This window comes from Camelus dromedarius, chromosome 1 (genome assembly GCF_036321535.1).
Source record: "Camelus dromedarius isolate mCamDro1 chromosome 1, mCamDro1.pat, whole genome shotgun sequence".
Taxonomy (NCBI): Eukaryota; Metazoa; Chordata; class Mammalia; order Artiodactyla; family Camelidae; genus Camelus; species Camelus dromedarius.
In genome coordinates, this window is record NC_087436.1 from 4,201,068 (window position 1) to 4,311,867 (window position 110,800).

Genomic DNA, 110,800 nt, shown 5'->3' on the forward strand with positions numbered 1-110,800 from the left:
AGAGGCAAGGCCATAGTTCTCACTCACTTTGGGAGTCTTGATTTGCACATCAAAGGGTCTAATCCTGGCAGGCCCTTGGGCCCCAGGGGGCCCCAGTGAAGTTGCATTCTCCAGACCCCTGTAGGCCTTGCTTGGATAGGTTTTGGGGGTCAGGGAGGTGGTTGGAAGGGAGCTAGGTGCATCTGAAAGGGGCCCCTTAATTCCCCTGCGTGGTGGCTGTGGCCCCTACAGACATCCTGGACCAGATTAGCCTTTAACCGGGCAGCTCCAGGCCTCAGCTGCGGGGCCTGGGGCTCCTCCTGGCGGGTGAGCTGGCCAGCTCTTCTGCTTTTGTCTCCAGCCAGCTGGAGTCCTTGATGAATGGTCTGCACACCCCCTGCCCTGAGCCCTGCCACCATGTTGAGTGCTGGTGTCCCCAGCCAAGAGGAATGGGCCCCACTAACAAGCTGGAGGTGGCAGCTCGGTGACCCCTGACCCCATGCACTTGGAGCCAGCGGCCTGGGGAATGGCTGCCCCCAGCCTGCTTAATGTGTCGGGCTGGCTTCTGCAAGGAAAACACATTCAGTGCTCATTAGAGAAAATTGGTCTAATTGGGCTGGAAGCATTCTACTGATCGAACATGGAATTTTTATTAGGAGGGTGACTGAAGTTCAGCCACAGTGTCCCAGCTGGGAGGTGGCAAGAGATTGTCTCTAGGGATTTCACCCAAAATCTCTTGCCAGCTGATATCAAATATCTAGGGAGGTCTGGGTTTGAATTCAGACTGTGCTACCCACAGCCTACATCCTGGGACCCTTTGGGAGCTTCTCCTAGACCTGTTGCCTTAACAGTAAAATTGAAAAAGAAAGAAATTAGAGAAAGAAAGAGGCTGGAGGAATAACTCTCCCAGACTTCAGACAATACTATAGAGCTACAGTCATCAAGACAGCATGGTATTGGTACCAAAACAGACATATAGGCCAATGGAACAGAATAGAGAGCCCAGAAATGAATCCACAAACTTTTGGTCAACTCATCTTCGACAAAGGAGGCAAGAATATACAATGGAATAAAGACAGTCTCTTCAGCAAGTGGTGTTGGGAAAACTGGACAGCAGCATGTAAAGCAATGAAGCTAGAACACTCCCTTACACCATATACAAAAATCAACTCAAAATGGATTAAAGACTTAACTTAAACATAAGACAAGATGCAATAAACCTCCTAGAGGAAAACATAGGCAAAACATTATCTGACATACATTCAAAAATTTTCTCCTACAAGAAATAAAAGCAAGAATAAACAAATGGGACCTAATGAAACTTACAAGCTTCTGCACAGCAAAGGAAATCAGAAGTAAAACAAGACGACAACCTACAGAATGGGAGAAAATTTTTGCAAATGAAACCGACAAAGGCTTGATCTCCAGAATATATAAGCAGCTCATACGACTCAATAAGAAAAAAATAAACAACCCAATCCAAAAATGGGCAGAAGACCTAAACAAGCAATTCTCCAAGGAAGACATACAAATGATCAAAAAGCACATGAAAAAATGCTCAATATCACTAATTATCAGAGAAATGCAAATCAAAACTACAATGAGGTATCACCTCACTCCAGTCAGAATGGCCGTCATTCAAAAATCCACAAATGACAAATGCTGGAGAGGCTGTGGAGAAAAGGGAACCCTCCTACACTGCTGGTGGGAATGCAGTTTGGTGCAGCCACTATGGAAAACAGTGTGGAGATTCCGCAAAAGACTAGGAAAAGACTTACCATATGACCCAGGAATCCCACTCCTGGGCTTGTATCCAGAAGGAAATCTACTTCAGGATGACACCTGCACCCCAGTGTTCATAGCAGCACTATGTACAATAGCCAAAACATGGAAACAGCCTAAATGTCCATCAACAGGTGACTGGATAAAGAAGATGTGGTATACTTATACAATGGAATACTACTCAGCCATAAAAACCAACAACATAATGCCATTTGCAGCAACATGGATGCTCCTGGAGAATATCATTCTAAGTGAAGTAAGCCAGAAAGAGAAAGAAAAATACCATATGAGATCGCTCATATGTGGAATCTAAAAAAAACAAAAACAAACAAAAACAAAGCATAAATACAGGACAGAAATAGACTCACAGACAGAGAATACAGACTTGTGGTTACCAGGGGGGTGGAGGGTGGGAAGGGATAGACTGGGATTTCAAAATTGTAGAATAGATAAACAATATTACACTGTATATAGCACAGGGAAATATACACAAAATGTTATGATAACTCAGAGAAAAAAATGTGACGAGTGAATATGTCCATGAATGGCTGAAAAATTGTGCTGAACACTGGAATTTGATACATTGTAAAATGATTATAAATCAATAAAAAATGTTAAAATAAATAAATAAAAAATTATAGTATCCTTGCAGACTTGTGAGGGGGAAGTAAGATTAAGTGTGCATCAGGGCCATGGTATTGCCCTTAGCAGGAGACTGGATCTAGTGGGGTCTGTGTGAGCTAAGATTGCATGTGGTTTCAGTTCCTTTGGCCAAATCTACTGCAATTCAGTAATAAACCAGCCAAGTCTTTGTTGGCTGCGATTGAGGTGACTCATTTGAGAGGTATTTTTAGACCGAGATCTGGTCCCTTGAAATGTGGGGGCCACACCCCTGGTAGTCTCAGAATCACCCTCTAGCAGCTCCTCCATCTCTTGCTGCAGCCACTTCTGTTTAGTATTGCCTGAATTTTCCTAAGCTTCCCTCGACCCTGTTCCTGCTACTCTGGCCTCAATGCAGACCGTCATGGTCACTGATCACTCTGACCGAGGAATTGTCCCCATGTCCTCCCTGGCCTCTCATCTTCTTCTGCCCTGGTCAAGCCTCCACACTCACTCTCCAAACTGGTCACCCTCCAGAATAGCTCATCCTGAACCCTGGTGACTCCTCTGCAAATGGATCTTTCTAAAACACAAGTTAGATCCAGTCACTTCTCAGCTTAAAACACTTTCATGGCTCCCGATTGCCTCCAGGATATAGCCCTAACGTCTTAGCCTGCACACTGGGCTCATCCACAGGGTAACCATATCTGACTTATCATCTCAATCGAGACCATTTTATCCAGGACAAATAGTCAATTGCATGGGATGCTCTGCTAACAGGCATAAATCAAGACTGTGCCAGGCAAACTAGGGTGTATGGTCACACTGTCCATCACGACCTGGTCCCCGCCCCATTTCTAATTATTCACCGTGGTGCCTCCTGTGCTTCCAGCAAAGCCCCCAATACCAGCTCTCTTCACTCATCTACACCTTAGCACACGCTGTTCCCTCTGCCTGGAATGAATGCCCCTGTCTTCGTTTTGGCTTGTGTGCTTCAAGCCCTCCTTTGATGTCATTTCTGCAGCTCTTTCTGACTCCCATCAACCCTGAAAGCTGTTTCCTTGTGTGTTAGTCATTTATTAATGCACAATGAGTACCCTGAAATGTAGGGGTTTAAAACAACCAAACACATTCTCTAATAACAGTTTTTGTAGATCAGGAATCTGGGACTGGGTGGTTGTGACTCAGCATCCCTCATGAGCTTGTGTCAAGGTGTTGGAAGAGGCTGGGGGCCCAGTTTTAAGCCAATTTACTCACATGATGGTGCTGACTCGGTGGCTCTGGATCTCCCCCTCACCCAGGGCTTTCCTAGCAATGGGGTTCCTTCTCTGTTGGCCCCTTAGGGATGCTGATCTGATCCAGTTAGAGCTGGGGTTTAGGGAGGAAGAAGAAATTCATAATTTCTTGGAAATAGAGCAGGTTTGTTTAAGAAAAGCAGGCTTATTTAAAAAAAAAAAAAAAACCTTTCATTTTGTATCTCAGTGATTTCTATGGATACCCTTCAGGGACTCCGTATCAGAAGGCACCTCATTAGCGATTCCTTTGGGACAGATCCACTTTTAGCTCCCAGGAGCCTGGACCTGCTCAGTCTCATGGTTTGCAGCTCTAAGGGAGGACCTGAAGCTTGACAGGTGGAGGCTCTGGCCAGCTTGGTAGGTGGGGGCTCTGGCCATAGGCATTGGAAGGGCCCTCACTTGGGACCTTGGGCCCCCAGGAAGCTTGAGCTTACCGTCTGAGGCATCCTCATCCTGTTCCGTGATGCTGTGTTACGAACGTGAAGGGTGTGCAAAGCTGACTGCATTTGGTCTGCTGCTGGCCACTTTTCTTGGGTGGCAAGGCTCCCTTTATTCTCCGTTATTGACCTAACACAGGGTCCTTGATTCCTAGATGTGAGCCATTCCAAAATTCTTCCCTCCTTCTCCCCTCCCCTCTGTTCATCCACATCCATCCTCCATCCATATCCATCCAACAAATATTTCATTTTCCCTCCTGCAACTCTTCCCTTTCCTCATTCCGTTCCACCTGCACTAGCCTTCTCCTGTTCCTTGCACAGCCAAGCATGTTCCTGCCTTGGGGCCTTTGCATGGGCTGTGCCTTCTGCCTGGAATGTTCTTCCCCCTGAATCTCGCATGGTCAACTCCCTCACCTCCAAACTTGGCTTTACTGTCACCTGTCAACAAGTTCTTCTTCACCGCCTAATTTTGCAGACTGCCCTCTCCATCCCCGTGCGCAGCCTCCCTTGCCCGGCCCTGCCCCCCGCCGTGCTACATTGTCCTCCCCTGGCACCCTGCTTGCTTTTTTATTATGCTCTTTCTGGAGCGTAGAATACAAATTTCATAAAGAGAGGACTCTTTATTTTATTCACTTAAGAGCAGAATCTGTACGTCATAGATATTCATTAAACTTTATCAATAAGTGAATATTTATTTAGCACTTACTGTATACCAGACACCATAGGCATTGGACTAGGCACTAGAAATATAGCAGAAAACAAGGCAGGTGAGGCCTCTGCCTTCAGAGGGCTCCCTAGGAATCTAATGAGTGAGATGGGCAGTGAACAGAACACAGAAATAAGGATAATTACTGATCACAATCACTGGTATAAAGGAGGGAAGAGGGGAGACTGTAACGGAGAACACAGGGAAAGCCACCTAATCCAGGGTGCGTCAGTTTTCTGGAGCTGTTATGACAAAGTACCGCAAGCTATATGATTTAAAACAACAGGGATGTATTCTGTCGAAGTTGTAGAAGCTAAAAGTCTGCAGTCAAGGGGTCACTGCTCTCTCTGAAGGCTGGAGGGGAGAGTCTGCCTGCTTTTCCAGCTTTTGGTGGCCCCCGGCCTTCTTTGGCTTGGGGCCACGTAACTCCATGATCTTTGCATGGCATTCACCTTTCCGGGGACAGATTTCCCTCTTCTAATTAGAAGAAGTTACTGGCTGAGGGCCCACCCTAATCCAGTATGACCCATCCTAATGTGATTGCATCTTCAAAGAGCTTGTTTCCAAATAGGGTCACATTCCCAGGTCCTGGGGCTTAAACCTTGAACCTGTCTTTTTTGGGGACACAATTCAACCCACAACAGGGAGTCAGGGAAGCACTATGACATATCAGCTGAGTGGCCAGCCAAGGAGACGGGGATTATGAGTGGAGGAAGAGATCAGATTTATGGTTACCCCTGACCCTTTCTTTTCCTTACAAGCTATTTGTTGAAGGAACGCCATTTGGCTGGTAGAGTTTCCTGGTCTGGATTTTGCTGACTTTATCTGCAGGTACCTTCAGTGTGCGCCTCTGTCCTTGGTCCTCTGTGGAGGTGGGCAGCTGGACCCGGAGGCGGCGTCAGACCTGGTTTCAGTCCCTTTGGCCAGCTCCTCAGTGGGCTTGTGCGCTTTCGCCCGGCCGCACAGAATGTCAGGTGGTCCCTCTTTCTGTCTCAGCAGCTGTTGGTGCTCTTGTCAGCTCATCCCTAAATTCACTGGGGCTGCAGGGGGCAACATTCCAACGCTATTCGCTCTTTTTCATTTATCAACTGGCAAGAGACTTTTAGACAGAGATGCTTCCCCTCCTTTACTCTTTGTTGCTCAGTGATCCAGGTCGTACAGGAAAGGCAGGACCCATGCTTCATTCTTTCCCTTGAGTCACCAGTTTTCAAGAGAATGAATTGGTTCTTTGTCATCCTCAGAAGGAGACCAATGAATTCTTTTTCTGTATCATTATGAACTCTTGGATTGGACATGTTTGATGGGTTGCAGTCATTTATAAGTATTATTTTTTTTGAAGCTCACCTTGTCCCATTCCATCATCCCACGCCAGTAAGAGCTTCTTCAGGGCAGTTCTTGAGTCCTTTTGATACAACCCTAGTTGTCCCTGAGAGGTCCCTTGCTTTCTGTATGACAAGATGTACCAGATTCATCTTGGACATTTTCTGCTCCAGACCTGGAATCAGCTTTTCTCCAAGGCCTTTTATTTGAAATTTAAAAAAAAAAAAAATAGGGAAATGGTATTTCATGAGCACTATCCGGGTGCTAGGGTTGCATGCACATTACTACTGTTTTGATTACAAAGAAATAGGTTTTATGACACACACCCCTCAGCCAGAAACCAAGAGGACAGCACCCTCTGCTCCTACTGATAATTCCAATTTACATTAGGATTTTACTTAATCTCTTTGTATCACACCTCTCCTTTCTTCCATCCTGGGAATCACATCCTCAAGGACAGAGGGGAGGGTAGAATTAGAATATTTCAAAATTATGTATGCCTTACCCTGCCTGCATCATACACACAATGGTCTCAAAATTACGACAGTAACACCACTGCCAACATACTGGAAACAGTCAGAACCACGTCTTCTTGGTTACGCTCTCCCCTTGCCCGCACTTGAATAGTGCGCGTGCCGGTGCCCTGTCAGAGGGTGTGGGTGTGACACACAGTGCCGTCTCTTTTCGATCTCCCTTGAGTCTTAGTTGTCCCAGTAACTATATATTTAATGTTCACTACACTAAATCCTTTTTTCTCCCTCATCTTTTTAGTCCTCTTTTCCCTCGTCTTTCTAGTCATTTTGGTTGTCTGAAATTTGTTCTCTAATAGATTGTTCAGGAATAGCTTATGAGAAAAACGTTCCTTGAGTTCTTTTATATTAAGCATAGTTTGTCTGAGTCCATTTTACTTACAGATCAGTTTTGCTGGACATAAAATGATTAACTTAACATTTTTCCTTCCTTGAATGTCTTAAGTATGTGACTTCGTTTTCTTCTGGCATCAGGTGTTCTTGAAAAGCCTCTTTATTTTTGCTGAGGTCTTGCTAAGCATTCTCTCCCCTCCACAACCTTGATCTTTCTCATTTGAATCCCCTCTTCTTTGTTATTCCTTCATTTCATTGTTGTTTATTCTCTGAAGCAGGTTACTCAGGCTTGTCTGCCTCCCTCTGCTTCTCTTTTCACAGGGAATAGAACAGTTGGTAGAGGAGCTTTTCTCGCTCAGCAGTCAGCTAGCTCTTCCTGAAGGAAATCAGTGGGCTCCACCCCACCAGGCCTCCACTTCAAAAGATACAGAAGATGCATCGACATCCTTGTTCTCTCCCTTTGATCTGAAGTTGAAAGCCAGGGCACTCACTGTCCTCCCACCTACAGCGATCTCGGAGTTCCATTTCTCTCCTACTTATTCCTTTTTTAAAAATTCTAAGTAAAAACACTGTACATGGTAAACTAAAAAGACTCCTAGAGTACACTGACTTTTCTTTGTGGCCCTCTTGACCCTGATGCCCATCCACAATTTTTCCATCCCAGCTTGAAGACCTCTGGGCAGCTGCCTCTCTTGTACATCTGGCTTGTGGAAAATAAATGCTGGGCTGACACTGAGATGTCACAGTTTTGAATTTTGCCTTTTCATCCATCAGATTATGGCACCTCATTCAGAAGCTGGTAAAAATACACCAGTCCACTAAGCAAGACATGTACTATTAGGAGATACATTTTCCTGCCACATGGATGGTAGCTGTGAAAAGTTCCTGCAGAGCAGGAGATCAATATAGGACATCAATAATTCTTCCCCAATTACTAATTTAGAATTGGATATTTTTCCCGTTCTAAGACTGGTGAGTTTTTATACGTTCAGTAGGATAGTAGACATAGTAAATTTTTATAAAGGCATTTTTTTTAAAAAACCCTTTCAGCTACCTGAAGCAGATTCCTATCTGCTAATAGCCTTGTACACTGAAAACAAAATCAGTCATTCCATAATATGTATTTTGATCTAAATGCCTTATCATTGTGAGAGACTGAAAGCAAATATGCCCCGGTAGTAAAGCAGAAGTAAAAAAAGTCATTTAGATTTTGGCTTTGTGATCAAGTGTCATCTTTTTGCATTCTTCAGAACAGGTTATTAGGACATCACTCACTTACCTGTCATCCTCGTTTTTCCTTATTTAATTCTTTACAGTTTTCTTTCCTTTCTTCCTCTTTTGTTTTAAATTTACTCTCCTAAAATTCATGGAACTAGGACACCAAAACTTACACATTTCAGATCTACAGAACACATTAAGTGTTGTCTAAAGTGTGTTTCTCTATGGAAATTCTCTGTTGTCTAAGGTGTGGGCATACATTTTGATCCTTCTCTAATTGTACCTCACACTGATGGGTTCTCCACAAAGCCTGGGTGTCTAAAGACAGTTACCAAGGATCCTCCATGAGTCAGCACTCTCAAACATAAACATAGGTAAGAACTGCTGCACTGCTTGCTATAAATGCAGTGCCCTAGATCCTATCCTCAGAGACAGAGCTGATACCACTACAAGTCCTTGCATGGTCTGGTTCCCATCTGCTTCTTCAGCCTCAACTTACACCATGTCCCCCGCTCTCTCCTTGTTCCAGCCATATTGTCCTGCTGTACCCCCTTCTGTGTGCTACGCTCCTTCCTTTCTCAAGATCTTGGAATACACTGTTCTAGAGAAACAACATGTTAAAATACTACTTAAGCTCTGATCCCACTGCCAGAATGAAAGGACCTTGAAGGCAAGAATTATGCCCTCATTACTGTTGTTGATAATCATTAGATAAAGTAATGTTTATTAAGCTTTCTCCATGACTTTTTAATTTGTCTACAAATAAAATTTTTAAAAATATTTGTTATCTTGGACCTCAAGAAAGAAGAAACCTACCTTGTTCCTCTAAATACAACCTTGAGTTTTGACTCACTCTGCATTGACAAGTTACTCTAGTTTTTAGCTAATTTATACTCACTGCTGTTTAAATAGGACAAGTCTAAGGTTCGTGATTTGAATATGCTATGCCACATAGATTTATAAATCAATTATCCAATATTCTACATCATTTCTTTTAGATAATAGACAAACATGTTTTACATCTTTCTTTTGCACAATTGTATTCTTATTGGAGATTTTTATCAGTCTTCTAATTCTAATTGAAAAATCAATGTCACTGTGATTTTTATTAGGATTCCATATGATTTTAATGATTTCTTAGGTCAAGATGTTTTTAATTTGCTGAGTTGCATATTGTGGACATCTCACTTAAGCATCAGTGTCAGGGATCTGGGTGACCCAGGAGATGGATATTACCATTTTCTGTGGTTCTACCTTAAGTAATATTATATTCCTTTGCCTTCAGTCTTAAACTAAACAATGTTACCTGCTAGGAAAATATTTTCTTTTAATGTATTAAATACCATTTACTATTCAATTATTTAATAATTGTGTCTATTCACTGCAGAAATATCTTCAGTGAAACTCCAGATGCTTCAGTATACGGTCAGGTAGCATTTAAAATAAGATGGTGAATATTGCAGTGGCAGATTGATTTGTCTTGTCCTACTGAGGAATTTTCTGCCAAACACCAGCCATATGTTGAAGGTGATATTAACACTTTGGAAGAGGGTTAAAAATGGGAAAAAATAAAAATAAAGTTTAATTCTCTCCTAGGAGAAGAGTCTAGTGTGCTGTGAATTTACAACTGTGAAGAAGGCTCTGTCTATATCAGTGTGTTTTCTGTATGACTTTTAACAGTGTAGGGATAGCATAATCTCCCAACTCATTGGCCATCAGTTTGGTTTTCTCTTCCTTTAAGACATCCCCAAGTTTCAAGGTTACATTAATCCTATAACCACATTCAGTACTTAGATGACTGTAGCTACAGAGCACCAGTCTTAGGAGTCTAGCAACACAAGCCAAGATGAGGTAAAACAGATCAAACATTGCTAAACGATTCCCTAAGCCAATTGTTACTGTAGTTTTAAAAATTGCTTCAGTTAAAGTGGAGCTGTAAACTATTTTTCTAACAAATAATAAAAGTTTAATCTACTTTAAAGTGTTTAAAAATCTTCTACAATATGATTTCGTTCAAAAGAGAGAGAAATTGGGTGCCAATCTGTGGAGCTACTATGAAATAAGTAGATAAAGTAACATTATTTATATATTCACGATCATGAAAAAAACCCTCACCCAAATTAAATATATAATTTTTCTTAAACATTCTCTTAATTCTTTGAGAAAACAAAAGATAGGATTCTGTCTCCAGATCCTACTTAGGGTCTACTGAAATCATTTTGATGTCTAGAATTTCAGTACCAAGGACAGTGTCAAGTCTAGTGCCTTTTAAAGGGAGAGTCCTGAACAGAGATGCAGAAGATCAGGCTGGACACAGTTCTCACAAAGTGAGAAAACAAGGGGAGGAAGGATCAGAAGGGAGAATGGGGAAGGGAGGAAAATGGACCACAAAGTGATTGGACTTTCAGTTTGGGGAAACTGATATAGATATCAAAGTGATCTTAAGGAAATTATAAGAATACAAATGGCCCCACTAAATTGTTGCCCTTGATGATATGAGAATGTAGCAGGAATATGAACTTGTCTCATACTTTGACTTATTTCATAGATACATTTCATAGCAACATTTCATTATAAAATTTTCAAAGTGAGAATCCACATTAGAATTAAATAAATGAAAAAATTATATGACATCTTAGACTAAATATTCTAGATAAAATATTGTGCCTTAAACTCTGTGCGTGGATAGCTTTACACCTGAATCCACATGTATACACATGTGTCTTCCAAGCATCAAATTTAGCATTGTTTCACTATATAACAATAACATGAAATATACAGCCTATATTTTCATTAAACAAAGGATAATATATAAGCAAAATTTTCATTTTGACATGAAAATATAAAGCACTGTGATTTACTTTGTTAATATTACAACTAATTGAAAATGATTTATTGTTCAATATTATAGTACTTTGCGTGAACACAGAATGAGATTTTTGAAAGAACATTAACATATATTGTAATATAAAAAGCACCTTCTAAAGTTTCTAAGAATCAGATAATTACATAAAATAAATATATTTAGAGCTTTTGAAGGGGAAAGCTGCTGGAGTCTGTAATTTATTCAGTTTCATTATGTTGTAAAATTTTAAGAGTTGGAAGTAAACTTTACAACCACCTAAATGATTTCACGTGATTAAACTAAGATCCGTATGACTTTATGATTTACTTCTTAGTCCACTATTTATTAAGAAATGTAGCAGCCATAGCTCAGGCCTTCTGGGTTGTTTCCCAGGACTCTCCCTCAAACATTACACGTCTTTCCTCAGGGAGACTTGGAGGTACTTTTCTTATTGCAGTAAATGTTGCCAGTCATTTGCTCGGCCCCAAACTTAGGAGAAATTGCTGATTTGTATCTGTATGTAAACGCATCTCCTGTGCTTTCAGTGGATACTACGGATTCTTTCTAAGGAATGTGGTCAGTTGTCTTCACCGTCCCTGTTGCTAGCATAGCCCAGGTTACCGACCTCCTCACTGGGACTGTTGCAGATGTCGCCGAGCTGGCCCTCCTGCTTCTGCCGCTGTCCCACTGTAAATTGTGTTTCACAAGTAGGCTTCATAGTTTTGTTAATGCACATCGATTATAGTAAATATCTGCTTAAAATTCTCTAATATTTCATAATACATTCAATATAAGTCAAAATGTTTATTTTTCTATGGTCTGTAAGGTCCTGCATGATGCACATCTTTCCCTCTTTAAACTTGTCTCCTTCTAATTATCTTCTTGCTAGTTAGGCTCCCATTATAAAGGCATTCCTAAAACACACCATGACTTGCTGTCTCAGTGCCGTTGGATTTGCTTTCAGTTCTTCCTGAAACACTCATTCCCCATCCAACGTGTCATATGGCCGTCTCCTCCTCATTGTTTAGGATTCCGTTAAAATCATGCTGCATGTTAGAAAAAACCTGCTATGATAGACTCCCACTGGTTATTCTGTATCCTATCACCTGGCTGTATTAACTTCATAACATTTATCTCCACCTGACATTCTTGTTCCAGCATAAGCCCCAAGAGAACAGAAATATTATCTGGCTAGTTCTTGCCTCTATTCCCAGCTCTGGAAGAGTTCCTCACATGAACTGAAAAGATATAAAAATATTTGCTGACTAAATAATGACTGTGATCATATCTGTGCAAACAATGAAGAATATTTAATTTCAAGTTTTACTCAATTAAAGGAAATAGAGGGAAATGAAAGAATTTTACAATATAAATTTTAAAAGCTACCACACAAGCAAATAACAGTGTAGGAAACATTAACAGTCATTAAAACTACTGAAAACCTCATTGACCAAAATATAGGGATTTAGTTTTTCAATCATGCTTACAGATTTGTTTCTCAAAATGGATAAGAAGCAATATGGAGAAGTACTGCCCTAGATTTAAATCAATTATTGGGTAATGAGTCAGGGAGGTGGACATGCTGAGATCCTTAACAAAAAATGCCATCCACAGAATGAGTCATCAGTGCAACAGAAGGCAGCACTGTGGTATTAAGACACTGTTCAGGACCTAGGAACCTAAAAGAACAATAACCAACACAAAAAACAGGATGTGTAGAACTCTGGCAATAATTCTTAAAGCTATCAGTCTTGAGTAAAGTGAGAACCATTTAAAAAAAAAAAAAGAAAACTTTCAATTTGATGTAGTCCTGCCTGCCCATTTTTGCTTTTGTTACTTGTGCTTTTGATGTAATTTCCAAGAAATCATTTTCAAGAACAATGTCAAGAAGATTTTCCCCTATGACTTATTTTAGGAATTTTATAGTTTCATGCCTTATGTTTAACTTTTTAATCAATTCTGAGTTTATTTGTGTATTGTGTAGGACGAGATCAACTTTCATTCTTCTGCATGTGGTTATCTAGTGTTTCTAACATCATTTGTTGAAGATACTGTCTTTTTCCCATTGCGTATTCTTTTCAAACATCGATTGATTGCATGCATGTGGCCTTAGTTCTGGGCTGTCAGTTCTATTTCCTTGTTCTAAATGTCTGTCTTTATGGTAGTACCATAAGTTTTAATTACTGTAGCTTCTACACAGCGAAGGAAATAATCAATAGGATGAAAAAGTAATGTAAGGAACAGAAAAAAATGCAAACCATATCTGACAAGGGGTTAATATGCAAAACATATAAAGAATTCATGCAACTCAACATCAAAAAAAAATCAAATAATCCAATTTAAAAATTGGCAAAGAACCTTTAATAGACATTTTTTTTCCCCAAATAAGACATTCAAATGGCCAATGGGTATAAGAAATGGTGCTCAACATCACTAATCATTAGGGAAATGCAAATCAAAACTATCTACTCACACCAGTAAGGAGGACTGTTATAGTTTAAAAAAAAAAAGATAACAAATGTTGGCTAGAATGCAGAGAATTTTGAACTCTTCTACATTGTTGGTGGGGGTGTAACATGGTGTGGCTATTGTGAAAAAAAAGTACAGATGTTCCTCCAAAAAATAGAACTACCATGTGATCCAGCAACTCCACCTCGGGATATATATCCAAAACAAAAAACAACAAAAAAAGACAGATAACTGCATTCTCATGTACTTCCCAGCATTATTCACAATAGCCAAGTTGTGGAAACAACACAAATGTCCAGGATAGGTTCATGGTCAAAGAAAAAGTGGTATATTTATACAATGAATATTATTCAGACTTAAAAAAGAAGAGAAGGTAATCCTGCCATTTGCAGCAACATGGATGAATATTGAAAGCATTAGGCTAGGTGAAATAAGCCAGTCACAGAAGGACAAATACTGAATGATGTCACTTAAATGAGAAGTCTAAAATAGTCAAACTCATAGACGCAGAGACAAGAACAGTGGTCACCAGGCGCTGAGGGGAGGGGAGGAGAGACAAAAGTTGCTGCGCAGCGGGCGGCTGTAAAGTGTCAGTTACGCGGGAAGAATCCGGCCCGGGGACCTGCTGTGCAGCGTCACCCCTGTAGTCAGCAATATGTGTAATGTACTTAAAATTTAAGAAAGTAGATCTCGTGTTAGATGCTCTTACCATAAAAAAGGGGAGGGAGGCACATGGGTACTTTGGAAGGTGGTGAATTTGTCTATAACTTTGATTGTGGAGTTGGTTTGACGAGTGTATGTATATGTTCAAACTCATCAAAACTGTATTTATTATATATATGCAGTTCTTTGTACGTCAGTTAAACCTCAGTAGAACTTTTAAGAAACAGAAAAAAGAAGACCTTTTACTGAATAAGCACACAGCGACACCCACACACCCACTCCTGTGATGAGAATATGCCGTAAAAGTGTACATACAAAAATATACATGAAAGGAAACCTAAGTCAGAACGATGTTACACAAATCATTCATACAAGTAGTTGTTGAAAATCCACCGTGTCCCAGGCATGTCTTAGTGTGGGGAGAGTGTGCGTTTGTGGTGCTGCTTATCACAGAAATGCTAATTAACGCAGCAGGACAACGGACTGACCAAACAATTGGTAAGTAACCCCCTGTGCTGCAAGAGAGGAAGACAATTACACAAAATCATCTATGTGCTGTGATGTGTTTGCTCTTTTAAATTTCACTAATTTTTAAAATATCTCCCTGAAATATGAGATAGTGCCTTTTACCAATCATTACTCCTACAGTACTGTCTGAAAGGCATTCCAGTGTCTTCTACACTTTGATTTGTTGTTTTCCCAAGTTCAGAACTTTCACTAAAGTTAGTAATTGTTGAACTTCAAAAAGTCTCTCTGTCATGGAAGAGATTATGGTATTTGAAAAGGAGGCTGGTTTAGTTATCTTCTAAGACTTTATTATCCTTTGCTTTTCATGACATCAGACTCGCTCATCTTAACATTCGTCCTCCGGTCTTGGATGATGACACACCCCCCATCCAACTATTCAAGCTGTCTCTAGATCACTCTTCCTTCCATTTTCCGCCTATATTACCTTATCCAATCTATCACCAGAGTTATCTTGGAAATTATTTTCAAATCCGTCAATTTTTCACTAATCTTACTGCCAATTCCCTAACTTTCATTTTTAGTTATGTCTCACCCTAGTCTCCTTTCTGCTTCATCCACTCCTCATTGAAGTGTGACATCACCCTTTGAGAACAACTCTAAACGGTGTACCTCCTCAGGTTTAAACTCTCTGGTGGCTTCACGTCACTGCTGTCTCTGAAGCACCTCTTCATTCTCATCTCTTACTCCTTTCCTGGGACTCCTTAAGCCTCTCCCCTTCCGCCAGCACGTACGTACGTAGTACGTACACACACACACACACACACACACACACACACACACACACACACACAACGCTCCCCTGAAGCTAACACACAGTCCCACTTACAGTCAGACACGCTGTTTTCTGTCCTTTCCTTTGCCTGATGACTTCAGGTTTCAAAGGTTTCTCCTCTTTGTCTCACTCAATTGAAAGCTCTTTAAGGGCACAAACTGCCATTTTTCTTGTGTATATAAAATACTCAATAAATGTCAAATGAATTTGTTCCATTCCTACTCTTAGCTGCCACACAGCTAATGCACTCTTCCTGTCCACTCAATAAAATGTGTGAATAATTCTGATTTGATATTTAAATTAAGGTAGAGTCATGACTCTCATTTTTTATACTTAATGTCTTTTGCTCATATTTTATTCTGTTTCAGAGGGAAAAAAAGAGCCACTTTGTGGGGAAAATTATTACTGTGGAAATATCCAAATGTTAAACAACTGTATTACTTAACTTTCTGATGTATATTGTTGTTTACCAAAAAGTAACCATTTCCTCATAAGTCATTGTGATAAAACAAAAACAAAAACAAAAACAAAAACAAAAGCCTTCTCTCATGACTGTGAGAAGGGAAAATCTAGCTTCCAGGCAGGTGATATGAATTTGATTAACAGAAGGAATCATACATATTTTATGTCTGTAAAATGTAAAATATGAAAAGTAATTCAAAAGATAAAATACAAAAAAAAATCGGAAGTTTTAAACATCAGTCAGTATTATAAATGCATATTCCTGTAAGAGTTTCTGGGCATAGATGTCTACAAAGATATCCAAGTGACTAAACTGTCTGTGTATTCTAGGCACATAGTGTTTGGATATTTGAAGCCAAAAGTAGCTATTTACCCAACAATCCACTGTAGGAGTGGTTTTCTTCATACAAAAATTGGATCCTATCATTCTCCCACTTACTTTCTCAAGGTCTTCCCACAAAATATATAATATTCTACTTGTCTGGAATCTGAAATCATTTCCTGGCACTCTACACCTCACTCTTCCTACTCCAGTTTGTAGTTTTCCAAACATGCTCTGCTGGCAGATTTTCTTTTCTTTCACTTCCTGTTACATCTCCCCTACCTTTTTTCCCTCAGAAACAAGTAAATCTTATCTCAGAGTTCCCTCCCCCATGATTTTGACATTTCCAGACACCCAGGTTTTGCCTATCTTGTATGTCCATTGTACTTCCTAACAAAATGGGCATTAAATTTAATACTCACATTTTCATTGTTTGCTTGTATGCCTTTTTAACATATTCAAAAAAGCCCCAAAAAACTGAGCTCCTGCTTTGAGCACTGGAATTAAAATAATTAACAGAACAGATACAGCTTCTGATCTCTGCAAGCTTACAGACGGTTGGGAAAGATGGACATTACGTAGAAGTAACAGTAAAATGCATGATTGAGTATTAAAGGCTTTACCAGAATGCACTGCAGTTGTCATGCCAAGTACAGGCATCAGAGAAGGCCTTTGGTAACAGTTTAGCTTGGAACGATAAGGGTAAGTAGAAGGAGAGTCTGTAACACACATGACTGCCACGTAGCAGGACGTGTAGCCAGCTCACAGCAAGTATTTGTTGAATGAACAAATAAATGATAAAGTAAAATTTTTCCTAATTTTCTATATAATTTCTGCAAACTTCTCAACCTCTTTTTAAAAAATAAACTGAATGTTTAAAGGCTCAAGTTTTATCTAAGGATAAAAATATTTTTAATACAAATAATTAAGAGTCAGATCTTGTAATGACTGTGTCCCCTCTTGCCTTCCACCTCCCACCTCTAAGATACTGGTTATTAAAGCCAGAAGAATATGATATGTCGACTTCCCAGAACTATGCTAATTTCTAAAAACCAACTTTTAAGCTACGTTATAGAAACAAAAGGTGCCAAGTATTTTTCAACTTGGCTAATAAATTTAATTAATCATGCTCATAAAGGCAAAGACACTTTTTCTATCTGAATTTTCCTAAAATGCAATTACCTTTGTTGTCTGCATTCTTGACACAAAAAACCTGATCATCATCCACCTGCAAGACATATCATCCATCTTGTCATATGTCTGCAAAGATTCTTGAAACTTTTTTCCACTGACAAGTAACTCTATTTTGACACTCTATTTAAAGGAATGGAGCTAAAGTTTGCTTTAAGGAACTAAGTTGCTGCCACTCAGAGCTTGGGGAATTTTCTAACATAGTGCCTTAATATCTTTATTTGAGTATAATGTGGCCCATGCCTGAAATTCTTCGAAAGCACCAATTCAGTAAGCATATGTAATCTGCCAGCAGGGACTGAAAAAACACCCTAATAAATCTTATTATCTAAACAGTAGCAAAAATGACTGGGAGATGTGTCCATAGTACATAAAAATATTATGCAGTGTATGACAGGCCACTTCTTGGAAGATGAAAAATAAGTAGTACAAGAAACTGTTATGCATTTGCTAATTCCATTTCCTGAACAGGGATTTTTTAAAAAAAAAATGCATTTTACTCTGCACTAGGACAAAACTGCCATGTATTGTTTTTGCTGAGGACAGAGATCTGGATGCTGCAGAATTGAAAAAGTATTAATCCCTCACTTCATGGCTTCCTTCAGCAAGGTAAGTTCTCACAAAATCCTCAGTAATTTTGGAGGATCAACTTTGTTCTTCAAAATCTTGTATCCCCTATCTTTGTAGTTTAATTAGAAAGTAGGGGGACTTTGAAGACAGAAAGATCCTTTGAAATCTGGACTTCAGATTCCAACTCCACACTTACTCGTCTATAATTTATACTGCTCCGTTTCACCTCTCCCAGGCTGTTTCTCATTTGTAAATTAGGGTAGTATATGCCTTCATATTCTTTCCCTAGTTACATGGGTATAAGTGGCAGAGTTAGAATCTGAAATTCAATTTTTTTAAATCTTTCTGTCTTCTTATTACTACATTTTGATGAATCTCTAAATAAAGTTTATTATTAATAACAATTTACTGCTTACAACAAAATATTCAAAATTAAAATATAAATCAGATAATGAAAATGGTCATCAGGGGACTATTATTATTTATCAGATTACCAAATGATCGAATGTGAATCCAGAGGTTTAACTTTAAATTTGGGGGGGGATAATTAGGTATTGATTGACTGATTGTAGGTGCTGGGGATTGAACCCAGGACCTTGTGTATGCTAGGCATGCACTCTGCCACTAAGCTGCACCATCCACCCCAGATGTCTGACTTTATACAGCACATAACCACTTTGTTGTATAGTTCTCAAGTGATTTGCTAAGAATTTATCTTTCTAAATGTAATCCCTGAGGGCAGTGATTATGTCTTAAAGCATATGATAGGATATTCTTTCTTTCTTAGTTTCAGATGAAACATTAATACAATTGTTATAAAATACTAAAAAATTTTAGTATAGTATATAGTACTAAAAAACTATATATATATATAAATAGTATATAGTACTAAAAAAGGAAAGCAAATTTTACTACAGAAACACTATCATTTACATGTCCTATATGTTACCTATCACCTTGAAAAGTTAAAGTAATAATAGTACTTACTTCTGTGGTTGTCATGAGAATTAAGGGAGATAATGTTTATAAAACACGTAACACAATGCTTACCAAATTACAGAGCAAACTCTTGAGTCCAGATGTTTGATTTCATAGTATCTTTTTTTTTAAATCAATCTTTGATTGGGGCAAGATATTTACTGTATCATATTTTTGTGGGAACATTTTAATAGCTTGTATGTATGTGTGTATATATAAATATATGTAAACATATTAGTATTAAATGAAATCCAAGGTATTTTTCTAGTATAAAAAGAAAAGTACTTTTTGTCACTAAATTTTACGAGTTCTTGTCCTGGTTTAGCATGACTAGATTTTTTTTCAAATCTTAATCATGCTCTAAGGAGCTTAAAAGCACTTACTTCCACTTAATCCCCTCAGTTCACTGTTGGAATCTAAATTTTTGCCTTACTGATGTCACTAACAGAGGGGTACAGAATGTTATAGCTGAAAAAAATAAAAGATTTTAGAGCTAATATGATCCAATCATCATATTTATAAATGAAAGTATTGGGTTCATAAAAGTCAGAGCTTATTTATTAGAAAGAAAAGAGAAGAGAGACATAACAACACAAACCAACCTCACTCCTTGGCAGAGACGTCGGCGTTCCCACTTGGCATCCCATCCATTGTACTGCTTTAGCTATTCAGATTTTAAATACACCTGGACTGTATCCTGTGGCTCTAATTATAACTCAGTCTGGGATGGAAACTGAGCATCACTACCATGTTTTTATAAGGACATTCTGACAAGCTGTTTTAATAATACACAGCATTATGCACCTGGAAATTCATGATGAAGAGCTGTCAGCCCTCTGGGAAGATGGTTTACTGAGCTGAGTGGAGGCTGAGAGGTCTGGAGGATGAAAACAGAACTCTCTGCCCTTTAAGAGAAACTTGCTGTTTTAAGCTGCTAAAGTCTGGTCAGAAAGAAGCAAGAAACTTCTAGATATAAGCTACCCTCAACTCTTATTTATATCTCCAATGCTTGGAGAGTTACATTATGCAATCAAATAAAACTTATTACTGATGGCTTTTTAAAACTCTTCATGAAAGTCAAGCATTGATATCTTAGAAAACCTTATTCACTATTCTTCAAAATGCCTAAAGCTGAACTCCTAATTAAGCCTTTCGGTTATCATCTGAGATACGCTTTTGCAATTTCCTTCAGCATGCACCAAAGTCATATAGAAAATATTTTTAGAAACAGTAAAAATACTAAATGTAAGAATTAAAAACAGGTGAGCAATTGATTTGCAGTTCTTTTACTTAAATTGGCAATAACTTAACATTTTGTAAATTACAGAAATAATGTTACAGATCCACTAATATGTCATTTATAAAGAAATTTGTGCAAGGGGATCTAATTATAGAAAACTGAATACATATCCACTTGATTTATTTTTGCACCCAAGGAGGTCCAGGTTGAAAGGTGAACTGGTTTTCACTCTAAACAGGACCAGGGCAGGGAGCTGGAGAGGCCACTCCTGAACCCCACCATGACTCTCAGCAGACTTCCCGCCCACAGGCCAGGCCTCTTCTCACCTGAGGGCCTGCCTGTGCTGGGGGTGCCTGGGGCCCTTGGGGTGAGTGGGCCCACCCTCCCAAGTCACCAGCACCTGGGTGCCCACCTTCCCGCTGACCAGCAGTGACATGGCACTCTCCACATGGCCTATGGCCGCCAGGGCCACCACTGCCTGCTCTGTGGGGAAGCCGTGCGCTCCAGCTGCTGCAGCCGCGGAGAGGAGACGGAGGACCTGGGCAGCTAAAGCGGGCTCTCGGGACCCTGGGCTGGTCCCTCGAGGAGCGCGGCCTGGATCCCTTCCTGCAGCATCTGCGCGTCCAGCAGGATGGGTGACAGGCACCTCAGCCAGGCCGCCTGGGGTGGGAAGGAGTTGGAGTGGCCAGCACCCTGCATAGGACACCCTCCTGCAGTGTCCGCAGCCACCACTCGGAGAGCTCCAACCACCAGAAGGCCCCAGCTGCATAAGCCAGGCCAGCAAGGAGGCCACAGAAGAGCTGCAGGAAAGGTGGCTCAGGGCTGAGAAGTGGTGTCAGGGTGAGCAGCGGTCATGGCAGGAGCCAAGGTGGCCGTGTCCCCCAGGGCCGTCTAGGGTGGTAACCCTGCCCCACCAGCAGGGCCAGGTGGACAGGCATGTATCCACAGCCACCAGCTGCACTGGACACCCCGAGGCCTACCAGCAGCATAGCCATCACCCTAGAGGCCAGGGTGAGCGGGGCGGAGGTGTGCAGGAATCTCAGTGTGCCCAGGTGGCATTCTTGCTGCCAGCCCAGCGTGGGCAGGAGCAGCGGGCTCAGGAGCAGGCCGGGTAGGGCCGTGTGGCCCAGCACGTGTGTCAGCAGCCGGTGAGCCCGCCAAGGGTCCAGTAGCAGCTCTGGGGCCAGGACCAGGCTGGGACCAGCCCCCAGCAACCAGAGGCTGCTCGTTAGCAGCATCAGGATGGAGGAAGCAAGAGGTAGCGCCAGGACAGCAGGCCCGGGGGCCTCGGGCATGCAGGGCTTGGCTGAAGGTAGTCAGAGGTGGTCTTGGGGCTGTGTGCTTATTAGGAAGCAGGGAGGACAGAATGGAAAAATAAGGACGAGAAAGACTTTTCTGGGTGGTGGAGACAGTGGCGGTGCCAGAGTGTGGGAGGGACTCAGCGTTGTGACTGTGTACCCAAATTCTTTGGGCCTCAGCTTCCCCATTGCCGCATGCACCCTCCGCCCCTAGAAGGCCGGGTGGGGACTCCAGCTGGGAGTCGGTACTCTAGCTGCCTGCCGGGGGCCTGAGCACTCCGAGCTCATTCTGCTCACACTCGGGCGCGCCACCCCCTCCTCTGCAGACAGTTGTTCTAAGCCCGGGTCCCTTCCCCGCTATCCACTTTAAATTTAAAACATGTTCAAATAACAAAGACTATTACTGTTATTGTTGTGGTTAGGAAATGCAGCTTAAAAATAATAATTGATTTCCTTCTCATATTCATTCCTGAGTAATAACTGAGAAATTCCCTACACACTGGGATGTAAATCTTCCCCCTTGAGTGTGCTAAGCTGCATCTACCACAAGCTCTCTGGGCCAGGGGCTGAATAAACCACTTTAGCTCCGTGGGCTAATGAAGAAATAAGCTGGAATAAGGGGAGGAGTTTCTCCAGGAATAAACTGAAAAGAGCTGTTCTCCATAAACAATTAAAACCAGAACACAAAAGAGAACATCCACATGTATCAGAAAGTTCATTTTTTTTCCACAAAGACTTTGAGACCACATACATATTCTCCAGGAATAAAGAGGACGGCTCCTTTCTTATCCCTCTGGACTTTTCACTGATCTCACTCGTCATTCACCCCTTCAATACATATTTATGAATTACCTCTTATGTGTGAGGATCTAGACCAAGAAACAAGGTTGGATAAATGTTTTCACAGTCCCATGAACTAGACAGATACATAAACAAGTCATTTCAATCATCAGTATTATCTACAATGTAGAAAATTATAGCATAAAAGTGATTAATTCCTGAAGTCAGAGGAATACAGATGGTTGAAATGTTTCCCAGAAAAGAAATAAGCAAATTTTGATTCACACAGTGTGTAAGTTGGAATTGGCCAAAACATAACAACAATAGTTAGCATTCCCGATTGCTTGCTAGGTGCTGAGCACTGTGTTAAGCGCTTTACAAAAAGTAATCATCTCACTTAATCCTCATGACAACCACTCATGACAGTAGGTGCCATTTTCTCAACTTCACAGGTAACAAACTGAGCCATAGAAAAGTTTAGAATTTTGCCCAAGGTCATGTAATGGCAAGTTGGATTTGAATACAAGCCAAAAATCTCTGTCTGTTATACTCTGCTGCCCCACGAGTAGAATGGAGAGGTGTCTCAGATAATAAATATTCAAGAGCCAGACATGCAAAACAGCACTGAGTAATTCAGCATGTGTGGAGCAAATGTTCTGTTTCAGGAGTGACAGGCATAGGACTGGGATAAAGGAAGCAGGGACCAGGCAAGGTAGACTGTGTACGCCATGCATATTGAGGATGGAATAAAAAAATACAAGGCTATAGGCCAGGAGATTGGATGGCAGATGACCACATTAGCCAACATGAAAGACTAGTTGGTCTGAGGTTAAACAGCATCCATGTGGCAGTTGGTGATCGGCAAGAAGCTGAGGAGAAAGAGTAGGTAAGATCTGGAGAGGGACAGAATGTGGTGGATGCAGAAGGAAAGAACTAGAATGACTCAGGCATAGTACCTGGGTAGCGTGCTATAACGTGTGCCACCAGCCACAAGAGGAAGAAAGCTGTTTCCAAAGCTCCGGATCCTCAGGTTTACGGCCGTTAAGGATTCCATGTGCACCTTTAAGATAATGTATATGCCCAGTGAAAGCATCAGCTATTCACTAGATATTTCTCAAAGAATACAGCCCCTATTCCTTAATCCTTTGGGCAAAAATATATCATTTGGTTCTCTTCTGCAGTCCAAAAAAAACTATCTTCATCCCTAATTCTTGCAAACCTACAGGAAGAATCAGCTTTCATCTTTTCTTGTGTGACATTCAGATTGCTTTGCAGACGTCATCTCACCAATATTTACATTAGCTCCATAAGCTGTGCCAATTAAAAATGTATTCCTATATTTAAAGGGTAAAGAGAGGTTAAGTGACTCATCTGGGGAACAGGAAATAATAGCTCCCTCTCTGAATCCGCTCCTTATGTGTAAGAGCAACTGGCAGATGGTTATTGATATTTCATGTGGCTTGAGTTGTTGGGGTCTTCATTTACTAGTAAACAAGGAGCTCAGGAGCAGAAGAGAAACTGAAGATGGCTTTTTCAATACAGCCACTTTTTTTCCTTAATCCTAGGCAAGCTTTTCCACTGACCTGTGAACTCAATAAATAAGAATTTCAAGGTGATACTCAACATCAGTGAAATATCCATAGAAACATGGAGAGAAATGTTCACCACATATTTGATTTTTGCATCAAACATCAGATTGCAATCCAACCCAATAAAGTAACATGAAAATACATGTTACAAATTTCTACCACTGAATAAAGCTCTAAGTTTGGACTTGCTATACATTCTTTATTTCATGCAGGTAAGCAACTCTGATGAAACACTGTGGTCCATTTTCCCAGTGAAGTAATTCATCAGTCCTGGGGAGAAAAAGCAAATGATTGCTTTCTCTTCCTTAAATCACCTTTTTCTTTGTGTGTTGGTTTCATGCGGTTTTTCAGGTTCCCATACTCACATGAATTTCTCCCCACATTTTGGCTCTTCTAAGTTTCCTTGGTGGATCTCTGCATTGTCTGACCTTAAAACTTGGAAGTACCCTGAGATCCCTTCTCTCTTTTATCTATATTCACTCCCTATGGATGATTGAGGGGCCTATTAGATGTTAAAGTTTGAATAGTCTTTTTTAGAAAGTTTTAAAAATGAAATATAGTCAGTTTATAACGTGTCAATCTCTGGTGTACAACATAATAGTTCAGTCATACATATACATACATATATTCCTTTTCATATTCTTTTTCATTATATAGTGTCCTTATTAGAGTCAAAGAAGCAAAACCAGTACTAGTGATAGGGAATATGGACTTTATTTCAGGCATTAGACCTTTCCCAATTACGGGCTCTGGTGAAGGAGTCTATGGAAGGCTACTACTTCTGAATCTGATGGTGAGCCTACTGTCCCACCAGGACACCAGGGCTGGCAGTCAGTGAGAATGCTGGAAGGGAAAGAAGGTGAGCAAGGAAAAGTAGAGCCCTCAAGAACAAGCCCAAACCTGCAAAACCAAACTGGACATGTGTGAACAAACTGAGACCCTGTCTATTTCTCACTGTCTCTGACTTCAGTAATGAGTGTGACCTGCAGAAAAAGCTGGTACTGTTCTCAATGGAGGTCCTGGTCCAGGACTGAGAGAAGCTGAAAGAGGAAACCCAGTGGGAGCTGAGGGCCCTGGAGCAACAAGCTGAGTGGCCGGCAATCAGTGCCTCTGAGCATGCACTGCAGCCTCGCTGACCCCTGCACTGACCTCCTGCAGTGCCTAAGGGCTGCTGTTTCTCTGCAGACATTGACATGGCATGCCTTTCCCTTCCCTTAAGGTTTCATTTTTTTCTTGAGACATTCCCAGGCTTCCCCCTTTAACTGCAATCCCACTCTCACAAAAAGTCCTCATCCTGGATTTATTTTTGTCCTTACCACTTTTTATTTTATTTTATAGTTTTTACCTATATATCTTAAAATTTTATCTGCTAGCAAGTAAAATTTATGAGAGTAGGTATATTGTCTACTCTGTTAAATAGTGTTTCCTAATTCTGGCACATGATAAGCATTAAATATTTGTTGTAGCAGTACTAGTTTTACAATTAAATAAAATGGCCTGAAATTGTATATATTATATTAATCAGGTTTTATGGAACTCCATCCAGAAAGAAAGGCTCATTGGGATTAACAGATTAACATTACTATATATAAAATAGATAAATAACAAGGACCTACTGTATAACACAGGGAACTATATTCAATTTCTTATCATGAACTGTAACGGAAAAGAATCTGAAAAAAAATGTATGTATATGTATAACTGAATCGCTTTGCTATGCAGCTGAAACTAGCATTGTAAATTAACAACACTTCAATAAAAAACAAGTAATACATCAGAAAAAAAAAGAATGGCTTATATATTGAGGTGTATCCTTAAAACAGCTGTGTGTTTTAACTTTTTGATTGAATCATATGAAATTTCTAATTTTTTATTATTTTTAACTTACAAAAATGACAGTTTTATATGGCTTAACTAATTTGTCAACTACAATTCAAGAAAAATGACAAAAATTTGGAGAAATCTATAAATAAACTTGAATTGTGTGTATGTATGTGTGCTGATTAAGTTTCTTCTTTGCTTTCCTGAGGTTTACAAATATACTTCCCAATTCTGAAATCTACAAACTAACCAGATACCAGTAACTTCATAAAAAGGAAAAAACAAAGTAACAAAAAAAAAAAAGGGACTGTCAACAACCCAGAACACAACTACTTGTAAACTTAACTGTTTCTCTGCAGTTTCATGCAGTTTAAATGCTAGTACTCAGTATTTAGTGGGGAAAACCATTTCTGTGGACTTCACTGCACTTTCACAGCATTTAACAGCTACTTTCCCCCCACTGTAAAAATATGAAAGAAAAATTCAGTATTTAAAACTTTGTATTTGATTATCTTACTGTGAAATTGCAAAGATGGAAACTTTAATAAAGAGTGATGAAATCATCAAAAACATTTTAAAAAGCAAGTCAAACTTCTCACTCACTCTCCTGCTTTATATGATTATAATTCATTTTTATATAGTGGTCACCTGACAAAATCCAACTACTTCACAGTGACACACACACACAAGCCACACACACATATACAAAGACACAACACATGTAAGTAAAATTTAAAAATCTCTTTTGTCCCTTTTCACAAAGGAGAATAAAAAGAAAAAGTTAAAGTCCCTGATTTTAAGAAAGCTAATTATCACGTTTCTCCTCCATTATCCATGACCGACCTACTGTGGGAATCGACTGTACTATTCTTATGCAATCTGTTTCTTCCAAACACTTGAGTATTCACAGCTAAGGGGAGATGATGAAGGAAGAAAACATGTCCTTGGAATCTAAGGCGGCAGTTTCCGGTGAGAAGATACTAAAATGGGAACAGGAATGGGATGCTGACAGAGTGAAAGAAAACCACCTCATTGCCCACCTGTGCCCTGTCAGCAAAGTGCTAGTTTGCTTCCTCAGTAATCCACAAGACCCTTCTGACTCTACATTTGAATGACTTGATGGTTGTAAAATTTTTGAAGCCAGTATGCATTTTTAAATTTATTCACTTATTTGTTTGGTTTTATTTTGCATTTTGGCAAAAATAATTTGAAACAGCTTTAGAATCACACATTTAATAAGTGATAGAGCTCACACGGAAACACAGCTCTCTCTGATACCAAGCTTTTGCTTTGCCAGCTGAACCATACCATCCTTTCATAATATGAAAACTTACTAATGGCCAGGTGATACATTAAAAGGTTTGTATTTTCTCTTTCCAAAAGGACTGATTTCACTCATTTGCCAAAATAAAATGAAATGACTATAAACCATTAAAACAATTTCTCATCTATAATTTCAGCCATAGTAATTCTAATTAAATAGTATCTCTAGGAAAACTTCATAAAGAAAATATCTCTTTAGTAAAATCATCTTTTAGTTCTCTAGCACCCTGGCCATTTCTTCAGTGGTCATTTCTATAACTCAATAATATGTCAGAATTTATTTTGTGTCTTTCAATTTATTGATGGAAATTTCTACCAAGTCTGGTTCTGTCCTCTCATATTTTTCAACTTATATGTATGATTTCCAAGCCTATTGGGGGGGGGGGGAATCTCATGATTTTTAATGGAAAGGAAAATCCTATGTAAAAACATTTTTTGTGTGTAGATCTTTCTCAGCATATTTTTTATATAATTATTTGTTCAAACAGAGGGACTCCTTATATGTAGAATGTGACACTGAATGCTAACTGAACAAGCATATGCTCTCATGTATAGCTGGCTATATTGCAGTTGTTGTCATTTTATATAATTGATTACTCTGTACTGAAATACACACACATAGAATTTAAATTGAAAAAGCTTTTTTCTTGATTTTATAATTGATATCCAAGATTTGTTACAATTGACTGTTAAGTACATCACAGGTAAAGTATTGTAGAAATCCAACCTCCTGGTGAGTGGTGGAGGCCAATTTACAAACACAGTTACATTTTACATTAGTGCATGAACCAGAGAGGTTTATTCCTGCAGTGTGCACAACAGAGTAATTCTATAGAAGATCTTTAATTAAATCAAGGTATTAGATTTTTAGCTTTGCATCCTAAAGCTTATCTACACTGGAGACTGTGACATTAGGCTTTTGGAATCAGAAGCTGGGTTTGAAACCTGCTGCTTCATCCTACAAATTGGCAGAAAAATAATTAAATTTTCTAAGCCTCATTTTGTGAGATAGTATCTACAGGAAAGACTATGTGAGTATTGAAATTTGCCAACCTTCAGAACTGAGTACACAGGAAATATAGGCAGAAGCTTAAATAAATACAAGATACATGTTAGTGACCTTCCCAGAGGCATGAGCTTAAACATTATTAGAATTTATACTGTCACAACATTGTAAAACAACTATATTTCAATTAAACCCCCCCAAATTACTTGAACTCGTTGGGTTTAAGGACATTACTGGAGTACCTGTATTACTTGTCTCCATGGTTAACTTTTAAATTTACAATTGGTGGTGATCATAAAGGTGAAAGGGCTGTATAAACTCTGAAAGATTTCAAAATATTCACTACTGTTTTTATTTCTATTTCCAGTATCTTAAGTTCTGCTTCACAACTAACCTACCTAATTGACAATGCAAAGTGTAATTAAGCTTCCTTAAAAAATCACACTTCAAAATAAAGAGTGAAGCAGATCCTATCTGATAACAGAGCTTTTCTTTCTCTTCTGACCTCAGCTCCATTTTCCAGGGCTCCGGTCAGTGTCGGGAGCCTGGACATCATAATGGGCTATAACCAAGGAGTGGCTGGGGTGGAGTATCTAGAGCACCGCTGTCTTCATTTTGGTCTGTGCTCTTTGAGGGATAGTCTGTTCACACTCCAATATGTTTAATAAAGTTATTAATGAAATGCCTCTTTCAGTTTAATTTTTATTGTTTTGTTTTTAAGCCAACCTCTAGCCTTCAAGGAACTCCTACATGATTGGAGATTCCATAGAGGACTGGATAAGGGGCTTATCTTACCAGAGAGACCCTTCTGAGGAGAGGACCAAGGCTGTTTAATAGCCTGTCTGGGGTCACTTCTATATTCCAAAGTCTTGTTTCAGGAAACAAAGCTAAAGGAATAAAAGCTATTACATAAATTGTCAAAAACAATGAAGACATTATTAACAGGGTTATTAATAACTGCAAACCACATAATTTGGGTCCACTTTGCTTCACCCCTTTCTACGTACAACGGAAATGTTTTTAATGAACAAATTACTATCAATATGGACTTAATTTTCCTCATTTGTAAAAAGAAGCAATAGGATTTGGTCAGTGAAGTCCACACAGCAGCCTGATGCCATACAATGTTCCCATCATTTAAGAGTTTGATGGTCTAAATAGTTTGAGAAAATCTGCATGACTTTGATGATGTGCTGATAAACAGGCTCTGGGAGTGATGAAGGCTGATTTATGACAGCTGCCAATTTCTGTGGTGTAAATATTCCCACAGTGCCCAATGTCAAGCTACCAACAGCTTAATAACTGACTCATACAATTTCTGAATATTTGGCAATTAACTCTCACCAACCGGTAAGAGCCAGCTCCAGCATATCACTGTGTTTCTATGCTGAAGCTACACAATCACAAATGATAGAAAAATAAAAGTCTTGGAATTTACCCTAGCTTTTTCCAAAATATTTTAGACTATTAAGTACTTTTTATAAATTAACACCTACTTAACACATATTTAAAGATCATCATGTTGGCCTGTCCATATCTTCTCACCTTAGTCTTTCCATGCAAGTCAATCCCACACCTGAATCCCATCGCCCACATTTCTTTGCCGGGGAGGGGGGGGTGCTTTCTTCCAACGCACACTTTTCCTGCTTATATTGCAAGCTATGACTATCATGGAATTTAGCTCCCTGGAATCAGCCTCAACCAACATCCAAGAGAAGTTTTTCAGTGTCATCTGAAAGTTTCCGTAGGATAATTAACTCCATCACTCTTAATTGTCCACCTTCCTTCTTTGTCTGTCTTCTCCATCTCCTGCCACTGTTGATAGTACTTCTCAAATAAAATACTTAGTTTTGGATTTTTGTCTCAGGGTCTGTTTCAGGAAAAATCCAAACGAAGACACATGGTTTGGAAAATGATGGGCTAGAAAATCTCAATGACCACTTTAGCTTTAATTATCAAAGATTAAAATAACATCCCCAGATTATTTCTGACATCTTCAGACTCCAGTCCCTTCTGTCACTGTGCCTGGCTTACATAAGCCACTTAATGAATGTGTGCTGAGCTAATTCTTTCTGGGAATAAAACCAAGATATGCTGATAAAGGGAAAAGTATAAAGTCAGGAGGTGACTGACTTTGTAGCACTAACCAGAGATTTCAGTTTTATCTGAATAGCCTGTATACCCACTGTTGCCTCACTTTGCCAACACTTGCCCTGCTTCTTTGCCTCCTCCATGGCACCTGCCTTGTGTGCAATTCGGTATCTCAATATCTTTCTCCAACCCCTTTAATCTTCCAAATTGCTTCATGATTAAGAAATGTGCGTTCCTCATAGGTTCTTCGCATTCACTCATCTACAAGTACGTAATGAAATTTTTTATATGGCCAAGTGAAGTAACCAGGAAGAGAAAGAAAAATGCCATATGATATCACTCATATGTGGAAGCTTAAAAAAAAATGATGTGAATGAATTTATTTACAAAACAGAAACACACTCACAGACAAAGAAAATAAACTTACAGTTATGAGGGGAAGGGAGTGGGAAGAGATAAATTGGGAGTTCGAGATCTGCAATATTGACTGGTATATACAATACAAACAAGTTTATAGTGTATAGCATAAGGAATTATATTCACTATCTTGTAGCCTACAGTGAACAATATGAATACGAATATATGTATATCAATGTATGATGGAAGTTCTACAATAGAAATTGACACAACATTGCAAACTGACTATATTTTTTAAAACAACTTAAAAACAATTAACTAAATAGCTTAAAAAGCCACACATGAGTTGTGCTGCCTCTCTGTAATGTGGAGGGAACTTCTGGAATAAGACGTTTTTCTGTAGTAAATGGGACCCCAGAACAGGAAGCCCATACGGCCCTCCCCTGCCTGGAAGGCCTGGCATTGTGGGGGGCCCACTAGGGACTGCGGGCAATGCAGGACCACAGGAAGGAGAGGATGGGGGCCTGGAGGGAAGGGAAGGACACACAGCTGGGAATAAGGCCCAGGAGGACAGCAGGACTGCTATAGTGTCTGTACTTTGATTGGAGTCCTGGAGACATCCGCCCTCCTGCCCCCCAGTGCCATTATCCCACTGCCCAGCCCTCCTTCCCCGTCAGTCCTGTATGCGGGTCCAGTCACTGTCCACCTCCCTCCCACCAGCTGCTGCATAAACAACTCCTGGACCTGAAGGAGGAGTCGGGTGTGCAGGCACCCACCAGTCACAGTGCAACCCACTTGGACTCAAGTCCTCGTGAGTCTGACGTCAGCCAAGATGACATGAAGCATGACCAAGGCCCCCAGCTAGGGGTCAGAGATGAAGACAGACAACCAGAGATTGATTCTGAGGAACATATAAGGCGTTATCGAACAGACAGTGGCCCGTTCAGGCCCAAACCCTTTCTTCTCTCCAGGACATCAGCGTTTCCCTCCATCCTGGGCTGGACAGCCCCTCTCTCCTCCCCAGGGTCAAAGGTGCACTGCACCGAGCCTGGGACCCAGGGATGCCTCAGATCTCAGAGAGACCTCTCCTGCTAGGAAGGCCCCAGGACCAAAGGATGTGTCTGGTGAGGACAAGGAGGAGCCCCCCAGCCTGGACTTTATCTTGGCCTCTCAGAGCTCTGCCCCAGAGCCCTTGAGACTAGTCTGCCCTGGAGGTCGAGGGGCTCCCCAGGCCCCCTCCCCTCAGAGAATCGGCGTCAGCCCAGCTCCTCCACGAGCTGCCAAGTCTAGGACGTGGGCTCTGTGTGCAGGCCAGGTGTCTGCTGAGAAGCTGCCCCTGCCCAAGCCTGACCTCGGGATCTCTGGGAGGCCAGCCTGACTCTGGCGCTGGTTCACCCTCACAGCCAGAAAAGAGGAGGTGTGGCCCACTTGTTGCAGGGAGGAGGAGGAGGAGGAAGAGGCACTGCAGTCAGTAGGAAACAGCAGGCCAGCCCTCCAGTGCCAGCCCCCCAGGGGGCCGACAGGGCAGCTTAGCGGCTCCTCCTCATCCAGTGCTGATCTTGGGTGATGCAGGGGGCAGGGAGGGAGGGCAGGCGGGGAGGGTGGGACCAACAGGGCCATGTTGGAGGGGAGTGGGGAGTTACAGGGTGGGGGAGGTGGGTCTGGGTGGCTGTGGGTGGGAGCAGCACCTTGGGGGGATGTGTAAAATGTGAATAAAAACAGTTTTGTTTGGAAATGTTCTCAGGCCACTGTAGTCTTATTCATGTCTACCCTACTCCACAGAGAGGGGTCCTGAGAGGGAGGATGAGGAGGTCTCAGAAGCTATGGATCCACAGGTGGCCGACTAGATCTTCCTCCACACTGACACGGGGTCCTCAGATGCTCCTGGGAGTCCCCAACACTCACTGTCCCCAGGAACCCCCGCATTGTCCTCTTCTCTCAACCCTGACTGGCCACGGGCCTGTGGGGCATCCCATCATCATCTGCATCCCTGAACAAACTAGGGACAGAGAGCTGTTTTTGTGTCTTTCAGGCCTCTGGACACTCACCAGTTCTCTAGACTGCAGCCTGGAGACAGCCCTGGTCTTTGGGGAGCTTCTCTCTGCTTCCCTGCAGTGGCCGGATGACAGGCCAGGGCTTCCAGTCTGGGTGTCCTGACCAGAGAGGAAGAGCCTGGGCCTGAGAGACAGGACTTTCTGCCCCTCTGCCCCGTTGCAGAGGGAGCCTCCTCTAGTCTCCTGGGATTCCTGCAACCTGGGGACTGGGGAGTGGTGCAGGCAGCTCCCTCTTAATCCCAAGGACACAAATGGAATGGGCTGAGAGGAAGTTCGTGGGGGACCTGTTAAAGGTGTGTAAAAGGGGAATGAAAGTAGGCGCTGCTGTGGGATTTGTGGGATTGCTGTGTGGGAGCATCTTGTCCAGCTGAGGGTTTCTAAGGTGCTGGGGTTTGAGCGCTGATTTGGGCACTGGTTAGTTTGCATGCATGTGTTTAGTCTGTAAGATTATAATATGTGCACTGTTCTGCATATATATTACACTTCAACTAAAGTCAAAAGTTAAAAAATAAACTTAAAAATTTAAAGTATAACATAAAAAGGAGAAAAGCAGAAAAGGGCAATTATCACAAAACTGAGGATAGCGGTCACCTCTAGAAGGGGATTTGATAAGATACTTCTAAAGAACTAACAATATTCTATTCTACAATTTGCACAATAATTACATTATTAATTTATTTTTTTAAAGGTATGTTTTGCATTTGTTTAAATATGTCAAATTGAAATTAGAAGTGGCAAAAAAATACTCCAATAAATGTAAAAACAAGTAAAATAAATACCTAGAAATATATATAAATTATCAAGAAGAAATAGAAAATATAAAATCAAGTAACGATTTGTTAAAAAATTTTTGAATCAGTAGTTTAACATGTTCCCATCAAAACAAACAAAATCCAGGTTCAGACTGCTTTACAAACAAGTTCTACCAAACTTTAAAGGACTCAATCATTCCAATTTTACAGAAACAGAAATAGTATACAAAAAAAGAAGGAACATCTCCTAACTAATTTTGTAAAGATGGTCTAATTTTGATACCAAAACCAGAGGAGAGCCTGAGAAAGGAAACACCACAGGACGACGTCATTCATGAACACAAGGAGACAACCCCGAGCATCTATGAGCAAACCAAAGCCAGGGGCAGATGACAGCGATGGTCCCTCACGACCACGCTGGGCTTAACCCCAGGAACATAAAACTGATTCAGCATTAGAGAAACCTTTTAATGTTATCTGAAATTTGGAATAGATTAAAGAAGAAAAATCACATGAAAATTTCCAGAGAAGCAGTGAAAAAGCATTGCAGAAAATCAACAATCATTCAGGATTTTAAAAAACTTTGAAAAACTTGAAAATAAAAAATGAATAAGAAAAACTATACTAACACCAAAAGAATGGACAGCCCTTCTCATCCAATTAAAGCTTTACTTTTAACATCAGCAATGCCCACTCTCACCACTGCTCTTAAGACAGGAAAAGAAAAAAAGTGTAAGTGATGAAAATAAACAAAATTGTCATGATTTTCAGATGATATGCTTGTCCTAAAAGAATTTCTGCACAATTTATTGGAATAAGACTTTATTACAGAAAAAAAAAATCATGCCCTCCCCTTTCCACTCTCTGTCCTTTTAATCACATTTTGGTTTTCTTCACAGCACCTACGGGTAGCTGAAGCATCATGTGTGCAGGACAGTCCACCTTCCCCGCTGAGAGTAAACTCCTGCAAGCACTGGGCCGGGTCTGGTCCCCAGGCTGCTCCAGTGCCCGCACAGTGGCCAGGGCACAGGGTATTCATGTTTGTTCAATAAGCTAACCTGCAGTCTCATTATGGTTTAAAATATAATCATTTACCATCCCCTCCCCTCAAAACACCCACACATCACTTGCCCACAGCAACTCTACCCCTGTGTACCCAAGAGAAGTGAAAATATATGTCTACCTAAGAACTTAGAGATGAATGTATACTGCAGAATCATTCACAACAGACAACAGACAAAAACTGGAGACATTCCAAAAGTCCATAATCCAGTGAAGCCATCCAAGTAATTACTGTTTGATGACAAAAGGCAACATAAGTACTTCTCCTGGTAATAACATGGATGAATCTCAAAATACTATATGAAAACACTAGATAAAAAACTTTTTGGAATGATGAAAATGTTCTAAAATGGGACTGTGGTGATGACTGCACAACTCTGTAAATCTGCAGTGAACTGAACATTTAAATTTTATACTATGTTGATACAGTCGTTTTAAAGTAGAAAACAAGGGACAGCCTCCTGTTGCTTGCTGTTTGGTCAATTTTTAAAAAACCAGTATGGTATAAAGAGTGGGATGAGCATTTTAAAGGAGTTTGTTAACATGAATTAATGAAGTCCAAACTGCAAGATGTGGGACCCTGACAGTTAGCAGCAGCTGCAGTCTCAAACTCTCTCCCTAAGCCCGGCCCCTCCAGTCTGCCTTAAAGGGAATTCTCAGAGTCTGCACTGGACCCCACCACCAGCATCCCCCCAGCAGCCAGGCAGGAGGCTCTGGGAGTACTCGGGCTTGGAAATACAAATCCATCAGTGCCAGCACTAAATGCAAACTACAGCGAAAAAGTTTGAATTTGTGTAGAAGATTCTGACTGGTTGAAAAAAAAAACTTAACTTTCTGGGTTAGGATGTGCCACCAACTTTTTTATTTCTCAACCATAGTTTTACATCTTACAACAGATTATGTAATTCTTAAATAGGGGGGACAATCATATTACAGCTTCAGAGTCTCAAAATTATTTTATGGGGCATATGTAACAAAAAGAAAAGTATCTGCTAACTCCAGGAACTGCTCAGAGGTGGTTTAATCTTCATTTAATAACGATAAAAAGATTAACCCACTTTAAAAATAGGTTTGTGCATGAGCCACCTTTATCAGTTTTCCAAAGGCAGAAAAATAGGCAGTCACTTAAAATTAAATGACTTATGAATAACCTCTGAAAAAAAAGTATCTTAGACCTGTGTTTGTGATAAGTGCTATAACAAAGAGAAATAAAAGGAAACTCTTTAGAAGGAACCTAAAGCCAAGGCCTGACCAAGCCTTTTTAATCCTCTCTCCAAGCCAAGCATCCACCGACCACGAGCTGCCTCGGGACCTGGTGTTTTTTTCACTGAAGTAGCTGAACACCTAGTCTGTGTACTAGTGCACACACATACCACTTGCTGAATTAATTAGTAACTGGGAAGCCCAGGTGGAGTTAGCAGCTCTGTCCAGAATGATCTCCTATCAGTGTTTTCACAGAGTGACGCAGTAATCTATTTCCTTATCAGTCTGTCTCCAACAGGGCCTGCAGCATCCCTCAGGGAGGCCGGGAACGGGACCAGGGCCTGGCAGAGAAGATGCTCTGACTGTTAAATCTCACCAGGAGAGGGGGCTGCCCTAGACCACACAACTGTGTGACCCAAGTCTAGCAGTCTCACTTCCGCAGACTCTGCTTTGCACTCCAGGATAATGTCCAAGAGACAGGTGATGGACCCTGGCTCCGCCAGGCCCGCTCACTTCCAGGGAGTGACGACCAGAGCACTAGCCCGAGGCTAAGGGCTCAGCTCACCTACGTGTTTCACCCAATCCTCCCAACCCTGAGGTGGGTATCGCTACCCTCTCTCTACAGGACAGAAAAACAAGCTCAGGTCACAGATAGGTGTCCAGAGCCCACACTCTTACCTGCTGTACTGTACAGACTCCCAGCCATGGCCTCAGATAATCTGCTCTGAACTCAGTCAGTGTGTGGTGGGTTCTTGGGTGTTTACTGTTAGGCTGCATAACTCAGATGTTACATATGTATCCAATATTCAATGAATTGTAAAGAATGCCACCCAGTTTGGCTGCCACACCCACACTGCCAGAGACAGGAAGGCAGAAGGGCCCTGAAACCAACCCAAAGCCCCTCTCCTGCCTAAAAGACTTTGCCCTCCCCTTCTTTCCTCCCCCCCCCCCCCCAGTGCCCAACAGCAGGCCTCGGCCCAGCACAAGAAGAGCAGGGGAAGCAGCACCAAGAACTAACCTGGTAAGTCAGAGGTCAGCGGGAGACAGCTCATGACCACCCCCACCTCACTGCGCCACCTTAGAGAGGCCCAGCCTTATCAAATGATGCCACCTGGGCCTCCGGTGCTCAGACCAGTGGTGGACACTGGCCCAAGCTGGATCAGATTCTCTCCCCCAGGAGTCAGAGTGCTCTGAAGACACATACCTCTGGGCAGCTAGGGTCAGCTCTCTTCTGCCAAGTGCATGGGGATGTGGTAAAAGAGAAGAAAACAGCTGTGCAGAGATGCAGGATGCAAGAAGATTTTGTAAATGTAAAGACGGAGGGGAGTAGCTGCCTTGGTCTAGTTTTCAGTTCCTGGTTACATCCATACCTGAAGCTTTAACTGCTCTTCCTGTCCCTGCAACACCATGAGAAATATCCCTGGATCTTAATCACAGACTCCCCAATTTCTACAGCCCATTTTCTACAAGTCGTGCCTGAAATGCTTTACCACCCTTCCCCACCTTTCACCCAGCTAGCCCCACGTCATTCTCCAGGTCCCAGCTTAAACAGTACTTCCTCCAGGAATCCCTCCCAGACTACTCTTCAATCCTTTGTTCTACCTTTGATGGGTATAAAAGGGAGCACTCTGCACCTCGTCATATTGAGTAAATGGGATTACTTTCCTGTTAGGCTCTAAACACCAAAGTGTAAAAACTACTTCAATCCTACTGCTTAGCACATACGTCAGGTACGCGCTCAATAACGTTACGAAGCGAATGAAGCTCAAGAAACTGGTGGGGAACATAGGAGGAGTGAGAAGGATAAACACTGATGAACACCGTTCTGATAAAAATGAAGCTGCGTTGACCCTACCTCCCTCACCCCTTCCAAGTTTCTGGTTCCTCCCTCTTCCATCTCCACAACAGGCCCAAGTTGGTCATGACAATCATCATTTTATACTTTGGTGCCAACACATTCAGGAACCCAGGCTGGTGGAAGCACATTTCAAGGTAACTTGCTGTAATAGAGGAAAGTCTACAGTAGTTCAGGAAAAAAAGAATTACATGTTTTGAGGTCTAGACAAATCTCAGTTCTGCTATACATTTACTGGCTGTGAACCTTAGACAAGGCACCTGAGACCTGGTTTCCTTATCTGTAAGGTTAAAAACAAACAAACAAACCTCAAAGATGAGGATGAAAATGACCCTGAAACCATAGCATCTAAGGCAAGCCTGCAACTGTTAGTCAGCTGGTCTGCACCCCACCCCCAGCTCCTACCAGCCACGGCCGGCTTCAGAGCCCAGAGCCTGCCCTAAGACTGCCCATCTGAGGGACCCTGGAGAACATCTATCCTGCTGGCTTTCCAATGTATGGGAGCCCCAAGAAGTGAAAGAGAAAAGAAAACAAAAAGGAAGACAAAGCATCTCAGGGTTAGGAGGTGGGTGGGCAGAGCGGGCTGGACACGGGGTGGGGTAGCTCGAGATGTTTCTTGGGGAATCGGTTGTTTTCTACTTAGTAGGTACATTACTGCGAGCAAAGTAAGAAATAAACTATATATAGTTCCCGGAAAATTCAACTTGGCCACTTTTCATAAAAATCTTTTTATTAATGCTTGAGAATTGAGAACATACAAATTAAATTCAGCAGAATGGCATATCAATTACAGCCAATTACAGCCAACCACCAGGAGTACATTACTAGGGATGTTACTAACATCAAAATGAATTTTGTTTGCATTTTACTTGTGCTCAAAACTGTTCAGAGACTCTGGATTTTCTGTTGCTCATGTAAGATGGTCTCCTCAAATCTTTGAGCTCCAAAAACCAAACAAGAGGCTTCTTTATTAAAAAGTTACATTAACTGTTAAGCCAGCACAACTAGGAATCTGGTCTGGAGCGTCTGTAAAGGATTTATACTACTGCTGGTCCTGCCTTCCAAACAGGTGGTACCAAAACCCAGCAAAGTTCCAGGGAGGGGTGGGGAGAGTGCTAGAGCCGAGAGTAATAAGGACAAGGTCATGGAGGAGATGAAACTCAGAAGGAGGCAGGACCAGCCCAGGGCCCAGACTTTCTTGAGAATGGGCTGGAGGGAAACACCACTGGCATCTTAACAGGATGCTCCTCGGGTGCAGGGACTGACTGTGTGGCATGCGCACTGCATGCGGGTCATTTGGCACGTCCACCTCCACCACATACACACCGAAGGCCAATAACACCTCCAATCAATGTAACAGCAAAAAGCAAAACAAAACCCACATACATTTTAAAATGCCCCTGGAGATAGGGAAAAAAATCACACCCACTGTGTGCCCTTAAATAAACAGAAAGAAGAGAGAACAAGCACGGTAGGTAGGAAGTCAAAGAGAGATGAGGGAAACACAAAATTTGATGAGGAACCAGCAGAAAAAAGGCATCCTTCAATGACCTTCACCTACCAGGTCAAGTCCCAGCTGCTTAGAAAACAAAGTCCTTCAGAACTCAGCCCGGCCCATCCCAGCTGCCTCCCCTCCAGCCCTCTCCCCAAGGTGCCCACCCACACCCTCCCTTCCCAGACAACTCTTGGTTTCCCTGACCGGATGTGCCGCGCTCAGACCTCCGTGCCTTGTCATGTGCATTCTCCTCTACCTGGAGTGCACTTCTTAAGGCAAACTCCCAGTCATACATCCACACCCAGCGCCAAGGTTTGCGAAGCCAGACACAGGCAGCCCCACACCAGCCCAGCCTTTTGTCCCCAAAGCACTCCCCACGGGCCTTCTGTGCTCCCACCCAACTGCACCCCACTGTCTGTAGCAGGAGCTACTGAAGGGCAGGCGCCCCTTGAGTCCTCGCAGGGAACTGGCGCTCAATGAATTCTAAGTGAATGACCCTGCATGAAAGGTTCTTGTAAAAGGCTAACAAAGCAAATCACACAGAAAGCAGACAATAGATATTTTCTACTATTGAAAGCATGTATTTTCTAAACTCTGATCTTTGGTTGAGTATCACTCAGGAACCAGACAGAGATGCTCTACCACTTCCTAGCTTGGTATCTGTGGGCAAATGAAGTAACCTCGCTGTGTCTCAAATTTCCACTTAGTGAAAGGAAACATCCCTGCAGTGTGGGTAAGAGGACTAATTGACATGCTTAAAAAAAAAAAAAAAAGAGGAAGTGTGCACTAAATGGCAGTTCTGACTAGCCTGCCGCAATCACAGACACCTTAACAGGACTGGATACTCTACCAGGAATGTGAGTACAACGAAATTTTGGTTAAAACTATGTTTTTAGGAGAGCTGAAAGTCAACAAATCCAACAGCTTGTCCTCCAGCTGCGCTGTGCTCTCTACAGTTCTCAGTACAGATCCCTAGTGACCACTATGTCCCCCGGCTCCGCTGACAATGTGGACTCCCGGGTCTCTGGTCTCTGACCACACCTCCTCCTCTAGCTTGCCCATCATGGACACCTGAAGTCAGGCATTCCTTCGGCTCAGCTCACACATTTTTTCTCATCTTGTGCCCTCTCAAGGCTTCAATTAAGATCTCTATGGAGATGACCCCACGACTTCTCAGTCACAGTCAGAAAACATTTCAAGCTGAATTTATCCAACATACTTACCTTAATTAGGTCATGAAGCATACAGCTTCAGCTTCTCTCATACCATTTTTTTTTCCTTTTCTCCTGAGTCTTATACATCACACCAGTCCTCAGCTTCCTCTTCTTTGCCCACCTCTTAAAACTACTTGCTTGTCACGGTTCCTTCTTTGCTCTTTCTGTTCTGTCTCCCTGGTTCTTAAACTCTCTGGGATAATGAATGCTTTGAAAATCTACTAAATGCTATGGATTATTTACTAAAAAGATAAACACACAGAATATATGCATGCAATTTCACCTAACCAATGACCTCAAATAAGAATCTGTGTTCATCCACACGAGACTACCACTTACACAAATTTTCATCTAGATGCTATATCCCTTTCATTTTCAGGATGCTTCTAGATATAGCCTAAAGGGCCTCATAAACTAGCATCATAAACTTAACGAGTCCAAACCAGAATGCAGTATTTCTCCTTAACAAACCTCCTCTGCCTACAGTATTCCTTCCACCATGCCCCCAAGCTAGAAGCCTTGGAATTAACAACCTTCCTCATACCACACAACCACGTCCTGTCTCAGGATCTCTCCCAAATCCAAATCCCACCTCTTCAGCCTCTTACCCTGTAAGACCTCATCATCCTTTGCTTCATCCCATACCTTCCATGATGAAAAGTCCACCACTCCTCTGATAGCCCCTTACTGACTCTAACATCTCCATTTCCCATGCCACTACATCACTTCACCTCTAGAAGGTCACACAGTCTGATTCTTCACCTCAGTTTTCTCATTTCCACCAGTGTTTATCTAGATTCTCCAAATATCTCAAAACTGATCGTGTGCCTGCCTCTTTTCAAATACTCTGATGCTTCTCCATTGCACAAATATAAAATTGAACTCTGTTCTGCCTACAGAGTCCTCCACAATTTGCCACCTAATTCCTTTTCCAGGATTGGATTCCACAGCTTAGACTGTCACTTGCACCTGTCTTCATATCAAAACCACACCCACTGGTAAAGGGCTCAATTCAAACTCCACTCTTTATATCCTCTATGGAACGATTAGGAAAGGACTTTGCACAGAAAAGGCAAATTCCTAATGAAAAGGTTCAGAAAATGAAAAAAAAAATCTTCCTTAAAATCGTTAAGTCTTTCGAGAAACATTAAGCTTTAAAAAATATCAGCTCCAGAAGTCTCCATCAGCACAAAATACCACAGGTAGCTGGTTCTAGTAAAAAAAAAAAAAAAAAAAAAAAAAAAAAAAAAACACCCTCCCCGCATTCCATGAACTTTTCTGAGGGATCTGAAGCCAGACAAGGGAGCCTGCATGCGGTTCTGCAAGAACTCCATCAAGGCTGCATACATACTAAGCACTAAAGCAGTAACTGGAAAAGTCCACAGTCACGGTGCTAAAGCGTCTGAGTGCCCTTATGCTAGTACTGGAGCTCACGCGGGGCACAAGGGGAAAAAAGTCAAATTAGGCCCAACTCCAAATGACCCCTTAAGAAATCATGACAGGAATACCAACTCAACCTTCCTGAAACGGGAACAGTACCAAAGTCCACTTTAAAACTTCAAGATTGAAACATTTCACACCAACACTGGTGCCGCTCATGCTTAGAAAGGCTGCGCAGGAGAGCAGCCCTGGCAGCACAGAAGGGGCTGAAGCAAAGCCGGCAGCGGAAAACGCAGGCGACGGGGGCAAACGAGATGATGATTTCGGGGCTGTGCACACACGCCGCTGCCGACCGCTTTCCAGACCACGGCCCCGCCGCGAGTATCTGAAGGACTTCGCAACTTCAGAGTCCGACGTCAAGGGAAGGCCGCGAGGGGAGCGCCCGGGGATTGGGGCCCTGTTACCGTTCTGGGGGTCCCTGAGTGTCCGGGTCCCGGCCTCCACCTCCCCGACTTCCCAATCCCCCACTCCCCGCGCCCAGCGACGGCCGGCCCGGGAAGTGCCGCGAGCATCGCCCCAGCGCGAGCCGCCCGGCCCCGCCCGAGACCCCCAGTGCGCGGACGGCGGGGCAGCCCTGCTGGGGTCGGGGCCGGGCTCGGGGTTGGGGTCGCGGGTCCGGGGGCCGACGCCGCAGCTGCGCCCGCCGAGGCCGGACGGGGGGCCGCGAGGGCGGGCGCTGGCGGCACGCGGGGCGCGGACACTCACCACACCACGCCGGGGGAGCCCTCGCCGGTGTAGCAGCTTGCTGGAGCGCCGCCCACGTCGAACACATGCCCGCGGACCATCTCGGGGCCGCGCCGCTGCCGCCGCCGCGTTGAACAAGAAGCTCCGCGGCCGCCGCTCGGCCAGCCCCGCGCCTCCCGAAGGGACTGCGCTGCCGCCGCTGCTGCCGCTGCAGCTGGCTCGGGGGAGAAGGGCCGGCGCCGCCCGGGAGAACCGCAGAACCGCAGAACCGCAGAACCGCCAGCTGCTCCGACAGCCTGCCGCCTGACTGCCTGACAAGCTGACCTTCGGGGGGGCAGAGGGAGGGGCGGGGCGGGGCGGAGGAGGGCGCCGGGGCGGGGCCTGGAAGCGTGCGCGCGGATTGGCTCTCGTGGCCCCGGGGGCGGGTCTGGTGTCCCCATAGATTTGTAGCATTTTTGCCTATCAGAATCTGTTTTTGGAGGGGGGGCTAGTGATTTGTTTTATTTTTACAGTGATCACCTATCAAATTGTTTTACTTTGATCTTATAGCCCCAAACTAGAGTACAGTAGTCCTAGACAGACAGTGGTCTAAGAACTACAGTTCTTGAGTCCAACCTCCTGAAAAAGTGAAGTATAAAACTCTGGCTCCAAATGCTTGTTCCGGTACTTGTTGACAATGTCGGTGATTTTCTGTTTTCGGCAGACAAGTGGTGGACTGTAGGAGTCACTCTCCAGTCTCTTTCTTCTACAAATGTTAATTACAGTCTGCATCACCAGAAAACCGAGTGCTCGCCTACTGACAATCATGCCATCCACAAGAGGGATGCCATGCTAAATTTTCCAGTGGCTCCTTGAATTTTTATCCAGAATAATCCAGTGTTTAAAGGGTGGATGAAGATGACAGGAACTTCTTTTTCAACAGTAGTAGATCCAGAGAAGTGCTACCATTTGCAGTAGTTTCCACGCCAGTACTGATTTCTGTCATCAGGTCTGAGAGGGGAAAGTTTTCTGTATCATCATAGCTTTCCACCCAGACTACAGAAACTCTTGTCTCACGTCCAAGGGGAGGCACAGGGCGACCCTGAGGCAGCCTCTTCATTCTGGAACTGAGACTGAGCCTCTGTGAGGAATTATGATTTGGGAAAAGCTCAAGTGTTAGGGATGGCTGTTTCAGAATTCCTGGCATAAGATCCATATTTGAATCACTGTCTTAGTCTGAGATGTTACTTTCCAATGAATCAGTTAATGACTCCACTGGAGAAGGAACCACAAAAGCTATTTTTGTAAGGGCATCACCATAATACAGCACCTTCTTCTGTCCATTGAAAAAGCTATCCCCAACGTCTTCAGAGGAGATCACTTCATCTTGTTCAGATCCTTCACCATCGTCACAACTGTTAATAGACCAACTGGTAGAAACATGACCAGTCCAACCAGGGTGTCTGCCCGCATCTACTGACCAGCCAAGGGAAAGCAAAAATTCTAGGAAATGTGGCAGAACATTTCTGGAAGACTCCATATTCTTTAAAATTTCCTGGTTTGTTTTCTGACCTGGCTTCATATAGAAAATAAAAACTGTGTCAAAGGGATGACATGGAAAGAGATCCAGATATCCAATGTCATCAAAAAAATTCAGGTATCGTAGAATCAAGTGCAATAAGGTGAGGAGGTAGACGACTATTTGCAGGTTCCTTCAAAGCTTCCAAGGACAAAAATCCAAAATGTGAAAGGAAAAGACGTGCTGTTTGGAATTCCTGGGCAGGATGTGGGGGCTTACAGTCTGTAACTGGATCAGGAAAACTTCTCTTCTGCAATTCCTCCTCACTTTGTTGTTCAAGGTGTGTTTCATAAGCAATTTGCTGGGCCATGCCATTCCTTAATTTTTTGTAGTCTTTTTTCCTATTAGGATTAATTCTGCTGAGAACATTTGTATATAAGTTTTTTTAAAGCCAAAATTGTTCATTGTAATTCTACTTGAACTTCATAGAAGAAAAAAACTAAAACAAAACTGGAGGAATTACCACATTTCAAATAAATATACCTTTGTCATGGGAAATATTTTTGCATAAAAGATCTCTATAAGGTACAAGAAGAGTTAGTGATAAATAAATAAACAAACAAACAGATAAATAAGTAAATAAATGAAATTATGAAATGCATTAAGAGGTTGTGAAATAAATTAAAGACATTATGTGTTTTCTAAACTCTGTGTTTCCAATTTAGTCATTATCTATTGAGTCTGTTTTGAAAATTTACAGATTCTCTTCTACCACTGTTCTTCCCAACTCATATTTTGAATTGTTACATATATTTTAAAAACATTGTTCATGTTTACAATATTTCAAGTCTAGTTGGTGACTATAATTCCTATGGTTTCTAAAAATTTGTTTCAAGTTTAGAACACATTCACAATTTAAAGGTAAAATAACAAAACGCTGTGCATTGAGAAGTTTCACTTCCACCCTTACGACACCTTAGTTCCCCTACCATCATTAGATAACTAATTCGTTTCTTATATGATATTTCCAATGTTTCAGATACAAGCAAAAATGAAAATATACTTTATTTCCCACTGTTCTCACAATTATGTATTATATCATAAGGTTCTGCTGTGAACATTTGTATACAAGTTTTTGTGCGGAAATATGTTTTCATTTCTCATAGCTATATACCTGAGATTGTCATGGCTGGGTTTTTATTCTTGAAGTAGTGAGAGGGCAAGGTTTACTTATTCAAGATTGCCTCCCTGCAGGAGGAAGGCTGGCCTTCCTCAAGACTTCATGGGCACGGACCATGGGCCGAGGCTCACAGCTGTCAAGGCTGGTAAGTGCTGCCCATTGACTCAGCCATGGGTCGGCTGAGCATTACAGCGGCGACCACAGCTTGTGCCAGCCCTGACCAGCAGGAGAGAGGCTGGTGCTTCCCTCATCTGGAGTGCTCATCCCGTGGAGAAGCTGGACCTGGGGCCTGCGTGTCACAGTGCTGGTTCCAGCCCCTGCCCACACTGGGCCTGGGCTTCTCTGATCATACTGTATAAAGCGTCTGCCTGCTTCTCCAATTCTCAGGGCGGTGGTTTGCCCTGTGACCTCAGTCCTCTGATGGGTCTAGGAAGAGTTGTTTCTTTTCGGTCTGTTCATCTTTTCTTGTTTTGAGGATGGGAGGGATGACTTCCAAGCTCCTCGCACCCTAGACTAGAAACTGGAAGCTTATGATTTTTGTTAGTTTCTTCTCCCCTCCGTAGCTTGTCTGTGTTTGACTTTGGCAATGAGCACCAGCAGCTCATGCCAGGGCACCATTTGGGAGGGCAGCGAGTCCCTGAAGACAGACCTTTCAAGTCTCTCTACCCACCAGTGACTTCAGTGACAGTCCAGGCCCCACTCCCAGGCTCACTGGCTCCTTCTGTCCCCTGCTTAGTCCTTTCCCTCCACCCCTACCTTAGTCTCTCTGTTCAGTAGTGGGCATCTGGGGTTTGCTCTTGGGACAGGTTAGAGTAAGCCTTCCCCAGGTGAAGAGGGGAAGTCAGACAGGGTAACAGGCATCTGGGTACAACATGCAGGAGTGAGAAGGACAAAGACGTTCAAGTTCTCTCAAGAGAGATCAAGTTTTGAATTCCTGTTCCACTGCTTCCTACCTATGTCACCTCTGAAAAGCTACTTAAAACCTACTAGGCTTCAGTTTATCTTAAAAAAAAAAACAAAAACAAAAAAAAGACTAAACCAGGATAATAATACTAAGCACTAAGTTGGTTCCAGGCAATGGGGAAACTGACTGGGCTGGAGCTGAAGTTTGGTCAGTGTGTTTTGCAGATAAGATATATATTGGGATCCCTTGGTTAGAGGCTAGAGCATACAGGATGGGCAGAGAATCACCTAACTTCAGGAATAGGGTATATGAAGGCCAGGCCCCCAGTGCACAGCCAGCCCAGGTCTGCTGTGGTTGGGTGCAGAATAGGAGTTTAGGGCCAGTGGAATAGCTACTACTGCGGCTGAACTGCCTGAGCTCCCCCGATCCAGTGGAGAGCGTGGGTGAACAAATGTCATCTCAGTAATTCACTGACATCCAGGGCCTGAACAACCCAGCCTGAGACCCCTATAACTGAGTTTACCACCAAGGGAGAGAATGTTTGTCTTCCCCCTTCCAGAGACACTGAGCTCTTAAGGACAGATGCTGGTGGTGGGCACATAGCTAGTCATAGTGGTACCTCAGTGGTAGAGCTCCAACTAGTCAGATGGCCAGAGATAGGACTGCTGGCAATGCCTAGATGGGTGTGGACACTGGGAAACCACTTTCTTGAGGCCTCCCAAGATTATCTTGGGAAGGGGGTTCCTGTGCACATTCCTGCTCAAGCCGGTGAGATCCCGGTGTCAATGTGCATGTGCGTCCATTTGTGCCCACCTGCCAGTGAGGGTCCAGGACACCTGGGCAATGCCAGGACTGGAAGGAATCTGCACTGAATTGTTTGAATGTCATCTGGTCCATACTGGATATGTGCTAAATGGGGACTTTGCCACATTATCATGGTTTCTAAGGGCTGGAATGAGTGCACTGAGGCCTCCTGGGATCTTCTTTTATTGTTTGTGTATATGTATATACATACATACATACACACACACACATATTATTGAAGGATAGTCAGTTCACAATGTTGTGTCAATTTCTGGTGCACAGCACAATGCTTCAGTCATATATGAACATACATATATTTGTTTTCATATTCTTTTTCATCATAAGTTACTGCAATGTATCAGATATAGTTCCCTGCCAGATACAGCATGAAATTGTTGTTTATCTATTCTATATGTATCAGTTAGTATCTGCAAATCTCTAGTTCCCAATTAATCCCTTCCCACCCCACCTCCCCCATGATAACCACGTTTGTTCTCTATGTCTGAGAGTCTGTTTCTGTTTTGCAAATAACTTCATTTGTCTTTTTTTTTTTTTTTAAGATTCCACATATAAGTGATATCATATGGTATTTTTCTCTTTCTGGCTTATTTCTCTTATAATGACATTCTCCAGGTCCATCCCTCTTGCTGCAAATGGCATTATTTTATCACTTTTTATGGCTGAGTAGTATTCCATTGTATAAACATACCACCTCTTCTTTATCCAGTCATCTGTCAATGGACACTTTGGTTGTTTCCATGTCATGACTATTGTAAATAGTGCTGCTATGAACATTGAGGTGAATGTATCTTTTAGAATTAAGGTTCCCTCTGGATATATGCCCCAATGATTTCTGGATCATAAGGAAAGTCTATTTTTAGTCTTTTGAGGAATCTCCATACTGTTTTCTATAACAGCTACACCAAATGACATTCCACCAACAGCATAGGAGGGTTCCCTTTTCTCCGCAGCCTCTCCAGGACTTATCCTATGTGTACTCCTGAATAACAGCCCTTCTGACTAGTGTGAGGTGATATCTCATTGTAGTTTTGATTTGCTTTTCTCTAATAATTAATGATGTTGAGCATTTTTTTCATGTGCCTATTGGCTATTTGTATATGTTCATTGGAGACTTGCTTGTTTAGGTCTTCTGCCCATTTTTGTATTGGGTTGTTTGTTTTTTTCTTACTAAGTTATATGAGCTGTTTATATATTCTGGAGATTAGGCCCTTGTCAGTCTCATGTTTTGCAAATATTTTCTCCCATTCTGCAGGTTGTCTTTTTGTTTTGCTTATGGTTTCCTTTGCCTTGTGAAAGCTTATAAGTTTAATCAGGTCCCATTTGTTTATTTTTGCTTTGTTTTTCTATTGCCTGGGTAGACTGCCCAAGGAGAACATTGCTGAGATTTGTGTCAGAGAATGTTTTGCCTATGTTTTCTTCTAAGAGGTTCATAGTGTCCTGTCTTATGTTTAAGTCTTTAAGCTATTTTGAGTTTATATTTGTGTATGGCATGGGGGAGTGTTCTAACTTCATTGATGTGCATACAGCTGTCCAGTTTTCCCAACACCATTTGCTGAAGAGACTGTCTTTACGCCACTGTATGTATTTGACTCATTTGTCAAAGATTAATTGACCAAAAATTTGTGGATTTATTTCTGGGCTCTCTCTTCTGTTCCACTGATCCATATGTCTAGTTTTGTACCAATACCATGCTGTTTTGATGACTGTAGCTCTATAGTATTGTCTGAAGTCTGGGAGTTATTCCTACAGCTTCGTTCTTTTTCTTCAGTATTGCTTTGGCAATTCTGGGTCTTTTGTGATTCCATTTAAATTTTAGGATAAATTATTCTAGTTCTGTGAAAAGTGTCCTGGGTAATTTAATATGAATGGCATTAAAACTGTAGATTGCTTTGTGTAGTATGGCCATCTTAACAATATTAATCCTTCCAATCTAAGAACATGGGATACTGTTCCATTTCTTTAAGTCATATTTAATTTCCTTAGTCAGTGTTTTGTACTTCTCCACATATGTCTTTCACTTCCTTGGTCAGATTTATTGCTAAATTTTTTTTTGAATGCAATTTTAAAAGGGATTGTTTCTTTACTTTCCTTTTCTGATATTTCATTGTTAGTGTAAAGAAACATCACTGATTTCTGTATGTTACGCTTGTATCCTGCTACTTTGCTGAATTCTTTCATCAGCTCTAGTAGTTTTTGTGTGGAGCCTTGAGGGTTTTCTCTATATAGTATCATGTCATCTGCATATAATGACAATTTTACCCATCTCTTCCAATTTGGATCCCTTTCATCCTTTCATTGCTTTCTTTCTCTCTCTCTCTTTTATTTATTTATTTATTTATTTATTTATTTATTTATTTATTTATTTGTCTAATTGCTGTGGCCAGGACTTGCAATACTATATTGAATAGAAGTGGTGAGAGTGGGCATCCTTGTCTTCTTCCAGATGTTAGCAGGAAGGCGTTCAGCTTTTCACCATGGAGTGTTATGCTGGCAGTAGGTTTGTCATGAATAGCTTTCATTATGTTGAGATATGTTCCCTCTATACCCACTTTGGTTAGTTTTTTAATCATAAGTGGGTGTTCAATTTTATCAAATGGCTTTTCTGCACCTATTGAGATGCTCATGTGATTTTTGTCCTTTCTCTGTGGTGTTCACATTGATTCATTCGTGTATTTTGAACTATCCTTGTGTCCCGGGGATGCACCCAACTTGATCATGGTGTATGACCTTCTTTGTGTGTTGTTGGATTCTGTTTGCTAATTTTTCATTGAGGATTTCTGCATCTATGTACATCAACGATATTGGCCTATAGCTTTCTTTTTAGGTAGTGTCTTGGTCTGGCTTTGGTATCAGGGTGATGGTGGCTTCACAGAATGAGCTTGGAAGCATTCCCTCCTTTTCAACCTTTTGGAAGAGTTTGGGAAGGATTGGTATGAGCTCTTCTTGGTATGTTTGTTAAAATTCCCCAGTGAAGCCATCTGGTCCTGGACTTTTGTTTGCAGGGAGGTGTTTTATTGTTGATTCTATTTCACTTCTAGTGATCAGTCTGTTCAAATGATCTATATGTCCTTGGTTCAGTTTTGGTGGACAGTTTGTTTCTAGAAACTTGTCCATTTCTTCTAAGTTGTCCAGTTTTTTTTAATTGCCATACAGGTGTTCATCTGGGATCCTTCTGGCTGCACAAGGACTGTGTGTCAGGCAGATGGGCAGGGAGAATGAGAACATTGCTTCAAGGCTTATTGCCAGGTTGCTAAGTTCTGAGTCAGCTAAGTAGAAAAGGAGAAATGAGGCTCCAACTCCTGGAGGTGTGTGAACAACTTGGGGGAGGATGACTTGGGTCCTTGGACAGAAGGGAGAAGGGTCAGGTGGGGCTGGGAGCTAGGAAGGTGGGCAGTGAGTTGGGCCCCTTCAGACAGGGGAGAGCAGGGCCATGAGGGCAGGTGAGGAAGGTGCTAGGAGTCAACTCTAGGAGCAGAGGTCTGAGGACTGCCAGCCTGAACCCCAGCTCACAGCCTGGCCTTGGGCCTCCGCTGTCTGTTCCCACGCCATCTCCCAGACCCCTTCCATTCAAGAGCCCTCTACGCTGCAGGGTGGAGCCCTCTTCCTCACGGGCCGGGTCACGCACTCCAGTCCAGCTCAGTGGTCCTGCACCCTGGGAATCTCCCTCTACCTCCACAGGGAGTTGTTCTTACCTTTGCTAAACACCAGGGGTAATGTTTCTTTACTGTGAGAAAGCTGTTACTCCCCTGCACTGTAGTCACCTGGCAAAATGTCCAACTTCCTGTTATGGGCTGAACTGTGTCCCCCTAAATTCATATTCTGAAGTCCTAACCCCCAGTACTTCAGAATGTGACTTTATTTGGAGTAGAGCTTTTAAAGAGATAACTGAGTTAAAATGAGGTCGCTTGGGTGGGCCCTAATCCATTATGACTGGTGTCCTTATAAAAGGGGGTAATTTGGACACAGATATGCACAGAGGGAAAATGATGTGAGGACACGGGGGAAGATGACTGTCTATAAGCCAAGGAGTGAGGCCTCAGGGGGAATCATCCCTGCCTGCACCTTAATCTCAGACTTCTGGGCCCCATCCGGAACTATGAGATGATAAATTCCTGTTGTTTAAGCCACATTGCCCGTGGTATTTGTTATAGTGGCTGGAGCTGACTGATACACTTCCTCTGAAGGCCTGTGCATTCCCATGGTAGGAGTGGAGTCTGCAAATGAACACATCATTCTCCTTCCCCAGCTGAACTCCTTCAGCATCCTCACCCCTGTCTTCCTCCTGGGACAGTCTCTCTGCCAAGTCCTGCTTCTTTGTCCAGGGAGCCAGGCAACAGACCTCAAGGGAAGGGGTGAGTGCTGAGGATCGGGGGGCAGCAGGGCCAAAAGACAGGAGCAGGATAAGTCTTTCATTTGTTTTTATTTGATTTTTCAGGCTTGGTTTGGGGAGTGGCAGCTGTTGGACTGGAAAGCCAAGAAGGATCCACTGAAAGCTGATGGGGCTGGGGGAGGGGAGGGGTGGAAAATTCCAGCAAGGAGACTGGGGTCTGAGACAGAAGGAAGGAGCAGAGGGGCTTAGCGTGTCACCACAGGGCCTGCCGCGGGGCCTGGAGCAGGAACAGCAGCAGGGGCCAGGGTTGTGGGGGCACAAAGCCTGTGCCAGGCCCCAGTGAGCCAGCAGCTTGCAGAGGCTGGTGTGGAAACTGGGTCTGAGGAGGAGCAGACATGGTATCAGGGAGCGGTGTGAGCCTCTGGATCTCGTCGATCCAGTCAATGAAGTAGGAGACATTGGTGAAGACGCTGGGGTAGATGGGATGTCGGCAGTCCAAGCCCCAGCTGGCCAGCCCCACCAGAACCCAGACGTCGGTAAGGTCACAGACAAGGGGTCCCCCGGAATCACCCTAGGAAAGAGAGGGGAGTCAGTGTGGGCGGCTGGGCCAGCGCTGAGAAGACCAGGTAGCAAGGCCGGGCTCATGAGTGTGTGGCATCCAGGCTCACTGAGGTGGACCTCTTTGAAAGTCCAAACACCAGTGTCCCCCTGCAGCCACAGTCATGCAGGCAGGCACTGGCATCACACTTCAGGAAGCTCCTGACTGACCCCCAGGATGGCTGTGGATTGAAATCTACAACACGTGGACACTTGCACCCAGGGAGGCCACTGTGGTCCAGGACAAGGCCGAGAAGGGACAGCTGCCCCAACAGGGCCCAGGAGGACTGGCCTGTGAGTGGAGCCTGGTCAGGTCAAGCCACTTCAGACCCCAGTTCTTGCAAAACCCTGTCCTGCAGCAACACATCCCCACCTGGATCCTCCCCCTTTCCATTCATTTAGGCCTTTGGCTTTCTCTCAACCTCTTGAGAGAAAAGAGAGATGCTCTTTCTGAGCAGCCTCAGAAAATGCTCGCCCCCAGGCCTGGCGGGGGCAGCCTGCATTGCTCAGGAAGTGGGAGGGGGTCCCCAGAAATCTGCTGGGAATCACTGGAGTCCCAAAATACTGTCAGGGCAGGACCATCTGGTTGAAAATCCTCTCATGTCATCACCCAAAGGGAGGGTCTCACCCTTGGGCATGGGGGGAGTGGAGCGGGGCCACAGCCATGCCTGCCGCTCTTCCGCTCACCTGTCCACACGCACGTCAAGCATCCAGTGCAGCCTCTGCCCCCGGGCATGGGGGTGAAAGGACAAGGCCCCTTCCCCATGGCACTTCTGTCACTAAGCCAGCTAGCCTGCTGTGGTCAGATGTGACGTGTAGAAATAAGCCATGGAAGGGACAGGACAGGCAGGGTGGGGGCACAAAGACTTCCTGAGCTGAGACTCTAAACAGGAAACAACCTAACTGTCTGATGCAGGAGCAGAGGGACCGGTAAGTGCAGGCAAGGAGAAGAGGGATGGGCCAGATGGCAGATGCGGGGAGCGGGCTGTGGCGCTGGGAAGGTGGATGGCTCTCGTCTGACTGCTCGCTTTGATGTTCTCAGTGAAATAAGAAGCAAGACCTCTAGCTGAGAGGGAGGGTGGGGGAAGCAGTGGCTTGAAGGAGAGAGAGGGGTACATCGCGTGGCCAGCCGAAAATAACCCTCAGAGATGCCCATCTCTAGAGCCTGTGGTTATGTCACCTTATGTGGCAAAGGGACTCTGCAGATGTGGTGGGGTTGGGCATCTTGAAGTAGGAAGCTCATCTTGGATTACCTGGGTGGGCCCAAGGTAGTCCCAAGGGTCCTCATGGGGAAGGAGGGAGGTGGGAGTCCAGAGTCACATGAGGAGATGTGATGACAGAAGCAGAGTTTGGAGTGATGTGCTTTGAGGCTGGAGGAAGGGGCCATGAACCAAGGAATGTGGGCAGCCCCTAAAAAGCCAGAAGAAAGGACACATTCTCCCCTAGAGCCTCCAGAAGGAATGTGACTGGCCAGCACCTATGCTTTAGACCTTTGACCACCAGAAACCTAAGATAACAAATTACTGTCATTTTAACCACCCACTTTGAGGTGGTTTGTCTCAGCAGCCCCAAGAAGTCATACATGGGGCTCCTTGGAGACAGGGAATGTGTTGTCATCCTCTCAGCTCCTCCCCCTGTGGTCCCTGCCTGGAGTGCCCTCGGCCTCCCCACCGTGTACCCACTCCTAGTTGCTCAAGGTCAGAAGAAGGCCTGGTCCTTGTCCACTGCAGGCCTCGAGGATTCACGCAGATGAGCCATGTGGTTGCCAATATTATGATGGGTTCTGGGCCAGTCTAGAGTAGATGAGAAGGGCTCCAATAGCCTCCTGGCCCTTAGGGAGCTCTCAGAAGGCAGAGGGAACCCCAACACTAGTATTTCCCATGAGAAGTGAGCTGTGGTTTGCAGTGCTGTAAAGACAGAGCCAACTGTGTGTGTGTGTGTGCATGCACAGACACACCTGCACGTGTGTGTTGAGTGGGGCCAGGCAGTGGAATCCACCTTGAGAGGAAGGTCTAAGACAGGCCCAGAACAGGTACAATTAAGATAGAGGTGGGCAGACCAGGCCAGGAGAATGAAAGCCAGCACTTGTCAAGCACCTACTGAGTGCCAGACACAGCTCTCAAATTGTTATAGGAACCTTATTAAGTGGAGGCTGTTAGCGACCCCATTTCATGGGTGAGGAAACTGAGCTGAGGCCACAATCCCCGTAAACAACAGATTAATGCCTGGAACCAGGTCTGTCCTGCCCCACAGTCTGAGTGCTGAGTGCCCCTGTGGCCCTTCTCTCCTCAGACCTGTTTCTGGGGGCCCTGTGCAGGGGGAGGGACACTTTAGGGGAGAGAAGAGAGCCCCCTGTTGGAGGGTGGGGGCCAGAGCAGGTGACATGGCAGAAGATGAATCTAGATGGAATCTCTCAGATGGGCTTGGGTGACTGAAAGGCTGAGAGAGGCAGGAGGGGGTCATCTGCTGGGACTCCTGGGTGTCCAGCTCAGTGGTGTCCTCAAGCTGGGGGGAGGGGGACTAGAGGTCAAGGGCACTGTGCATGTCCGGTGGGCAAGCAAAGGGCTCCAGCCCTGCACTCAATGGGCATGACCTCTGCAGGGGAGGGCAGGTGGAGAACAAGGCTGGAAGTGGGGTCCAGAGTGACAGCCAGATGGGGACTTGGGAGGATGTGGGCTGAGCCCTTTGTTTCACCTCTGGGTGCAGCTGACTCTGTGAGAAGGACGGGCCAGGCCAGACAGTCAGAAAGTCCACACCATTGATTAGGGCCTGGGAACTGGGAAACCTGGGTCCACCTCCTACCAAGGGGGCAGGTGGCCAAGCTTCCCCCCTCGGGCTCAGCAGCTCACTGGGCCGTCATGGAACCTGCCATCAGCGCGGCCCTCCCATGGGCCAGGCGCACCTCACCCCTCCTGTGCGGGTCTCCTGGGGCTCCACAGCATATCACCCCAAACTGAGTGACTCTGCAAACAACAGAAATGTGTCCCCTCACAGTTCCAGGAGCCAGAAGTCTGACATCGAGCATCTCTGTGTCTGTCTCTGTTCCTATAAGGACACAAGTCATTGGATTCAGGGCCCACGGTAAATTCAGAATGGTGTCGTCTTGAGATTCTTATCTAGTCACATCTGCAAAGCCTCTATTCCCAATTAAGGTCATATTCTGAGATTCCAAGTGGATACAAATTTAGGGGACACTATCCAACCCACTACACCATCCTTTCCACAACGCCATGAAGGAGGCCTCAGAGTCCCACACTGCAAATGAGGACACAGGCTCAGGGGGTGAAAAGACCGCCAGAGGTCACAGGGCAGGGACACGTGGCAGAGCAGTGTCTCTAACTCGAGCCCAACACTCTCCCCTCCACCCCACGGTGCCATCTGTGTGAAAGATGTGATATCTGCTTGGGAGGCTGGGCCCTGCGGGGGAGGCAGTGGGTTTGGAGTCAGGTTGTACTGCCTTATATTAGGGTACAGCTTTCCCTCTCCGGGCCTGTCTGCCCACTTACAACATGGGGCATGACAAAGAGCAGAAAGAGAGCTCCACACTCCATATACCCAACAGCAGCCTCATATCTGGAATATAGAAAAATATACAAATATACCAAGAGCCCCTCAAGGAAAAGACAGACAACCCAAGAGGAAGATGAGAGGGGAAAGAACTGGGAGGGAAGCTTTACAGAAGAAGAGATCCAATGACAATAAACATACGAAAATACATTTAATTTATCATCAGGAAAATGAAGATTAAAACCACAATGAGACATCAAAATGAGAAAAGATGGAAAGTGCCAAGTGTGGGCGAGGACAGAGTCTCACCCACGGCTGGAACGGGGGCGTGTGGTGAGCAGTTTGGGGGCATCTGGTAGCATCTGCGAGAGCTGAACACACACATACCTTTTAATCCAACAGTTCTCCTCATGGGCTTGTATGAAATAGACTATGAAACATTTGGAAGCGAAATGAAACAGAAAGCTTGGGAACTGCTAGAATACCCATCAAAAGCAGAACGGACCACAGAACTCAGTGCCTCCAGCAGAGTCCTGGGAGGCGATGAGGATGAACAAACTCACTACAGGTGGCAGCAGGGATGCAGCTCACACACAGAAAGCGAGGCCACAGACTGACAACTGGAAATAAATTCTACTTACAGAAAACCCATGATCTAAACTGAGGGGTTGCAAGTGAAGGTGGCGGTTTCCCCTGAGTGCTGGTGATGGGAAAGGGACACGAGTGGGGCCCCGGGGTGTTGGTCAAATGTTGTGTCACTATGTGAAGATTCGTCCACCCCACACCTATGAAAACACTATGAATATACTTTTTTGTAAGTATGTTACACCTCAATCAAAACTGTAAAATATGCCTCAAAAACAGACGCTGTCTGAGGTCCTGCCAGTAAGGCTCTCAGGGACAATGGGCTTAGGAAGGGGCAGCTGGGGGGACGCTTCCAAGGGCTGGAGCCCGGGAAGACACAGAGAGGGAGGAAGCAGGACATCCCGGGGGTCTCCACAAGGAGAGCAGAGGCAACACCCCCACCCCCCCCAGGAAGCTGAGGCCCTGAAAACACGCAAGGGAGGAACAGAAATGGCCTCACTCACACGGCAGATGGCCTTTCCTGTCGAGAAGTCCCCAGCACACAGCATCTCATCGTGCACAGAGTAGTTCCTGCCTTGGCCAACTCTTTGTTCATATAACATATTGCAGAACTTGTTCTCAATGAGGCCCACCTTTCCCTCCTGGAGACGGAAGGGCTCGAGCAGAGGCCCTGCGAGGACAAGGAGGACACGAGTGAAGTGCACTGCAGCTCAGCTCTGGGCCGCTCCACGCTCCCCGCTCCTCTGCCCTGCTCGCCGCTGCGCCCTGAGCCCGGGGTTGTCTCGGCACAGCTGCACTGCAGCGCTGTTCCAGTTCTACCTCTGCCTAAGAAGCCCCCTCCTGTTTGCTGAACTCCTCCAAACTCATCCTATTCCCTCCACCTCTCTCATGGCAACAGACCACACCTCTTTTATTCCGCAAATCCCACTGGCACATACCCTACACGGGTGCTCAGCAACCATCCACCAGCCTACCTGCCCTTTCACAAACCATCCTATCCATTCTCCACTTGTCTATCATTAACCTTTCCTTCCACCCACCAATCCTCCCTCCGTCTACCTAGCTCTCCTTTTGTCCTATTCACCCACTCACCCTTCCATCCATTTGCCCATCCACCCATCTTTTGACCCATCTCTCCATTCTCCCCTCCACCTACTGATGTGTCCACTCACTCCCATCTGTCTGCCCACCATCCTCTCACCTACGCACCCCCATCTTCCCTTCCCCTCACTCATCCTTCCCCTCCCCAATCGATCCTCTCATCTGCTCACTTACTTATTCATCTGTCCTTGTGTTTAGTGTCTTTTAGACACTAGTGATACAGGGAACATACTCAGTTGGGGGAGACAGGGAAGTGAAGTGAATAGTAGAATGATTTTAGATCTAGTAAGTGGTGTAAAGGCAACAGGGAGCTGTGGTGTTAGGGGTTGTCTGTTTTAGCTCATGTGATCCAGTAAAACTTCTCAGAGGAGGAGCTGAATTGTTCATGTAAAGAAATGAGACCTGCCAAGATGAGCAAGTCGTGCCCAGGAGAGCAGGCAGAGCAAGCGGGGCCGGGAGCCCAGCCACAGCGGCCGGCAGCCCGAGGCAGGTGGGGGTGCAGCACATTCACAGCAGGAAGGAGGCCGGTGGCTGGGCAGGCATGAGTGAGGGACGCAGCAGGAGATAAGCACAGAGGGATGGAGGCCGTTATGCAGAGCCCAGGTAGGGCATCTGGACTTTTTTCAAAGCATAAGTGAGAAGGCACTGAGGGTAGTGAGCAGGGGACTGGCACTACCTCTGCTCTGAAGCACACATCCAGCTGTGTGGGGACTAAAGCAGAGCACACAGGGTGGAGCTGGGAGACCGGTCTGCAGGTGCAGGCAAGAAGTGACGGGCTCCAGGACCTGGGTGCAGCAGCAGAGCACCTGCCAGGGGCCAGGCCCTGGGCACAGGCTGGGATATTAAACCAGCAAGACAGGGTCCCTGCCCTCAAGGAGAAAGCAGTCTCTGTGTGTATCTGCGGGTGTGAGTGTGGTGTGTTGTGTCCGTGTGAGTAATTCCTCTGTGTGTGTGTGAGTGTGTGTGTGGGGTGTGGGAATACTGGGGACCTGGTTGTCCTATGACAGGGAGACTAACTGACACACTAGCAGGTGCATCCTACCCAGTGAAGATAGGGTCCATCCAAAATGCCTGCAGCACCTCTGCTGAGAAACACTGTACCAAATAATTACAAATATATATGCTTCTTCCACCTAATTTTGCACCATAAGCATTTCCCCAAACCATAAACATTCATTTCTTTAATAAAGACTTTTGCTCATAAGTCTTTGCCTACACTTCTCCTTTTTCAATCCTAAAAAACACAAACTTTTTCCCGTATTATTCAGTTCACAGAATAAGCCTACAAAGTAGATAGTTGACCTGGGTGGGGAGAAGAGCACAGTGAGCTCAGAGAGGTCAAACACTCTCAAGTCATAATTATTCTAACTTGATCCTGCAGGCTCAAAGGTCAGAGGTCAGAGTTCATAAATGTGTTTTCTCTCCACTTTTCCCAAGTTCCTCCCATGGCAATGGGAAATGGGGGTGTTTGTCAGTGGCCTGGAATGGACCAGGCCCCAACCATGACTTCTGAGTTGAATCAAGTCATCTGACATCCATGGTTGATTAAAATCCTGGAGTCAAGCCTTAGAAAGACTCCAAGAACCCAATTCTTGAGTCCAAAAGTCAAAGATTCCCAGACTTGCAGAGATCTGTACTCAGGGAGCACTGAAACTTTAGGATCACACACTTTCAGAACTAGAACTAGACTAGCCCGGTCCTCTGGAAACGAGGCACAGCTAGCCAAGGTCCAGCGGCCACTTTGCCTGGGGACCCCTCTGTCCTCCTCCCCTCCCTGCCCCTCCTCCCTGCCCTCATCCACCCTCCGGGTTCTCCCGTGCCCTCTTACTTTCCTCACTGAGCATCCCCCAGCCCGTTATCCAGCAGGACGAGTTACTGGGCAGCTGCATGCCAGGAGCTGGGAGGCAGGCGGGGATGATGTAGGAGGTGAAGTTCACAGGAAAGAGCAGCTGCAACATGGCTATGTCATTCCCAAAGGGATGAAATTTATCAAAGTCTGGGTACATGATAATCCGGCTCACGGGTATCTTCTGGGTGTGCCTGGTGTGCTGGTACAGCTGGGTGTTTCCTAACAAAACCCGGTAGTTCTCCAGGACGTGAGATTTTCTGGAGGAGGAAGGAGGCGTAGTCACCATCATCTCTGAGTGTGAGCCAGCTCTCTTTCCCTGTATCCTCATCTTACTGCCCACACCCCTCTGGACCCCTCTGCCCACCATGATGCCAGGCAGCTTTTGTCTCCCCATTTCTAATGGTCAGGAGCCCTTCTTTCTTGAGGCTAATTGATACTCTACTTACAATGTCAGCATATGGCTTCTCCATCACACCCATGAATTGGAGGCGCATTGAATCCTAGTGCTGGATGGTGGGGTAGGGGGGTCATCAAATGAAGGCCTTGTGATTGTACACAGGAGGAGTTCTGGTTCAGTCCCAGCTCTAACTTGACCCTTCCCAAGGCTCCCTGCAGCCCACCTTCTGGCCCCCACACCTTTCCCGACCCCTCTTTAAGCATCTTCCTGCCCGAGGGCTGCTTATCCACTAGTTATAAGCGCTCACAAAAGACTGTTAAATGAGCAAATGAGTGCAGGGAATGGAACCTTGCCTTGTTCCCTGAGTATGGGTGGTGAAACTTCCCACCTCCCTGACCTTGAGTGGATGGCTCATCCACCCGGACACCCTCCCCCTCCCCCCCTCAGGAAGCCCCTCCCTCTCCACGCCCACTGGAGCACGGAGCTTCTCACTTGCCCCCCCACCATGTGGTCTGCTCTTCTTACCCAGGTTCGGCTTTCTCTTTGGACAAGATAGAGACACGGTGAGGTGGGGTCTTACCACCCCTGATGCCACAGAGGGGCGTGCATACAGCATGGCACAGAGTAGGTGCCGACAGGACTCTGGGTTCTCAAAGCTCCAGCTCCTGGCCCTGGGCTGTGATGCCCCTGCTCCCTGGAGACCCCTCCTCATGTGTTCAGAAGCTGGGAACTGGGCCAGGCCCAGGAGGGGCAGTGAGTTAGACTCCTCCACAGTCATGTCACTCTCCCAGGGAGCCCCACCTCCCACCTATGCAGCCTGGCAGCAGGGGTCCCCCCGCTCACACCAGTGACCACAGCTCCTCCTGGGAACTCAGTTTTGCACAAGTGAGCAGAATGGCCCAACTGATGGCCATACACACAGTTCTAGTTCCTGCCTAGAGTCTGACACCCAGGAATGTGGGGACACTGAGAAAAAGCTCTGGTCTGAGGTTGGTCCACACCACATGGCAGCCAGGACCAACACTGCCACTCTCCTGGGGCACATCTGTGTTAGGGGACAGGCACAAGGGCTGAGGGCAGAGCATGAGGATCAGACAGGTGAACAAGGAGGACAGTCCAGGTGGAGGGTACGCAGGTCAAAGGCAGGGATGACATGCGTTTGAAGGCCACAGACTGCCCCAGAGAAAAGCCCAGAGGACTGCTGTGGGATACCCATCACCCCTTTTCTCCCTCTCTCCTGCACCCCCCTCCCCAGCCAGCACCTCTGCTGGCAGCCGAGGCAGGAGGACTCACTTGAGAAAGCAGTGGGCAGCAGAAACCAGCCAGCGGGAGTTGATGAGGGTGGCTCCACAGACATGCGTGCCCTGGTACAGCAGGCTGGCTTGCCATGGCCACTGGCCTGCCACCACGTCCCGGCCACCGTAGATCTTCCCTATCACCTTGGGTTTCCCGCATACAGTGGAGACGCCCCTGCCTCCTATGACAGAGACACAGGTAGTGCCCAGGTGCCACTGCCAGGGAGGCCCCGTCCACTTCATAGATGGGAAAAACCAAGGCCAAGCGTCCAGAGGCCTAGCAAAATGACAGGGTGCCACTGAGAACTGGACAGCAGAGCACAACCCAGCAAGCCCCGTGGGGATGAGGGCTCAGTGGTCTGGTGGGTGGGTGGGGGGAACAAGGGCAGCCACAGCAGATGACAGCAGCATCTCCAGGGTGACATCCCTGAGTGAGCCTGCCAAGGTCTGGGCTGTCACAGCCATTACTCCCTCACTTAGCACTCCTCAGTGCCTGCTCTGCAGAGCCAAGAACTGCAGGCCTCAGAAGCTGCCAATGTTATTTCTTCACAATCATGGTTGCTAAGGGCTTGTGCCCCCTCCACGTCATCCCAGTATCTCAGGGAAATAGGTTCACAGGCAGAGCTCTGTGGTGTTGTGTGACCTGAGGAAAGTCACTCCCCCTCTCTGACAGGATCCTCCATTTCTAAAGAGGGAGTGGACTAATGAAGACAGCCCTGGCTTTAGGACCTACACTTGGGAGGGCAGGGGTGTGCCCAGGCCCCCTGAGAGTGGGGATGCCGGTCCAGGGCCTGTGCTCCCAGGGCCTCATGGAGGGAAGTGAGACCCCTGGGCCCCACACTAAGGGCCACTTATTCAGCAGTCCCGGAGCTTCCTTCCAGCCAGCCTCCTAGCGTCAGGGCCAGACCCTGCTACCTGCCCAGTTCACAGCCCCACAAAGCTCCTGGGTCGGTTCCCACCCAGAGACCCCACTGTGGGGGCCTCTGACCCACCTGTGTTGAGGTGATCTCTGGGCTGCCTGGCTGGAGGGAAGGGCAACAGAAGACGAGGCCCCCAGGCCCTGGTCACAGCCGCGCCCCCCTGAGGCCCTCCTGTGTAACCCAACCCAGCCTCGCACTGAGGCCTCAACGCACCTGCGGCCCCCGGAGCCAACGGCTGCGCGTCAGGGGTCAGAGCGCCGCCGTCCTCCGGCCGCCCCGCGCCTGGGGCCCGGCCGGGCGCCACCGAGGCCCTGGCGGAGGACCCCCGCAGCTCTAGGGTGGCCGTTGGCGGCAGCAGCAGCAGCAGCCAGAGGAGGGCTGCAGGCTGGCCTCGGCCTTCGGGGAGCCACGCCCCCGTGCCCATTGTCAAGGTTGCTGACCCCCGCCTGACCCCTGTCTGACCCCCCACCTGACCCTGCCCTGACCCAGCCCTGAGTGGCCCCTGAGCCTGGGCCCTGACCCTGTCCGAGTCCATCCCTGATCCCATTCTGCCCTTATTAACTTTAAAGAGCTCTACTGAGTTGTTATTTATTTATTTATTAACACTTTTTATTGATTTATAATCATTTTACAATGTTGTATCAAATTCCAGTGTACAGCACAATTTTTCAGTTATACATGAACATATATATATTCATTGTCACATTTTTTTCTCTGTGAGCTACCATAAGATTTTGTATAAATTTCCCTGTGCTATATACAGTATAATCCTGTTTACCTATTCTACAATTTTGAAATCCCAGTCTCTCTTCCCACCCACCCACCCTCTTGGCAACCACAAGTTTGTATTCTATGTCTGTGAGTCTATTTCTGTTTTGTATTTATGCTTTGTTTGTTTTTGTTTTTGTTTTTGTTTTTAGATTCCACATATGAGCAATCTCATATGGTATTTTTCTTTCTCTTTCTGGCTAACTTCACTTAGAATGAAAGTCTCCAGGAACAACCATGTTGCTGCAAATGGCGTTATGTTGTTGGTTTTTATGGCTGAGTAGTATTCCATTGTATAAACATACCACATCTTCTTTATCCAGTCATCTGTTGATGGACATTTAGGCAGTTTCCACGTCTTGGCTATTGTAAATAATGCTGCTATGAACACTGGGGTGCAGGTGTCATCCTGAAGTAGGGTTCCTTCTGGATATATGCCCAGGATTCAGAAAGGTAGCAGGTTACAAGATTAACATTCAAAAATCAGTTGCATTTCTTTACACTAATGATGAATCAACAGAAAAAAAGTAAAGAAACAATCCCCTTTAAAATAGCACCCAAAGTAATAAAGTACCTAGGAATAAATCTAACCAAGGAGATGAAAGAATTATACACAGAAAACTATAAACCATTGATGAAGGAAATTAAAGAAGACTTTAAAAAATGGAAAGATATCCCATGCTCTTGGATTGGAAGAATCAATATTGTTAAAACGGTCACACTGCCCAAGGCAATCTACAGATTTAATGCAATCCCTATCCAATTACCCAGGACATATTTCACAGAACTAGAAAAAATCATAATAAAATTCATATGGAACCATCAAAGACCTAGAATTGCCAAAGCATTACTGAAGAGAAAGAAAGAGGCTGGAGGAATAACTCTCCCAGACTTCAGACAATACTATAGAGCTACAGTCATCAAGACAGCATGGTATTGGTACAAAAACAGACATATAGACCAATGGAACAGAAAATAGAGCCCAGAAATGAACCCACAAACTTTTGATCAACTAATCTTTGACAAAGGAGGCAAGAATATACAATGGAATAAAGACAGTCTATTCAACAAATGGTGTTGGGAAAACTGAACAGCAGCATGTAAAAGAATGAAGCTAGAACACTCCCTTACACCATACACAAAAAAAACTCAAAATGGATCAAAGACTTAAACATAAGACAAGATACAATAAACCTCCTAGAGGAAAATACAGGCAAAACATTATCTGACATCTCAAAAATGTTCTCCTAGAACAGTCTACTCAAGCAATAGAAATAAAAGCAGGAATAAACAAATGGGACCTAATGAAACTTACAAGCTTCTACAAAGCAAAGGAAACCATAAGTAAAACAAAAAGACAACCTACAGAATGGGAGAAAATTTTTTCAAATGAAACTGACAAAGGCTTGATCTCCAGAATATATAAGCAGCTCATATGACTTAATACTGAGGTGTTATTTATATACTATGAAGCTCACTTATTACAAAGGACAATTCAGTGATTTTCAGTACATTTTTATTTCCTTTATTTTTATTTAAATACACTTTTTATTTTAGAATAGTTTGAGATACATGAAAAAGTTGCAAAGACAATGTAAAGAGTTCCCATATCCCTCTCACCCAGTTTCCCCTAATGTTAAGATCTTATATTACTATAGCCCATTGGTGAGCCAATAGTGACACATTAATATTAACTGAAGTCCATTCTTCCTCTCTTTTTCATTTTTTAAGGTTTGAAGTTTACATTGATGGAGAAATCAACAGCTTCACAGATAAACAAAAACTAAAATATTTCAGCGCCACCAAACCAGCTTTACAACAAATGTTAAAGGATCTTCTCTAGTCATCAAGCCATCAAAAAAGAGAACAAAAAAAGAAAGAGTAAAAAACAAGACCTACAAAAGATTGCTTTGGCTGTTTGGGATCTTTTGTGGTTCCTTGTGAATTTTGGAATTGTTTGTTCTAGTTCTGTGAGGAATGTCGTGAGTATTTTGATGGGGGTTGCGTTGGATCTGTGGGTTGCTTTGGGTGGTGTGGCCATTATGATAGTGCTGATTCTTCCAATCCAAGAGCACAAGAAATCTTTCCATTTCTTTGTGTCATTTTGGTTTTCAGAGTACAGGTAACCTCCTTGGTTAAGTTTATTTCTAGGTATTTTGCTGTTTTCGATGTAATGGAAATGTTTATGCCGGTTATAAAATTCTGGTTTTTGAAGTGAAAAAAAAAAGTGAAAGAAGGGCAGCAAATGGCAAAATATCCTTCTTTCTTATGGGTGAGCTGTATTCCATTACATATATGTATGCTGCATCTTCACTATCTGTTCAACTATTGACATGCACTTAGGATGCTTCCATATCTTGGCAATTATAAATAATGCTGCTGTTAATAGCAGGGTGTATGTATCTTTTTTTAATTAATTCTTATTTTGTGGTTGGCTTTATTCCTTTGATAACTATGTAAGCTTAAAAAGAGAAAGTTCTAAACGTTCTTAGAAACAGTGAACAGTACATAGATGTAAATTTAAAAAATATATATGCAGTAAAAAGAAAAAGAAATGAGCTACCAAATCATGAAAGACATGGAAGAAACTTAAAAGATGTATTACTGAATGAAAGAAGCCAGTCTGAAGAGGCTACAAACTGTACGATTCCAACCAAATGACCTTCTGGAAAAGGCACAGCTACAGGAACAATAAAAAGATCGTGGTTTCCAGGGGTTTGAGGAGAAGGAGGAAGAAATGAATAGATGGAGCACAACGGATTTTAGGGCAATGAAATTATTCTGTATGATACTATAGTGGTGGCTACATGTCATTATGCATTTGTCAAAACCCATAGAATGTACAACATCAAGAGTGAACCCTAATGTAAACTATGGACTTTGGTTGATAATAATGTGCCCATGTTGGTTCATCAGTTTTACCTAATATGCCACACTGATAAGAGATGCTGAGGGTAGGGGAGTATATATGTGTGGGAGGGGAGGGCTATGTGCAAACTCTGTATTTTCTGCTCAATTCTTCTGTGAACCTAAAACTGCTCTAAAATAATTCATCTATTAATAAAATTTTTTTTAAAAGTTTAAGGTGTACAGCATAATGGGTTGACTTACATACATCATGAAATGATCATCACAATAAATTTAATGAACATCCATCAACTTTATAGGTACAAAATTAAAAAAAGAAAAGAATTCCTTGTGATAAGAACTCTTAGGATTTACTCTGACAACTTTCATATGTAACATACAGTAGTGTTAATTATGTTTATCACATTATACATTACATCCGTAATAATTATCTTATAACTGGGGAGTGTGTACCTTTGACTGCCATCATCCAGTTCCCTGCCCCCCCAGCCCCTGCCTCTGGTAACCACAAATCTAATCTCTTTTTCTATGTATTTGTTTTTGAAGTATAATTGACCTACAATGCTATGTTAGTTCCTGCTACACAGCAGAGTGATTCGGTATTTCTGTACATTTCAAAATGGTAACTGCAGTTATCATGTGTCACCACACAAATCTATCACATAGTGATTGACTATACTCCCCACACTGTACATTTCATACTCATTTGTTTTGCAACTGGAAGTTTGTACCTCTTAATTCTTCCTCACCTGTTGCTTTCCTCCTCCCAAAACTCTCCCTTCTGGCAACCACGTGTTTGTTCTCTGTATCTATAACTCTGCTTCTGTTTTGTTATATTTGTTCATTTGTTTTATTTTTTTAGATTCTGCAAATATGTGTAATCACACAGTATGTCTTTTCTGTTTTATTTCACTTAGTGCAATATCCTCTAGGTCTAGTCATGATGTTGCAAATTACAAGATTTTATTCTTTATCAGGTACGTGATTTGCAGGATTTTCTCCAAGTCTGTGGCTTGTCTTTTCATTCTTTTAACAGGGATTTTGAAGAGCAAGAGTTTTTAATTTTGATCAAGTCAATTTACCAATTTTTTTCTTGTATAAATTATGCTTTTGATGTTATATTAAGAGGTTGTGAAGATTTCCTCCTATGTTTCCTTTGAGAAATGTAAAGTTGTTTTTTACATCTGGATCTATGATCAAGTTTTAGTTCATTTTTTTCTAGTCTGATATAAGTTTCTATTTCTTTGGGGTTGTGTGTGTGTGTGTGTGTGTGTGTGTGTTGTTGCTTTTCTTGTGGGTGTCCATTTACTCCAGCACCTTTTCTTGATTAAAAAAAAAAAGGTTAGTCTTCCCATTGAATTGTCTTGGGACCATTGTTAAAAATAAATTCATAATAAAAAGTAAGGTTCTATTTCTGGATTTTTAATTCTTCACCATTGAACTGTGCTCCTATCCTTTTCCAAGAAGCCCAATGTTTAGATTAATACGTGTTACAGTAAAATTTGAAATCAGGTAGTGAAAGTTCTCCAGCTTTATTCTTTTGCCAAACCGCTTAGACTATTATGCATCCTTTGCATTTCCATATGAATTTTAGGATCGGTGGTCAGTTTCTACCCAAAAGAAATCGGCCAGAAGTTTTATAAGGACTGCATTGAACTTTTAGATCAGTTTGAGGAAAGTTGCCTTCTTGATAATATGAAATCTCTTGATCCATGAAAATCTATTTCTCCATTTATTTAGATCTCTAATTTCTCTTAGCAATATTTTATAGTTTTTGGTATATAGATCTTACACATCTTTATTCAGTTTATTTCTAAGTATTTTATTCTTTTAAAAAGCTATTGTGAGTGAAATTATTTTGGTAATTTCCTTTTCATATTTTTGTACCTAATATATAGAAATGCAATTGATTTTCATAAGAAATATTGCTTCTTATTACCTTCCTAAACTTGTTTATTAGTTCTAGTCTGTTTTGCTATCTGCCTTGCACAGGCTTTTATTCATATTTGTATACCCATGTCCAGTTTTCTATCAGTATGTACCAAATAAAGGAGACACTCTGCAAGAGTTAATGGTTTGCACAAACTCTGGATTTTGCTGAATTTCAAACAGAAGGGATTGCCTTTGAATGTATATAGTCTGCAGACTTTTAACCAATTGAGTAATAATTCTTTGAGAGCTGGAAAAATGTCCCCTAGCCCAGTAGAAATACAATTTCTGAGGCTTCAAGGAACCGCCTATGATATATGAAAAGAAAAATACCTAAATGATGTTCATCATGGTCTTCACATGTAATCAAAAAAAAAAACCTAGCAACAGATTAAGAGTCCAACATTGAAAGTATGATTTTAAAACTATCGTACACCCAAAAAAGAACTCATCAACCTTTAACAACCATTAATGTAGAAGAATGTTTATGATGTAGTGTTAACTGAAAAAAAATTCAACAGTTCAAAAATACAGATAAAACTTTGGAAAGATAGTCCTAAAAGTATTGAAAGTGATTGTTGTTGGTGTGTATTTCCTAATTCTTTTTTGTTTGTATTTTTTATTTTTCTAAAATGAACCTGGGTATTATAATATTGAGAAAACTTAACGTTAAAAAAATTATTTCACCAAAAAAGCTTGTGTGGAAGGGTAATCAGTACTATCTAGGGTAGTTGCTGACATATAAACATTCAGTAAATACTTAAGAATAAATATTTATTCAATATTGGCATTGTTAATAGAATATAACACTTACATAATATTCAGAATATTTCTTCACTCTGGAATGATAGGTAAATAAATTGGGTTCTGGTTTGGAAACCCTAAAAATATACTGAATATATAAATGGATGAATCTTAAGTCTGATAATAGTTTAAGGAAAACAATAAGTAGCAAGAAAAGCAATAAATAAAATTGCCTCCAAAATGGCAACTGTCTTTTTTAACATACACATTAATACTGTGAATGAGTCTGTCTTATGAGCATATGAAAGCTGTATGAGAATCTTGTAGGGAAAATTATAGAGGAAAGACACTTAGAGGAAAGGAGGGAGAGGAAACAGAATGTCTGAATCCACTAATCTAACAGCAGGGACAGAGAAACAGACATTGAGCAAGATCTAGAGGAGAGACAAGCTACAGAAAAGACAGGCTAGGCTGCCTGGAAACTGAGCTGTGGGGACATTATCTGGGTTAGGCAGGGAGCAGTGCTTAAACGATGGCCAAATGACAAAGGTCTGTTCTTCAAATACTAACAGGCTAAAACAAAGAGCTAGTTCTGGAATTGATGGCATAATGTAGGATTAATGTACTGGTAAGGGAGTAAGTTGGAGAGTCAGGCAAGCCTCGTGCAGGCTCAAAAACTTACTAGTCGTGTGAATGTAGGCAAGTTATCTAACTTCTTTGAAATTAGTTTTCTCATCTTTCTGTTATTATCCCAATTTTATATTTGTGTAATGTTCTTATAATGATGCCATAAGAATTAAATGAGACAGTGCATGTAGGGTGTTTAATACAGTGCCTGACATATAGTGAGCTCTGCGTTCATGTGTTAGGTATTCTAATCCGGAAGAATGTGCAACTAAGGTTCAGAGCCTCATTGGAGAAAGGGCAATCTAATGGCTTTTTAATAAAGAGGAGGATAAGGGGAGCAGTGTCAAGAACACACTAGAAGGAATTACCGCTTTAACCATGTTCCCAGATACACAATGCTACAATTTAAAGCCATGTTAGTGGTTATGTCTCAAATATGCCAATACATACTGTTTATACCTAAAATTCCCTCTGTTGGATTTGGTGTGCAAGAACAGGACATGCTATGCTGAATAGAGTGGAGAAAAGAGATGCTGCCAGAGGACAAAAGATGCCAAAGAGACAGGACTCTCTTAACATTTGGGCCTTGAATGGGGGAACGGGGTGGGAAGGGGTAAGTTGGGAGTTTGAGAGATTCGCAGATACTAACTAATATATATAAATTAGATAAACAACAAGCTTATACTGTATAGGCACAGGGAACTATATTCAATATCTTGCAGTAACTTATTGTGACAAAGAATATGAAAACAAATTATGTTCATGTATAACTGAAGCACTGTGCTGTACACCAGAAATTGACACAACATTGTAAACTGACTATATACTTCAGTTAAAAAATATATATATATATACACAAAAAATGAAGAGACATTTCACTGAAGAAGTTATACAGAAGGCAAATTAGCACATCAAAAGATGTTCAAAAGCATTAGCCCTTAGAGAAATACAAGCCAAAACTATGATGAAATATCACTTCACACCTAGCAGAACGGCTAAAATAACAAATAATGATAACACCAAATGCTGGTAAAGATACAGAGAAAATATATCACCCATACATTGCTGGTGGAAATGTGGTACAGAGGAGTTTGTAGATCAAAAGCCCTGAGAATGGCTGCGTTAGGAAAGAACTATTTTCCTTGAAAAACAAAAGCACGTGCATAGTAGTTGTATTTCTCTGAAACTATTGCTCCAAAGTATATGGTTGCAATCATTTGTATTAATAGTAACTTTTAACCAAAATAGCTTTTATTTCACAAAAAACTAGAGGGTAAGTAATTGTGAATTTTATGATATACACTGACTTTTTAGCAGATGAGCAAAGCTTATGAATGCATGTAACACAACTTTCTACAGCTTCTAAGGGCTTCTCAAAGTTGCAAAAATAAGCACATTAATTAACAGACCCAAAGAAATAGCCTCTTTTTAGCATTTAAAATATAAAACAAAAGCATATAAACTGAAAAGTATGCTTAGTAACCAATGTTTCATTGTCATATCTTAGAAATGATTTAGGCATCCAATGAATACCTGAGAATTAATTTAAGTCTAAGGTTTAAGTTACCTAAATATAGTCTTCAAGCTAACAAACTATAAAATGTAACTACTCTTGGAAATCAGAATAATAATTCGATTTGGTTGAGCACAAATTTACACTTTTTATAATCGTAAACATTCAATGGAGTTAATACTAGCTTATTTGCTCAATAAGCCAGTATACATTTAGGAAGAACATTCCCAACTAGAGTGAGATACAGGCTTGCATTACTCTTAACACTGGGAAGTCAGGGCCACTAGTTCCAAGAACAGTTACCTAGGTCCACCTTTTGAGCAGGAGCCAGGATGGGAGTGGTGGATGCAAAACATTGACTGGCATCTCCAGCATATGTCTATGGTCTATTTATACAACAGAAAATAAAACTTTTCATAGTAAAATCTATAAATGTTTCCATTCAACCACCACAATCCTTTTAATTTTCAATCACACTTTAAATTTCATCAAAGGTGTCGATTCTAAGCTCAGTGGCCCTGGAAATACATTCAGCCAAACTGTATTTGAAGTATGTTTTTGTGAGAGCTGGAGGTTAATTTCACCTATTTGAAAATTAGATTCTTACTTTTTAAATTATGCAGTTATTTTTCTATAATAACTCATCATGAAAGAAGATAGGAACTTAGTATCTTATTATTTCTAAAAAAAATTCTTTTCAGTTTTTGGCTTCTCTCTGAATAGACGGTCTGTGCCAAGTGTTGAACTTATCTCTGTGTAGATTAAATGCCCCAGAGGGCACGTAAGGGGGGATAACCTGTGACTCTGTTGCTAGTCAGGAGACCTACTGAGTGGGATTTTTAAAATAGTACAACTTTTGTGTGTGCCCTAGGAAGATGGGCCACTTCAGATCTAGCTAGAGGAAAGAAGTGGAGATTTTCTAAGTCTCATATTCAGACATAAAAAAGAACGACAGAAATCAAAGGAGGCTTCCAATTACTTATTATTTTGTAAGAGAATCACGAATTAAAACACAGGGACCTGGAAATAAGAACTTTGTAAGACTTTGTAATCTTTGCAGGTCACTCCTGCTTGTGATTTTTGTTGCTCCTTAAAATCTTTTTTTAATTATTATTTTTGTGGGGGAGTGTGATTAGGTTTATTTATTCTTTTTTTGTCTGCCTATTCTTTTTGTTTTTACTTTTTTAAATTGAGTTATAGTCATTTTATAATGTTGTGTCAAACTCCAGTGTAGAGCACAATTTTTCAGTTATACATGAACATACATATATTCATTGTCGCGTTTTTTTTTACTGTGAGCTACCACAAGATCTTGTATATATTTCCCTGTGCTATACAGTATAATCTTGTTTATCTATTCTACATACACCTGCCAGTATCTACAAATATCGAACTTCCAGTCTGTCCCTTCCCACCCTACTCCCCCTTGGCAATCACAAGTTTGTATTCTATATCTATGAGTCTGTTTCTACACATATCAGTCCTGCAAACCTGGGGCAGCAGAGGCTGCCCCCAAGCCAGGCCACTGGGGAGATGGGAGTACACACAAGGACCTGCACAGGACAGCCCCACTCCCGCCACTGCTGCCCCCGCCCGCTTACCACACCACGCCAGCCTCCTGGGAGCACACTGACCTAAAGACATGGGTGCACTGAACCTGGGGCAGCAGAGGCCACTCCCAGGTCAGGCCATGGGGAAGATGGGAGCAAATGACTGGCTCCCAAGGGGCAGCCCTCCTCCTCCCACCACTGCTACCTCTACCTTCCTCCCAAGCCCCCTGACCACACTGAGCCCAAGGTCTTACTAAAGTGGGTAGAGATGGAACATATCTCAACATAATAAAAGCTATTTATGACAAACCTACAGCCAGCATAACACTCCTCAGCAAAAAGCTGAAAGTCTTTCCACTAAAATTGGGAACAAGACAAGGATGGCCTCTCTCATCACTTCTATTCAACATAGAAAGTAGTGGAAGTCCTAGCCACAACAATTAGACAACAGAAGGAAATATAAAGGGATCTAAATTGGAAGAGAAGAGGTAACATTGTCATTATATGTGGATGACATGAAACTATATATAGAAAACCCTAAAGCCTCTGCATAAAAACAACTAGAGCTAATCGAACAACTCAGCCAGGCAGCAGAAGACAGTATCAACATACAGAAATCAGTGGCATTTCTTTACACGAAAGTAATAATCCCTTTTAAAACCGCATCCAAAAAATAAAATACTTAGGAATACATCTGGCCCAGGAAGTGAAAGAATTCTATGTGGAGACCCACAAAACCCTGACTAAGGAAATGAAAGAGGACTTAAAGAAATGCAAAGACATCCCGTGTTCTTGCACTGGAAGAATCCATAATGTCAAAATGGCCACGCTGCCCAAAGCGACCTACAGACTTAATGCTATCCCTATCACATTACCCAGGACATTTTTTCACAGAACTACAACAAACCATCCTAAAATTTATATGGAATCACAGAAGACCTGAAGTTACCAAAGCATTATTGAAGAAAAAGAACGAAGCTGGAGGAATAACCCTCCCAGGCTTCAGACAATACTACAGAGTTATAATCAAAACAGCACGTTATTGGTACAAAAACAGACATATGGGATCAATGGAACAGGATAGATAGTCCAGAAATAAACCCACACACGTGTGGTCAATTAACCCATGATGAAGGAGGCAAGAACACACAGTGGAGGAAAGACAGTCTCTTCAATAAGTGGTGCTGGGAAAGCCAGACAGCTACCTGTAAAAGACTGACATTAGAACATTCTCCAACATCATGTACAAAAATAAACTCAAAATGGATTAAAGACCTCAATGTACAACCAGATACTGTAAAACTCCTAGGGGAAAACACAGGCAAAACACTCATGGACATACATTAATGCAGTGTATTTTTTAAACCAGCTCCTGGACTACTGGAAATAAAAGCAAAAATAAGCAAGTGGGATCTAATTAAACTCAGACTTCTGCACAACTAAGGATACCATTCACGAAACGAAAAGACAACCTACAGAATGGGAGAAAACCTTTGCAAATGATGTGACTGACAGGAGACCAATTTTCAAAACATACAAACAGCTCATACACCTTCATAGCAAAGAAACAAGCAACCCAATCCAAAAATGGGCAGAAGACCTAAACAAACAATTCGCCACAGAAGACATTCAAATGGCCAATAGGGCACATGAAAAAAAATGCTCAGCATCACTCATTGTCAGAGAAATGCAGATCAAAACTACAATGCGATATCACCTTACACCAGCCAGAATGGCCACCATTGAGAAGTCTACAAGTGACAGATGCTGAAGAGGGGGTGGAGAAAAGGGAACCCTTCGACATTGTGGGTGTGAGTGTAGATTGGTGCAGCCACGTTGGAGGACAGTATGGAGGTTCCTTAAAAAAATGAAAACAGACCTATCACATTATCCAGCAATCCCACTCCTGGGAACATATCCAGAGAAAAATAAAATTCAATAACACACATGCACCCCAATGTTCACAGCAGCACTATTTACAACAGCCAAGACATGGAAACAACCCAAATGTCCATCGACAGATGCCTAGATAAAGAAACCATGGTACATATATACAATGGAACACTACTCAGCCATAAAACCATGCCACTTGCAGCAACATGGATGGACCTGAAGACTGTCATTCTAAGTGAAGTGGGCTGGAAAGAGAAAGAAAAATGCCATATGTTATTATTTATATGAGGAATCAAAACAATTATAACAATAATAATAAGGCTATAAATAGACTAGTTTTCATTTTGATTTCTTCAATATGTGTAAGCACATCTGACTGTCCTTTATGATCGTATTACCATATTCTGTTGATTCTTATTTTGCAGTTGGCTTTAGTCCTTTGATAAATATGCAAGTTGAAAAACCTAATCTCTTCTTAGAAATGGTAAGTAGTACATTTATGTAAACTAAAAAAAAAAAGTGCAGTATACTGTATATACATATCTATATGCAATATAACATTTATGTGCAGTTGCACTGTAATAATTCTACCTAATAAAACTGGAAAAGTTGGGGGGGTGGTGAGGGAACAGACATACGGATCAAGGGAACAGAATATAGGGTCCAGAGAGAAAACCCACAAACTTCTGGTCAATTCATCTTCGATAAACAAGGCAGGAACAACATAGAGTGGAGTAAAGACAGTCTCTTCAGCAAATGACACAGGGGAAACGGGACAGCTGCATGGAAATCAGTGAAATTAGAAGACTCCCTCACACCGTGCACAAAAATAAATTCAAAATCGCTTTAGGACTTAAACATAAGACAAGACATTACACGCCTCTTTCAAGAACACATACGCAAAACATCTGACACACACGTCAGCAACACTCTCCTAGGGCAGTCCACCCCAGCAAACAGACATGAAGGCACAGATACACAAACCAATGGGACCAAACTGAATTCATCAGCTTTTGCACAGCAAAGGAAACCATAAGCAACACAAAAGGACAACCTATGAGATGGGAGAAAATATTCGCAAAAGATGAGACTGACAAGGGGTTAATTTCCAGAATATATAAACAGCTCATACAACTGAATAACCAAACATCAACCCAATCCAAAAATGGTCAGAACTAAACACACCTTTCTCCAGTGAAGACATACAAATGGTCAACAGGCATATGAAAAAAAATCCTCAGTATCACTAATTATCAGAGAAATGCAAATCAAAACTACAACGAAGTACATCACCTCGCACCAGTCAGAAAGGCCGTCATTCAAAAGTCCACAAAGGAGAAATGCTGGAGAGGCTGCGGAGAAAAGGAAGCCTCTGACACTGCTGCTGGGAATGCAGTTTGGTGCAGCCATTGTGGGAAACAGTAGGGGCATTACTCAAAAGACTAAAAATAGACTTCTCAAAAGCTTTTGATCTCTGTGGCAGGGTGACCAGCTCCCAAAGGCCCAGGCCTCACCCCTTATTCTGCCTCAGGTCAACTGTGACACAGAAGGTCCAGGGTGGCCTCCACCGGCCAGGCTTGTCCACCTACACAGGAAGGCCACAACCTGAGGGCCAGTGGGAGGTGCTCCCTGGCTGTCCAGCTGCCTCCCACCTCCAGAAGTTGCACCCGCTTTCCCAAACCCGGGTATAAGCGGCAGCAAAGACTACTAATGAGGGGGCTGGGGCACCACGAACCAGGGCGGGGGACCGGACCCGCCTCAGGGTCCTAACAGGACATGCGGCCTGGATCTCACCCACACACCCCTCCCTGTGTGCCTCCCCAGCTGCACAGCCCAGGCCTCACCCGTAGGCTCCCTGACCTGCACGCCCCCACCAGCGCCCCCTTACCTGCCGGGTGAAGGCAGCAGAGGCCACAGAGGCGGCCCAGATCCGAGGCCGTGTTCCTCCACGGGTAGCTGGTCCAGGAGAACAGGGCTCCTGCCCAGTTTCCACTGCTCTGGGCGGGCTCAGACATCCAGGCTTGCATGCCTGCCCCGCCTCGCCTCTGCTGGACCACAGAGGGGAAGCTCAGGCTGGGGTTCCTGCAGTGTGGGACAAGGAGAGTGGGGCTGGGTGGGGCCGGGTGGGGAGGGCTGGTGGGGAGGGCCGAACCTGCGGCCCGCCCCTCCAGGTCCCCAGCCCCAACGCCCCCACCCTGCCACCGACTGGGTCCTGATACTCAACCAGTACCACCACGGGCCCTGGACCAGGCCACACCCCCAGCCGCACCCCCTGCTTGCAGTGCCCCACCCAGTGACTGCCTCCTCACCTCTGGCCAGGCCTGGTCCCTGACCTGGACCCCCAAGACAAAGCTCCTTCTCCTTACACTGAGGTCCCTGCCCTCACACTCCCCACACACCAAACTGACCCCTCATGCCCCACCCGGGGTCCCCTCCACCATCTCAAGATGGTCCCCCTCACCTTTCACCCTGGGACTACCGCCCACCCCTCAGTGGGGTCCCCTCACTCCCAGCAGCCCTTCACCCCTCAGCCTTTCCCCCCTCGCCCCGAGTGCACCCCTAACCCAAGCTGACCCTCTCACCCCTCACCCCGCGCGGGCAGGGCAGTCCAGCTCCAATCACCATGGTGACAGCCACCAAACAAGGATCCTGAGCGTGTGCGGGGTGCGCAGTCAGCTGTCCCAGGCTCAGGGCGCGGGCAGGCGGGGCTGGAGGCAGCTGCAATTCCTCAGCTTGCAAAGCACTTCTCCCTGTCAGCCTGCTCCTGAGAGGCAGGCGCGGGGCGGTTTAGGGGACTTGGCAGTGGCAACAGCAGGATTGGGGCTGCCACACGCTATAGTAGGTATCTGCTCCCATTTCTCACGTCACCGCTGCAGCCCCCAAACACTGAATGCACAGTGCCCGCCCCTCAGGAGCAGCATGACCTGAGGACAAGCCTCCAGGGAACCTGGGGCAGCAGAGGCCACCACCAGGCCAGGCCCCTGGGAAGATGGGAGCAAACCCACAGGGAGGCACAGGGCAGCCCCCTTCTCCCGCCACCGAAGCTGCCTCCTCTCAGTCTTCCTCGCTCCCTAACCAAACTTCACAGGCCTCCAGAGAGCAGGCTGACCTACACATGTGAGTCCTGCAAACCTGGGGCAGCAGAGGCTGCCCCTAGGCCAGGCCACAGGGGAGATGGCACTAAATCCAAGGGCTTGCAGGGGGAAGCCACCCTCCCACCACCCCCGTCCCCTGACCACAGCATGTCAGCCTCCTAGGAGGTGACTGACCTAAAGACAAGGGTCCAGTGAACCTGGGGCAGCAGAGGCAGCTCCCAGCCCCGGCCACAGGGGAGATGGGAGCAAATGACTGGCTCCCGAGGGGCAGCCCCTCTCCTCCCACTGCCGCCGTTACCTCTGCTACCATTATCCTAGCCCCCTGAACGCACTGAGCCCGTGGTCTTACCAAAGTGGGTATACAGGAAACATATCTCAACATAATAAAACCTATTTATAATAAACCCACAGCCAGCATAATACTCTACCAAAATACTCTGCCAAGAAAAGCTGAAAACCTTGCCACTAAAATCTGGAACAAGACAAAGATGCCCACTCTCACTACTTCTATTCAATGTAGTATTGGAAGTCCTAGCCAGAGCAATAAGACAACAACAAGAACAACAACAAAAAAGAAATAAAAGGGATCTAAATTGGAAGAGAAGAGGTAAAACTGTCATATGTGTGGATGACATGATACTATATATAGAAAACCCTAAAGGCTCCAAACAAAAACGACTAGAGCTAATAAAACAATTCAGCAAGGTAGCAGGACACAACATCAACATACAGAGACCAGTGACATTCCTTACACGAAAGAAATAATTCCTTTTAAAACTGCATTCAAAAAAAATAAAATACTTAGGAATAAATCTGGCCCAGGAAGTGAAAGACATAGGCAGAGACCTACAAACCACTAACTAAGGAAATTAAAGAAGACCTAAAGAAATGGAAAGCTACCCCATGTTCTTGCACTGGAAAAATTAATATGGTTAAAACGGCCATACTACCCGAAGCATTCTACAGATTTAATGTGATCCCTATCAAACCACCCAGGACATTTTTCACAGAATTAGAACAAATCATCCTAAAATTTATATGGATCACAAAAGACCCAGAATTACCAAAGCATAACTGAAGAAAAAGAATAAAGCTGGAGGAATAACCCTCCCAGACTTCAACAACACTACACAGCTACAAACAGAACAGCATGTACTGCTACAAAAACAGACCTACAGGATCCATGGAACAGAATAGAGAGCCCAGAAGTAAACCCACAAACTTCTGGTCAATTAGTCTTTGACGAAGGAAGCAAGAATATACAATGGAGTAAAGACAGTCTCTTCAGCAAATGGTGTAGGGAAAACTGGACAGCTGCATGTAAGTCAATGAAGTTAGACTACTTCCTCCCACCTTACACAGAAATAAATTCAAAATGGCTTAAATACTTAAACATGTAGACAACACTATAAACCTCTTAGAAGAAAACAAAGGCAAAACATTATCTCACATACTTCTCAGTAATCTTCTCCTAGGGCAGTCTACTCAAGCAACAGAAACAAAAGCACAAATAAACAAACAAATGGGACCTAACTGAGCTTATTTACAAGCTTTTGCACAGCAAAGGAAACCATAAGCAAAACAAAACGACAAACTACAGAATGGGAGAAAACATTTGTAAATGATTCAACTGACAAAGACTTAATTTCCAGATTATATAATCAGCTCATAAAGCTTAATAACAAAAAACAAAGAATCCAATCCAACAATGGGCAGAAGATCTAAATAAGCATTTCTCCAATGAAGACATACGAATGACCAATAGGCACATGAAAAAATGCTCAGTATCACTAATTATCAGAGAAATGCAAATCAAAACTACAATGAGGTATCTCCTCACATCAGTCAGAATGTCCATCACTTAAAAGTTCATGAAGATAAATGCTGGAGAGGGTGTGGAGAAAAGGGAACCCTCTTACACTGCTGGTGGGAATGTAGTTTGGTGTAGCCATTATGGGAAACAGTATGGTAATTCTTCAAAAAACTAAAAATAGACTTACCCTATGATCCAGCAATTCCATTTCTGCTATATATCCAGAGGGAACTCAAATACAAAAAGATACCTGCACCACCATATACAATAGCCAAGACATGGAAGCAAGTTAACTGAATTTTCAGCAACAGATGACTGGATATAGATGTGGTATATTTATCCAATGGAATACTGCTCTGCCATAAAAAAGGATAAAATAATGCCATTTGCAGCAACATGGTTTGACCTAGAGATCATCATTCTAAGTGAAGTGAGCCAGAAACAGAAAGAAAAATACTGTATGGTATCAGTTGTATGTGCAATCTAAAAAAAAGACACTATGAACTCACCTACAAAACAGAAGCAGAGTTGCAGAGTTAGTAAACAATCTTACAGTTACCAGGGAAAGGGGTGGGGGGAGGATAAATGTGGAAGTTTGAGATTTACAAATGTTAGTCACAGAAACCTACGTTCAGTATCTGATAATAACCTCTAATGGAAAAGCCACTACAGCCACCAACTGAGGAAGCAAGAGAAGAAAGGTAAGTGAGCTATCCTGGGCTATAGCCCAGTACTCCTAAAGTCCTGGGCCCGCTGCTGCACTGCCCCCCGACCACACGGCGCCCTCCTCCCAGGAGCAGATTGACGTGAAGATATGCGTCCTGCCAACCTGCGGCAGCACAGCCCGCCCCCAGGAGAGATGGGAGCAAGTCCACCTGCCCCATGGGGGCAGCCCCCCTCCCCGCCGCCTCCTAACTGCACCGCCACTGCTTCCTGGGAGCCCACTGTCCTGGAAACCAGTGTCCCAGGAACCTGGGGCAGCTGCAAGGAGAGGCGCGCTACCCCTGGTGAGCTGGGCGATTTGCCCCCATCTCCCCTGCGGCATGGCCTGGGCTCAGCCTCTGCTGCCCCAGGTTCCCGGGACTCAAGTTACAGGTCATCCTGCTCCAGGAAGGCAGGCGCCCTGCCGTCAGAGGGCTACTGAAGTGATGGCGGGATTGGGGCTGCCCCGTGCAAGTGCGGGGATTTGCTCCCATTTCTCGCTGTCGCTGCCGCCGCCCCCGCACACTGACCACACCGAGCCCGCCTCCCAGGAGCAGACTGACCTGTCACCTGTGACCCGCGAACCTGGGGGAGCAGAGGCAGCCCTCAGGCCATGGGGGAGATGGGAGCAAATCCACAGGATCCCAGGGACAGACCCCTCTCCCCGCTGTTGCAGATGATGATGCCGCCCCCGCCCCCGCCCCCACCCCCAAATAGCAAGCGTCTGCCTCCCAGGGGCAGGCTGACCACCAGACGTGCACCCTGTGAACATGGGGAAGCAGAGGCCGCCCCAGTCCAGGCCGCGGGGGAATAGGGAAGAAAATCCAGGGGCTTGCACAGGGCAGCCCTCATGCCACCACGGCCACCGCCGGGACCCGCGACAGCAACGCATCCTCATCCCAGGAGCTGGCCGTGGCCTGAAGGCCAGTCGGAGATGCTCCCTGGCCGTCCAGAGCCCTCTCACCTCCCGGAGCTTCACCTGCTTTCCCAAACCCGGGTGTAAGAGGCAGTGAAGACGCGGCGTTCAGGGATGACTAATGTGGGGAGGCGGGGGGGGGGACCACGAACCAGGACAGTGGCCCCTGACCCGCCTCAGGGTCCTAACGGGGCGCGTGGCCTGGGCCTCACCTCCGCACCCCTCCCTGTGCGCCTCCCCAACGGCACAGCCCAGGCCTCACCCGCCGGCTCCCCGACCTGCGCGCCCCCACCAGCGCCCCCTTACCTGCCTGGCAGCGGGAGCAGAAGTGAAGGCACGCGGCGGACCAGACCCCAGGCCGCGTTCCTCCTCGGGGAGTTGGTCCAGGAGCACTCGGCTCCCACCCAGCTTCCCACGCTTTGGGCGCGCTCCTCCCCCTCCCGCCCGCAGCGTGGACGCTTGGCTGCAGCTCCTGCAGTAGGGATGCTGCCAGTGGGGCCGGGCGCTGGGGTGGCAGGGCGGCGGGGCTGGCCAACCTGGTGGACCAGGCCGGCTGGGTCCCCAACCCCAACGCCCCCACCCTGCCACCCACAGGGTTCGGGCACCCAACTAGAACCACCACAGGAAGCTAATAAAGTTCCAATAACGAACACCAAATAAATGAAGATCTATCAATTGTCAGGCAAAGAATTCAGAATAGGTGTCCACTTACAGAAGTTTAGTGAACTACAAGAACACACAGGCAGACAGCTAAATAAATCAGGAAAACAATGCATAAATAAAATGAGACATTCAACAAAGTAATTTTAAAAAACTATAAAGAACTATATGTAGAGTTACGTATATAACTACAGAATTTAAGAAAGCAAGAAAAAGTAAACCATAGAAAGTATATTTAAAGCAATAATGGCTCAAAACTTATTGGGGAGAGAAATGGACATCTAGACCTATGAGGCCCAAATAGCTTGAACCCAGATGGGCCTACATCAAGACCTCTTACAATTAAACTGTCAAAAGTAAAAGACAAGGAAAGAAATTTGAAAGCAGCAAGGAAAAACATGAGAAACAACATGTGAAGAGACCCCGTAAGACTATCAGTGGATTTCTCAAGGGAAACATTTTAGGCCAGGGGTGATATATTCAACACATTGAAAGAAAAAAATAGTGAACCAAGAATTTTACACCTGGCAAAGCAGTCCTTCAGAAATGAAAAAGTAACAAAGCCCTTGTCATTCTAAAACCATTAAAACTGAAGGAGTTTATCACAACCAGACCTGCCTTACAAAAAATGCTGAGATTTCTTTGTGTGGAGGTAAAAAGATGGTAATAAAATTTGTGAAAACGTAAGAAAGGATAAAACTTACTGTCAATAGTAAATACATATTCAAAATCAGAATCTGTAATATAGTAATGGTGATGTGCAATTCACTTACAACTCGTCTAAAAGCTAAAAACCAAACATAGTAAAATATTCATAACTACAATGTTATTAGTTATAAAATATAAAATAATTGTAACATCAATAATTAAAATGTGAGAACAAGAAGAAATAAAAGTATAAAGTTTAGTAATGCTATTGAAAAGTTAGGTTTTCATCAATTCAAAAGAGTGTTATAATTTTAAGATATTTTATGTAATAATTAGGGGAAAACCTGTAGTAATTAAACAAAAGAAGATGATACATCAGTCAAACAACGTTAATACCAAAAAACATCAGAAGACAAAAAAGCAATAGAATACAAAATAAGTAACAATACATTTGCAAAGCAGCCAGAAATCATTTAACAAAATGACAGTAGAATGTCCTTATCTATCAATAATTCTTTTAAATGTAAATAGATTAATTGTTTCAATCAAAAGTCATAAAATAGCTGAAAGGATTAAAGAAAAAAACAAGTTTTAATGATACACTCCCCATGAGAACTTGCTTTAGCCTTAAAGACATGCATAGAGTGAAAGGAAGGAAAAGATATTTTAATTAAATGACACCTCAAGAAAAGTGGAAGTAGCTATACTTAAATCAAACAAAATATATTTTAAACAAAAATGATATGAAGAGAGATGGTCACTGAATAATAACAAAGAGGTCAATCCATGAAGAAGGTATCACATTTGTACGTATTTATGCACCTAACGCTGAAGTGCTCCAACATATGCAGCAGAACTAATGGAGCTAAAAGGAGAAATAACAGCAAAACAGTACCAGCTAAGAACTCTAATACCCCACCCTCAGCAACGGACAGATCATCTGGACAGGTAATCAGTGAGAAAACAGCAGATTTCAACCAAAAAGACATATAAAGAACTTTCTATCTGACGATGGCAGAATATAAATTCTTCTTAAGCAAAATGAAACATTATCTATGACAGACCATACACTGGGTCACAAAACAACTCTTAGCAAATTCAAGAGGGTTGAAATCATACTAAGTATCTTCTCTGACTACAATGGTATGAAAGTAGAAATAAATATCTTAAGGAATTAAAAAAAGAAAAAAAACTGAGTCAAAAGTAAGGGAAGGAAGGAAATAATAAAAATTAGAGCACAAATAAGTGAAATAGAGAACAGGAAAACAATTTTAAAAGATTAACAAAACGAATAGGTTCTTAAAAAGTTAAACAAAATTGACAAATCTTTAGCTAGACTAAACTAGCCAAGGAAAAAAGAGAGAAGGCCCAAATCATTTTAAATGAAGGAGACATTTCAACTGATACCATAAACATAAAAAGGATAAGAAGCTACTTTGAACAATGATATTCTGGACAACCTAGAAGAAGTGGAAAAATTCTTAGAAATACACATTTCAAAACTGAATCAGGAAGAAATACAGCATCTATCTGGCTAAATACTAGCAAGCAGACTGAATCAGTGATCAGAAATCTCCCAACGAAGGAAAGCCCAGGACCAAGTGATTTCACATTTTTTTATTTTACAAAACATTAAAAGAAAAAGTTAATGTCAACTCTTCACAAAAAAGCCCAGAGGAGAGAAGACTCCAAAACTCATTCTACAAGGTCAGCATTTCCCTGATAGCAAAGCCAGAAAAGGCCATTACCAGCAAGGTAAACACAGGCCAATATTCCTGATGATGGTAGATGCAAAAATTATCAATAAAATAGAGAAAAAATGTGATGATGAATATATATATGTTCATTTATAACTGAAAAATTGTGCTCTACACTGGAATATGACACAACATAGTAAAATGATTGTAAATGAATAAAAAATGTTAAAAAATTATCAATAAAATACTTTCAAATCAAATTCAGCAGCACATTAAAAAGATCACTTACCATGATCACGTGAGATTTATCCCAGAGAATCCAGGATGGTTCAACATATGCAAATCAATTCTGTGATAAATTACATTAATAAAATGAATTTAAAAATCGTATAATCATCTCAATAGATGCAGAAAAAGTAGCTGACAAAATTCAAAATCTGTTTAAATAAGCACTTTCAACAAACTAGGTATTGAAGGAACACACCTAACTACAATAAAGGCCATAGTGATAAGTCTACAGCTAACATCATACTTAATGGTGAAAAGTTGAAACCTCTTCTTCTAAAATCAGGAAAAAGACAAACATGTCCATTCTCACCACTCCTATTCAACACAGTACTTGAAGTTCCAGCTAGATCAATCAAGAAAGAAGAAATAAGCCCCAGAATTGGAAAGGAAGAAGTTGTAAATTGCCTGTATTTGCAGAGGGCATAATTTAATATATAGAAAACCCTAAAGACCTACCAAGAAACTTAAATCTAATCAACAAATTTAGTAAAGTTGCAGGATACAAAATTAACATTCAAAAATCAGTAGCATTCCCATACACTAACAGTGAATTATCTGAAAAACAAATAAAGAAAACAATTTTATTTATATTAGCATCAAAACAAACAAAAAGACTCAAGAACAAATTGAATCAAGGAGGTGAAATCTCTCTACACAGAAAACTATAAGACATTGATGAAATAAATGGAAAAAGACACAGATATATGCAAAAGTATTCTATGTTCATGGATTAGAAGAATTAGAGGAGTTTTAAAATGTTTATTCTGCCAAAAGTAATCTGTAGAGTCAGTGCAAACCCTATCAAGGTTCTAAAGACATCTTTACATCCTAAAATGTATATGGAACTACAAAGACCTCAAATGGTTAAAGCAACCCTGGGAAAGGATGAAGTAGAAGACATCACATTTCCTGATTCCAGGCTATTTTACAAAAATATAGTGATCAAAACAGTATGGTACTGGCATGAAAACAGACATAGTCCAATGGAACAAAATTGAAAGCCTAGAACTAAATCCATGCATACAGCCAACTAATATTTGACAAGGGAGCCAATAATACTCAATGGAGAAAAGACAGTATCTTCAATAATTGGTGTTGGGAAAAGTGGATATTTACATGCAAAGGAGTAATACTAGACTGATATCTTATACCACGACCAAAACTTAACTTGAAATGGGTTAAAACATGTAAATGTAAGATCACAAGTCCTAGAGGAAAACAGAAGAGAACAAGCTCCTTGACATGGGTTGTGGCAATTTTTTGGATGTGACACCTAAAGCATAAGCAACAAAATTTAAAATAAACAAGTAACACTCTGTCAACTGAAAAAAACTCTACACAACACAACAAAAAATCAATGAAATGAAAAGACAAAATATGGGATGGGAAATATGTGCAAACCATGTATCTCATAAGGGGTTAATATCTAAAATATATAAAGAACTCATCATACAAATCAATACCAAAACATCACAAATAATCCAGTTTAAAAATGGACAAAGGACCCACAAAGGTATTTTTCTAAAGGAGTAATATGAATAGTTGACAGGTACACAAAAAAATGTGCTCAACATCACTAATCGTTAGAGAAAGGCAAATTAAAACCACAGTGAGATATCACTTCATACCTGTTGAAATGGCTAGTGTCAAAAAGACATGAGATAACAAATGCTGGTGAGAACTTGAAAAAAAAAAGGAACTGCTGTGCACTGGTGGTGGGACCATATACCAGCACAACCACTATGGAAAATAGTATAAAAGTTCCTCAAAAAATTAAAAATAGAACAACCATATGATCTGGTTATTCCACTTCTGGAGTATGTATCTGAAGGAAATGAAAACACTATGTCAAAGAGATATCTGTACCCCGATGTTTATTGTAGCATTACTTACCAGAGCCAAGACATGGAAATGACCTAAGTGTCCATCAAAAGATGAATGAATGAAGAAGTGGTGATATCCATCTATGTATCTATCTATCATCTATCTATCTATCTATCTATCTATCTATCTATCTATCTATCTATCTATCTATCTACCTAATGGAATATTAATCAACCATCAAAAAGGAGGAAATCCTGCATTTGTGACAACTTGGATGGACCTTGAGAGCACTGTGATAAGTGAAATAGGTCAGATAGAAAATGACAAATACTGCATTAATTTACTTACATGTGGAATCTAAAACAAATGAATTAACTCATTAAAAAAAAAAAAAGAGATCATACTTGTGGTTACCAGAGGCCATGTGTGAAGGAAAGGAAGAAATGAATGAACTTGGTTAAAAATAAACTTTCAGTTATAAGATGAATAAGAACTAGGAATGTAATTTACAACATGATGAGTATAGTTAACACTTTTGTGTGGTATGTATGAAAGTTTTTAAGATCATAAATTCTGAGTTCCCATCAAAAGGAAAATTATTTTTTTTCTTCTTTGTATCTATATGAGATGAAGGACATTAAATTTGCTGTGTTATTCCATGATACATGTAAGTCAAATCATTATGTTGTAGATCTTAAGTTTATATAGTGGTGTTTGCCAATTATACCTCAATAAAACTGGGGGAAATATTTACATCAAAAAAAGAGTGAAAAGAAGCAACAAATTTGGAGTAGAAAGATTTCAAACTCAGAATAAATAAAGAATTCTCATAAATCCATAAGAAAAGGACATCCAATCCAATAGAAAAAATGGCAGATGTCTATTAGTCATTGCCTTAATAATATTGCACAACAAGCAGGTGTCAGACCTCAGTGGCACACAAGAATAAGTGCTTATTTCTCACTCATGTCTGCGGGTCAGCTGGGGCAACTCTACACTATGTGTTTCATTCTAGGGTCCAAGCTGGTAAATAGTATAAAGAATGGCTACTTGGAGTTTTTAATCTCATGGCTTGGCCAAATGCTCTAGTGGGCCAGCCCAGACACACAAGCACACTTCAAGTTGTTATTCACATTACTTTCATTTATATACCACTGGCCAAAACAAATGGCTGACCAAGCCCACCAGCTAGAGGAAGTAAACCACACCCCTTCCAGCAGAATGCTGTACTCATCTAACAAGGACATCTGTAACAATATTACAGGGGAGTGAAAAAATCAGTCAGCTACATACAAGAAAAGGAATTTTACAAATTAACAAATCAAATGATGAGGAAATACATGAAAATTTGCTCAAAACCATTAGCATCAGGAAAGAGGAAATTCAAAATCAAAATAAAGTATCAACTTACATCTATCAATTTAGCAAAAAATGAAAAGTTCAATGCCAACTGCTGGCAAGGATGAAGAACAATGGAAATTCTTGTAAAGTTTTTCAACGTTAGGAAAGCAAATTGTCTTTATCTACTGAAGTTCAGGGGGCACATATTCTACATTCCAGCAGTTATACCTCTGGGTATAGAAAGTCTTGGCACATATCCCTATAAACATATACTGTAAGAAATGTTATAGTTGTGTTTATGTCATACACACACACAAACACAAAGCAAACCAGAAATACTGGGAACACACGAGGTGCTCATCATGGAAGAATAGGTGGATGGATAAATACACTATGGAAGATTCATACAACATTCCATTCAGGAAGTGAAAATGGAAAACTACTTCTACATATTCCAACATGGATGTAACTCACTAAGATAATGCTGAATAATGAAGTGATAAAATAACATAATTTCCAGCTACAGTTAAAAGATAGAAAAGTAAAGAGTCCATCATTTAGGAATATATGAAGTGAAGTATTTCACATATTTTTTTTTACACAGGGAGTAAAATATAATAAGATATATATGATACTGAATACATAGAGCAATTCTTAGTCTAGAGGTAAGAAACACAAAAACCAAGTGGGAACTGAAACACAATCAGGGAGAGGCACGTGGTGGATGTGTGGGGATGTTCATTTTCATTGATCAGGGGTATACATGCCTATCACCACTGCTATTATTGATACATTTATTTGTATCTTGTGTGTATATATGTCATAAATCTTCATTTGTATCTTATAATTTAAAATATATAAATAATATGAAATAGTGATTAAGGATGTCTAATTCATTTGTCCCTTTAAAGGAAATCTAAAAGTTATTTTTTAAAGAGTTCTTTTGAATTCGTTTCTATTTTTACAAATTATTCCATGTAAAATCAAATAGAAGTAGATTGAAATAGAAATATACATTGAAATAAAATATAAATAGAAATATACTGATTGAAATGGAAATATACATCTAATACACTAATAATTAGAGTTAAAATTCTACTCATAAATAATCTAATGCAAGTATCAACTCAATTCATTATGTATTTCAAGTGACATGCTTCAATTCTGTAATTTAAGGAGTCCTGGTTATTCCTCTGTGCCCATTGCCACAGTCCCTGGTTACAGCCACCTCTTCCCTTTCTTTAATGGGCTTTGATTTCTTTAATGGGCTCTGGGCTTTAATTTAGGCCAGATGTGTCCTTCTATCCTTTCCCAGCAGATCTTTAGTCCCGTGGGTAAGTTGCTTCTCTTGTGTGAACTACGTTTCCAGAGGCCTCAATGCTCCTTAATGGGCTTGTAGGACCAGTCATTTCATAAGAGGGCAGCAAGCCCATTAGGGAAGGAGAATCGTTCCTAGTGCTGGATTGAGGGTTGAAATTTATAGTCAGTTTTACAGGTCACAGATTCATCATCCCATACACACACTATCCTCTCTCCCAGAGTTTGATTATCCTCCAGGGCATTTTGCTCAGAGCTTCAGTCTTCCAAAGTGCACCCGTCACATCAGGCCTTGGTCTATCAGCTTCAAACCAAAATCTTGTGAGGTTTATCTAGCGTTTCTTTTTTATTCTTACTGTGTAATTACTATAAATAAACTTTCATGTGGAAAAGAAAATAATTAATGGTATAGTATTCATTGCTAAGAAAGGAAAAAAATCTTCAAACAACACATTGGACATGCTTGTAGATGAATACCAGGCAAGCCAGAGACCAAAAAGTACTTCCAGAAAATTTCTTTCAGCATAGCTTTATATTGAAAAGAGTGAGCAATGCAAAAGTGCATTTGCTTTGCTGTGCTCAAACTTTCTTTGAAGATTTATTGTTATATAAATGAACTGGAAGTTCTTGAACATGTAAGATCTCATGAAAACGCATTAATGAACATACATGCAAAACTGTTTAAGTGAGAGTCACATTATACATTTCTAAGTTGCTCCAGGTCAACTTTTCCACTGAAACAGCAACTGGATCTTGAAAATTTGTCCAAAGATTAGTAGAGGAATAAAGCTAATTCTGTACCCTAAAGAGAAAAAACAAAGGTGTTCGTCTACTAGGAATGTTGTGAGGGACCAATAAGCACATAGCCTGTTTTATCATATTGATATTTTTAGTGATCAGTCATCATCAAGGAATCTACAATGGTTTTTCTTCTAATTAGTGAAAGTGACTACCTTTCCCTAAGCACATTCTAGAGTTTTCTCTTAGGATTCAACTAATCAGTCACAGTGCTGTGACTGTCACCCTGTCCTCAGTGTTCTCAGGAACAATATCCCACACATCCTTGGATAGAGAAGACTACAGAATGCGGTTGGGGGAAACAGTCTCTTTAGAAAAACGGTTCTGAACTTCAGTCCTGTGCTTAAAGAGGGGACACTAAGAGAGATTACAAATCCATGTTCTTCAAGTTTGACTAGCAGAGGATAAGGTCAATTTAAATTTCCCCTTGGTGGGAAGTGCACATTTAGGGAAAGCACAAATACTAAAACTGGAAAGATACATTAGCATGGCCCCTGAGCAGGATACACACATATTCATGAAGCGATCCAGCATCAGACCTAAAATCATAAAAACTCCTACAATAAAACTTAAGCATAAACAACTTGACTTCAGTCCTGATGATGATATTTAACGTTAGACACTGCAAAGCAAAGGCAACAAAAGCCAAAATAAACAGCTGGGGTTACATCAAACTAAAAGGCTTCTGTACAGCAAAGAAGACCATCAGCAAAATAAAAGCAACCTACTGAATGGGAGAAACGATTGGCAAACCCTATTTCTGACAAGGAGTGAATATTCAAAATACATAAAGAACTCATGCAACTTCATAGGGAAAACAAGCAATCTGATTTACAAATTGATGGAAAATCTGAATACCCATTTTTCCAAAAGAGACATGCAGACAGCTAACAGGGACGTGAAAAGGGACAAAACATCACTATCATCAGGGAAATGCAAATCAGAACCACAATGAGAGATCACCTCACACATGTCAGAACGGCTGTCAGCAAAAAGACAAGAAATAATAAGACTTGGCAAGGATGTGGAGAAAAGGGAACCCTGGTGCACTATTCATAGGAATGTAAATTCGTGTAGCCATGATGGAAATATGGAGAGTTCTTAAAAAATTAAAATAGATCCATGGGATCCAGCAATTCCACTTCTGAGTATTTGTCCAAAGGACATAAAAACACTATGAAGTGATAACTGCACCGCATGTTCATTGCAGCATTATTGACAATAGCCAAGATACGAAAATAACCTGAGTGTCCATCAGTGGATGAATGGATAACAAATGTGATTCTCACACACACACACACACACACATACACACACAGAGGAATATTATTCAGCCATAATAATTCAGCCACTTTCCCAAACCCACATATGAGCTGCAGCAAGAAAGACGCAGGATTCAGTGATTACCAATCTGGGGGAGGGGGGGACCCCAACCAGAGCAGTGGCCTGGGACCTGCCTCAGGGTCTGCATGGGGACACGGGGCCTGGACCTCACCTAAGCACCCCTCCCTGTGCGCCTCCCCAGCTGCACAGCCCAGGCCTCACCCGCCGGCTCCCCGACCTGCGCGCCCCCACCAGCGCCCCCTTACCTGCTCGGCAGCGGCAGCAGAAGCGACAGCAAGCGGAGGCCCAGACCCCAGGCCGCGTTCCTCCTCCGGGAGCTGGTCCAGGAGCTCCCGGCTCCCGCCCAGCGTCCACACGCTCTGGGCGCGCTCCCGCGTCCTATGACGAAGGAGGCAAAAATATACAATGGAGAAGAGACAGTCTCTTCAACAAATGGTGCTGGGAAAACTGGACAGCTGCCTCTAGATCAATGAAGTTAGAATACCCCTTCACGCCCTACACAGAAATAAATTGAAAATGGCTTAAAGACAAACATGGAGACAAGACACTATACACCACTTGGAAGAAAACATAGGCAAAACATTACCCGACATACATCTCAGCAATGTTCTCCCAGGGCAGTCTACCCCAGCAATAGAAATAAAAGCACAAATAAACAAGTGGGACCTAAGTGAACTTATAAGCTTTTGCATAGTAAAGGAAACCATAAGCAAAACAAAATGACACCCTGTGGAATGGGAGAAAATATCTGTAAATGTTTGACTGACAAAGGCTTAATTTCCCAAATATATAAACAGCTCATAAAATTTAATAACAAAAAACAAACAACCAAATGGCAGAAGATCTAAACAAGCATTTCTCCAATGAATACTACAAATGCAAAATAGGCACTTGAAAAAACGCTCAGTATCACTAATTATCAAAAGAAATGGAAATCAAAACTACAAAACACCAGTCAGAATGCACATCACTCAAAAGTTCATGAATGATAAACGCTGGAGAGGGTGTGGAGGAAAGGGAACCCTCTTACCCCACTGGTGGGAAGGTAGTTTGGTGTAGCCATTATGGAAAACAGTAAGGAAATTCCTCAAAAAACTGAAAATAGATTACCCTACGATCCAGCAATCCCACTCTTGGACATATATCCACATGAAACTCTAATTCAAAGAGATACATGCACCCCAGTGTTCATAGCAGCACTATTTACAATAGTCAGGACATGGAAGCAACCATCCATCGACATATCAATGGGTAAAGAAAATGCTGTATACATACACAATGGAATATTACTCAGGCATAACATGGAATGAAATAATGCCATTTACAGCAACATAGATGGACCTAGAGATTATCATACTAAGTAAATTAACTCAAAGACAAATATCATATGATATCACTTATATCTGGAATCTAAAAGAATAACACAAATAAGCTCATTTGCAATACAGAAAGAGACTCAGAGATGTAGAAAACAAACACGGTTATCGGGGAGAAGGCGGAGGGAGAGTTAAATTGGCAGTTACACATAGGTGGTGTTACTAGACACAAGATAGAAATCTTAGGCACAGTGTTCTGTCAGAGAAATATTCTTATGCTCAGAGAGTCATGCATCTGCTAAATATTTAATAGATTTGTAAAAAGCTGTTTTCTTAGGTTTCTTTAAGCTTGTCTATAACCACTGTTCTAAGACAAAATAGAGAATCCCTTTCACTATGCATGTAAAGTCTTCCTTCTGTGTCAGGGACACATAAATACATATGGCTGTTGCTACTAGTTATGTGAAAGAAACTTTAAACTTTAGTCAGAGTGTTCCTGCACTCTGGAAAGGAAGTTACACTCAGTAAGTGAGGCAGGCAGTCAACTGATAAAAGGACGTGTAGAAGTAGTGTTTGCTAGGGAACTTAAGACATTTTTCTGCACCTTGTATTCTAACATTCCATAAATGAGGAAGCCTGCCCAGATGCATGTAAACCCTTGTTCCCATGTAGATAGATAGATAGATAGATAGATAGATAGATAGATAGATAGATAGATAGATAGATAGATGATAGATAGATAATCACACTTCTTAAACAATCTATAAAAGTAGTTTTAGACACAGTGTTTCTTTCAGTGACAGAAAGTTACACACAATAAGTGAGGCGAGGATTAAGTAGTGTAACAGACGTGTAGAGTTAGGTTTTCTCAGCTTACTTGGAAGCTGAGTCATATCAAAACCTTTTAACAGTGAATGGATGTAAAGGCCTTTCATAGTATGTATAAAAAGTCCCATTGAAATGTTGATTATGTATAGATGTTGTCTTGAGCCCCATGATAGAAATGGGAGACAGTGTTCTTTCAGAGCTATATGGCTGTACAGAATGAATCATGCACCTGTAAATTAAGAAATCTCTGGACACTCCTTTCCAAGGCTTCTGTAAGCTTTGCTATACATGGTGTTCTAAGAAGCAGAGAATGAGAGCGTCCTTCTCTCTGCATGAAAAGTCTTGTTTCCACACTAGGTATATATAAAGAGATACAGATGTATAGCTGCTGTAACTAACCATATGAAAGAACATTTAGGCACAAAGTTCTTTCAGGGAGAAGCTGTACCCAGTAAGTGATGCATGTAGTTTTAACAGTGAATGGAGATGAAAGTCTTCCTGTGTGAACGTAAAACAACAAGATAGACAGAAAACTTAGACACAACGTTCTTTTGGAGAAACACTGTTACACATAGTCATCCCCGCGGTGAATCACTTAACATTATTTATAGAATCTGATTTTACAGACATCTCCAAGCTTTGCCATATGCAGTGTTCTTACGGACAATAGGTGTGAGCTCCATCACTCTGCATGCGAGGTCTGTCTTTCATGCTACATAGACAGGCACACCTGTTGTAACTAACTGTAGGAAAGAAATTTTAGGTGCAGTGTTCTTGTAGTGAATGAATCAAATAACCAGCGAGTGATACACACAGTCGAGTGAGTGAAGGACCGGTGGCTGTAGGTCTTCTCCTGCTACATAGAGGCTATGCTACATCCAGGTTGTTAAGCAGCCTTGGATGACAAAGCCCTTCATCTGCATGTAAAAAACTGTACCTGGATTAGATATGTGGCCTTAGTGGGACTTTACAGAACAAGTCTGGACATGGCGTTCCTTCAGCAGAGCTAGTGTCAGTGAGTGATGCTGGTAGTGACGTGTTTGGCAGACTTGTCCAACTACTGCTTCTCGGGTTTCCTGGAAGCTGAGTCAGAGCCAGGTTTTAACGGTGAAGATATGCAAGAGCCTCTCAGGAAAGTCTTGCTTGAATGTACCTTATACACACATGCTGTCACTAGCTACGCAGTAAAAGTACAGGCACAGTGTCCTTTCAGAGAGACGCTGTTGTATCCAGAGTGTCTCGCATGCAGTGAGTATTTAAACAGATTTATAGAAGCTGTTTTCCTGGGTTTCTTCACACTGCTATTCTGTGTTCTAACAAAAAATAGGTGAGAGCACCTTCCAACCTGCATCTAAAATCTTACTCCCATATTAGATACAAATAGCTGTCCTTAGTGTCTCCATGACACAGACCTTAGGCAGAGTTTTCTTTCAGTGGAAGGAAGTTTGCCCAGTGAGTGAAGCATGAGGTGAGTGAATAAAGGGCCTGTGGCAGCATTTCTTTCCTTGCTACGCAGGCGCGTCCCGCTGCCCAGGGCTCTAACAGCCCTGACATGAGCAAGCCTTTCCATTGCGTGTAAAGCCGTGCTATCACATTCAGTGTAAGTACAGAGTTGCTAATAGTCCATGAATGTAGGTTTAGACAGTCTCCTTTTGGTGAAAAAAAGGACAAAAATGTGCAGGCTGACAGCGAGTGGTTCAACAGGCCTGTGGGATCACTGATGCCCACGCTGCCTGGGCGCTGGCTCACGCCTAGAACTCTGCCCCTGGGTGGGCGGCAGGGACGGTCTGCGTCCATGTAAACTCCTGCTCCCGTGTTCCTTATACTTAGAGGTTCTTACCTCCTGGCTTGCAAAAATCCTAGGCACAGAGTCCTTCCAGAGAACTACTGTTAACTCCAGAGTCATGAGGTAGTGAATCTTTTAAGATTTAAATGCTATTTTCTCAGGTTTCTTTAAGCTTCCCCGTAGCCAGGGTCCTAAAAGGAAGTAGACGAGGGGCCTTTCAGCCTGTATGGGGACGCGTGTAGTTTTTCATATTTATACACAGATGTGTGCAAACTAACAAGCTTGTGTATATCTAATAAGGGAACGAGCTTTTACACATACATGAGGAAGTTTCTCACTTGGGGGCTGGCTGAGCACAGCGAAGAGGTTTCTCTGTAGCAGGCAGAGCTCTGCTGCTCAAGGTCCTCTGTTCAGTTGAGCGTGTACATCACTCACTGGGTATAAGCTCCATTCACTGGAAGAGCACGGAGCCTACCATTTCCTTCATAGCGCTGCTAACAGCTGTCTGTCTGTAACACGGAATCAGGACCTTACGTGCAGGGTGAAAGGAGCATTCATCTCTTGCCAGTAAGAAAATGGTTTATACCAAAGCTTGAAGAAGTATCAGAAATAAGCTTCTGTGAATCTGTTAAATGACTTACTACGTGCATGACTCTCTGTGTATAAAAATGTTTCTCAGAAAGAACAATGTGCCAGTGGTTTCTCTCCTGTGTCTAGTAACAGAATCTCTCTATATGAAATATGGGAATAAAACATTCAGGCACTTGGAAAGCTTTCACATACCTTCCCTCTTAAAACCAAGGTGTGAATCATCTTTCAGGTGGCCTTGGAAACTCGTTCTGCGGGTCTGATGCAGCGTTCACTGCCAGCTTCACTCACTGCGGGTACTTCCTGCCACTGAAAAGTCACAAAGTCAACACCCTCTTGCAGAGTAATAACAAGCGCAATGCATAACTAATAATGCAACAAGCTGCTACATGCCGGTGAGAGGGATTTGTTGTCCATGAGCTGTTAGAACACTGGGTGCAGGGCAGCTTCTAAGTAGCAAGAAAAGCGCTACTTACAGGTTCTTTATTCAACTGACTACACGCACCACCCTCTGGGAATAACTTGCGCTCACTGGGAGAAATCTCTCCTAAAATGTCTTTCACACAGCTAGTAAAAACAGCTACAAACGTGTAATATGGAAGCCAGATTCCCCATACAGGCTGAACGGTTGCCTCCTCTACTTCCGTTCAGGACACTGGCTGTAGGGAAGTAAAGGAACTTGAGAAAACAGCATTTAAATCTGTTAAAAGATTCGCTACCTGATGACTCTCTGGATTTAACAATAGTTCTCTGGAAGGACTCTGTGCCTAAGATTCCTACAAGCCAGCATGTAGGAGCCTCCAGCTGGACGCTGAGTCATACTGAGAGTGGTAACAGTGCATGGGTGCTGAAGCCTTTCTGACTGCGTGTCACACGGTTTCCACATTCTCTGTGTGTGCAAGTTCTTAGCAGCTACGTGGAGGGCATCGTGAACTCAGAGTTCTTTCACAGAAATGCTGTTATGCCCAGAGAGTCGTACATATATTGAATCTCTTAACAGGTTTCTAGAAACTGTTTTCTCAAGTTTCTTCAAGCTTCACTATACCCAGGAAACATGTGAGATCCTTTCACTCTGTGTAAATTTTGCTTCCACATTAGAGTTTCAGAGCTCTTGTTCCTAGCTATATGAAAGGAACTTCAGACGCGCGTTCTTTCAGTGAACTGACATTATGCCCGATGAGAGGTGCATGATGCCAACTGCCTAAGGACCTGGATCAGCACTGCCTCTCCTGCTCCTCAGAAGCTTCCCTGTACCCCATGTCTGAGAGCCCACAGGTGAGAAAGTCTTCCCCTAGTGGAAATTCTTGCCCCCATATTAGGTATATACGGACTTGGTTAAAACTAAACTAAAGACATTTTAGACATAGTGCTCTTTTAGGAGAAAAAAGGCACCTACGGTGTGAGGCTCGTGGGGAACTGTTGAACAGACCTGCCAAAGTGCTGTTCCTCAGGCCACTTGGATGCTGAGTCACATCGAGACGTTTAACACTGAATGGATGAGAAAGACTTTCCAAGTCCTCTCCCCATGTTCCCAACATACAGATGTTCTTACTGACTACGCGGTAGGAATCTGAAGCTCAGAGTTCTTTCACAGAAACGTTGGTAGATTCAGAGTCATGCATGTAGTAAAAAATTTAACTATTTTCTCAGGTTTCTTCAAGCTTTGTTATACCCAGTGTTCTGACAGGAAATACAAAGGACATTTTTTCACTTTGCATGCAAAGTCTTCTGTGTTGGAAGCTGTTGTCACCACCTATAGGAGAGAAATTGTAGACATAATGTTCTTACAATGAAGAAAGTCATGCTCAGTGAGGGATGTATGTAGTCCAGTGAATACGGGCCCTGTAATCTTTCTCTAATCAGAAGCTTAGTTACAGCTTGTGTTCTAAAGGCCATGGGTGAGAAAGCCTTTTTTCTGCACGTAAAAATTTGTTCCTGTATCACACACATATAGACTTACTAGTACTCTATGGAAGAAAGTTTAGACGATTCTGTCAGTCACAAAAAGTTAGACTGTGAATGAAGCTAGCAGTGCATAGATTAACAGCCCTGGAAGGTTCATTTTCTCTGGCTGCTTGGGTGCTTAGCCATACCTGATGTTTTATCAGTGAATGGATGGGAAAGCCTTTTCCAGGGCATGTAAAATCCTGTTCCTAGATTTTCAATATTTAGATGTTCTTGCTGGCTACATAATAGAAATCTCAAGCTCAGAGTTTTTTTCACAGAAATATTGTTATTTCCAGAGTTTAAAGCATGGACTAAATCATTTAACAGGTGGAAAGAAGCTGTATTCTCAGAATTCTGAAAGGTTCCCTTGTCTACCTCACCATGCCCAGTGCCCTTACGGGGAACAGATGAGACCGCCTTCCGCACGGCTTCGAAGCCTTGCTTTCATGGTGAGCAGAGTGCTGCTGTCACCAGCTGGGACGCAGGACCTCTTAGGCACAGTGTCTTTCAGGGGAAGCGTTGCACCCAGTGAGTGACGCACACAGCTAACTGAATGGAAGACCTGAGGCAGCAGAGCTCTTGCTAATGAGACGTTGTTACAACCAATGATTTCACAGCCAATAAATGACAAAGCCAATCCCTCCTCATTTAAAAGAATGTCCCCACATTAGATATATGGAGACTTTTGAATAGCACTAGGAAAGAATGTTTAGACACTGTTCTTTCCTTGAAAAAAGTGACATGCAGTGAGTGAAGCTTGTGGTGAGTAGTGCAAGAGACGTGTAGAACTGCTGATTCCCAGGCTACTTGGATGCTGGATCACAGCCAGTGTTTTAAGAGTGAATGTTTAGCAAATGCTTTCCTAGTGCTGTAATAGAGAACAAATCTGACTCTACATTGGATCCGTTCCTTTAATTTTAACCAGTGTGCCTGCCCTGCTTTCCAGGTTTAGTCTTCCCAGCTCTGGACATTTTGTGAAACAATGTTGCCTTTAGCCTGAAGTCTACAGGAGAGCCTATTCTCGGGGCTCTGACCTTTAAGGACGGTAGCTCTTCTGCACTTACATTGAGAGAGCAAGTTGCAAACCTCAGAATAAGCTTTGTTTTGTTGGAGGTTTTACAAGGACAGCATGACCTGACCCACATGGATGGCTGAAAGAACAAAGAATGCCTGCAGCAAGAAGTTTGCAACAACCAACCACACCCTCTCCCCTGTTTTGTTTTGTGAATAACATGAGCCTGTATTCTGACTGGAGCAGGATGGCTATCCAAGACATTAGTCTGTCATCCTCTGGGTCTGCCGGCCTTTGCAAATAAACTCACTATTCCTTGCCCAAACACCTCGGCTGTCGTGCGGCGAGCAGAACGAGTTCCGATTGGGTAACTCTCCCCTGTTTGTCGCAGCATCAACAAAGCTGATGCCAGTGGAGTCCCTTCTATCCTGAAAGGGGCAGCAGTTAATTCTGATGGGAATAGACACTTTACAGATACGAGTCTGCCCACAGGACCTCAGCCAGCATCTCTAAACAATGTTGAAACCACCAATACAGGGTCGCACATGGTATCACCTCAGACCAAGGGACCCACTTTATGTCAAAAAGAGCAGGAGTGGGCAACACGGCCAGGGGACCCACTGGGTCTGATCACATGATCAGGCACCAAGCAGCTGTTAGGACCACACCTCCACCAGTGATCCAGTGTCAGCCCAGGACGAGCTGCCCTCCCCAAGGAAGCTGTGTGTATTCACGTCAGTCACATGTATGCAGTGCTCCATCACCGACAGAACTCAGGACAGAGGAGCAGAAAGGTGAAAGGAGGCCCTACCCTGACCGAGCGACCCACGTGAGGCCCTGGTGCTTCCTGTCCCTGCAGCCTCCGCTTCCCACCCTGGTTGAAAAAGGTGAGAACACTTCTACCAGGGCACATGGCACTCCAGCTGCTATCCGAGCCCTCTGGGATCTGCAGGTCAGCACCTGGACGGGGATGACTCACCGCGAGGCCTGGGAGGAGGGAGACTCGGTGTCGACAGGGAGGGCAGGGAAGGGTGCGGTCTCGGGTTCTGCGTGGCCTTCTCTTGCTGCTCTCCGGCCCTGTGTTGGTTGCGTGGAAAAGTACAGCAGGCAAGACCCAAAAAGGGGATGCTGACCTCTCTGGGATGAAGGTCAGGGTCATACATCCAGGCAAGACACTGAGACCAGCGGAGGCGCCAAATGATGGTTAGGGGAACCTACAAAAGACAGAACAGGAGGGGACAATGAGTCCTTAGACAGATAAACCATTGTAAGTTTATCCCAGGAAGTGAGACCCCCCGGGGCGCTGGAGTTGCTCCCAGCGCACACCAGAGAAGTAGATCTGAACGGAGCCTCCAGGACCACCCTCCAGGATCCCAGAGCACATCCCTCGGCTGCAGGCAGCACAGGTACCAGGAAGCAGCTCTGAGGCCAGTCAGAAGGATCACCTCCTCTGAGGATGGTGGCTCCGCCCAGGGTCCTGCCCCCTTCAGGAGCAGCCCCACCTCCAGCGACAGATGGATGCAGGGGCTTTGGGCTCAGCCCTACTGCCCCAACTTAGGACAATTCTGGAGGGCCCTTCCAGCCCGAGAGCTTTGTCCCTTCCCGCACCGCTGCAGCTCAGACGCGACCCTGGGACCCACTGCAATACATGGGAGGCAAGAGGGCCCAAGGCTCCCAACAGCCACTCTCAGCTCAGTTCCACCAGAGGTGACTAGTTTCTACAGCCCTGTCACCTAATTACATTCAGAAAAGGGGAGGGGGAAATCTAAACTTGACATAGCTTGGCTTTTTCACTCCTCATTTCATGGCAGGAGGTTATAGAGCCAAAGGTTTGTAAGAACCATCCTGGTGTCAGATGAACATGACAACATTGATGGGGAACACACAGCTGCTGCCTTGAAGCCCCCTTTTGTGAGAGAGAAGAAACGACAGTGTGAGTTCCCTTTAGCTCTGAGAATGAGATGTTAACTGGTCCTGCTGTGGAAAATTCATTCAGAAACTAGTCAGCTTTCTTGTTTCAGGGAGGGGGGGAAGGTAATTACGTTTGTCTATCTATTTTTAATGGTGGGACTGGGGATTGAACCCAGCACATCGTGCATGCTAAGCACATGCTCTGCCACTGAGCTCTACCGTCCCCCCTAGGAAACTAGTCAGAAGTAGAAAGGGCCAAGAATAGCCAAGACAATGTTTGCAGAAGGAAAACAAGAAACAGAGCTTTTCCTACTAGACAGCAACACCTTTTTAAAGGTGCAGTAGTAATTAAGGCAGCGCGGTTCCGATGTGAGAAGAAACAGACCAACGAATGGAAGAACCGTAAGGTGGACTCATACACACGTGGAGACGATTTACAGCAGGGGTGGTGCTTCGGGGAAGGGGGCAGAGGGCGGTCCTGTGAATAAAGGATGCCAGGGCCACTGAATACAGACCACTTAAAAAAGAAATGGAAACAAATGTGATGCTTCCTCATACAAAAGTCAACTGCTGAGAGGGGGCAAGGAAGCAGCTGTGGTTATGAAGAAGGCAACATCGAGGATCTGACTGTGACGGTGGACACACAGACCTACATAGGTGAGAAAATTGTGTAGACCCTAATTCACACACACACACAAATGAGTGCAAATGAAACTAGGGAAGAAAGCCCGTGTCAATGTCCTGGTTGTGAAGGTTTACAACATTTCCTCAAAATGTCACCATTATGTGAAGCTGGGAAAAGTGTAAAGAATCTTTCTGGATTTTTATTATTATATTTTTATTTATTACTTTATTTGGGGGGAGGTAATTGCATTTTTATTTATTGATTTTTAATGGTGGTACTAAGGATTGAACCCAGGACCTTGTGCTTGCTAGGCACACATTCTTCCACGGAGTTATCCCCTCCCCCTCTGGACTATCTCTTAAAACTGCATGGGAATCTGCAATTAACTCAATACAATTTTCTATTAAATTCAAGGTACAGGCAGACCTCAGAAATACTGCAAGTTCAGTTCCAGACCATGTGGTAAAGCAAATGTTGCAATACAGCAAGTCACACAAAGTTTTGGCTTCCCAGTGCATGTAAAAGGGACCCCTATACTTCACTGTAGTCTATAGATGTGAAAGAGAGTTGTCTAAAAAAACAACATGCACACCTTAATTTAACAGTATGTTTGGTGGGAAGAGGGCAGAGCTCAGTGGTAGAGCTCGTGCTTAGCATGCACGGGGCCTGGGTTCCATCCCAAGTCCCTCCATAAACAAACAAACAAACAAACCTAATCCCCCCCCAAAATAAATAAAAATATTTTCTTGCTAAAAACTGCTGACCATCACCTGACAAGGCAGGATTACCACAAATCTGTAATTTGTAAACTAACACAGTGTGTTCAAAGTAAAATAAAGCAAAGCACAGTAAAACACCGTACACCTGTAAGTTAAATTTTAAATGCAAAAGGCAAAACTACATGCGTGTGCCCCGGGAGACTGCTACAGACTGAGCTGTATCCCTTCCCAAAGTTCCTTTGTAGAAGCCCCACCCCCAGTGGGGTTGTACCTGGAGAGGGGGCCAAATTAAGGTTAAGCAAAGTCCTCAGGGTAGAGCCTTAATCTGATAGGACTGGTGTCCTTCTAGGATGAGACACCAGAACCGCTCTCTTCCCCACCCCTCCACTCCTCCTCCTCAGCTCATCCAAGGCCATTTGGACCCAGAGAGAAGGCAGCCATCTGCAGACCAAGGACAGAGGTCACTCCAGAAACCACCCACAGTGGCACCCTGGAACTTGAACTTCTAATCTCCAGGACCGTGAGAAAATAAACATGTTATTCTGTTATTGTATCCTGAGCTGATAAATACCCTGAGCTGATAAATACAGAAACATACACAAGACTGTTCAGTGTCATATTCATTACACTAGCCCAAACTGGAGAAAACCCAAAAGCCCATCAATTTCAGGATGGATAAATGATTAGTGATATAAATGTATATATACGAACATAAATACAGTGAAAGACTACACAACAAGGAACACAGGACTATAAACCAACTATACTTCAATTAAAAATAAAAAAATAAAGGAAAAAAAAGACTACACAACAAGGAGATAAATGAAACACAACTACAGGCAATAAAATGGATCAATTTCATAAACCATGCTGAATAAAGTGATGGACACAACATCATCCAATATGTATTTTTCTACTTTTTCAGAAATAAAGTAAAACTTACATATAATGTGCAGGAGCGAATGCTTAGATGATAAAGCTAGAAACAGAAACAAGGAAGTGATTACTATAAAAGATATTAGCATTTCTCCAACTGGTTTTAATAAACTGTTACAATGTATTTGGTATTCACTACAATGATAAAAGGGCACATGGCGTGGGACCCTGGACTCCAGTCCCAGCTGCCTGTGTGACCGTGAGCAAGTTGCTTCGTTTCTCCATGTCTGAATTTCAAGGCTGTAATCAGGGGATCTATCTCATGGGGACATTTTGAATATTGATAATATCATATATCTAAAGCTGAACAGGACCTGGTACTTAAGCTCGCAGATGTTAGCAAATATATTTTTTAAATGTTCTAGCCACTTTTAGCATTTAAGAGAATCTATCAGATTTGTGATTTAGTTAAATTGTACAAGTTTCATTCAATATATACATTCATTTAAAAATTGGAGCAAATTACACTTGTAAAAGTGTAAGTTTTGGTTTATCAGGTGTGAGAGCAGTATACAAGTATTTAACGTTTCTTCCTTAGAGAAATGTTGATTAATAGTCACAGATTAAGTAATCAGAGTTCAAGGAAGGTGTAAATAAGAGTATTCTTGGCAGTTTGGTACAGCCATTATGGAAAACAGTAGGGCAATTGCTAAAAAAGCTAAATATATACTTACCATTTGATAAAGCAATCCCACTCCTGGGCGTTTTACCCAGAGGGAACCATAATTTGAAAAGATACATGAACCCCAACGTTCATAGCAGCACTATTTACAATAGTCAAACATGGAAGCAATCTAAATGTCCATCAACAGGTGACTGGATAAAGAAGTTGTGGTATATATACAATGGAATACTACTCAGCCATAAAAAATAAAATGCCTGCAGCAACTTGGATGGACCTGGAGATCTTCATTCTAAGTGAAGTCAGAAAGAGAAAGAAAAATGCCATATTTTATCACTTATGTATTTAGTCTTTAAGGAAAGACAAATGAAGTTACTTACAAAACAGAAAGACTCACAGACATGGAAAATAAGCTTATGGTTACTGAGGGGAAAGGGGGTGGGAAGGGATAAATTCGGAGTTTGAGATTTACAGTTACTGCTACCATATATAAAATAGCGAAGGTCCTACTATATAGCACAGGGAACTGTATTTAATATCTTGTAGTAAACTATAATAAAAAGAATATGAAAAAGAATATATGTATGTATGTATGTGTATGACTGAAACATTACACTGTACACAAGAAATTGACACCACATTGTAAATTGACTATACTTCAATTAAAAAAGAGAGAGTGAGTATTTTTTCTCTTCAGGCAGAAGGAATCTCTCCACAAGCCTCCCAGAGTCCTGCCCTGTGGGCCTCCTGTTACATATGCTCCTCCTTCCAGAAGCCGGCCCCTCCTCCAGGGCCCTGGGTTTGCCTCCCTCTTGCTTTCACAGGGCTTGAGGGCCGCTATCATCCCCACCTGCCTCTCGGTTGTTAGCCTCTACCTCCGCAGCATCACACCCAGCCACCATCCAGCCCTGTTCTACAGGGGGAAATAAACTCATTGTTGACTCAGTGCCCTCTCCATCACCAGCTATTTCTCTTTTCTCCACCTCTTCAAAGATTACCCAGGTTTAACCATCCAGGAGCATCAACTTCGCTTACCAAACACATCCACTAGATATATTCCACATGTGTTTCCATTTAAATTCAATTCCCTCCAAACTGGCTTCGAAGAGCTGACAGCTGCAGCTGAACTGTTCTTGAAAAGCTAGCAGAGAGTGGGGGGGTATGCCAACCAAGGAACAGTTGTTTGCCTTCACCTGCCTGGACTGCTGGGCTGCATCCCCCCAAACAGGTATCCCCCTCCCTGATGCTCCCCCCTCTTCCTGGTGGGGACCCAGACAGGAAAGGCCACCTTGATTCCAGAGCCGGGGTACTGGGGACTCCTCAGATTCCATCACCCCCTCCCCTAACACTATGAGGAGCTGAAACCAGTTTTTGAAATTGTCTTTTTTTCTTTTCCCCATCATAACCTGGAAAGAACACTGACCAAGATGAAACCAATGGGTTGTTCTCTCCCTTGCCTTGAGACCACTGGCACTCTCTATGGAGTGTGTGTCTCTCTAAGTAAACTTGCTTTCTCTTAAACAAAACAAAAAAAAGACGAAATCAATAAAGATCATTTACTATAAAACCACTGAAACTTTCCTTAAAAGCTCGAGCTTGTGATAACTTGAAGGTGACAGAATTTAGGATGGTGGTCCCTACTCCCATCATCATCTGCATCTTTCATGGAGCCTTAGCCTCCTGGCCTCCATCTACCAGCAATGCCGCCCTGTGGTGAGGTCCGCCACCAGCCGACCTCTGGATAAGGGACTCAGGACCGGCCGCAGCCTTAAACCGAGCACCCCGAGGCCCGCGCAGATTTTAGCACCCGTCTACCCCGGGCTCTGGCTGAAATAAAAACAAAGCAGCTGGTTGGGTGCAGGCCTTGAGGAAATGACCCCAGAACTATGGTTTTCAAACTCCGGTGTTTATCAGAATTACCTGGAGGGCGTGTTAAAACACAGATTACTCAGTGCCACCCCTAGTTTCCGATTCCATGGGTCAGGGTGGGAGCCCCAGTTTGCAGCTCGAACAAGCTCCCAGGTGGTGCTGATTCTGCTGGTCCGGGGACTACTATGCTTGGAAACCCGCTGTCCTGGTTATCTAAGTGGTAGGGCAGGCCTGCAAGAGACTCCGCAGAAGACATCCCCTAAAGATGCTGCTCCGAGGACCCTCGCCCCAGAGTGCACAGATGTGCTAGATTTTCACCTTTGGGTCTAGCCACCGACTCCTTCCCAAACTCTTCTCGCTCTCCCTGCTCAGGAGCCCGGACCCACACCCAGGGGGTTTTTAAGACTTGGTGGCTGTTTTCGAAACTGCCCGAGGCCCTCAGACTAAAGAACTGAAATGAGCCGCAAAGATACGGGGAGCGAAATCCACCTTCCCGGGCTCCTGGGCAGAGGAAGCATTCCCTGCTGGGGCCCCTGAAACCCCTACCTCGGTTGTCGCCGATCCGAAGCTGGAAAGACATCGCCACGATGAGGAGCATTGTAAGATACTGGTAGAAGGGCGGTCCAATAATGAAGATCAGGACTCCGCATCCTGGGACCGCGCTCACCGCGAGTGAGACCCCGAACCACCGGTGGAGCGCTGTGATCAGTTCGCCGTCCGGGCCTGCGGAGGGGAGGGGAGGGGTGCTGAGCCTCGGGGCCCAGGGTCAGGAAGGGAAGGGGCCTTCGGGGTCGGAGTCCGCCCAGACTGGCCCAAGGAGGGTCCAGGATTCTGGGGAACTTCGGGGGCACGACAGAGCCCCACCCGTGAGGAGTGACGTGGGCGGCACCAGACCGGATGCGACCTGCGGGCATCCGAGGGCGCGGGCTCCCGGCTCACTCACCGAACAGCACGGGCAGCATCCACAGCTCTGCGTAGAGGATCTCTGGTTTGTGACTTGCCTGTCCTCTCGAATCTACCTCAGACTTAGGGCGCGAGGAAGCCCCAGGCACCGGAGCAGTGCCGGGAGCAGCATCTGCCGGTGGCGGGGTGCAGGGAGGGAGGGAGCTGGGGAGGGCGGCCTCCTCCTGCCCGGCCTGCCCCGCCCCTCACGCGCCCCCAGACCTGCATCCCCGGGGCCGGCCGCCGCGTCCCACCTCAGCCGCCGCTTCCCCAGGGGCCGCCGCGTCCCCCAGGGCCACCGCGTCCCACCGCAGCCGCCGCGTCCCCCAAGGCCGCTGCGTCCCACAGCAGCCACCGCGTCCCACCGCAGCCGCCGCGTCCCAGCGCCTCTCTGAACCAGCGATCCCCGAGCAGGGACGCTGTCAGTCACCAACTCTGCGGGCTAAGGGGCCTGGAACAACCCCCAGGACCGCTAGGCTGGAGTTTGCCAGGGTCTCTGGCCAGCTGCACAGATGGGGCTCCTTGGGTGCCAAGTGGAGGGAATCCGGGAATGGGAGCAGGGGATGAAGCGGGGCGGCGGAAGAACGGAACCCACGCGGCCTTGGAAGACTCCACCGTCCTCAAAGCCTCCATGTCTCCTAGAAGGCCCTTCTCCCCAGGCTGAGGTCTCCCCCAGCCCGAGGAACCACACCTGCCCACCACGGGGGAACCTGCAGCCGCTCACGGAGCGGGCGGTGGGACCCTGAGCCCAGCTGAGTGCCTGCCCCCACCATTCAACACCTCTTTCCGGAAAACGAATGCTCCAATACCTGAAACAACTTGTTTGGAGAGAGGAAAACTTGCATGATGTGATGAAAATGGTCCTTGACCTCTTTGATCTTCCTGCCTAGAACCTATAATCCCACTCCAATCATGGCGAAAACCTTTGCGCCTCAAATCTGTCAAGGTCATCAAAACCTATAGAAGCCTGGGAAAATGTCACAACCAAGAGGAGCCTAAGGAGGTGGTGATGATGACAGGCAACGTGGGGGTCCTAGAACAGATAACGAATACATGGTAAAAATTAAGGAAATGGGAATAAGTAGGCACTGCTTCATAATAATGTGTCACTATTGGTTGTTGATTTTAAAGATTATTACCAGTGTGTACAATACACTCTATAAAGGATGCAATGATAGGGAAAACTGAAGCTATAATATGGAACTCTCCTATCTGCTCAGTTTTTCTATAAATCTCACACTGCTGTAAAACGTTAAGATCTAGTAGTAAAATTAAATACAGCCGACCCTTTAACAACACGGGTTTGAAATGCACAGGTCCCCTTGTGCGTAGATTTTTTCAGTAGTAAGTAAGCTTGGGAGTTGGCTGACTCCATCTGCTGAGTGGCAGGCAGGGAGGAACTTGGTATACAGAGGGGTGACTCTGAGTTATCAGTGGATTTTCCACTGTGCGGCGGGTCGGTTCTCCTAATCCTGGTGTGGTCAAGGGTCAAAGGTGATCAGGAAACATTTACAAATGAAATGGGACATCTAGACTTTGCCTCTAAACAATCTAAGTGTAGGAAATATAATACAAACAAGATTACTGGTTATTTTGAAGCTGAACAATAGATAGACTGGGCTCATTACACTGTTTCTCTACCTCCTTTTGATCTATTTTTCATAATAGAAAGTTTAATTGAAAGGAATGAGTTAAATCTATATGCCCAGATATGGGAAAGAAAAAAAAGTTTGAGTATGTTACGAAGATTAGTTAGAAAGGGGAGTATTATTTGCCATCTTATATCTTTCCATACTGTTTATATTTGTATTTGTGTGTTTAAAATACAACATTAATTGGATAACTTGGTGCACTTCCTACAAAGGAAGAAAGTCTATTTGAATGACAACGACATTTTTAGTTAATCCTCCAATCTCAAGGTATCTTTTTTAATCCCTAAACAGAGTAATAGGCTTCTGTGTAACAGGCAGGCTATAAATCCGTGAGTTTCCCCCCTTCTGTTTTAGCAGTGTGGTTGGCTTACCTAGCACATGCGGGGAACAGTGTGGCACGCACACTCACCACATTAAAAAAAAAAAAATCACCTCTTGTTCGAGGAAAAGTTTTGTTTTAAATAAAGTACATCCTTTTTAGGTGCAATGGGAAAGTAAATCTTCCTCCCTACCAGTCTCCTAAACTGTGATCCATGAAGATGATAATGAAATCTGGGGAAATACTTACTATTATTTAAAAAAAAAATTTAACACAGGTACCGGGGATTCAACCCAGAACCTCATGCAAGCTAAGCACGTGCTCTACCACAGAGCTGTACCCTCTCCCCTCTGGGGAGATATTTTAATAAATGAAAAAGTCCAACAAAGAGGGCCATTTACAGAGAATAAAGCTGCCCAGGATGATGAAAGTGCCAGGGAGTTTGGGGTGTTTTTTGTTGTTGGTTGTTGATGTCATTCTTTTTGCTTTGCTTTTGTCACAAACCGTAAAAGACTACCGTGGTGACTGCTGCCCTTCTGTGGAGCCAGGGTTTTAACTTCCATTAAAAAAATAAATAAGTACACTTAATTACCTCCCCCCAAGAATTTTTTTAAAAGCTTTCATTTGCTCTATTCGTGATCCTGTTGACCACTTTGTAATATTTTGTTTTGTTTTTACTTTTTTTTTTGGTGGGGGAAGGTAATTAGGTTTATTTATTCATTCATTTATTTATTATTTTTTTTATGGTGGTACTGGGGATTGAAGCCAGGACCTCATGCATGCTAAGCATGTGCTCTACCACTTGAGTTATACCCTCCCCGTCTCCAATTGGTAATGTTTTTATTAACACATTAAAAAAAAGCATTATCAAAGCCCTCAAGTGGAGATAAACTGTTCTTATAAATGTAACCCCTGTCTCAGGAATGACAGAGAGAAGCAGTTTCCTCACTCCCTCCACCGGGATCTGTAACCAGGCTATGTCTGTGGGCTTGGCCATCGACCAGCCTCTCTTCTCAATCTACTGCTACAAAGAAGAGACAGGGCTGGACAATGGTCTCTTAGACAATTCAAGTCAATAAAGGGGCAGGGTACAGCTCGGTGGCAGAGTGCCTGCTTAGCGAGCACGAGGTCCTGGGCTCAGTACCCAGTACTGGCATTAAAAATAAATAAATAATCCCACTCCTGGGCATGTATCCAGAGAAAAGTATAATTTGAAAACACACATGCACCCCAGTGTTCGCAGCAGCACTGTTTACAATAGCCAAGACATGCAAACAACCTGAAATATCTATTGACAGATGAATGGATAAAGATGTGGTATATGTACACAATGGAATACTACTCAGCCATAAAAAGTAAATAAAATAATGCCCTTTACAGCAGCATGGGTGGACCTGGAGATCATCATTCTAAGTGAAGCAAATCAGAAAGAAAAAGAAAAATCCCATATGGTATCATTATATGTGGAATCAAAAAAAAAAAAAAGACACAAATGAACTTACTTAGAAAACAGAAAGACTCACAGACATAGGGAACAAACTTACGGTTACCAAGGGGGAAAGGGGCAGCAGTCACCATCAGTGCCGGCATGAAGGTTTCTGCAGGGTCGGCAGGTGGGGCAGGTGGAGGGCAGGCTCACGGAGTCTACATCTTGTGTCTTCTGCAACCTGTGATCTTCTGATTCTCTGCTTTGTTACCAATTCATAATCATTCATACAGGTGTGTCATATTTTAAAATATAAACATCAGAGTTGGTCATTGTAGAAAACGAGCTGGTGTAGACAAATCCTGTTTCCAATATCCTGAGACAACTAGTGTTGATGCACACTTCTCCCCAGTGTGCTTAATTTTAAAGTAAGGATTTAAATTACGGGGGAGGAGGCTATAGCTTAGTGGTAGAGCGCGTGCTAAGCATGCACGAGGCCCTGGGTTCAGATCCCCAGTACTTCTGTTAAGTAAATAAATAAACCAACCTAATTACCTCCCCCTGGACCCCCCACCCCCAATTTAAATTATGAAAAATTTCACACATTCAGAACAGTTGTATAACAAAGACTCATGTACCACCCCCTCCCACTTAAAATGTTAGCATTTTCCACAGTTGCCTCACTACTCTCTTCTTTAAAATAGATACCACTGAAACATCTTTCCTTTCCGTCCCCACAGGGAGTCATTGTCCTGAAGTTGGTGTGCGTCTCCCATGTATGTTCTGCTACTTTCTCCAGTGCATTTGCAGAAATATTCTTTGGCAGTTGTTTTAGAATAAATGGCATCTGATATGCAAACAGTTTTGTTCTTATAATTAGTTATGATGTGTTTGCTTTTTTTTTTTAAATCCTGTAAATGGAGAGTGTCAGTCATTTACATAAAGGGGATAATTTTAATGCGCTGAATTCCCTCATTACATCACCTAGGCTCCAACAGTTATCTGAGAGGAGATAATGAATCTAACTTTACTGAATCTTTTTGTTTCTCCAATTTAATGTTAAAAATCAACATAATAACGCGTGCAAGTTGTAAAAAAAGGTCTTGGGGTTATAAAGTAAGTCTCAGTCTCTTACTAATTTTTTTTTCAACTGTATGTATTGTGAATATCTTTTAGTTTAAATTGCTTTTCACCTTCTTTAAGGTGTCTTGTTTGTTTTGGGGGAGGGAGGTAGTTAGATTTATTTATTTATTTATTTATTTATTTATTTATTTATTTATTTATTTATTTATATCTTTTTTTTGATTTAGAGAGATACATACTGCATGTTTCAGAAGGCTAGAGAAAGGCCATGAGATGTGGCGGTTGTGCACTCAGGTTAAAGTAAGAGTAGATATAGACTCTGTAGACAGAGTGCGTGTTATCTGGGAAGAAAAGGGAGCGAGAGAGGGAGCGAGAGAGGCCGCGAGGCATGGTGTTGTCAGTTTTTATGGGCTCAGTAGCTTCACATGCCAACAAGTGGGATTCTTATGTATCTTTTAATGGAGGTACTGGGGCTTGAACCCAGGTCCTTGTGCATGCTGAGCACGCACTGTGCCACTGAGCTACACCCTCCCCCAAGGTGTCTTTTGATGAATAAAGTTCTTAATCTTAATATAGTCAGATTCATCAGCCTTCATGGTAAGTGCACTCCTTGTCCTGCTTAAGAAATCCTTCCCCGCCTTGAGGTCTAGAGACGTTCACTCTCCTTTCCACTAAGAATGCTGGCGTTTCTATCTTAATGTTTAAATCCTTGAATCATCTGGGGTTAATTTTTTTAAATTAGGCATAATGTTGGGATATAATTTCATCTTTTTATAAATTGATAGTTTTGTGCTTGAGCCATTCTCTTAAGGCTACATCTCCAACTTGCGGCCTCTTCAAATCATCTCCCTGACATTTCTCAGACTCCTACATGGAGCGTGAGTTAGCCACAAGGCTGCTTTGTGGCTGCCCAATCCCACACTCGCAGCACCCTGCCCACCCCACCCCGTTCTCTGGAGGACCATCTCCACCTTCCCATCCCCTCCCCTCCCCTCCTCCGAATGCTGGTGGGCCCAGCTCTGAATTGACAGGGGTTTCCACTGCTTTGACTCATTTCTTCTGGCACCAGAACCCCTTGGCCTTGGGAATGCGTGAGGAGAGGATGCTGTCGACTCTTCCCCTAGAAACAAGTGTTTGGGCTTGAACCCCAGAAGGCAGGAATCCAGGTTTGGGGGTGCGAGGACCACACAGGGGCCAAATCTAGTCTAAAGGAGGCTCTGTTTCCCCTTGGCATGCTGGGGCCGGACCCCAGGACTTCACTGCACCAACAACCACTGCAACTTCTGGGGACTGAGGAGTAATTCCTGCCATTTAACAAAGAGGAAAATGAGATTCTGAAATTCATTATCTTTCAGGGTCATAATGGAGGCTCTAAAGTGGCCCCACGGTTCAAGGTCCTTGAAGGCCCTAAGTCTGAACTTTCGAATCTACCCTGATTTCAAAGCTCACATCATGTGCACTGCCTGGCCACTCTGGCCCAAACTGTGTGACCCCGGCTTCCAGCTCTAAAGAAACTTGTTTAGTCATGTAAAAAAAAAAAAAAAAAAAACAACATACGGAGGAGAGGGGCAGGTATAGCTCAGGGGTAGAGCACGTGCTCAGCATGCGCAAGGTCCTGGGTTCAATCCCCAG

The 110,800-nt window shown here is 43.3% G+C and overlaps 1 protein-coding gene, 1 long non-coding RNA gene and 2 pseudogenes across 2 annotated transcripts; all 4 read right to left on the reverse strand.

Moving 5' to 3' along the window:
• Nucleotides 1-20,385: 20,385 nt before the first annotated feature.
• Nucleotides 20,386-21,727, reverse strand: LOC105102146 (rhomboid domain-containing protein 3-like; annotated as a pseudogene).
• Nucleotides 21,728-42,754: 21,027 nt separating this feature from the next.
• Nucleotides 42,755-43,539, reverse strand: LOC105095643 (ral GTPase-activating protein subunit beta-like; annotated as a pseudogene).
• A 7,715-nt stretch (nucleotides 43,540-51,254) lies between these two features.
• LOC135318404 (putative serine protease 47) lies at nucleotides 51,255-60,575 on the reverse strand. The gene is made up of 4 exons (XM_064493536.1): nucleotides 60,331-60,575; nucleotides 58,620-58,897; nucleotides 56,194-56,360; nucleotides 51,255-51,572 (listed from the first exon to the last, which is right to left on the reverse strand). Exons 1-4 carry the CDS (start codon nucleotides 60,573-60,575, stop codon nucleotides 51,255-51,257), a joined length of 1,008 nt encoding a protein of 335 aa, XP_064349606.1.
• A 13,164-nt stretch (nucleotides 60,576-73,739) lies between these two features.
• On the reverse strand, nucleotides 73,740-101,374 carry LOC135322070 (uncharacterized). Its single transcript, XR_010382379.1, has 8 exons — nucleotides 101,263-101,374; nucleotides 98,044-98,278; nucleotides 94,301-94,414; nucleotides 89,833-89,965; nucleotides 75,727-75,908; nucleotides 75,033-75,226; nucleotides 74,438-74,496; nucleotides 73,740-73,923 (listed from the first exon to the last, which is right to left on the reverse strand). It is a non-coding gene; the product is annotated as an uncharacterized LOC135322070 (long non-coding RNA).
• Between the last annotated feature and the right edge of the window lie 9,426 nt (nucleotides 101,375-110,800).

Bases quoted from the DNA above. Each gene is read 5' to 3' on its own strand.
- LOC135318404 (XM_064493536.1), bottom strand. From the start codon at position 60,575: ATGAAGTGGACGGGGCCTCCCTGGCAGTGGCACCTGGGCACTACCTGT. The intron at 56,361-58,619 runs GTAAGAGGGCAC...TTGTCCTCGCAG, and splicing joins GGGGATGCTCAGTGAGGAAA to GGCCTCTGCTCGAGCCCTTC. The intron at 51,573-56,193 runs GTGAGTGAGGCC...TCTCTTTCCTAG, and splicing joins CAGGAAAGGCCATCTGCCGT to GGTGATTCCGGGGGACCCCT.